Source organism: Ranitomeya variabilis, chromosome 3 (genome assembly GCF_051348905.1).
Source record: "Ranitomeya variabilis isolate aRanVar5 chromosome 3, aRanVar5.hap1, whole genome shotgun sequence".
Classification (NCBI taxonomy): Eukaryota; Metazoa; Chordata; class Amphibia; order Anura; family Dendrobatidae; genus Ranitomeya; species Ranitomeya variabilis.
The window spans coordinates 400,863,468-401,007,646 of NC_135234.1; the positions used below are offsets into that span (position 1 = coordinate 400,863,468).

The window sequence follows — 144,179 nt, forward strand, 5'->3', positions numbered from 1 at the left end:
TTTGGTTTAGGTTAGTTGTAATTTTGGTCAGAGCAGTTTCGGTGGAGTGGTGGGGGCTTTAGCCAGATTGGAGGTTGTCAAGAAGAGAGTTAGATGAGAGGTGGGAGGAAAGTTGAGCATGGACATGCTGCTCAAGGAGTTTGGAAGCAAACGGCAGCAGTGATATGGGGCGATAGCTGGGCATAGGAGTTGGGTCAAGGTTAGCTTTTTTGAGGATGGGTGTGATGGTGGCATGTTTGAAGGCAGAGGGGAAAGTACCAGATGATAGCGATGGGTTAGGGCTGGAATGAGCATGTTAGTGAGGTAGAGGAGAGGGTGGGAAGGGATGGGGTCAAGTGCACAGGTGGTGAGGTGTGATTTGGAAAGGAGGCGAGTAAGCTCTCCTTCGGTGATGTTGGAGAGGGAAGTTATTAGGGAAGGACAGAGGTCTGGTATATGGAGTGGTTGGGGTGGTAGAACAGTATAGGTTTGCCTTGTTTGATCGATCTTGTTTTTGAAGTAGGTGGCAAACTCCTCAGAAGAGATGAGAGGAGTTGGAGGTGGCAGTGGTGGGTGGAGGAGAGTTAGTATTGTTTTTTTTATTTTTATTACAGGAGACGAGGACGAGGGATTCAGTGGAATTAGGCATTAGGCGAGTATAATGGTGTTTGTTACTTTTAAATAAAAAAATGGAAAACTGTGTTTTTATTTCTAATAAAGGACTTTATTCTGGCTGTGTCTTTATTTACCATATAACTATACGATTAGTAATGGATAGGTGTGTTATAGACAAAAATGTGCAACTTTTCAAAGAGTTTTACACTAGAATTCTGGCGTAATCACTTAAGACAAATCAGAGCGTACCACACCAGAGTTCCTCCCACTTTCCAATATTTTGTGACACCAAGCAATTTTTACGCTACAAAGCTGGCAAAATCTGCTTGAAGAATTGGTGCCTTTGTCTTAGTACTGTTGCTCGCCTTCAATCATTAGCTAACTCATTTAGCAAGATGATTAGTTCTGTCCTGGAGGAAAAGAAAACAAACCTCTGGGACCATTACATCAGAAGCATCCGAACCATTGACATCAGGAAGAGATACAATTTCAGCAGATGTGGATGGTGAAGAAGAAGAATTTCCTCTGAATTTCTTATGTTTCCTGGAACGTTTTCTTGTGCTTGAATGGGAAACTTCCTTCATGGTGGGAGTTAAAAGGAACCCATCAGAGCAGTTACTAACACCAGAACAACCCCTAGAGGAAAAGGGGCAACATGGGTGCAGAACAACACCTGGGGGAAAGGGGGCAACATGGGTGCAGAACAACCCCTGGGGAAAAGGGGCAACATGGGTGCAGAACAACCCCTGGGGGCAGTAGCGCAGCTACCGGGGGGGCGGTTGCCCAGGTCCCTGTGCTCCGAGGGGGGCCCACCCAGAGCTATTATACTGCAACTGCGCGCGCCGATACAGTTACATTCTGCGGCAGAGCAGGGAGGATCGATCTCCCTGCTCTGCCGCTATGGGGCCCGGTGCCAGCAGTGGGCCCCCCGCCTGTCATCGCAAGGTCAGCTGTAATGGCATCTAGCCAATACAGCTCACCGCATTGATGAGAGGAGCGTTACGCTCCCTCTCCCATCATCCCCGACAGCCGGCGCGATGACGTCACTGCCCGGCGCCTGCTGTCAGATGAGCGGGAGGTGAGTATTGTTTTTTCATGGGGGCTGCCTTATACTACAGAGTCTACCTATAGGGGAACTGCCTTATACTACAGGATCTGCCTATGGGGGTGCTGCCTTATACTACAGTGTCTGCACATGGGGGCGCTGCCTTATACTACAGGGTCTGCCTATGGGGTGCTGCCTTATAATACAGGGTCTGCCTATGGGGTGCTGCCTTATACTACAGGGTCTGCCTATAGGGATACTGCCTTATACTACAGGGTCTGCATATAGGGGTGCTGCCTTATACTACAGAGTCTACCTATAGGGGAACTGTCTTATACTACAGGGTCTGCCTATAGGGATGCTGCCTTATACTACAGGGTCTGCATATAGGGGTGCTGCCTTATACTAGAGTCTACCTATAGGGGAACTGTGTTATACTACAGGGTCTGCCTATAGGGATGCTGCCTTATACTACAGGGTCTGCCTATAGGGGTGCTGCCTTATACTAGAGTCTACCTATAGGGGAACTGTGTTATACTACAGGGTCTGCCTATAGGGATGCTGCCTTATACTACAGGGTCTGCCTATGGGGTGCTGTCTTATACTACAGGGTCTGCCTATAGGGGTACTGTCTTATACTAAGTCGAACAAAGTCCAGCTCACCATGATCGACATCCTTGGAGACTCGGAGCACGGAGCCGCTGTGTCAGGGCGTAGCAAATCAAAGAAAAAAAGAGGAATCCAGCTCAACGAGGTAGTGAAAAAAACTTCTTTCTTTATTCACTTGAAAATATATTCAGTGGAGGATAAAAACATCAGCAATTACAAAAGATAAAATGCGATATCAACGCGTTTCTGGTGAACAAGCACCCTTAATCATGACAAGGCATTTGTCAGGGTCTGCCTATAGGGGTACTGTCTTATACTACAGGGTCTGCCTATAGGGCTAGTCTTATACTACAGGGTCTGCTTATGGGGGTGCTGCCTTGTGCTATATTGAGGACTATCTGGCACATTATACTATATGGAGGTTATCTATGGGGCCATCATACAGAGTGGGGATTAAAGGGGCCATCATACAGTGTTGGAGCCAAACAGTTTGGAGGCTACTAAGGGGTCAGTATACTGTGCAGGTGGTACTATACAGTGAGGGGGCATTATAGTGTGCATAGGGGAGCTGTACAGGGGGGAGACTTGTGACATTAAATGTAAAGTGGGCACTTATTGCTATAGGGGAACTCGGGTTACTGTGACCGTCAAAGGGGCACACACAGGGCATTATTACTTTCTAGGGGCAAAATATGGGCAGTGTTTTCTAGGGCACTTGTGCCCAGCATTACTATATTCTAGAGAGTTGCTTTAGAATTTAGAGGGCACAGAGAACCACACAGCAGGTGCAGTAATAAAGACACATAGGGCAGCAGCGGCTCAGTATTGAGATATCAGCAGGATGAGGAGTTTGTGCAGGTTGGGAATAGATGGTGATGGCTTGTCTCTGCAGACAAGTTCTGGCTGGAAGAAGTTGTCGTGTCAGCCTGGGCCAGATGGAAAAGACGGGAAAAATGAACGATTCCATCAGAAAGAACGTCAGCGGTAAGTCATTATCTGTAACTGTGCTGTAATCTCTTATATGTTCTGTAGGACTGGTATCTACCACTGACCATATGGCGGTAATATCAATATTGGTCTTTATATAGAGATTATCTTCAGTAATAGCGTGGTCATCTGCTGAGGTTCTCCTCCACTATTAGGGCACGTCACCGAGTTGTAATCAAGGATACCTGCTTAGGGGCCCACTCAGAAGCGTCGCCCCCCTTGAACCAAAACCCTAGCTATGCCTCTGCTTGAGGAAAAGGGTGAAGAACAACCCCTGGGGGAAACACTGACTATACGGACACAGAACAACCCCCGGGGGAGGAAGGTAGGGGAACACTGACAATACAGACCCAGAACAACCGCCGGGGGAGGAAGGTAGGGGAACACTGACTATATGGACCCAGAACAACCCCCGGGGGAGGAAGGTAGGGGAACACTGACTATACAGACCCAGAACAACCCCTGGAGGAAGGTAGGGGACCACTGACTATACGGACGCCGAACAACCCCCGGGGGAGGAAGGTAGGGGAACACTGACTGTACGGACCCAGAACAACCCCCGGGGGAGGAAGGTAGGAGAACACTGACTATACAGACCCCGAACAACCCCCGGGGGAGGAAGGTAGGGGAACACTGACTATACGGACCCCGAACAACCCCCGGGGGAGGAAGGTAGGGAACACTGACTATACAGACCCCGAACAACCCCCGGGGGAGGAAGGTAGGGGAACACTGACTATACAGACCCCGAACAACCCCCGGGGGAGGAAGGTAGGGGAACACTGACTATACGGACCCCGAACAACCCCCGGGGGAGGAAGGTAGGGAACACTGACTATACGGACCCCGAACAACCCCCGGGGGAGGAAGGTAGGGAACACTGACTATACAGACCCAGAACAACCCCCGGGGGAGGAAGGTAGGGGAACACTGACTATACGGACCCCGAACAACCCCCGGGGGAGGAAGGTAGGGAACACTGACTATACAGACCCCGAACAACCCCCGGGGGAGGAAGGTAGGGGAACACTGACTATACAGACCCCGAACAACCCCCGGGGGAGGAAGGTAGGGGAACACTGACTATACGGACCCCGAACAACCCCCGGGGGAGGAAGGTAGGGGAACACTGACTATACGGACCCCGAACAACCCCCGGGGGAGGAAGGTAGGGGAACACTGACTATACAGACCCCGAACAACCCCCGGGGGAGGAAGGTAGGGGAACACTGACTGTACGGACCCAGAGCAACCCCCGGGGGAGGAAGGTAGGGGAACACTGACTATACGGACCCCGAACAACCCCCGGGGGAGGAAGGTAGGGAACACTGACTATACGGACCCCGAACAACCCCCGGGGGAGGAAGGTAGGGGAACACTGACTATACGGACCCCGAACAACCCCCGGGGGAGGAAGGTAGGGAACACTGACTATACGGACCCCGAACAACCCCCGGGGAGAGCGGCTCAGACTATACGGGCACAGCGCAATCCCCAGGGGTAGAAGAGCGCCCCACACAGACCCTTACGTTCTCGCCACTGTGCCGTGCACCTCGAAGTCGATTGCTCTGTCACAGTCTGACTGAGGACCGGAAGGGCTGATGCTCATGTCAGTCACGGCGCCAGTCTCCTGAAGCAGTTAACCCTTCCTGCAGCAAACACTGAGGAGGGAGACAACACACTTGTATTGACCAAACATACAGCTCGGCAGAGCACTGGGAGCAAGAACCCTGGAGAATGACCCAAGACCCATAGCAGGAGGCCGAGGGTCAGCTGCTGCCTGGCGACCATAAGGAAGTTCCCTGTTGTTTGTATACAGTTAACCCCTAAGCCACGCCCTTGTCCCGCCCATTCCCTCCTCTGACGTATGGTTGGCTCTTCACGAATGGGGGCGGCGACAAGCAGCAGCCAATCGGCGCAGTGTTGCTAGCTGCTCGCAGCTACGTATAGGTGGCTCCAGGTGTCACTTATGTGCGCGCTGCCTCAGTTGTGCTTGTGGAGAACTGCATAGAGCTCAAATGCAGAGCTACTGGAAAGTGGCTACAGCTGCGTGACCAGTTCCACTCGGGACACTAGCTAACGTGTCGCTGGGCCCAGTAAGTGGCGGACGAGCTGGCCTTGTGTGCGTGTCTGTGTGGATGTGCCCTCACAGGAGCGGTGACAGGCTGCCCGCAGGACGTGGTGGAGAGTGACAGCAAAACATGCGCAAGAGCAAGCGTCCCACCACAGAGTGAGCCGCCTCTGCAGAGGCAATGTCACCTGCCGCCGGCTCAGCTGTGCGGCTCCCAGCGCCGGGGGCTCTGCAGGCGGCAGCTCGTTATCGCGACATGACACGCGCTCACCTGCAGGTGGCGGCTGCTGGCAGCGCTCGGCCTGGTGTCTGCTGACAGACGTGTGCTGCGCTGTTTACATTCCTGTCAGGACATAGGAGCGGGGCCTGCGGTGAGGGAGAAGCCTGTGGTGGCGCCTGTCCATGTGCCCTCATATTTACCAACACACAGGCATGGAGGACTGCGCCCCCAGCTGGCCACAGCAGCCTGTGGGGTCACTAGGACCTGTGGCTAGAAAAGCTGCCATTTGCTTGGTAGCTATGACAACGCTGCCACTTGCACCAGTTTTAGTAACTAGGTGGTACATGTGTTATGAAATGTGCGTTTATTAACCCTGTGTGATATATTGGGCCTTTTCCATTGGTTAGGAAATGCCTCTAAGTTGTACCCATGGCCTGGTGCTTGTGGGACGTTTCAGTGTCAGGTTGTGTCCCCTTATTTGCTCTAGATGGAAGTGATCGCTCCCTGTCACAATCATTGTGTTTGGGTTTTTTAGTTGAGTCCTAGTAAACGTCAATGGCTGAGTCCAATATTTGGGGGGAAAAAAATGGACGCTGATAGGGCATGTGCTGAAACAGGATGGACAGATCAGGCCAGAGGTGTGCACTGCGGTTTAGCCCTGGCACAGCAGATGTTTCCATGATTGATGTGTGAATCGCTCGCTGTGGGCAGATGAGGCAGTTTTGTTTTGAGGTTTCCAGTGATCTGTGCACGAGACACAGCGGCGTACCCACCAGGCTATTCAAGCAGAAGATTCTTCAGGAAAACGTGTGGCAGTGTTCTTCCTAATGTGCGTGTATTTTGTGTGTTTGCCAAGTGGAAGTTGCCTTAATATTCAGGTTGTTTCTGTTAACTGTTCCTCGGCTTTATAAACATGAAGCGGTTAAAAGACAGAACATGTGCACAGCAAGTGGTTTCTACATTGCAGTACAATTGATCATTTCTGTAGCACTTTTTTAGGCTGGATATGGAGCATATTTGCCTGAAAAAGTTATCATGTGCATGTATTCTTAGGGGCTGTCCACTGTGTTTTGCAGTCTGATGATTTCTAGGGCTTTTATCTGAAATGCTCTGGCAGAGGATTGGTATGTAGTATATAATCTCTTTTAATACAGTTCACAAAATGGCATGATTTTTCCACTGAAATCTGAGTATATAAAGCTACTTCAGGAAAGGGTAGGGGGCTATGGAATCCATTCACGACTTTGCTCAAATGAAAAATAAGCAGAAAACCTCTAAGCCCTAAAACTATTACCACAATAGTGAATTTAAAGTTGCGAAACACAAATCTAGACTTAATACAAGTACATATGCAATAAGGGATCAGGACCATTGAGTTGTATAAGGCCAAACTATATGAAAGATGCAAAAGCGCAATAGGGTCTTATCAAAGTAGTAATAGAGGATCAATAGGTAATAAGTAGAGATGAGCGAATAGTTTGGGCTCCCTCCTTATGCGAATAGCTATAGCGCTTATCGAATAGCTGCATCAGGAGCCTGGATACCTGGAGCGTTCCCAATAATTAGCTGTTCGTCGCTGCATGTGTCACGGCTGTGTGACAGTCACAACACACAGGCTCTCCATGCATGTGTTGTGACAGTGAAACGGCCATGACACATGCAGCTGCGGCGACAAACAGCTAATTATCGAGAACACTCCAGGTATCCGGGTTACCGATGCAGCTATTCAGATAAGCACTTATCTGAAGTTATTCAATCATCACTAGTAATAATTCTCACCTTTTTATAAGGTTGTGTAACACACAACCACTAAAAAAAATGCATAGTTTCAAGCTGTTGCATCTTCCAGAGGATTTGTAATGAAATATGCCACGGGCAATGAAGTATCCTGTGCTGATCGATAAATGACAACTAGTGATGTGCTCGTTACTCGAGTTTTCTGAGCACGCTCAGGTGTTCTCAGAGTATCTTGGCTGTGCTATGTTTGAGTCCCCGCAGCTGCATGTTTTTGTGGCTGCTAGACAGTCTGAATACATGTGGGGGTTCCCTAACAAACAGGCAATCCCTGCATGTGTTCAGGCTGTCTAACAGCCACAAATCATGCAGCTGCGGGGACACAAACATGATCTACAAGCACGCTCAAAATGACAACCCATGATGGAGATTGAAATGTTGGTTAAGGCTATGCGCACACGTAGGAAATGTGCAGAATTTTCTGCACAAAATCCACATCTGGCAGAATCCACAGCTGCGGATTTGCCGTGGTTTTTATGCGGATTTTGTGCAGATTTGATGCGGATTTCATGCAGTTTTTGCCACTGCGGATTTCTATCATGGAGGGGTGCAGAAACGCTGCAGATCCGCACAAAAGAAGGGACATGCACTTCTTTTAAATCTGCAGCAATTCTGCACTGATTTTTCCGCACCATCTGCACAACTTTTTTTTTTTTTTTTTTTTAACCCATTGATTTACATTGTACTGTAAATCACAGTGCGGATGTGCAGCGTTTCTGCGCTGAAAAATCCGCATCGTGTGCACACAGCCTTAATGTCAGTCACTCCGACTCCTACTTCAGGACAGCCACAACTGAAAGTACCGTAGTTAATAGCATAAATGCGATTATAAACATGAGAACATTTAAAAAGGTGCTGAGGGGAGCGGTATATACAATCACATTTGATTGGGGATAGGGTAACGTATGAGCTTTATCACGTGACTGCTTGTGCTCCTCCCCTCTCCTTGGTGCCTTTTTTCTTTTTTCTCGTTTCATGTATGTTATTCACTTCTTTTCATTTGTGGTTGTCCTCAAGGAGTCGTACTGACTCTGAAACGCATTGACGATAAACCAACATTTCATTCTCTATCATGGGTTGTCGTTTATCCAGCATCGCAGAATCCTTCCATTGCCTGTGGCATATTACAAACTATGACACCTTTGACTGTTTGCACTCCTTTCTAGATAATTTTTTTTTTTTTTTTTTTTTTTTTTTTTCAGACTGGCACAATAACCACAGTAGACTTCATGAGTACCGTATCTATATTCTTTGCATAGGGCTAGCAGACCCCTGAACGTATCAGACCAACACTGTTACTTATCCTTTTAGAGGTTTTTTTTCCATGGCCTCTTTTAGATGAAAAGGTAAACTGCAAATGTCTGTGGGAACACTTGTTCTCTAATATCGTCCCATGTCAGGGTATGGGTATGTGTCCACGTTCAGGTTTGCTTCAGGCTTTGGTCAGGATTTTATGCAAGTAAAATCCTGACCAAAACTGCACCTGAGGTCACTGGCAGGTCACCTGCGGTGTTCCTGCGTGTTTTGCTCATTGTAGCAACATGCTGCGTTTTGAAAAAACGCACCGCGCATGCGTTTTCGCGGCAAAAACGCATGCGTTTTTTAACGCATAGTGGAGTCGGGATTTCATGAAATCCCCTCCACTATGCTGTAACATCTGGACGCTGCGTTTTTGACGCTGCGGAAAAACGCAGCGTCAAAAACGCAGCGTTTCCTGAACGTGGACACATACCCTAAGTGTCCACGTTCAGGATTGCATCAGGATTTGGTCAGGATTTTATGCACGTAAAATCTTGACCAAATCTGCGCCTGAGGTCACTGGTCACCTGCGTTGTCCTTCCGTTGTTTCAGCATTGTAAAGACATGCTGCGTTCTGAAAAGACGCGCCGCATGTCCGTTTCCGCAGGTCTGCCGCATGCGTCTTTTAATGCATAGTGGAGACTGGATTTCATGAAATCCCCTCCACTATGCTGTAACATCTGGAGGCTGCGTGTTTGACGCTGTGGCTCTACGCAGCGTCAAACACGCAGCGTTTCCTGAACGTGGAAACATACCCTCAGTATGCCAGCAGCCGCACAATGAATGAGAACACTCATTCCCCCTACTCCACCTCCTATTCATATACACTCTGTTTTGCTGAGCGTGCATGTATACTAGTCAGCAGTATTTTACTAAGTAAAGTACAGAAAGGGCCATATTGGCGCTGTCATACTGGTTAAAATGATACCTCAGGTGATGAAAATCAGTTTTGTAGATTTTCTTTAACTGTGTGTTACGGTCTCCTTGTGTTCATATCTCTGTTCATTGGGGTGGAAATGTGGGTAGGGTCTTCTGTCTTCAGCTTTGTTGTATCCCCTCCACTGTGTCTGGGTTTTAATTTTTAAATTTCTTTATTACAGTTTTTACTCTTCGCCACGACAGCACCCTACTGGAGAGAGGGATCCGCCCCGCAGGAACAGGAAACCTATTGAGAAATAAATGGGGGCGGTCCGCCTCTCCTCCTCAGTTTAGGTTTCCTGTTCCTGCGGGAACGACAGGACTTCTTGATGAGAAACATACCTGGGCTAGCATGCCGCCTGCGCGGTATCCGAGAGAACGGCAGGGGCTGCGGCTCAGAAGCAGCGTCGGGGGAGTTCCGTTAGACGGCTCCCTCCTCGTCTGATGGAGCGGGCAGACGGCCGGGTCCGGGGAGGGCCGACCGGCGTCCTTCCCAGCGTGCGGTGCGGCAGCAGGAGCCGGGTAAGGTGATCTTCCATTGCGGCCCGGCGCTGAATCCCGGGCCGCACATGCGCCGACCGCCGCAATACAGGCTACCCCGGAAGTGAATCATGAACTTCCGGGGCGCCCAGGCCGGATCCAAGGCGGGGGAAGCCGGCGCCGATCTGCGCATGCGCAAAGGGGAAAAAAAAATAAAAAATTTTGGCGCACTATTTAAATCGCTCACAAACATTAGAACGGCGATGCAGAGATGTCATCCCCAGGTGCCATGGACCCCACAGCTGGAGATCCAGTACCCCCCGCCAAAGATCATGCCAGAGGATCCTCGGACACCGCCCGTAAAAGTGACTGTTCCAGAACAGGATCTCGGCCTTCTGATCCGGTATTATTTGCTTCACTGGGTGAGTTGTGAACTCTGCCTATTAAGCTGACGCTGTCTCCCTATTTCTCTCTCTTTTCCCTTTCTCTCTCTACTTAGAGCAAAAAACGACAAAAAACGAAGCACAGGGAATGTGCCTTGTGTAACCAGCCCCTTCCTGACTCATACCCCAAAAAGCTTTGCAAGGACTGCTTTAAGGAAACAACACAGGGAGCAGCAGTGTCCATTACGGACCTACGGGCCATTATTAGAGAGGAGCTAAAAAATATGACCCAGGACAAACCGCGTAGTGCGAAGTCTAAAACACCGACACTTGTGTCAGACTCCGACAGTGACCAACCTGTACTGTCAGACGCCTCCCTGTCATCATGTTCAGCATCATCATCCTCATCAGAGATCGAGGGATGCTCATGTTTTTCTCTTCGCCACGACAGCACCCACTTGAGAGAGGGGATCCGCCCCTAGGAACAGGAAACCCCTATGGAGAGATAAAAGGGGCGGTCCCCCTCGCTCCCACAGTTGGTTTCCTGTTCCTGAAGGGTCTACGGTTGACAGCCTGGCATTTGAAAGGCAGCTGCTAAAAAGGAGAGGATTTTCTAACAAAGTAATTGACACTCTGCTACTAAGTAGGAAAAAATCCACCACAACCATTTATGTGAGAGTGTGGAAAAAATTTCTAAACCTCTACCCAACAGCACTATCAGACAAAATTCATATCCCTATGATTCTAGAATTTCTTCAAAAAGGGCGTGATTTAGGTCTGGCAGTCAGTACCCTAAAAGTACATATTTCTGCGCTTGGTGCTTTATATGGTCACGATATTGCAGGTGACAGGTGGGTAGCTAGGTTTATCGCAGCTTGCCAAAGGTCAGAGACAGTCCAAATTCCCCATGTACCACCTTGGGATGTTAATCTGGTCCTCGAAGCTCTAACAGACCACCCCTTTGAGCCACTACATTCAGCTCACATAAAACATGTTTCCTTCAAAACAGCTCTTCTTGTTGCTTTGGTATCAGCTAGAAGAGTAAGCGACATACAGGCATTATCAATAGATCCACCATTTATGTCTATATTTCCAGATAGAATTATCCTAAAAACAGACCCTTCCTACTTGCCCAAAGTATGTACTAAATTCCATAGGTCACAAGAGATTTTTCTCCCCTCCTTCTATGATAACCCTACGAATCAGGAAGAACAAAAATACCACACATTAGATGTGAGGAGAGCCATATTAGCCTATTTAGATAGAACTAGCGCCTGGAGGAAGAGCAGGGCTCTCTTTATTTCCTTCCAGGGCCATAGAAAAGGAGATGGAGTCACGAAGGGTACCTTATCTCGGTGGATTCGGGATGCAATATGTTTGGCCTATTCATCCAAAGGGGAGAAGCCGCCTGAGACTGTAAAAGCACATTCCACTCGGGCGATAGCCTCATCCTGGGCCGAGCGTGCGGAAGTTCCAATAGAACTAATATGTAAGGCCGCAACCTGGGCTTCTCCTACTACATTCTATAATCACTATAGATTGGATTTGTCTTCTTCATCTGACCTGTCCTTTGGTAGATCAGTTCTTAACACTGTAATCCCTCCCAAATGACTATCTCTGAAAGTCTCTCAAGTGGGTGCTGTCGTGGCGAAGAGAAAACACCGGATTACGTACCGGTAATGCTCTTTTATAGAGCCACGACAGCACCCCTTTACTTCCCACCCTATTAAGTTATTTTTATAAAAGCACGATTAAGGGTGTTTTTTGGGTTCTTATAGTTAGCCATACTAAGTTAACTAATGATAAATGATGAAATCATATTGCCTACTAATCTGGTGGGCGGTTCCTCGCAATCTCTGTAACCCAACTGTGGGAGCGAGGGGGACCGCCCCTTTTATCTCTCCATAGGGGTTTCCTGTTCCTAGGGGCGGATCCCCTCTCTCAAGTGGGTGCTGTCGTGGCTCTATAAAAGAGCATTACCGGTACGTAATCCGGTGTTTCCCTTAGACAGTGTAGACAATTTGGTAAAGTCAATCCGAAATACCATGGGGTGTGAAGAGTCTAAGGGTGCGCAAACCGCGCAGGACATAATGTTCGCGGGTTTGGCAGACAGAAAGAGGAGATGTTTTCCAGTTATACCAGCAGTGAAAACATTTAATTAAAAGAGAGTGGGAGAAGCAGGATCAGAGAAGCTTTCTACCCTCAGCGTCAAAACGTAAATACCCGTTTAGTGACGAGGAACTTCTTACATGGACCAAAGTCCCTAAGGTCGACGCTGCTGTAGCTTCTACCTCCAAGCAATCCACTCTACCTGTGGAGGATGCAGGATTACTAGTCGATCCTTTGGATCGTAAGGCTGAATCATCCCTTAAACGTTCTTGGGAAGCGGCTACAGGAATATTCAAACCTGCAGTAGCCAGCACTTGCGCGGCCCGGTCAATGATCATCTGGATTGATCAATTAGACCAGCAAATTGAAAACAAAAGCTCGAGAGAAAAACTACGAGCAGCCATCCCTTTAATACGAGGAGCAGCGGCCTTTATGGCAGACGCCTCCGCCGACTCACTCCGTTTAGCAGCAAGATCTGCGGGCCTTGTGAATAACGCAAGAAGAGCTCTATGGATGAAGAGTTGGAAAGGGGACGCGCAATCCAAATCCAAAATATGCGCAATCCCATGTGAGGGTGAGTACCTCTTTGGTAAAACCTTAGACGAGATACTCAAGAAAGCAAAGGACAGGAAGAAAGCTTTTCCTGAATCCTCTATTCCCTTTTACAGGAGAGCCTTTAAGAGGAGGCCGTTTGGCAAGAGGAGACAAACGGATAGGTCCACAACATGGACCCCTAAGGACGACAAGCAGAGAGGTACCATGTTTAGAAGACCCAACCCCCCAAAAGACAACAAATACTGAGGATATACCAGTTGGGGGCAGACTTAAATTTTTTACCACTCAATGGGAGAAAATAACATCTAGCTCGTGGGTTTTAAATATCATCCGAGATGGAATTAAACTAAAATTCTCTCGTGTTCCCCACGAGTCTTATATTATAACATCTCTCAGCTCGCCTATACAGCAACAGGCTCTAGAGCTTGAAATTCAAACCCTAATATCAAAACGGGTCCTAGTCCAAGTACCGGTGGGACAGGAGGGTAAGGGATTCTACTCTCCCCTATTCCTAATTTCTAAGCCCGACGGTTCTTTCAGTACTATCATAAACCTTAAAAAACTCAATTCATTCATTGAAAACTATACATTTAAAATGGAATCCATTAGGTCCACCATAAAGCTCCTATTCCCAAACTGTATGATGGGGGGCATTGATCTAAAGGATGCTTACTATCATCTCCCCATTCATGACAGATACCAAAAATTCCTCAGAGTGGCGGTAAAAATCAACAACGAGGTTCGTCACTTCCAGTATGCGGCCTTACCCTTCGGCCTCTCAACAGCGCCGAGGATCTTCACCAAGATAATGCTAGAGGTGATGGCATACCTACGCCAGAAGGAGACTTTGATTGTGCCCTATCTGGATGACTTTCTGGTAATAGGAAATTCAGCTACTCAATGTACTGATCGTTTAGCTCACGCAATTTCCTCTCTACAGGACCTGGGCTGGATAATCAATACCGACAAATCCAGACTCACTCCGCTTTCCCGTCAGGTGTTCTTGGGGTTCCAGTTAGACTCCATATCTCAAAAGTGTATTCTGCCGCAGGTAAAGGTTCTACTGATCAGACACAAAGTCCTAGCTGCAATAAATAATCCGCGTATATCCCTAAGACAAGCTATGTCGTTATTAGGGTCCCTTATCTCTTGTATACCAGCAGTGAGATGGGCTCAACACCATACTCGAACACTACAACATCAAGTTTTACAAGAGGATAGACGGTTATTTGGGCGCCTAAATGCAAAAATAACCTTATCTCAGGAGGTTTTAACTTCCTTAGGCCGGCGTCACACTCAGCGTAAGACAATACGGTCCGTATTTTACGGCCGTAATACGGCCGTAATACGGAAAAATGTTCCCAAAATAGTGATCCGTAGTCAGGGTGTGTCAGCGTATTTTGCGCATGGCATCCTCCGTATGTAATCCGTATGGCATCCGTACTGCGAGATTTTCGCGCAGGCTTGCAAAACCGACATCTAATGGATTTATGTGCTCAAATGTTCGGGAAAACATATATACAGTATATGTATATATATATATATATATATATATATATATATATATATATATATATATATATATATATATATATATATATATATATGTCATTGAGACACATATATATTCTGTATTTAGATTTCATTCAGCGCGATATCTGTGAACAGCCAGTAATTCAATTGCCGGCTTTTCATTTCTCCTGCACAAACCCGACATGATATGAGACATGGTTTACATACAGTAAACCATCTCATATCCCCATTTTTTTGCATATTCCACACTACTAATGTTAGTAGTGTGTATGTGCAAAATTTCAGCGCTGTAGCTATTAATTTTAAGGGTTAAATCGCGGAAAAAATTGGCGTGGGCTCCCGCGCAATTTTCTCCGCCAGAATGGTAAAGCCAGTGACTGAGGGCAGATATTAACAGCCAGGAGAGGGTCCACGGTTATTGGCCCCCCCCTGGCTAAAAACATCTGCCCCCAGCCACCCCAGAAAAGGCACATCTGGAAGATGCGCCTATTCTGGCACTTGGCCACTCTCTTCCCACTCCCTGTAGCGGTGGGATATGGGGTAATGAAGGGTTAATGCCACCTTGCTATTGGAAGGTGACATTAAGCCAGATTAATAATGGAGAGGCGTCAATTATGACACCTATCCATTATTAATCCAATTGTTGGAAAGGGTTAAAACACACACACACACACACACACACACACACACACACACACACACACACACACACACACACACACACACACACACACACACACACACACACACACACATGATTTAAAAGTAGTTTAATGAAATAAACACAGCGGTTGTTGTAATAATTTATTGTTCTCTCAATCCATCAGGAACACCCTCGCTTGGAAAAATAATAAACGCACAAGATACATACCTTCTGGTGAACCGTCTCGTCCCACGAAGTAATCCATCTGAAGGGGTTAACTAATATTACAGGCACGAGCCCTGCTAAATGCAGCTGTGCTCCGTGCCTGTAATCCCCGGCGAATGAATGAAATGTAGATCATTGACCTACATTTCCTTCAGTCGCGGTGATGCGCCCCCTGGAGGATGTCCTCATATGACCTGGAGCGTGGGAAAAAGTTCCCAGGCTGCAGTTCATGAGAACATCCACCAGAGGGCGCCTCACCGCGACTCAATGTAAGTACAGATCCTGCTTTCCTTTCAGCACCCGGGGATTACAGGTACGAGCGAGTGGTTTATTGCAGCTCGTGCCTGTAATATTAGTTAACCCCTTCAGATGGATTACTTCGTGGGACGAGACGGTTCACCAGAAGGTATGTATCTTGTGCGTTTATTATTTTTCCAAGCGAGGGTGTTCCTGATGGATTGAGAGAACAATAAATTATTACAACAACCGCTGTGTTTATTTCATTAAACTACTTTTAAATCGTGTGTGTGTGTTTTTTAACCCTTTCATACAATTGGATTAATAATGGATAGGTGTCATAATTGACGCCTCTCCATTATTAATCTGGCTTAATGTCACCTTACAATAGCAAGGTGGCATTAACCCTTCATTACCCCATATCCCACCGCTACAGGGAGTGGGAAGAGAGTGGCCAAGTGCCAGAATAGGCGCATCTTCCAGATGTGCCTTTTCTGGGGTGGCTGGGGGCAGATGTTTTTAGCCACGGGGGGGGGCCAATAACCGTGGACCCTCTCCTGGCTATTAATATCTGCCCTCAGTCACTGGCTTTACCATTCTGGCGGAGAAAATTGCCAATTTTTTCCGCCATTTAACCCTTTATTTCAGCAGCTACAGCGCTGAAATTTTGCACATACACACTACTAACATTAGTAGTGTGGAATATGCAAAAAAAATGGGGATATGAGATGGTTTACTGTATGTAAACCATGTCTCATATCCTGTCGGGTTTGTGCAGGAGAAATGAAAAGCCGGCAATTGAATTACCGACTTTTCACTAACAGCGCTGCGTATTTCTCGCAAGTCACACTGCTGGTCCGTGTGGAATCCGTATTTTTCTCGCCCCCATAGACTTTCATTGGCGAATTTTTTTGCGCAATACGCTGACAAACGCAGCATGCTGCGATTTTGTACGGCCGTAGAAAGCCGTATAATACTGAACCGTAATATACGGCTGATAGGAGCAGCCCCATTGAGAATAATTGTGCCGTTTATTTTGCGAGTTTTACGGACGTAATTTCTGCGCTCTTACGTCCGTAAAACTCGCCAGTGTGACGCCGGCCTTAGAGTGGTGGCTAGACTCAAACCATTTGATGAGTGGGGTTCCATGGGTAATAACACCATCTCATACCATAACCACTGACGCCAGTCCTCATGGATGGGGCGCTCATATGGGAAATGATTATTGCCAGGGGTCATGGAGCATGGAGGAAAGCGGCAGCTCCTCTAACTTTAAAGAACTGAATGCTGTAAAATACGCCTTATATCATTTCCTCCCACAGCTTCGGGGGAAAGACGTCAGAGTCCTATCCGACAACACCACCACAGTGGCGTATCTAAATCGGCAAGGAGGTACGCGATCAGAGACTCTGATGTCTTCTGCTACAGAAATCTTAAATGTAGCAGAAAGTCACCTAACATCCCTTACTGCGCTGCATATAAGAGGAGCAAGCAATCAGCAGGCGGACTTTTTAAGCCGACACACCCTGAGACAAGGAGAGTGGTGTCTAAACCAACAAATATTTCTGGACATAATATCTCTTTGGGGCCGTCCTCAGATAGATCTCTTCGCCACAAGGAAAAACAGAAAAGTCCGGAGATTTGCTTCTCTATCTCCAGCGGATCATGCGGACATTCTGGACGCTCTCCAAGCCCCTTGGCAGTTCAGTCTGGCGTACGCGTTTCCTCCGATCATATTGCTACCTCAAGTTATACGCAAAATCAGAGAAGAAGGGGCGAGAGTTGTACTGATAGCTCCATTCTGGCCCAAGAGACCATGGTTCTCATGGCTACAGACCATGTCGGTCTCAGATCCTTGGGTCCTCCCCTCAACGCCCAACCTTCTCTTCCAGGGTCCGTTTTTCCACCCTCAGGTGGACAATCTCCACCTGACGGCCTGGAACTTGAGAGGCAGATGCTAAGATCGAGAGGATTCTCGGGGGGTTTAATTGATACGTTTCTCCATAGCAGAAAACCCTCCACCACAAAAATCTATACGAGAGTATGGAGAAAATTTTTTCAATTCCATACATCTACCAACACATCAGAGATTCCGATACATTCTATCCTGGAGTTTCTTCAAAAAGGGAGAGAACTAGGTCTAACTGTAAACACCTTAAAGGTTCATGTTTCAGCACTAGGAGCCCTCTATGGCCATAACATCGCGGGGGATAGATGGGTATCCAGATTTATCACAGCCTGCGAAAGAATGAATCCAGTTAACATACCTAGGATTCCACCCTGGGATTTAAATTTAGTCTTACAAGCCCTAACAGACTCTCCATTCGAGCCAATAGACTCAATACCAATTAAATGTCTATCCCTAAAAACGGCCCTCTTGGTAGCACTGACTTCAGCTAGGAGAATCCGTGACATCCAAGCACTCTCTATAGATCCACCTTTTTTGTTAACCTTTCAGGATAAGTTAATTCTTAAACCAGACCCTTCCTACCTGCCCAAAGTAGCGAAAAGATTCCACAGGTCACAAGAAATAATCTTGCCCACTTTCTTCAGTAATCCCTCCACTCCTGAAGAACAAAAATATCACACTCTAGACGTTAAAAGACTAGTGTTAAAATACATTGAAAAGACCAGCAGCTGGCGACAGAGTAGGGCTCTGTTTATTTCCTTCCAGGGTGTCAAGAAGGGTCATGGAGTAACAAAAAGCACCTTATCCCGGTGGATCAGAGAGGCTATCAGACTGGCTTACTCCGCGAGGAAAGAAAACCCTCCGGAAGGCATAACGGCACACTCTACCAGAGCGATGGCATCCTCCTGGGCAGAGAGGAGACGTCCCGATTGAAACTATATGTAAGGCGGCAACTTGGTCAAATCCTTCTACATTCTATAACCACTATAGGCTAGACCTATCGTCAACTTCTGACCTAGACTTTGGCAGGACTGTCCTCAGCACGGTGGTCCCCTCCCTAGGTGATGGTCTCTGAAAGATCTCCAGTAGGGTGCTGTCGTGGCGAAGAGTAAAAAGCCGGATTACTCACCGGTAATGCTCTTTTAGTGAGTCCACGACAGCACCCTCTTACATCCCTCCCTAGATTAATATAATACATATTATTTGAGTAAAATCGTTTTAATCATAAGCAAATAAGTTTAAACAATGAAATAAATGATATTTGCCTAATACTGGCGGTCCTCCGGGTACTCTGAAATCAAAACTGAGGAGGAGAGGCGGACCGCCCCCATTTATTTCTCAATAGGTTTCCTGTTCCTGCGGGGCGGATCCCTCTCTCCAGTAGGGTGCTGTCGTGGACTCACTAAAAGAGCATTACCGGTGAGTAATCCGGCTTTTCATGCAGACGGCGCTTGTGCAGATTGAGCTCTTCAGGAAAATGGCGGCTGCTCATGTGTAGATTGCTCAGTGCAGCCGACCATTTTAAATAAAGAAGACACACACTTCGGTTAGACCTTACAGCTTGATGCTTCCTCCAGATGTCATTGTTGTCCTACCTAATCCAATTAATTTTTGATGCTGTGTTTTTAAGCTGCATCAAAAAACGCAGCTTCTTACATTTCAAGCAAAGTGGATGGGATTTATAGGAATGTGTAAAGTGACCTGCGTGCATTGTTTCCAATCAATTTCTCTTGCAGGTACGCCAAGTTTTATGTGCAGATTTTCACCATAGACTTGCATTAGATGCAGAAAATCCGGTGTTAAAAAAAAAAAAAAAAAAAAAAAAAAAAAAAAGTGTTTCCGGAGCGGAAACTTGATCATACAGTCATGTGTGGATTACATGCGTTTATCAATAAAGTTTTATCTAAGCCAAATACCAGGAAGTATCAAAAACAAACAGGACCCAACAACAAGATCGAAAAAAGCAAATAACCTTACCTACTTAATAGGTGTATAAAATCTGCGGCATAAAAAAACACACAAACAGTTCATTGTGAGAACATAGCCTAAAGGTACCTTCACACTAAACGATTTACCAACGATCACGACTAGCGATACGACCTGGCCGTGATCGTTGGTAAGTCGATGTGTGGTCGCTGGGGAGCTGTCACACACAGCTCTCCAGCGACCAACGATGCCGAGGTCCCCGGGTAACCAGGGTAAACATCGGGTTACTAAGCGCAGGGCCGCGCTTAGTAACCCGATGTTTACCCTGGTTACCATTGTAAATATAAAAAAACAAACAGTACATACTCACATTCCGGTGTCTGTCACACGTCCCTCGCCGTCTGCTTCCCGCACTGACTGTGAGTGCGGCCCTGCGCTTAGTAACCCGATATTTACCCTGGTTACCATTGTAAAACATCGCTGGCATCGTTGCTTTTGGTGTCAAACACGACGATACACGCCGATCTGACGACCAAATAAAGTTCTGAACTTTCAGCAACGACCAGCGATATCACAGCAGGCTCCAGATCGCTGCTGCGTGTCAAACACAACGATATCGCTATCCAGGACGCTGCAACGTCACGGATCGCTATCGTTATCGTTGCAAAGTCGCTTAGTGTGAAGGTACCTTAAGGCCGGCGTCACACTGGCATATTGCATCCGATGCGAGATCATAGGATGCGATATGCTAATGACACTCAGCTCCTGCTCGCAGCAGAGCAGGAGCCGAGTGTAATGCGTCTGTGCTCCGATTCTCTCGCACAGGGAGGATCAGAGCACAGCTGCGGAGAAATGAATTTCTCCATCTCCTCCATTGCTGGGGTCTGGTTATAACGCACATCACTCGGATGATATCCAAGTGATGTGCGTTGTCTCACGCGCACCCATAGGCTTATATGGGTGCGAGTGAGTCGAGAGTTTTCCTCGGTCCGAGACAATCGGCCGACAAAGTCGGCTGGTGGGAGCTGCCCCATAGCTTAATATTGGTCCGAGTGCAATGCGTTTTTTTTTTTTTTTATAATCGCATTGCACTCGGCCGTTTAATACAACCTAGTACTGGAGGAGGATATGAGGCTACAAGCGGTTTCTCACTGTGCTATGTTGTAATGTGCTCCTCCCCCAACACGTCTCAAAATGTGGTCAGCTGCTTGTACCATTATATTCTGAGAAATAAGTGTATACTGCATGCGACTATTATCAGAAAGGGGTCAGCTGGAGATTCACAGATCTATTTGTGTGCGGGTGGTTTGTTTTTTTATTCTGTATAATGTAATGGACATGTAGTCGATAGGTTGTGTTTTTTTTACACATAAGCTAAAAGAGTTGTCTGCTGAATACTTCCTCTTTTGTTAGACGAACCTTTCTAAATTAAAGGGAATATGTCACTGTGTTTTTGCCACACTGCATATGGGCAGTAAGCTGCCAATAAGTGGTTTAGGTGAGCTTATCCAGAGCTCAGCATTCAGAGAACTGGTAGATCTGCAGCAGATGAAATGGTGATTTTTATCAAGATGATAGCAAGCAACACAGTAAGTGACACATTTCTGGAATCGGGGTCTCTGCCACTATATCATTCTGCCTTCAGATAGAGGTAACAAACTAGGTGACAGAGTCCCTTTAAGGTGACCACAGGATGTATCATTATTGGAACACCTGGGAATCATGTGTCATCAATGGAGGCATCTGACAGCAAGTGTTAGTTTCTCTGTGCCAACAAAAATGATTTATTTAAATGTTCATTCTCGCTCTGCAAATGTAACACGCAGACATTCATGCTGCTCCCACAAGTACTTTTAGGGTATGTGCCCACGTTGCGGATTCGTGTGCGTATTTTTCCGCGCAGATTCAGAGAGGTGAGAGTTAGATCTTGCTGTCAAAACTAAGCTCCTTGACCATTTTAAAAGTTAACTCATTCTGTTAGGATTAACACACAAACACAGAAGACTATGTACATGATTGTATATCATGCCCCAGATACCGTAAGTTATTGTAGCATTTGGTTTGTCCTGTTTTTCCGATACAAGTAAAATAAAACCTGGATGACCATAAGCACACGATCCAGCACAGAAATTGTGCCCATTTTTCATGCTTAGTGTCTTCTTCCACTAAATACTAACACTCAGCAGAGAACATAACAAAGGTGTTCAAGGCCAAATGTAAGTTGCTACTTGAAATCTTTGTTTACTAGTTAAAGGTCAGAGCTATAAATACTTGAATAGACACATTGCAGCCGATCCCTACATTGCAAACTAATATCATAGTCCATGTTTTGTTCTCTGTGCCTTAAAGGGAAGCTGTCAGTATTGACAAGCTAGTTGCCTCATTACAAAAATCTCTGGCCCACATTTCTTATATTAAAGGGAACCTGTCAGCAGGATTGTGCTCAGTAACCTACAGACAGTGTCAGTTGGTGCCGTTATACTAATTAAAATGATACCTTGGCTGATGAAATCTGTCTTGTGGTTGTTGTTTAATCTTTATTTTCAGTTTGATATGCTTGGGAGGGAGGAGGGATCTTCATGTGGTACTCTGATTAGGTATTCATGTGTATGGCTTCTGACAGCTCACTGATCCCTCACTGACCTGCCCCTATTGTACATAATTCCATCTATCTCTCTCCGGTTTCAAACTGTTGTGTTGATTTCTTTTTTTTTTTTTTTTTTTTCTTGTCACGAATTTATGGATGGCATAAAACAAATATGAATTACATACACATTCTAGATACAATCATGCTGCGGCGCAGGCGCCTGCCTGCAGAAAGGGATTTTTTTTTTTTTTCATTCTCTTCTCAAGGTGTGTGTGTGTGTGTGTGTGTGTGTGTGTGTGTTTTATTCATCATGTGAAATAGTGACCTAATCAGGGGCACCCAGCCCACCCTGTATCTCCACTGGTACCGTGGTTGATTTAAATCCATCTTGTGGTTGTTTAATGTTTGTTTTTCAGTCTTGAGTTAATGATATGCGTGTGTCTTCATGTGGAGAGCACCACATGGACACACACACACACACACACACACACACACACACACACACACACACACACACACACACACACACACACACACACACACACACACACACACACACACACACACACACGTCTCCCCAGAGCACAAGCATATCATTGTTTTTCAGTCTTGAGTTAATGATATGCTTGTGCTCTGGGGAGATGTGTGTGTGTGTGTGTGTGTGTGTGTGTCTTCATGTGGTGCTCTCCACATGAAGACACACACGCACACACACGCATATCATTAACTCAAGACTGAAAATAAAACATTTAAACAACCACAAGATGGATTTCATCAACCAAGGTACCTGTGGAGACACAGGGTGGGCTGGGTGCCCCTGATCCGCTGGCCGATACCACATGGACCGGTATCGTGTTGGTAACCAAGGTAAACATCAGGTTACTAAGCGCGGCCCTGCGCTTAGTAACCCGATGTTTACCCTGGTTACCAGTGAAGACATCGCTGGATCGGTGTCACACACACCGATTCAGCGATGTCAACGGGAGATCCAGCGACGAAATAAAGTTCTGGACTTTCAGCAACGACCAGCGATCTCACAGCAGGATCCTGATCGCTGCTGCGTGTCAAACACAACGATATCGCTAGCCAGGACGCTGCAACGTCACGGATCGCTAGCGATATCGTTGTAAAGTCGCTTAGTGTGAAGGTACCTTTAGTCTATTCTTTCTGGCTTGCTGAAAATAGGTGTCTGGTTAATTAAGATATGAAGAGACAGCATTGTATTATCATTTTAATCAGTATAACGGCGCCAACCTCACACTGTAGGTTACTCAGTACAGTCCTGCTGACAGGTTCCCTTTAAGGCTTCGGTCAGACAGCCTTAGATTCTCTCATCTGAGAGAATCTGTCCGATAATGCAAATTACACTGACGAGTTTTATCCGAGTGTCGGCATAATGTGATCCTATTCTCTCGGATGAGAGAACCATAGCACAGTGTGAGGAAAAGATGGAGAACAATTTCTCCATTCTGTAAGTCCCCAAAAACCGGACTGCACTGACATCAGTGCCTGTTTTTCACACACCCATACACTTGAATGGGTGAGTGGCATCCAATTTTAAAGTGAAATCGCAGCATTCTGTAACTTTATTTATTATTTTTTTTACTGACATTCTGGCAGTGGAAAATAAATCATGCATCAGCACTGCCCCATTGAATAACATTTGGTCTGAGTGCTATCCAGTTAAAAAAAAAAAAAAATCTGATAGTGCTCCTCTGATGTATACACTGTTGTGGGTGAGCTCTAAAACTGTTTTAACTTTTGCCAAATTTATCACAAGATTCATGCATTTTGTACCATCAGAAAATAAAACCTCTGAGCATAGCTTTATGCCCAAGTCTGTACTATTTTCTGGCTTCTGTATTAAGCTATGTTTCCACGGGGCGTAATCTCTGCGCTTTGGACCCAGCGGATACCCCGCTCTGCCCAAAGCGCCGCCCCCTGTTGTATGCGCAGTGATTCTGCATGTGTTCATTGAAGACATACAGAATCACCGCATCGTATTCATAGACTGTTATTTTTCTTGCGGAGAAGGAGTGTCTCCGCAAGATAAATAAGACATGCTGCGGTCTGGAAAGATGCGCCGCATGTCCAGTTACACAGGGCCGCCGAATGCAGCCATGCACACATAGTGGAGACCGGATTTCATAATCCCCTCCACTATGCTGTAACATTTGGACGCTGCGGCTGTACGCAGCGTCCAATCCGCAGCAAATCCTGAACAAATCCTTAACGTGGAAACCTACCCTAAGGGTATGTTTCCACGTTCAGGAAACGCTGCGTGTTTGATGCTGCGTAGAGCCGCAGCGTCCAGATGTTACAGCATAGTGGAGGGGGTTTCATGAAATCCCGTCTCCACTATGCATTAAAAGACACATGCGGCAGACCCACGGAAACGGACATGCGGCGCATCTTTTAAGAACGCAGCATGTCCTTGCGTTGTTTCAGCACTGTCAGGACAACGGAGGTGACCTGCCAGTGACCTCAGGTGCAGATTTGGTCAGGATTTTAGCTGCATAAAATCCTGACCAAATCCTGATGCAATCCTGAACGTGGACACATACCCTAAGGGTATGCGATGTGTCCACGTTCAGGATTTGGTCAGGATTTTCCATCAGTATTTGTAAGCCAAAACCAGGAGTGGAACAATTAGAGGAAAAGTATAATAGAAACATATGCTCCACTTCTGCATTTATCACCCACTCCTGGTTTTGGCTTACAAATACTGATGAAAAATCCTGACCAAATCCTGATGCAATCCTGAATCCCCTATGGGTATGTGTCCACGTTCAGGATTACATCAGGATTTGGCCAAAACCAGGAGTGGGTGATAAATGCAGAAGTGGTGACGGGTTTCTATTATACTTTTCCTCTAATTGTTCCACTCCTGGTTTTGGCTTACAAATACTGATGGAAAATCCTGATGCAATCCTGAACGTGGACACATACCCTTAATCTTTAAAGATGTAGGCCATGCTCTCTTGTCTTGAAACCTTTCCAAACTGACTACTGCAAAAAATGTATAAAATGGTTGTGCAGAAAATAAAATGTGCACTTTCCCCTTCGAAATCTTCTGTTTTGTGCAGTGTATATCAGTTAGTAAATCTGTGTATATCATTGACAGGTGTGTTTTTTCCCTCCCCCAGCCTCTCCATAAACAAATGGAGGGAGACCTGTTGATGAACCACCAATGGGCAGCTTTCATATTGCTTGGCTCTTTTAGTAACTATGTATTCTTCATATTATATGTAATGAAGGAGCATGTCAGAATTTCATGATGCTTGTGGTTCAGGGATGGAACTGCTGTTGTCTTTCGTGAAGTGTAATCGATGTATAATGCAAAGGTGCATTATTGGTTTCAGAGACATGAGTCCTATTCAGTTGGGGTAAGACTCTAAGGGATAATTTTAAGTCACTAATATTGAGACATGAACATTTTATTGACTCACATGAACTAGAATTATTGCTCTACAACATAAGCCGGCAACTTACCGTAATTGCATTGATGTTTCTTCATTTAAGCAATATCCAGTTGTGAACTTAAAGGAACATTTCTGGAAAAAAAAATACTACCCTGTGCTTATACCTATAGCAGGGACTGACAAAAGTGTATGACATGGAGGGATTAAGAGTGAGAATTCATGTGGGGTTTGCTGCTTCCTGTAATATTTCAGATTTGCCTGAAGCATTCCTTGGAATGGACTGTCGCCAGGTTTTTGCCAACAAATATAGAGACAGACCCTGATTCCAGCCATGTATCGCTTAATGGGCTGCTTGCTGTATTCTTGATAAAATTACTGTTTTATCAGCAGGAGATTATCATTAGAGAACTTGTAAATCTTTTTGTCTGGTAGTCCTCCATATTCAAGAGCTTTGCATAACCCCGCTGAATGTCAACTTTCTGCCTATGCACAGTGAACACTGAAAGCTGTCAATTAGTGGAAATCTGAGCGCAGCATTCAGGGAACTGGTAGATTTACTGCAGCTGTAGAAAAAAAAACAGTGAGCAAGCAGCTGATAAATCTCTGAAATGTGTCCCTGCCCCTACATCATGCTGCTCTCAGGTGGGGTAGCAAAAATCCAATCACAGATTCCCTTTAAAAAATATGAACCCTTTCCTTTCAGACTTCATTCAGATGTCAGAGTCTTCTATCGTTAGCAGTGTTGAAAGACAGCACACGCATAACGTGTGTGTGTGCTGTCCTGTGTTTTCACAGACCCATTGACTTGTATTGGCACTTTTCTTATGAGCTGGCAGAAAAACAAAGACTAGTCTGAGTGATTTTGCATGGAGACGTAGAAAAAACACTGTGTGACCACAAATTATAATGGGTACACATGTTCTGTCCGTAAAAATCAGATGTAACACGGACTTGGAACTTAGATGTGTGAATAAGGCCTAGTAACTCCTGAAAGGGCTCACCACAGTCTGGCCAACTCTCTAACATGCCCTAAAGTTTAATGTCTTCATCTGCCATAAATGATGCCGTTGTTTACCTCTGCTTCCCACGGTTCATTGGTGTAAACCCTGGACAGTGGGACCCCCCTCACTTGCATATGCTTTCCGCACCTGTACAGATGAGGACATAGCCAGGGAAGCTCTGTGATCCTCGGGAATCATGGATGGAACGTGTATCTCGGGGTTTAGCAATGTGTGGGGTATTTGTGACTGCTTTTGTCAGCTCACAATGTTGACTGACTGAATGTGTCCAACCTCTTTCATCTTCTTTCCAGACTTGCGCACTCATCTTCTTTCTTCTGTCCCTCACTTCTCTCTATCCAAGCGCATGGAGGAATATTTAATCGACCATTTGAAAAGTTGCTCCATTATATATATTTCCAAATCATTGGTGCAATACAAAAAAATGACTGCCAAAAATCTGTTCAGGCTCTAACAAATATTTTGTGTTTATCAGTTTTGACTAGACAAGCACCTCGAATAATAGAACAGATGAGTCACGTGGGAAAGAAAGTTGTATGACTATTGAAAAATCTGTCCTGAGTTGCGGCATTGTGTGCAGAAGACATTACACGGTACACATGTTCCTTCATGCAGTGTCTGCCTTTCAGACTCCTGACCACAGTTGGCTTACATTTAGCCATGGAAAGATAAGAGGAGAGTGCTCTAACAGCTGCTATCAGCAACTCCGCAAGGACGATTAATAAATAAGCATATACATTAATAGCCTAAAGACAATAGATGGGTTTTCAGACCATTTCATTAAACGTCCCAGTGAGCATTGAATAAATTACATACAACATCACTTTGCTTTGTGTGGATTTAGATAGTACTACGGATCTCTTGTACTGCACAATGGAATTGATAGTGGCCTATATGTGGTCTATGGCTTCGAGCAAAGCATGAAAATGAGAACTTCCCCATCATCACAGCAGGCGCTTGCTGGTAAATAGAGCATGTAGTACGTGAAATATAAGCTTAGCGGGAATGGCGCATAGTTGTTACATGGGTATTGATGGGTGACTTTGCTTTTTAGCTCTGTCAGCTTGAATATACATGGACTATAGCTGGGTTTATAGAATCTATATTTCATGTTGGTTGTAATCCTTTTTTTGAATTGGGGGTCATTAAATTTAGTCAGTTTCATCAGTTCTAAATTGACAGCTATGATATAGGGAACAATTGGCCTCTGTCAGATTTTGTTACTCTTCTATATTGCTAAATCCAATTTGACTTCCGTAATATGATTCTATTATAATGTAGCACGTACATTGTGTCCCAATAAAATATATCTCTGATATGTTGTTTTTTATTTTTTTTCCAGGTGGTTGAGAGATTGATGCCTGTTTCTGGACAGCCTGTAACAAACAGTTAGTGTTTCCTTCAGCGTGTGGAGCCTGCCCCCACACCCATAACCTGCCAAACCACGGCCTTTACCTGTGTCTTCCGGTGTTTCCCGTGCGATCCTTCCTGCGGGAGCGCCTCGTGGGCCACTCCAGAGTTTACTCAGCACTCAGTGGCTCCAATGGTGAAAATGACAAGGTCCAAAACGTTTCAGGCCTACCTGCCATCCTGCCATAGAACGTACAGCTGCATTCATTGCAGAGCTCACTTGGCAAATCACGATGAGCTTATTTCAAAGGTAAAATGGGTTTACTACTTTGATAACTCTGGGAGAGATCAGCAGGGGAGCTTGTCACTGTAAGGCCACGTTCACACGTTCAGGATCTGTAAGCCAAAACTAGGAGTGTGTGAAAAATACAGTAGTGATGTGTTTCTATTATACTTTTTCATCTGACTGTTTCAGTCTTGATTTTGGCTTACAAATACTGATGTAAAATACTGAACATGTGAATGTGGCCTTAGGGTGATTTCACATTGCGTTCTGTCTCCCCGTTGGCATACATCCGAAATCTCCCATAAAATGTCGTTCGGATTTATGCGCTGACTGGCCAAGAGACTGTAATGGTGACGGCAGAGCAAACATGAGCTCTGCTGTGTACTGTTTTGGGGAGGGAACGCCTACAGGAGGCGGATACTCAGATGCAGTCTATTAGGTCTGAATGTTCGCCTCCTGTAGGCGTACACTCCCAAATATGGTGCACGTCAGAGCTCGTGGTGGCCCTGTCTATTGGCGCATGTCGTTTTGTGGGGAATTTTAGACATACGCCGGAACGGGGACACAATGCAATGTGAAAGCACCCTTGCTGATAGTTGGTGAATATTTGCTAGATCTTTATTGAATGCTTACATTCACCTGATTAAATCTTCACAAATGCATCTCACTCACTGTATGCTTTGCCACCACATCACTTATGATTAGTGTTGAGCGATACCTTCCGATATCCAGAAGTATTGGATTGGATCAGCTGATATCCAAAAAATATCGGATATTACCGATACCAATGCAAGTCAATGGGACACAAATATCGGAATGTAAATAAGCCCTTTCTGTGCTTCTACATCCTGTTCCGGAAGGGGGAAGAGTGTGGGCGGACACTGTGCGTGTCTGTGTGTGCGGGCGGGGTCAGTGTGGGCCTGCCGGGGATCTATACGGGCGTCTCGGGGCTCTGTGCGGGCCTGCCTGGGCTCTGTGCGTGTGTGCAGGCATCGTCCGATGGGACTACAAGTCCCATCGGACGATGCCTGCTACAGTGACCGTGATTGACACATTAGCCAATAATGGGACAGTAGTAGTCCCATCATCCGGCTAATGTGTTAAATGTAAAAAAATACTGCATACAATACAATACATAGACATACAGTACATTAAACATAGATTACATACTCACCATTACTTGTCACTTTGTTCCCCGAAGCCAGTGTCATCTGTAAAAAAGATTAAAATAACAAACAACCAATATACTCCCTGTCCGCAGAAATCCACGAGTGTCCCACAACGATCTCCCATGGAGAACGGCAGCATCAGCTGGGCTCCAGGAACACAATGACGGGAGGAAGGTATCCTTCCGCACTGTATTCCTCCGCCGCTGTAAAAAAAAAAAAAAAATATTAGTCCCTAGTCTCACTTTATGCCATTGCTGTGTGAGAAATTTTCCCATGCAGCAATTGCCATAAAGTGTGACTCAGAGGTTACTATAGTTCAGTGATGCACTGCAGGAGCCATTGTGTCACTGAAGGTCCTATAGAGCAGTGACATCACCCGATATCACTGTTCTATAGGGGAGATCGTCGTGGGACACTCGTTATTAATTGGACTACGGTGGACAAGTAGTATACGGTTTATTTTACGTTTTTTGCAGGCGCTGAAGTATGGTAAGTATGGTGAAATGAAGAATATTAAAATACTTTTTTCCTAGTGTGTGTGTGTGTGTGTTTTATTAACCCTTTACTAGTATTGGATTAATAATGGATAGGCATCTTAGTGATGCCTCTCCGTTATTAACCTGGGTTAATGTCACCTTACGATAGCAAGGTGACATTAACCCTTTATTACCCCATATCCCACCGCTACACTGGAGTGGGAAAAGAGGGGCTAAGTGCCGTAATTGGCGCATCTTACAGATGCGCCATTTCCGGGGCGGCTGCGGACTGGTATTTGTGGGGGGGGGGTGTAATATCCATGGCCCCTCTCTAGGCTATGAATATCAGCCCGCAGCTGTCTACGTAGCCTTTCTGGCTATAAAATATAGGGGGACCCCACGTCATTTTTTTTTTTTTGGGGGGGGTGGGGGGGGCTATTTTAATAGCCAGTAAAGGCTACGCAGACAGCTGCGGGCTGATATTCATAGCAGGCTACAAATATTGGCCCGCCGTCGGCTTTCCCCCTCTGGCGCAGAAAATTGCGTGGGAGCCCACGCCGTTTTTTTTTTTCCAACGCTCATTAAGGCCTCTTTCATACTTGCGTTGGTACGGGTCCGTTGCTATGCGTCGGGCTGACACACGTTGTGAAATTTGTGCACGACGTGGGCAGCGGATACAGTTTTTCAACGTATCCGCTGCCCATTCTGAAGTCTGGGGAGGAGGGGGCGGAGTTTCGTCCACGCATGCGCGGTAGAAAATGGCGGACGCGACGGACAAAAAACGTTCACTTGAACGTTTTTTTTTTTCGCGCCGACGGTCCGCCAGAACACGACAGATCCGTTGCACGACAGACGCGACGTGTGGCCATCCGTCGCTAGTACAAGTCTATGGGTAAAAAAACGCATCCTGCAAGCACATTTGCAGGATCCGTTTTTTTCCGCCGGATCCTGTTTTTATTCCGCCAGATCCGTTTTTGTTTTGTTTTTTCGCCAGATCTGTTTTTTCTCAGAGTTGTATTAGCGCCAGATTGTGCCTGATGGCCACACGTTTCATCCGTTTTTTGCAGGATCCGTCAAAAAAGCGGTTTCCGCCAGACAGAAAACACATACAGATTAACATTTTTTCTGTCCGGCGAAAAAACGCACAGCGACGGATCCGGCAAAAAAAGTATGAAACTCAGATGTAAAATGATGAATCCGGCCTCCGAATCCTTTTTTTTTTTTTTTTTTTTTTCATGCATGTTTCCATTCAAATCATGCACATTTTCCGTTTATTTCCAAAAACTGCATCAAAACCGCGCAAAAACAGCACCAATGTCACCTTGCTATCGTAAGGTGACATTAAACCGGGTTAATAACGGAGAGGCGTCAATAAGACGCCTATCCATTATTAATCCAATACTAGTAAAGGGTTAATAAAACACACACACACACACACACACACACACACACACACACACACACACACACACACACACACACACACACACACACACACTAGGAAAAAAGTATTTTAATATTCTTCATTTTACCATGCTTGCCATACTTCAGCTCCTGCATAAAACGTAAAATAATAAACCGTATACTACCTGTCTGCTGTAGTCCAATTAATAACGAGTGTCACACGACGATCTCCCCTATAGAACAGTGACATCGGGTGATGTCACTGCTTTATAGGACCTTCAGTGACACACTGACAGGAGACAATGGCTCCTGCAGTGCATCACTGAACTATAGTAATCTGAGTCACACTCTATGGCAATTGCTGCGTGGGAAAATTTCTCACACAGCAATGGCATAATGTGAGACTAGGGACTTTTTTTTTTTTTACAGCGGCTGAGGAATACAGTGCGGAAGGATACCTTCCTCCCGTCATTGTGTTCCTGGGGCCCCTGGTGAGCGGTCGCATCAGCTGATGCTGCTGTTCTCCACGGGAGATCGTCGTGGGACACTCGTGGATTTCTGCGGACAGGGAGTATATTGGTTGTTTGTTATTTTAATCTTTATTACAGATGACACTGGCTTCAGGGAACAAAGTGACAAGTAATGGTGAGTATGAAATCTATGTTTAATGTATTGTATGTATGTAGTGTGTGGTTTGTTTGTTTTTTTTGTTTACATTCACATTAGCTGGATGATGGGACTACTACTGTCCCATCATTGGCTAATGTGTCAATCACTGTCATTGTAGCAGGCATCGTCCGATGGGACTTGTAGTCCCATCGGACGATGCCTGTGCAGACACAAGCCGCACAGACCCCCCGGCATGCACGCACAGACCCCGCCCGCACAGACACGCAGTCTCCGCCCACAGTCCATTATAGTGCATTATTGCACTATGGGACCTTCCGATTCCAGTACCCGATATCGCAAAAATATCGGAATTCCGATACAGCGAATATCGGCGATACCCGATATTTGCAGTATCGGAATGCTCAACACTACTTATGATTGATCTTTGCATGGCTTCCTAACTACATAAGTAATAAAAATAAATGAATATAATTTCTACTTGGGTGCCAGCTGATTTCTGATTTGAACTTCCATCGATGTGCTTTACTGCAGAAGTTTACTTTGCGCTACTGCCATTGTGTACTGTTGTGTACCATGTTTGTATTGCTGGCTTTTCCAAACATAAGTAGGAGTACACACACACATATATTCCTGTAAGCTTAAAGGGAATCTGTCACCTCGAGACATGTGCTTTGCAAGTAAATGGCATTTAAACCCTAGATAGGTAGTTTGCTAGTGGAACAACTACAGAAAAAATTGAAGTTAGTCTCCTTGCATCCCTTCACGTCCTGACATTGATACAGTGCATGGATCAGATAGTGACCTCTCACTACAGTGAGTGCACTGTAAGCACTTGCTAGCTCATTGACTGACCGCCTGTTTTGCACCTAAACAGCGAAGAGCTGCTGTCAGTTATTGTTGAGTGATTACATCACTGTGTACTGAGATGACTGTAGGTGAGCGGCTACAGGGACTGTAACATATCAGTTTCTCCCTGAAGCTGCTGGTAAAGTAAGCCAATTACAGATGGGTTTAAATGCTATTCACCTGCAGATTACTACTCTTGTCAGCGAAATGGCAATTTTTTTTTTTTTTTTTTTATTGGTGACAATTCTGACCTAACCTACTTTTTGATTTATAATAAGTGATAACTGTCTGATAGCAAGGAATTCACTGGAAAACCCCATTGCTTACTAGAATGAGGACTTGAGTCCTCCCACCATGGGTGGTTAAGGTAGAGAAGTTGTATGAAGCGCACTACTAGGACAACCCCTTATTGAACTAACTGCTTGCTCCCAATAAAACAACCTTTACTCGCCTCCACTGCCGGCACCATTTCTGCGGTGTCAGCACTTTCTCCCCAGGACTCTCGTGCTGTGTTGTGACACGTGGTGCCCGGTGCCAAATCAGCGCTAGTGTCACTGTGCCGGCCTAAGTATGGATTGAACATGAAGAGGAAGCCTGGTATCAGCAGCAGCCCAGACACCGCTAGAATGGCACTGGTGGTGCGTATGAGTTTTATTTTGCATGGAGCAAACATTTTAGCTCAAGAAGAGTTTGTCCTAGTAGTAGACAACCTGTTTTGAGTTGGTTATTTTGCTATTTCACTCATATGCAGTGTATTGGTGTTTTTCAGTTATTTGTGTACTTTTTTTTTTTTTGCCATGAATATACGTATGAATTAAAGTGTGTCCACCTGTCGGTTTTGTGCGGATCTTTCGTACTGGGCCACTTGGCTTGTACAGTATGTAACTCCATTTACTGCCTTAAGTACATTCATAACATTAAAATAATAAAGCAGTCTTCCACTCTGACAGTATATTTCTGATGTATAGTCACCATAACTAGTCCTCCATGCTAACATGGCACTGTCTTAAAACGTCTGCTACATTGGCATGGACAGGGCTGTGGAAAGCATGAAACAAGGCTCCACTGCCGTGGGATTTGGGCTAGTTCATATAACTTTACATCAGATATATATATATATATATATATATATATATATATATATATTTTTTTTTTCTATCTATATATATCTATATATATGTTTAGTTAAATGGACTAGCACAAATGACTACTTGCTGTGTTGACACCCGTAGTAGTAGAGCCTTGTTTCAGGCTTTCCACCGCTCTCCCCATCCCACTACTGTATAGCATCAATTGTGGACAAGAAAAATAAAGGGCTACACAGCCAGAGGTTCCAGGTGTGATGACTATACATCAGAATTATAAAGCCAAATATAGCCTCAGGGCTGTATTTATTTTGATAAAATTACTGTTTTACCTGCTGCGGACCTACCAATCCTCTGAATGCTGAGCCCTGTATAACACTTCCGTCCCCTCTGATTAGCAGCTTTGTGTACAATGAGCTGCTAATCAGTGGTCAGGGCAGGGTTACACAGAGCAGGAGGACTACATGGCACAAGACAACTAGTCCTCAAGTGGTGGTCTCCCGCTGATTAAGATACTGATTATTAAACTGACAACAGCCCAGTAAGTGACATATCGCTATAATTGTGTGCTGTACCCCTACATCATGCTGCTCTCAGACTAAACCGCAAAAACCTGACCGCTTAAGAAATCATTGCTCTAATTAGCACATTGTCTCATGTAAACAGGACCTGGTGCTGAGAACCCTGGTATTAGGGTATGTGCACACGATGCAGAATTGTTGCAGAAAAATCTGCGCAGAAACGCTGCAGATTTCAAAGAAGTGGATGTCACTTCTTTTGTGCAGTTCTGCAGCGTTTCTGCACCCCTCCATTATAGAAATAAAATCTGCACCGAAAACGCACTAAACGCATAAAAAAACGCACCTGCGGATTCTGCTAGGAGATGCAGATTTAGTGCAGAAAATTCTGCACCGCATTTCCTACGTGTGCACATAGCCTAATGGTATTTTGTGCGCATTGAAGTGTGGTTGGCCTGTTTGGCGTAGGTTAATGGCCATGATTGACCAGTGTAAACACGCCTTCTATTAAACCGGTTGATTTTGGGATTTATTCTTGTGTATTTAGTTCTTTCAGATAAGCCTCAAGGACCGGAATAAGAGATAAGCAGGAATGTACTCCTGTCGCATACAGACCATGATTAATATCAGTTTTGTCTCTGCAGTTCTTGCTGCAACAAAATCTCCTGTGCAAGCATGGTTTATAGAAACTAAAAATAGACAGAAATGCACAACCGAGCCAGCAGAAATGTGGAGAAAAAGGCACGGAAACTTTGACTTCTGCTAAATAAAGTCTAGGCTTATTCTCTGGAAAATCTGACTTGCTGAGATGTAGAAAGTTGTCAGCTTAGTTGGCTAACATTTGCAATCTGTTAAAGAAAATATTTATATGGAATTTCTAAAATGCCACGCGAATCCTTGAAGTGCTACATTGTATAAGAAAGTGGTCTTTTTTTTTATACATAGCCGCTTTTTTAAGCCATAGAAGAGTTCCCACGGTCTAATGGACACCCTAACAAAAGGCATACTGTAGGCACTCCTTCCAAAAAAGGATATATTGACTTTGGGGGAAGTCGTGCAGACAGTGTCCTGACTGTATACATATAGTGTAGTGGAAACCAGTGTTTTTAATGGAATTGAATGTTGTGAATAGACACATTTAACTGGAATTCATTTACCGTATTTGTCCAGTTCTTACAAAAAGAAAATAAAACTATTTATTTTCTTGACTAAAATATTTTCCACATCAAGATGTGACTTGCAGTTCATTATTAACTTGCAAATATTTTTTAATTCAAAACCATCATATATTACAGTGGCTTGTCCTTGGCTATGACTTCTATTGAAACGTATGTAAACATTAATAGAAGGCATGGCCATTGTTGGCTTCCTAGGTAATTGTGGGCTGTTCTGTAAGTGACTTTGCCCAAAAGGGGTTGTAATAAGTTTGTAAGCTGTCTCCTATTAATAGAATAAGCTGCCCACCTCTGACACCCAGTGATCCCAAGAACCAGGGTTCTGAGGAGCCCCATGAAAATAGAGCAGTGATAGATCATGCTCATCTCCTCACCAGTTTTTCTTTTGCTCTCCTATTAGGAATGAATAGAGTGAAGGTGCATGTGATCGGCTTCTGCTCCATTCACATGGGGTTCTTCAGGGCCCCAGTTCTCCGTTTCGGTCAGGTTCCATGCAGCCTGAGTTGCAGTGAATGGAAAGTAATCAACTTTGGAATAACTTGCAAAGTTGATACAACTTCAATGTAGGAACAGTAGTGTTGTGTGGGTTGCCAAGGGAAGTATTGCAACCCCCTAACCCATTAAATTTTGTTCCCAGAGTGTCCCCTTAAAGAGAACCTTTGACAATTTGAGCAAGTTAAACCACATGACCACATCATGGGGAAAAATAGCTGCAGAGCTGAATGAAATGTAGTTTGTATTGGCTTGTAAATTTTAGCTTACAGTTTATGCTCAGTACAACTATGGGTATCCAGATTTTTTTTTTCACTGGGGGTGTGTACTTCTAACCCCCTCATGAGGTTGACCAATCATAAGCAAAGAAAGAAATCCCACCCTCTCCTTACTAAATATTACTCTGGCTTTTTCCTGTCTTATCACCCTAATGCATAATGATTATGAGTTGTGGGATAGAGTAGAGATAAGCGTGATTGCTATACATGAATGCTGAAGTAGTGATAGTGGAGCTGAGCTAAACTACATATATATGCAGTAAACTCCACCTGGTGGCGGCAGCCAGGATTCTATCAATTTTGTAGCTCTGTACTGAAGTTATTGTATAAGGCTATGTATCCATGGTGCGTAATCTCTGTGCTTTGGACGCAGCGGATACCCTGCTCTGCCCAAAGCGCCGCCCCCTGTTGTATGTGCCGTGATTCCGGATATGTTCATTGAGCACATGCGGAATCACCGCATTGCATTCATAGACCGGGTTATTTATCTTGTGGAGACAGTGTCTCCACAAGATAAATAGACATGCTGCGGTCGGTAAAGACGCGCCGCATGTCTGGATACGCAGGGCCGTGAGGTGTGTGCGCGCGCGTGTGTGTGTATATATATATATATATATATATATATATATTCTCTGTAATGAGGTGGGGTGTTGTCTGATGACATCAAAACCCTATATAAGGTGTGCTTAATTATTAGGCAACTTCCTTTCCTTTGGCAAAATGGGTCAGAAGAGCGATTTGAAGGGCTCTGAAAAGTCCAAAATTGTGAGATGTCTTGCAGAGGGTTGCAGCAGTCTTGAAATTGCCAAAGTTTTGATGCGTGATCACTGAACAATCAAGTGTTTCATGGCAAATAGCCAACAGGGTCACAAGAAGCGTGTTGGGGAAAAAAACCCACAAACTAACTATCCATGAATTGAGGAAAATCAAGCGTGAAGCTGCCAAGATGCCATTTGCCACCAGTTTTGCCATATTTCAGAGCTGCAACGTTACTGGAGTAACAAAAAGCACAAGGTGTGCGATACTCAGGGACATGGTCAAGGTCAGGAAGGCTGAAAAATGACCACCTTTGAACAAGAAACATAAAATAAAACGTCAAGACTGGGCTAAGAAATATCTTAAGACTGACTTTTCAAAGGTTTTATGGACTGATGAAATGAGAGTGACTCTTGATGGGCCAGATGGATGGGCCAGAGGCTGCATCAGTAAAGGGCAGAGAGCTTCACTCCGACTCAGACGCCAGCAAGGTGGAGGTGGGGTACCGGTATGGGCTGGTATCATCAAAGATGAACTTGTGGGACCTTTTCGGGTTGAGAATAGAGTGAAGCTCAACTCCCAGACCTACTGCCAGTTTCTGGAAGACAACTTCTTCAAGCAGTGGTACAGTAAGAAGTCTGTATCGTTCAAGAAAACATGATTTTCATGCAGGACAATGCTCCATCACATGCCTCCAACTACTCCACAGCGTGGCTGGCCAGTAAAGGTCTCAAAGAAGAAACAATGACATGGCCCCCTTGTTCACCTGATCTGAACCCCATAGAGAACCTGTGGTCCCTCATAAAATGTGAGATCTACAGGGAGGGAAAACAGTACACCTCTCGGAACAGTGTCTGGGAGGCTGTGGTGACTGCTGCACGCAATGTTGATCGTAAACAGATCAAGCAACTGACAGAATCTATGGATGGAAGGCTGTTGTGTCATCATAAAGAAAGGTGGCTATATTGGTCACTAATTTTTTGGGGTTTTGTTTTTGCATGTCAGAAATGTTTATTTCTAAATTTTGTGCAGTTATATTGGTTTACCTTGTGAAAATAAACAAGTGAGATGGGAATATATTTGGTTTTCATTAAGCTACCTAATAATTCTGCACAGTAATCGTTACCTGCCCAAACAGATATCCTCCTAAGATAGCCAAATTAAAAAAAAAAAAAACACTCCAACTTCCAAAAATATTAAGCTTTGATATTTGAGTCTTCTGGGTTGATTAAAAACATAGTTGTTGGTCAATAATAAAAATAATCCTCTAAAATACAACTTGCCTAATAATTCTGTGTGTGTGCGCATGCACGCACACCTTGTAATGTCTTCACATCCTGTTCAGTCCAGATCCCAGAATTCCAAGCGGTGGAAACACACACTAACCAACTATACGCAGCCTCTTGCGCGGTACCACCTTCGGAACACGCCGCCACCGGGATCAGCCGAATGATTCACTGACCGGCGTCATCTCTGTACAGGAGAAGCGCATGCGCAGTTTTCATGTGACCGCCACTATCTGTCTGCACAAAAAATGACAGCCTTCTGATTTACTGAGCCTGCGCGAATTATGCGTGGTGAATCATTCGGCTGATCCCGGAGGTAGATGTGCGACGTGTCTACAGGCTGAGGAAGCAGGTCACATTAAAGGGGTTTTGCCACGAACGAAAGTTCACTTTAAAAATTTGTGTCTGACCGTGTACAGAACATACCACAGCTCCTGGGCAGGGGTAGAAGCAAAAGACAATACTGACATTACAGCAGGGGGTCACAGAGGATTTCTTTTGTCAAGTAAAATATTTCACTGACTGTTTTTAAACAATATTCCTGCTGTAATGTCAGTATTGTCTTTTGCTTCCTCTCCTGCACAGGAGCTGTAGTATGTTCTGTACACGGTCAGACACAGACAATTTTTAAAATGAACTTTCGTTTGTAGGAAAAACACTTTAAAAAACAAATATCAACGCCAACATGGCTCCTACTAAAAAGTACGCCTATGACAGTGAAAGGAAAGCTGCAAAGGCACAATGTCGAAGACCACATTGGACAAATGAGACTCTTGAAGAGCAATTCTTAATGCTGCAAAGCCTGCCCCCATGGTGACATTACCGCCCTCCATCGTGTGTGTGGCACCGTGGCTCAGTGGATAGCACTACAACCTTGCAGCGCTGGAGTCCTGGGTTCAAATCCCACCAAGGAAAACATCTGCAAGGAGTTTGCATGTTATCCCCGTGTTCGCGTGGGTTTCCTCCGGGTACTCAGGTTTCTTCCCACATTATTATGTATGTGTAAAATATATATTATATATAATTTTATTTTTTTTTTTAACTTTTTTTTTATACATGCTGCTCAAAAAAAATAAAGGGAACACCAGAATCCCACATCTTAGATATAACTGAAATATTCCAGTTGTAAATCTTTATTCATTACACAGTGGAATGTGTTACGAACAATAAAACCTAAAAATGATCAATGTAAATCACAACTAATATCCCACTGAGGTCTGGAGTTGGAATGATGCTCAAAATCAAAGTGGAAAATGAAGTTACAGGCTGATCCAACTTCAGTGGAAATGCCTCAAGAAATGCCTGTATTATCTCCCTACAACGCCTGGGCATGCTCCTGATGAGGCTGATGGTCTCCTGAGGGATCTCCTCCCAGACCTGGACTAAAGCATCTGTCAACTCCTGGATAGTCTGTGGTGCAAAGTGACGTTGATGTATGGTGTGAGACATGATGTCTCAGATGTGTTCAGTCGAATTCAGGTCTGGGGAATGAGCGGGCCAGTTCATAGCTTCAATGCCTTCATCTTGCAGGAACTGCTGACACACTCCAGCCACGAGGTCTGGCATTGTCCTGCATTAGGAGGAACCCAGGGCCAACCGTACCAGCATATGGTCTCACAAGGGGTCTGAGGATCTCTTCTCGGTACCTAATGGCAGTCAGGAACCTGCCTTCATCTGTGAAGAGCACAGGGCATCAGTGGCGAATTTGCCAATGCTGGTGTTCTGTGGCAAATGCCAGCGTCCTGCACGGTGTTGGGCTGTGAGCACATCCCCCATCTGTGGACGTCGGGCACTCAGTCCATGCTCATGGAGTCGGTTTCTAACTGTTTGTGCAGACACATGCACATTTGTGGCCTGCTGTTGGTCATTTTTCAGGGCTCTGGCAGTGCTCCTCCTTGCACAAAGGCTGAGGTTGCGGTCCTGCTGCTGGGTTGTTGCCCCCCTGCGGCCCCCTCCACATCTCCTGGTGTACTGGCCTGTCTCCTGGTAGTGCCTCCAGCCTCTGGACACTTTGCTGACACACAGCAAACCTTGCCACAGCTTGCATTGATGTGCCATCCTGGATGAGCTGCACTACCTGAGCCACTTGTGTGAGTTGTAGAGTCCGTCTCATGCTACCACGAGTGTGAAAGCACAACCAAAACATCAGCCAGAAAGCATTGGTACTGAGATGTGGTCTGTGGTCATCACCTGCAGTACTACTCCTTTATTGAGGGTGTCTTGATAATTGCCAATAATTTCCATCTGCTGTCTATTCCATTTGCACAACAGCATGTGAAATTGATTGTCAACCAGTGTTGCTTCCTAAGTGGACAGTTTGACTTCACAGAAGTTCGATTTACTTGGAGTTATATTCTGTTGTTTAAGTGTTCCCTTTATTTTTTTTGAGCGGTGTGTGTGTAGGTATGTATATGTAGAGAATATATATATATATATATATATATATATATATATATATCTCCAAAAAGTCTTTAACTGACTACCCCGATGTGATTTTTTTTTTTTTTTTCAAATAGACATGGATATTTGTATCTCAAGGATACAGCATTACATTTTATTTTTTTTTGGACTTATTCATACACCCAGCTGACGGGTGGCTCTGTGTTCCTCATCCACATGAAAAATTATATTTTAACATTGCGTTTATGAAAAAAAGTGTCCAGCCGAGAACTTCATGTCTGCCTGTCAGTTCTCTTCTAACATTTGCTTACCTCATAGTTGATTACTGCATTTATGCAGTTTCTATGGAGATCACAAGTACAAGCGTTAGTAAGACACAGAACGGCATCATCATATCAAAGGAAAATATGCTTCCCATTAAATTACAGCTTTTGAAAAGCTTTTTAAGTGTTTTTTTTTTTTTTACTTGGCAAGCAATACATACATAGAATACATTATTTTGGATGCTAGAACAAGTGTTTCATAACCTATTTATGTCCTGCTTAGAGTGAATCACTCCATTTTACACTGATGTAGGACAGCTGAACCTTATATTTACAATGTGTGTGTAATATATATGTTTTTAACACCTAATAATCATAACCCTTTTATGACCCAATTATTGGTGATGGCTGTTTACAAGTGTAACTCTATTTTATAAATACATTACTATATTTTTGCATTTAGAGTTATCAATATACTAGATGGAGGCCCGATGCTATCTCATCTGGAGGGCGGTAATGCCACGATGGCAGCAGGCATGCAGCACTGTTGTTGCCTAATGGCATCCTGTGATCTAATCACTTTGCATCAGGGGACTCATGTGCTTGATGCCTACGCTTATATACATTGTTTTTGTCCCAGCGATGCTGTTGCTCTTCAAGAGTCTCATTTGCCCGTTGTTGTCTTCGACGTTGTGCCTTTGCTGCTTTCCTTTCATTGTCCTTAGCATACTTTTTATGAGGAGCCATGTTGGCGTTGAGATTTGCTTTTTAAAGGGGGTTTTCCCACGAATGAAAATTCATTTTAAGAATTGTCTGTTTGACCGTGTACCGAACATACCACAGCTGCTGGGCAGGGAAGGAAGGAAGCAAAAGACAATACTGACATTACAGCAGGAGATCAGAGGATACGTTTTGTGAGGTAAAATATTTTTTAAAAAGTCAGTGAAATATTTTACCTCAGAAAATGAATCCTCTGTGATCCCCTGCTGTAATGTTAGTATTGTCTTTTGCTTCCTCCCCTTAGGAGATGTGGTATGCTCCGTACACTCAGTCAATTTTTAAAATGAACTTTCGTTTGTGGGAAAACCCCTTGAATGTGACTGGCTTCCTCTGCCTGTAGACAAATTGCGCATCTGCCACCGGGATCAGCAGAATGATTCACTGCACCTGCGCTTAATTCGCGCAGGCGCAGTAAATCAGACCGCCGCCATCATTGTGCAGACAGATAGCAGCGGTCACATTAAAACTGCGCATTCGCTCCTCCTGTACAAAGATGGCAGAAGTCAGTGAATCATTTGGCTGACCGGCGTGTTTGTGACGCTGGTGGTACCGCGCAAGAGGCTCTGTGTGTGAGGTGCGTACGGCTTAGTGTGTGTGTGTGGTGCCACGGTGTTCCGCTGGTGGTACCGCGCAATAGGTTGGTATCAGCAGTTTCCATATTGAGACACTCATCACTTGGGTGTCCCAATATGGCGGTCGGTGAACTTCCTCCGCTTGGAATTCTGGGATACGTGACATTTGGACAGAACAGGAAATGAAAATATTACAAGGCAATTATATAAATAGATACTCAAGTTTGATATACATCGGCACAATGAAAGAGGTTATCCACATAAATTATTAGAGGTTTCCGTGATGTAAATACATGCAAACTTACCAATGTAGGGTTTCAAAAGATGTATAAAGTGGTCACTTGGAAATGATGGGGGCTGGCTGACTGCTAACTTCAGTGGTTAAGGCTACCCATACTTATTTATCACTGCCAATGCCTAGACAGAAGGGAGCTGCTTGAAAGGGTAACAGTCATTTTTATTCCATCAATTTATTGTACACCTTCAATTGAGCAACTTTATAAAATGTCAGAATTTTGTTTTTCTCCTCCTGGTTTAATCTTTTAATCTCAATTCATGGGTAACCCCTATAGTCTGTGAAGACAGATGTTCATATAGAGAGGATATGAGTTGGTGCTTCTAAGATTCTGTGGAGGGTGCTAGAGGCAGACCCAGACATTCTACTACAAGCTGTCCTGAAAGGCTGTTACTGCTCTCTATAGAACTGTACAATCCCCAACTGTCATCTTGGTAATGAGGAGATCTGTAGTCGCTAAAGACAGATTTTACCTGTGAACTGAGAATATTCAGAATGAAGGCTTAGTCCATATAAAAGAAGCATATTGCTCGAATGATATATTGCAATGTTACTTATTTTCATGCGTACTATTGATTTATGAAAGAAAAAAATTACAATGAGTTGCGCGTTTAACTCTTACTTGGCAAACATCAGTAGTTATTAGCCAGCCTCTCTCATATACAGTACTAATAATGTGTCGCAGAGAAACTCTGGAAATGGAGCTGTGATCACCCGTAAAACAAGGACTCACAAGTACATTACGAAGCTATATAGTTCTACATCTAAACCTATACATATTTAAGCGGCGATCCTACTGTTCAGAGAGACACGTTTGTCATTGTTAGTAAGTGCATATAATGACTGTCAAAAAAATAGAAATAAATAGATGATGCTCCAACAGTAATGTTATGTTGTTTGACCGTAGAACCCGCCTTCTGAATTGCATGGGTTGTCCTCCCATTAAATATGCTTGTATTACCCCTGAATAGAGATCTTTCACTGTTGTGTAAGGGTTTATTACTTATTCATGCAGTGTTCACTTTGAATACCATGGCCTCTTGAGCCATGCAGCGCATGGATCCTCATTGTGTTATGGTTACACTTGTCAAGTGGAAACGCCGCTCCCTCTTTGACTGTGGCCATGGTACTATATCCTCTGTAAAAACGAATGAAGTTCTTCTGATGGCAGTAGGCTTCAAGGTCTTTTTTTGTTGTTGTTGTTGTTGTTGTGGTGGTGACTTGTAGTAGAAGTGTAATGCGTCAGCGGTAATGTCACGGCACGGTGGGGGCAGGCTTTGCAGCGTTGAGAAACACCCCCCCCCCCATGTGCTCACTCGCCTATCCACTCTTTCCCCATGTGCTGACTTTTCCCGTCTGTGCTCTCTTCTTTAACCTGTGTACCCCATGTGCTATCCCCCTTGCCTGCTGTCTCTCTCCTTCCAGTGCTGTGCTGTCCTGTATGAGCTGTCTCCTCCCTGTTCTCTGTCTCTCACCCCCCTGTGCGCTCTCTCCCCTGTATCCTCTGTGGTCTCCTGCTGTAATGTCAGTATTTGTCTTTTGCATCCTCCCCTGCCCAGGAGCTGTGTAGTGCATACGGCATATACAGTGTGTATATATGTGTTGCGTATGGCGTATACTGTGTGGTGCGACGGTGTCCCGCTAATGGTACTGCACAAGAGGCTGGTACGACCATCAGTTTCCATATTGAGACAGCCATCACTTGCATGTCCCAATATAGAGGTCGATGAACTTCCACCGCTTGGAATTCTGGGATCTGGACGGAACAGGATGTGAAGACACTACAAAATATATTCCATTATTTTCTGGTGTATAAGACGACCCCCAACTTCTCCATATAAAATATGGAGTTTGGGATATACTCACCGTATAAGACGGGGGTCATCTTATACGCCCAGTCATCTTATACTGTGTGCGGTGCGGATGGTTCCCAGGGTCTGGAGGAGAGGAGACTCTCCTTCAGGCCCTGGGACCCATATTCATGTAAAAAAAAAAAGAATAAAAATAAAAAAATATGGGATATACTCACCCTCCGATGGCCCGCAGCTCTCGGGAACGGAGGCCGCTGCTTGCACCGCTAAGGATGCAATGAGCGAAGGACCGTCAATGCGGTCGCGTGACCGGTTTAGTTCTCTAATTTGTTACACATTTTATCACAAAAGTCTGCTTCTTTCTTTTCCTGGACTGATTAAGTTTCCATTTTCAATTCATAAGTATAAATCTGTCTTCAGTGAATACAGACCGCTTTCTCCATAGAAACAGATGGTAGTTGGTGCTTATAAAGTTCTATCGAAGTTGCAGAAGAATGTCTCCATAGAATTTTTAAAGCCTCGTCTGTCATTACATGATGTACAATACAGACCAAAAGTTTGGACACACCTTCTCATTTAAAGATTTTTCTGTATCTTCATGACTATGAAAATTGTACATTCACACTGAAGGCATCAAAACTATGAATTAACACATGTGGAATTATATACTTAACAAAAAAAGTGTGAAACTGAAAATATGTCTTATATTCTAGGTTCTTCAAAGTAGCCACCTTTTGCTTTGATGACTGCTTTGCACACTGTTGGTATTCTCTTGATGAGCTTCAAGAGGTAGTCACTGGGAATGGTTTTCAATTCACAGGTGTGCCCTGTCAGGTTTAATAAGTGGGATTTCTTGCCTTATAAATGGGGTTGGGACCATTAGTTGTGTTGTGCAGAAGCCTGGTGCATACACAGCTGATAGTCCTACTGAATAGACTGTTAGCTGCTTTTTTTCTTGCCAGAATACAAATTCTAAGTAAAGAAAAACGAGTGGCCATCATTACTTTAACAAATGAAGGTCAGTCAGTCTGAAAAATTGGGCAAACTTTTGAAAGTGTCCCCAAGTGCAGTGGCAAAAACCATCAAGCGCTACAAAGAAACTGGCTCACATGAGGACCTCCCCAGGAAAGGAAGACCAAGACTCACCTCTGCTTCTGAGGATAAGTTTATCCGAGTCACTAGCCTCAGAAATCGCAGGTTAACAGCAGCTCAGATTAGAGACCAGGTCAATGCCACTCAGAGTTCTAGCAGCAGACACATCTCTACAACAACTGTTAAGAGGAGACTTTGTGCAGCAGGCCTTCATGGTAAAATGTGACAACATATCCTACATCAATAAATATATGGGACAAAGAGATCCCAATCCATATAGAAAAAATTAATCAAATTTTATTAAGCCAAATAACAATAAACAATCATAAAAAAAAAAAAAAAGCAAAATGCCGTCTAGGGGACACCAGAATATTCCCCACCCACTAAAAGGTTAACAGTAGATGTAAACATTTTTTTTTTTTTTTTTTTTTTTTTATATCCAAGAATTAGTGGTATACAATAATATTGAAATTTCACATATATATTCAAAATAGAACATCTTTATAAAAGATATTTCTTCAAAACATCAACCTGGTCTGCCTCTCATAGATAAATAGACTCAAAGTATCAAGTGTAAATTCTTTCAACAGTCCTATACTTAAATGTCAACCAGGGACGTGGGAGATTTATCTCTATAGACACTCTCCATCAAATATACACGCCAATTGGATTTACCTAGTACACATTAACAATACAAATGATATGACAGAATATGAAGGTTAATAATTACCAAAGATGTGGATGGTCCTGGCGTCCCCTCACCCCGATGTGCGTTTCGCCGCCTGCTTCTTCCGGGAGCATTTCTTCATGGTAAAATATCTGCTAGGAAACCACTGCTAAGGACCGGTAACAAGCAGAAGAGACTTGTTTGGGCTAAAGAACACAAGGAATGGACATTAGTGGAAATCTGTGCTTTCGTCTGATGAGTCCAAATTTGAGATTTTTGGTTCCAACCACCGTGTCTTTGTGCGACGCCGAAAAGGTGAACGGATGGACTCTACATGCCTGGTTCCCACCGTGAAGCGTGGAGGAGGAGGAGGTGTGATGGTGTGGGGGTGCTTTGCTGGTGACACTGTTGGGGATTTATTCAAAATTGAAGGCATACTCAACCAGCATGGCTACCACAGGATCTTGCAGTGGCATGCTAATCCATCTGGTTTGCGTTTAGTTGGACCATCATTTATTTTTCAACAAGACAATGACCCCAAACACACCTCCAGGCTGTGTAAGGGCTATTTGACCAAGGAGGAGAGTGATGGGGTGCTACGCCAGATGACCTGGCCGCCACAGTCACCAGACCTGAACCAAATCGAGATGGTTTGGGGTGAGCTGGACCGCAGAGTGAAGGCAAAAGGGCCAACAAGTGCTAAGCATCTCTGGGAACTCCTTCAAGATTGTTGGAAGACCATTCCCGGTGACTACCTCTTGAAGCTCATCAAGAGAATGCCAAGAGTGTGCAAAGCAGTCATCAAAGCAAAAGGTGGCTACTTTGAAGAACCTAGAATATAAGACATATTTTCAGTTGCTTCACACTTTTTTTGTTAAGTATATAATTCTACATGTGTTAATTCAGTTTTGATGCCTTCAGTGTGCATGTACAATTTTCACTGTCATGAAAATACAGAAAAATCTTTAAATGAGGTGTGTCCAAACTTTTGGTTTGTACTAGATCACACAGTTTATTTTCATGTGTACTAACCACCTCTATGGCTCTCTAGGACCCTATTGGGAATTTATGCAGAAAAAGTGACCCCTACTTTTTAAATGTTGTTATTTTTGTTATTATTTTTTTATGTATCATGTGATTTACCACCCCCCTTCCCTTCCTTCCCCTTTGTGATGATGGTTCTAGACAGTCTTCTGGACGAGTACTGGGGTGGAGGAAATGACGTTGCTTCCCTCTCTTTTTTTTTTTTTTTTTTTTTCCCTTTTGCTTCTGGTATTCATTCAGTTTTAGGTTTAGCGCTACCTTAATCTGGTGTTCAAGTCTGAAATCTCTACACTGAAGGTCCCCATACACATTAGATGGCTGTCTGCCAAATAGTTGATTCGGCCTACAGTTATCTATACTAAGTTCCCTCGTATATGGGAATGCCCAGCCAAATGTTCATGTATCTTCAAATGGGAGAGCGGGAAAAAGCTGCTTCCAAACTTCTCTGGAAGTGGCTTATCGCCTGAATATCAAAGGGGTAAGCTACTGAAACTCAAACTGTAATCCACATCATCTTCTGACATCATCAATCGGGTGAGTCCAATGCCCCCACTGTACACATTAGACTGTCGACTAATCCCATTGATATTGGTAGGTTCGGCTTTTTTCACTCTAAACAACGGACTGTATATTAAGAAACTTGACAAGAATTGACTTTTATAAGTCTGAAACCTGTGATCTGCCCAATAGTTTAGTATGTCAGTGGGTTATAATTAATCTTATATGGCATATGGGATAAGTTGTTTTTTTTTTTTTTTTTTCTGTTTCACTTTTGAACATGCAGCCAGTGTAACTGGTACAGCTTGATGATAAATGCTGACAGTGCAAAAGTAAACGGGAATCACTGACCCATAAAATGGCACACAAGGAAGCATTTAAAGAGTTACATTGTTTTATGATTTTCTTTATCTAATAGCAGTGACGCAACACACAAACCTCATTCTGCAGTCTAAATTTAGTATTTTCATAACAAGGCTTGTATAACTGCTGCTTAGAGCTGAAAATAAGGGTCAAAACGCAGATTGTAATTATAAGCATTTTCTCTTGTATATGAGATTTCTTGGCTTGGTATACAGACTGATGCATAGAGTGAGGCTTTGTGTTGGTTGTGCCTGAGTACTTTGGCATGTACATTTAGGAAGGCTACTAAAACATATGTCAAATTTATTCATAGGGCTCCATTCACCTGACAGAGCCTTTATTCCAAATATAGAGGATGTAAAAAGTGTATACAGCCCTGTTAAAGTGACAGACTTTTGTCATGCTAAAAAATAGGAAAGAAAAATAAAAATTTCTGAACCCTTTCCACGTTTTCAATGTCACATACAGTGGTTTGCAAAAGTATTCACACTTCCACCCACCCTATATTTTTACCTATTTTGTTAGATTACCTGTTTAAATATTTTATAATCTGATTTGTGTGTGATGCTACAGCATTAAATGGCCTAAGTTGGTGAAGTAAAGTGAGAAAAATAAGGCATAAATTAAATTTACGGGATCAAATAACTAAAAATTGTCATGTGCTTATGTATTCACCCCTTTTGCTATTAAGCCCCTAAAAAATTTTGGTGCAATGTATTACCTTCATAATTCACATACTTGGTGGGGAAAAAAAATCCACCTGTGTGCAATATACCGTATTTTTCGGCCTATAAGACGCACCCCAAATTTGGGGTGAAAAATGCAGAAAAAAAGATTTTTTTTTATAAGATGGGGGTCCGTCTTATTGTCCGAATTTAAGATCTCTTACCTGAGGGCAGGCAGTGGCAGAGCAGGGTCACAAGAGGCATGGTGGTGGCAGAGGTGAGGTGATGCTGAGGTGCGGTGGGCGGAACGGCGTGCACCTGAGCAGGGTCCCATCCCGCTTAGGTGGGCGACGCCATGGCCTGGTGTCCATGGGGAGGTTGCTGTGGCGTTGGCAGACGTGCGGTCACTTCCTCAGGTGGCAGCGGCCAGGGTCCCTTCCACATTTGAAGTGACGCCACAGCAGTAGTGAAGGAGAGCAGCAGAGCTGGGTGGTTTTCCTGGTGGCGGCGGGCTTACCGGCATTGTGGCGGCGACAGAGGTGCGGGCATGATGTGGCACGGTGAGCTGTATGGCGTGAGCAGGTCCCATCCATATTTGAGGTGAATCCGCGGCCCGGTATTGATGGAGAGCAGCAGCGCAGGTGAGTTACGGTATTTTCCGGTGGCGGCGGCCATCTTGCTGAGGCCGCGCGTACGCAGATTCACTACTCTGCGTCCCAGAGCTTCAGGAAAATGGCCGCCGCGATCTCCATCTGCGCACGCGCGGCCTCCCGCGGCCATTTTCCTGAAGCCCTGGGACACAGTAGTGAATCTGCGCACGCGCGGCCTCAGCAAGATGGCCGCCGCCACCGGAAAATACCGTAACTCACCAGCGCTGCTGCTCTCCATCAATACCGGGCCGCGGATTCACCTCAAATATGGATGGGACCTGCTCACGCCATACAGCTCACCGTGCCACATCATGCCCGCACCTCTGTCGCCGCCACAATGCCGGTAAGCCTGCGTTCCGAATATAAGACGCACCCCCCATTTTCCTCACAATTTTTTTGGGGAAAAAGTGCGTCTTATATGCCAAAAAATACGGTACACATCTTTTCTGAAAGGTGACAGCGGCTGCAACACCGTTGAGCAAGAGGCACCACTAACCAAACATCATCATGAAGACCAAGGAGAACTGTAAACTAGTTGGGGACAAAGTTGTTGAAGAGTAAAAGTCAGGTTTGGGTTATAATAATTATTATTATAAAAAAAAATATTCCAATCTCTGCTTAAACCCCCAAATAACCATCGATTCCATTATGAAATGGAAAGAAAATGGTACCACAACAAACCTGCCAAGAGAGGGCCATCCACCAAAACTCTCAGCCTGGACAAGGAGGGCATTAATCAGAGATGGCACAGAGACCCAAGGTAACCTTAAAGGAGCTGCAAAGGTTGCCAAGCAGAGACCAGAGTATGTGTTCATACGACCTCAATAAACCTTACACGCCAATTGTATGGAGGAAGGTGCTGTGGTCAGATGAAACCAAAATTTAACTTTTTGACCACCAAGGTAAAAGCCAAGTCTGGCGCCGAACCAACACCGCTCATCACCCCAAGAACACCATCCCCACAGTGAAACATGGTGTTGTGAGCATCATGTGTGGATAGTTTTTTGGCTAAGACGGGGAAAATGGTCCCATTCGAGGGTAATATTGATGGTGTGAAATACAGGGATAGTCAAAGCACAGACCTTGATCCAATTGAGAATCTGTAGTCAGACTTGAAGATTACAGTTCACCAGAGGAAACCATTTAACTTGAAGGAGCTGGAGCAGTTTTGCCTTGAGGAATGGGCACAAATCCCTGTGGGAAGACGTGGAAAGCTCATAGAGACTTATCGAAAGCGACTTGAAGCTGTAAATGTCACAAAAGGAGGCTCCATAAAGTACTAACTTTAGGGGGGGAATAGTTATGCACACTGAAGTTTTCAGTTGTTTTGTTCCATTTGTTGTTTGCTTCACAACTTTAAAAGAAATACAAATGCTCACAGTTGTAGCCGTGTTCTTGACTGATGGATATGGAACTGGATGGACCCTCACTCCCCCATAAAGCAAACCATAACTTCAGTAAACCTCAACTCTAATAAGTACACAAAACACACAAGTTTGGATGTCAAAAATGGCCACAGCATTATGTAAAGCACAGGTTTATATAACCATAGGTGTAGTCCTTGGTTGCAGGGATTCCCGGATACTGTGACTATCTGGCCTGGTACAATAGGTTGGACAGCTGGGATATCAAAAGCAATACCATACCACATACTTCAGGCTGGCCCTTCCCATAGCCGAGCCTGATCACCATGAGATTTTACATCCTTTATTAGATCAGATTAGTCCACCATAACTTCCTACAACTTCCAGCTGACTCCTAAACCACCACTAAGAGGCCATTTGAAACTTTTACATGGGCTCAACCGCCACCATCCTATAGGAAATGCTGAAATTCACCATAATCAAAGGTCAACCCCAGAGAAGCTGAATGCGATATACACCATAATAATGGTGGTGACCCCAGAGACACCTGTATCGGAAATGCACAATAATAAAGAGGGCAACGCCACTGTATGAAACCTATATAAATGTATCCAATCTCAGACTTTAGAAACTCTGTATATTACAGGTGATTCTCAAAACTTAGAATATCATCAAATAGTTAATTTTTCAGTAGTTCAGTACAAAAAGTGAAACTTATATAGTCATTACAAACCGTGATCTATTTCAAGTGTTTATTTCTGTTAAAGGGACTCTCACCCCCAAAATTGTATGAGGTAAGCCCACTGGCATCAGGGGCTTATCTGCAGCATTCTGTAAGGCTGTAGATAAGCCCCCGATGTAACCTGAAAGATAATAAAAATAGGTTATATTATACTCACCCAGGAGCGGTCCCGCTGCGTTCCAGGTCAGATGGGTGTCGCGATCCGGGTCCAGCGCCTCCTATCTTCTTACGATGACGTCCTCTTCTTGTCTTCACGCCGCAGCTCCGGCGCATGCGTACTTTGTCTGTCCTGTTGAGGGCAGAGCAAAGTACTGCAGTGCGCAGGCGCTGGAAAAGGTCAGAGAGCCTTGGCGCCTGCGCACTGCAGTACTTTGCTCTGCCCTCATCAAGGCAGACAAAGTATGCCTGCGCTGGAGCCGCAGCAAGAAGACCAGAACAGGACGTCATCGAATGAAGATAGGAAGCCCCGGACCGGACCGCGACGCCCATCGGACCCGGACTGCAGCGGGACCGCCCCTTGGTGAGTATAATCTAACCTCTTTTTCTCATCTTTCAGGATACATCGGGGGCTTATCTACAGCATTACAGAATGCTGTAGATAAGCCCCTGATGACGGTGGGCTTACCTCATATACCATTTTGGGGGTGACAGCTTCCCTTTAATGTTGATGATTATGGCTTACAGCCAATGAAAACACAAGTCATCTCAGTAAATTAGAATACTTAACTCCAGCTTGAAAAAAAAAAAAAAAAAAGATTTTAAAATCCAAAATGTTGGCCTACTGAAATGTATGTTCAATAAATGCACTCAATACTTGGTCGGGGCTCGTTTTGCATCGATTACTATATCAATGCGGCGTGGCATGGGGGTGATCAGCCTGTAGACTGCTGAGATGTTATGGAAGCCTAGATTGCTTTGATAGCAGCCTTCAGCTCGTCTGCATTGTTGGGTCTGGTGTCTCTCATCTTCCTCTTGACAATACCCCATAGATTCTCTATGGGGATAAGGTCATGCGAGTTTGCTGGCCAATCAAACACAGTGATACTGTTGTTTTTAAACCAGGTTTTGGTGTTCTCTAAATATGTGCTGATATTAGAATACATACATCTTACTGGTTAAAGGTAATGGCGGTGACACCCAACTTTTGGTCTAGGCATTGCTCTACTCTTTTAGGCTAAGTGCACATGTTGCAGAATTGCCGCAGAAATTTCCACGGCAATTGCGCAACTCCTGCCGGGGGTATATCGCATGCGGAATTGGCATGCGTATTCCCGCTAAACACTAGCATTTTACAAGCGTAATTCGCTTGCAGAATGCTAGCGTTTTCCAAGCGATCTGTAGCATCGCTTGGAAAACTGATTGACAGGTTGGTCACACTTGTCAAACATGGTGTTTGACCAGTGTGACCAACTTGTTACTATTGATGCTGCCTATGCAGCATCAATAGTAAAAAGATAGAATGTTAAAAATAGTAAAAAAATAATAAATCATTATATTCTCACCTTCCGGCGTCCCCGGCAGCTTTTCCCGCTCCTCGCGATGCTCCGGTTCCAGTAATGCTTTGCAGCATGACCCCAGATGACGTAGTGGTCTCGCAAGACCCCACGTCATGACAGGTAATTTTCAGAAAGCATCCTTGGGAACGGGAGCGTCGCGAGGAGCGGGAAAGGTGTGTGGGTTGCCGGAAGGTGAGAATATCACAATTTTTTTTATTTACATTTTTTTTTTTTTAACAATTATATGGTACCCAGAGCCTGGAGGAGTCTCCTCTCCTCCACCCTGGGTAACAACCGCAAATGATCCACTTACTTCCCGCATGGTGGGCTATGCCCACCATGCGGGAAGTAAACGGATCAATGCATTCCTATGTGTGCGGAATTTTGGAAGGGCCAAAATTAGGTGACCGATTTCCCTTTAAGGCACAGACACATTTACAGTACGCTGAGCTCACCCACAAGCCTACATTTCTCTATCCACTGAGCTCACCCCCAGGAACCCATATGCCATCTGCTGAGCTTATTAAAGGCACACACATTTACTGTCCGCTAAGATTAGCCAAGGACCCTCTCTGCTCATCTGGACATAGACCGGCAATGAGTAATAAGACGTGACATAAATGTCTAGTATTTCCCTCATACAGTCCCAGCTTCATGTGCTTAGACACGAGGCCAAGAACTGGACCATGATTACCCTCCAGAGTCGGGTGCAGCACAACATTAGACTTTGTGCATTAATCAACGTGCCCTGTGCTAACCAATTCCTCACCCATCTTATCATTTTATATTATAGGGAATACATATAGGATGGGGTCACAGCTAAATAATGGATAACACTCTTTGGTCCATGGCTCTGCCCGCCCTCAGTAATGGATGACACTGTTGTATTCATGACAGGGTGGATAAAAATCAATGTTTTTTTAAAAAAATCAAAAAAATCTGATTTTTTTGATTTAAATCGGATTTTTTTCAATAAACTGCTTTTTGAGGAAAATATTTTACCATCCAAAGGTTCTTCCATCATGAGATAAAGCTGAGTTGTTTAACTCAGTAGAATAAAGGCTGTATATGTGTAACATTCACAATGCCATGCTCTTCCAGAGGTTTCTGTAGGATGCTGACTATCCAACAAGTTTGGGCATGTCAACTGAATGGAAAAAGAAACTAAACCAAAAGTGAAACCAAGCTAGAAGTGTGGAATTAAAGGGGCAGTATGCACAAAATGTGGAGGCTATTAATAGTTTATACAATTAAGACATGCTGCTTTTAAACACCTAACTATTGCCATATAGTAAAACAAAAAAGATTTTTACTTACTTTGGGGTCCCCCCCTCACCCTGGCGTTAGATCGTTGCCCCTAGTTTCGTCCGTGTAACTATGGGCGCACATGCGCACTGCTCTCACTTCTCATTTTAATCGTGATTTATATTAAAAAAAACCTTTTGATTTAAATCAGTGATTTAAATCATGATTAAAATCATGATTTAAATCGATCCGATTTAAATAGAAAAAAATCTTTTGATTTAAATCGTGATTTAAATCATGATTTAAATCGGCGTGATTTAAATCAATCCACCCTGATTCATGACTCTGCCCAATAATCACTGTGATGACACTGTTGTGTTCATGACTCTGCCCAATAATCACTGTGCTCTGTGCTTGACCATTCACAATTTTAAGTCCCTGTAATGAAGAGAAAAGTGAAGGGCACTCACCGATCCAGAAAATCCAACGTTTATTGCAAAAGTTAAAACATCTTCAGCAGGGAGGTAGACAGTGGAACGATCGGATGACAGCCGTTTCGCGCAATTGCGCTTCTACGATGAGTGCCCTCCACTTTTCTCTTCATCACATGGACATAGTTTTGTTTTTGTATTTTTTTTCCATGGTGGGGCACCAGAGTATCCTAGTAATTATGTCTATTGCTATGTGGTCCCTGCAGATGGACGTTTTGGCATAGGTGTTACAGCGGTGCGGATCGCTTTGTACTTTGTGTGGACCATTCCCAATTTTAAGAATGGCCATTTGAAGCTTGCTTGAAGACTACTATTACATGCTCATCTGCAATCAGTGGAGATGCGATCTACGTGTGTAAAGTCTCTCACAATACTGTGCTTCTAGTACTCCGTAGTAGAAGATGGATAGTTAATTACATGATGTACAGTACAGACCAAAAGTTTGGACACAGCTTCTCATTTAAACATTTTTTTTTTTCTGTATTTTCATGACTATGAAAATAGTACATTCACACTGAAGGCATCAAAACTATGAATTAACACGTGGAATTATATACTTAACAAAAAAGTGAGAAACAACTGAAAATATGTCTTATATTCTAGGTTCTTCAAAGTAACCACCTTTTGCTTTGATGACTGCTTTGCACACTCTTGGCATTCTCTTGATGAGCTTCAAGAGGTAGTCACCGGGAATGGTTTTCACTTCACAGGTGTGTCCTGTCAGGTTTAATAAGTGGGATTTCTTGCCTTATAAATGGGGTTGGGACCATCAGTTGTGTTGTGCAGAAGTCTGGTGGATACACAGCTGATAGTCCTACTGAATAGACTGTTAGCTGCTTTTTCTTGCCATAATACAAATTCTAAGTAAAGAAAAACGAGTGGCCATCATTACTTTAAGAAATGAAGGTCAGTCAGTCTGAAAAATTGGGAAAACTTTGAAAGTGTCCCCAAGTGCAGTTGCAAAAACCATCAAGCGCTACAAAAAAACTGGCTCACATGAGGATTGCCCCAGGAAAGGAAGACCAAGACTCACCTCTGCTTCTGAGGATAAGTTTATCCGAGTCACCAGCCTCAGAAATTGTAGGTTAACAGCAGCTCAGATTAGAGACCAGGTCAGTGCCACACAGAGTTCTAGCAGCAGACACATCTCTACAACAACTGTGAGGCTGGGGTCACACATGCGAGTTTTACGGACGTAAGAGCGCAGAAACTACGTCCGTAAAACTCGCATTACATACGGCACAATTATTCTCAATGAGGCTGCTCCTATTAGCCGTATATTACGGTTCAGTATTATACGGCTTTCTACGGCCGTACAAAATCGCAGCATGCTGCGTTTGTCAGCGTACTGCGCAAATAATACGCCAATGAAAGTCTATGGGGGCGCGAAAAATACGGATTCCACACGGACCTGCAGTGTGACTTGCGAGAAATACGCAGCGCTGTTAGTGAAAAGTCGGTAATTCAATTGCCGGCTTTTCATTTCTCCTGCACAAACCCGACAGGATATGAGACATGGTTTACATACAGTAAACCATCTCATATCCCCTTTTTTGTTGCATATTCCACACTACTAATGTTAGTAGTGTGTATGTGCAAAATTTCAGCGCTGTAGCTGCTGAAATAAAGGGTTAAATGGCGGAAAAAATTGGCGTGGGCTCCCGCGCAATTTTCTCCGCCAGAGTGGTAAAGCCAGTGACTGAGGGCAGATATTAATAGCCAGGAGAGGGTCCATGGTTATTGGCCCCCCCGTGGCTAAAAACATCTGCCCCCAGCCACCCCAGAAAAGGCACATCTGGAAGATGCGCCAATTCTGGCACTTGGCCACTCTCTTCCCACTCCCTGTAGCGGTGGGATATGGGGTAATGAAGGGTTAATGCCACCTTGCTATTGTAAGGTGACATTAAGCCAGATTAATAATGGAGAGGCGTCAATTATGACACCTATCCATTATTAATCCAATTGTAGGAAAGGGTTAAAAAACACACACACACATGATTACAAAGTAGTTTAATGAAATAAACACAGCGGTTGTTGTAATAATTTATTGTTCTCCCATTCCATTTCCAGGACCTCGCTTGGCAACATAATAAACGCACAAGATACATACCTTCTGCTGTCAGATCTCGTCCCACGAAGTAATCCATCTGAAGGGGTTAACTAATATTACAGGCAGGAGCCCTGCAAATGCAGCTGTGCTCCCTGCCTGTAATCCCCAGCGAATGAATGAAATGTAGGTCATTGACCTACATTTCCTTCAGTCGCGGTGATGCGCCCCTGCTGGATGTTCTCATGAACTGCAGCCTGGGAACTTTTTCCCACGCTCCAGGTCATATGAGGACATCCACCAGGGGGCGCATCACCGCGACTGAAGGAAATGTAGGTCAATGACCTACATTTCATTCATTCCCCGGGGATTACAAGCACGGAGCACAGCTGCATTTGCAGGGCTCCTGCCTGTAATATTAGTTAACCCCTTCAGATGGATTACTTCGTGGGACGAGATCTGACAGCAGAAGGTATGTATCTTGTGCGTTTATTATGTTGCCAAGCGAGGTCCTGGAAATGGAATGGGAGAACAATAAATTATTACAACAACCGCTGTGTTTATTTCATTAAACTACTTTGTAATCATGTGTGTGTGTGTTTTTTAACCCTTTCCTACAATTGGATTAATAATGGATAGGTGTCATAATTGACGCCTCTCCATTATTAATCTGGCTTAATGTCACCTTACAATAGCAAGGTGGCATTAACCCTTCATTACCCCATATCCCACCGCTACAGGGAGTGGGAAGAGAGTGGCCAAGTGCCAGAATTGGCGCATCTTCCAGATGTGCCTTTTCTGGGGTGGCTGGGGGCAGATGTTTTTAGCCACGGGGGGGCCAATAACCATGGACCCTCTCCTGGCTATTAATATCTGCCCTCAGTCACTGGCTTTACCACTCTGGCGGAGAAAATTGCGCGGGAGCCCACGCCAATTTTTTCCGCCATTTAACCCTTTATTTCAGCAGCTACAGCGCTGAAATTTTGCACATACACACTACTAACATTAGTAATGTGGAATGTGCAAAAAAAAAGGGGATATGAGATGGTTTACTGTATGTAAACCATGTCTCATATCCTGTCGGGTTTGTGCAGGAGAAATGAAAAGCCGGCAATTGAATTACCGGCTGTTCACAGATATCGCGCTGAATGAAATCTAAATACAGAATATATATATATGTGTCTCAATGACATATATATATATATATATACTGTATATATGTTTTCCCTAACATTTGAGCACATAAATCCATTAGATGTCGGTTTTGCAAGCCTGCGCGAAAATCTCGCAGTACGGATGCCATACGGATTACATACGGAGGATGCCATGCGCAAAATACGCTGAAACACCCTGACTACGGATCAATATTTTGGGGACATTTCTCCGTATTACGGCCGTAGTACGGACGTATAATACGTGGCGTATTTTCTTACGCCATGTGTGACCCCAGCCTCAAGAGGAGACTTTGTGCAGCAGGCCTTCATGGTAAAATAGCTGCTAGGAAACCACTGCTAAGGACAGGCAACAAGCCGAAGAGACTTGTTTGGGTTAAGGAACACAAGGAATGGACATTAGACCAGTGGAAATCTGTGCTTTGGTCTGATGAATACAAATTTGAGATCTTTGGTTCCAACCACCGTGTCTTTGTGTGACACAGAAAAGGTGAACGGATGGACTCTACTTGCCTGGTTCCCACCGTGAAGCATGGAGGAGGTGGGATGGTGTGGGGGGTGCTTTGCTGGTGACACTGTTGGGGATTTATTCAAAATTGAAGGCATACTGAACCAGCATCGCTACCACAACATCTTGCATCGGCATGCTATTCCATCCGGTTTGCGTTTAGTTGGACCATCATATATTTTTCAACAGGACAATGACCCCAAACACACCTCCAGGCTGTGTAAAGGCTATTTGACCAAGAAGGAGAGTAGTGGGGTGCTACACCAGATGACCTGGCCTCCACAGTCACCAGACCTGAACCCAATCGAGATGGTTTGGGGTGAGCTGGACCGCAGAGTGAAGGCAAAAGGGCCAACAAGTGCTAAGCATCTCTGGGAACTCCTTCCAAGATTGTTGGAAGACCATTCCTGGTGACTACCTCTTGAAGCTCAGCAAGAGAATGCCAAGAGTGTGCAAAGCAGTCATCAAAGCAAAGGTGGCTACTTTGAAGAACCTAGAATATAAGACATATTTTCAGTTGTTTCACACTTTAAGTATATAATTAAAAAAGGGGTTAATTCGTAGTTTTGATGCCTTCAGTGTGAATTTACAATTTTCATAGTCATGAAAATACAGAAAAATCTTTAAATGAGAAGGTGTGTCCAAACTTTTGGTCTGTACTGTATATTAAATTCTAAAACCATTTTGAGTAAGGTCAGAGGTCTGCATGAAGTATTCACCTTGAAATGAGAATGCAGAGGATTTGCGGCAAATCAGTAGCGGACAGTATCTGGCGCTTGTGGACTTAGCTTAGGAGTTTATCTGGTAGGTGACCTTTAAATATGAGCTAAACTAGTAGTGATCAGAATTGCATTTCATTTACTGTACTTGGAACTATCAGTCAGAAATGCTGAGTCAGATTTTTACTTGCAACTACTATTGTAATCCTTGATCAGCTGATGGTCATGACTCTCATAGGCGTGTAGAGAGATGGGCGAGTGGTGCAAAATTAGAGGGTGCGGCGTAATGGCTGCAAAACTGAAATGAGTACATGCCGAGCAATCAAGGTGCAATGATGCTAAACTAGTAGGTGGTAGGATTCTGAATCAGCAGGACACTGGGAGCCTACACCTTTTAAATCACTGTGTGTGTTTCACTTCTGTGTCTTTTAATAAATGAGGGTAAGGCTACATTCACACACTCAGTATTTGTAAACCAAAACCAGGAGTGGATTAATAATGCAGAAGTGGTGATGTGTTTCTGTTCTACATTTTCTCTGATTTGTTCCACTCCTCATTTTTGACTTACAAATACTGATGTAAAATACTTAGTGTGAACGGTGCGTCATGGATAGTCCCCCTGACCTATGCAAGAGGCTACAATATTGAAGAAGCAAAGATGTCGAAAAGACACGAAAAAGCTGGAGGCTCCTAAATAGAGACCATGTTGAGACCCTAGGTAAAATTATGTAGAATTTAAGATGGTTAGAAACTGGCTGGTGTGTGTATACATGTGATATAAGCTCAATCACTATAATGCTAGCAGTGTAATTTTGTCTGGCGAATATGGAGATATATTCTAAAATGCCTAAAATTGTAATGAAATGGCTGTATAGAAAAGTTGCATTCATCGTCTCCTATTTATTACTTTGTATCCCAGACAATGTTTTGCATTTCTGTGTCTGTATTTGAGCAAGACCTGCTCCTGGCTTATAATGTTAGCATTCTAAGGCCTCTGTGCTATTACTGCAGTTTATGTTGGAGTCACAAAGTGTGTCCTTGTTTTAGATCGACTGTGAAACTCCATCCTCCACTTTACACCCCCAGATTATGAAACTGCCTAAATAGACAATGGTTACATTTTACAGTTGCCTGTTGGTTCTGCAAAAGGTCTAAGATGCAAATTTAATGTATCTGCTGGCAGAAGTAAAATAGTACAGGCCCAGCTTCTATTAGGATAATGTGTAAATTTCGGCATAAATGTCTGTAGGCAATTCTCATGTACACCCACACAAAGAGAGCAAATGCTAAGAAACAGACTGACCCAGATAAAATTTAAATTGTGTTTTGTCAATTTTTTTTTTTTACCAAAAGCTATAGTCAAACATAAACGTATATACATTTTCTTGCACTAATCTGGTGTACAAATAGGGCAGCTCATCAATGGGGGGGGGGGTCCATCAACCACGTTTAGAGTCCATTCTATGTCTGATCCAGCCTATTGTAATTTTAAAAAAAAAGTTAAGGGATAACTTGCTATTCACGGGGTGTCCTGATTACTGGGAGACCATCCTGAATGCCAAGCCCCAACTGGAATGAAGCTTCATATAAAGGGAACCTGTCTCCCCCAAAATCGACGGTGAGCTAAGCCCACCGGCATCAGTGGCTTATCTACAGCATTCTGTAATGCTGTAGATAAGCCCCCGATGTATCCTGAAAGATGAGAAAGAGGTTAGATTATACTCACGTGGGCGGTCCGATCCGATGGGCATCACGGCCCGGTTCCAGAATGCTTTAGATAAGCCCCTGATGCCGGTGGGCTTACCTCATCCTCGATTTTGGGGGTGACAGGTTCCCTTTTAAGATGGGGGTTCCAAAATCCTGCTCTAAGTATTGCTGGGGGTCCCAGTATTTTAGACCCTCAGTAAGTTGTCCAGCTGTTGGGACTCCCTGTCTTTAGTTATAATATGTAGTGGAATCTATTTAACAGTGTACAAAGTATTAAAATTCCCTACAACACCACAGTTAAAATGAAGAATTACATGGTGCACATTAACATCAATGGACTGTCCATGAGCCTGATATTGCAGGTTCTTCAGAGCAGGAGATGCTTATTGCAGATGCTTTCTGTTAGTTCCTGAATGGGGAATTTTGGTTACAAATCTACGCAGCATTTTTTTTTGTACTAGCTGTGAATTGATGGTAGGCCCGTTGGTGGAACTCTTGAGGCATATTCTACAGCTGTCAATATTACATGGCTGTCTGTACAATGCTTTATACCAATTGTTTGGCCAGCAGCCATCTGACATTTTTCCCATACATTCATTAAAATTTTCCCATACAGTGGAGCTCTTGATTGGCTGAGGTCTACTGTGCTCTGAGAAAGCCGTTGACCGACCTCTCTGCCAATTGTTTTAAAATGATACCTGGGGTGAAGAAATCTGTCTTGTGGTTCTTGTGTTAGGAGTTTTCAGTTAATGATATGCCCATGCTCCGGGGCGGGGCCGTAGGCAGTCATATCTTCCTCCTCTAAGCCAGAGAAACCAAGGAAAGACTTGCTCACAGGCCTTCAAAGCACAAACAGTGTCTCTATAATGAGGAACATGTTGAGAGAGCCCTTTAAAACATCACTATGGTCCCATATTCCGTTGTATCATAAAGATGTTTCATGTAGACTAAATCTGTCTGTGTGTATTCTGTAATAATCGTATATGTAAAACCTGGTACTTACAGCATGTGTTTGCAGGTAATGGAAGTCTTTAAGCTGCGATCGGGAGAATGAAGACTTTTTTTTTTTTCCTTTCCCTTGGCGTCAATGTAACCTAAAAATACAATTGCTGACACACTTGTTGTCGTCATTCATAATTAATAAAATGGACATACCACTGAGCTGTGTAGGCAGATTAAACCATAGAGGGTTTACAGCAAGGACGTACAGCCTTTTGTCTGTCTGCTGCTAATCTGTCTGAGTAGGTACAAGTCTGAGCAGTATATTAGGTCAGAAGGTTTAAAATGCAGATCTAAATCAGTTGTTGTCTTTTCATCATTTTCTAAGCAAGAGTCTAAAATTACCAGGAAAAGTCAATATCATTAGCGCTGTTGTACTTCATGTCTTTTTGTCACAACCATAATATATAATGCTCAGCATAAAAAGAATACTCCCTTTGAAAAGTAAGATTTTTAATCAGTATCTCTCTGAACATAGGAACTATTTCCAAAATTTTGACAAGACGGAGACGGAGTTTCATGGAACATATTTTTTTTTAAATTCAGAACATGAAAGGAAGGTTAACACAGTAACACGCCTATCCCTGGCATCCTAGGCTCCGGTTCTTTCCCCTGGGTCCGCTACCCTCTGTTCTCCACATCAGGTTTTGCAAATTATCAGACATGGATCAATAACCTAACCTCCCTAGAGACTCACACCTGTATCTTGGGATTGAGGGTCTAGACCTCTATACTTGGTGTGCTCCACCTTCTGGGCATCCTGTGCTTTAATTCGCTTCCATTCCTATTGGGAACCACTTCATCCATCCTGCTGCTCTTGAGATTCTTGAGTATAGGGTTCATGTACCCACCCGGACTTGAGGCTCATAGGCTCCACCTCACGTGGTGAGCCTAACAGATTCCCAAGACCATGGATTCAAAGATGCAGCCACAACACCGTTGGGATGCAGACTATCTTTTTGGACTGATAATGCAACATACTATTTGTCAATGGGAGCTTGTCCTGGCTGCGTAAGATTTGACACCTGTAGTTTTGCTACCAGATTCTCAACATCTGCCACATCCTAATCACTTGGCACACTCACAAAATTTCTCCACATTTGCCTACTCCTGCCCGTTTTGATGGAGATCTTTTTAAGGAGCTTTGTGAAGCAATGCACTATACATTTTGGACCAGGCAGAAAAAAATTGCCGGTGACATATGTCAAAGTGGCTCAGTGTTTTGTGTTTTGTTTTTTTTAAAACTTTGTCTGCGGATGCTTTGACGTGGGCTGCGTCATTGTGAGAGTGAGCTGACGCTGTTATGCATTCCGTGCCATCTTTCCTATCTGCTTTCTTTAAGACGTTTGACAAACTGGGTCATGTCCACCCTACCACTGATTCCATACTGCAGCTCAGACAAGGGACTAGCTCTGTGGAACATTATGCCATCCAGTTTCACACATTGTCTGCTGAGTTGGCCTTACAACTCACTTTTGGCTGTATTCTATGCCGGCTTATCCAGTCTAATCAAAGCTGAATTTGCTGGCAGATAATTGATTAGTCTTGCCATCTGAGTGGACTTGCATTTTAAAGAATGGTCTAAGGAAAAACTTGATTGTGACACTTGATTCCCTTGTCACATTCCAGAACGTTTTTTGAAATCTCCTCTGACTGGCTGACCCGGAACACATGGAAAGCTGTATTGCATTACACAGACAAACCATTGATTTGAATGAACCCACTGCAATATTTTCAGTTTTCCTACGGCACCACCGCCACAGCGAGAACAAAACCTTTTCTGCAAGGTTTTCTCCAGAGTTTACTGGCGATTGGTAGGCTTCGCAAGAGTCACATTGTGATCTACTAATTATCAATAGACCCTTATAAGGGCCCTTGCAGCTGATACAAGTTAATAGAAAATTTAATGCAAACTGAAGGATTCTTGATGCAAAACTGTGTCCTACTTTTGCTTTGATCTTCCTTTTTGCAGCAAGCAAAACCTAGATGGCATTTTTATTACTTTTTCCAGGTTTATTACCGGTTTATGTAACAATCTTCGCTTCATACTGGTATGTAGAGATAAGAGTTATGTAAGACAGAGTGGACCTTGTCTGTTTATTTTATCATCACATAGTATGATTTGACATTTCTTTACTACATTCATGGGCTTCTGTTTGCTTTACTGTAGGGGTCCTAGGGCACTGGCTTTGTAGGAGGGGTCAGGGAAAGGGAACTGAATAAAGTTCCTACATCAGTTAAGGTACCTTCACACGAAGCGACGCTGCAGCGATAGCGACAACGATGCCGATCGCTGCAGCGTCGCTGTTTGATCGTTGGAGAGCTGTCACACAGACCGCTCTCCAGCGACCAACGATGCCGAGGCCCCCGGGTAACCAGGGTAAACATCGGGTTGCTAAGCGCAGGGCCGCGCTTAGTAACCCGATGTTTACCCTGGTTACCAGCGTAAAAGTAAAAAAAAACAAACAGTACATGCTCACCTGCGCGTCCCCCAGCCTCTGCTTCCTGACACTGACTGAGCTCCGGCCCTAACAGCACAGCGGTGACGTCACCGCTGTGCTTTCACTTTAGGGCCGGCGCTCAGTCAGTGTCAGGAAGCAGAGGCTGGGGGACGCGCAGGTGAGTATGTACTGTTTGTTTTTTTTACTTTTACGCTGGTAACCAGGGTAAACATCGGGTTACTAAGCGCGGCCCTGCGCTTGGTAACCCGATGTTTACCCTGGTTACCAGTGTAAAACATCGCTGGTATCGTTGCTTTTGCTTTCAAACACAACGATACACAGCGATCGGACGACCAAATGAAGTTCTGGACTTTATTCAGCGACCAGCGACATCACAGCAGGATCCTGATCGCTGCTGCGTGTCAAACGAAACGATATCGCTAGCGAGGACGCTGCAACGTCACGGATCGCTAGCGATGTCGTTTCGTGTGAAGGTACCTTTACTTAGAAACAAGGAAGCAATCACAACCAGACTGCAGCTGCTTCCCTGCCAGTTACCATAAAACTGGAAGTGGCCATGTCGGGCATTTATACCTAGTGCTTTTCTCTCTTGTGGCTTGAAGCCTTGTGGCGCACTAAGATTTCCTGCCTATGACTCCCCAGCTGCTGAAAGTTCCTGAAAACTACTGTGCACTGGTATCAGCAGGGAGGTCGTAGCCGTAGCACTAGGACATTTTGTGAATGCATTATATTTTTCTATGTTGCTCACACTTGCAAAAAGGACTTTTGTTCTATGGGTATCTCCTCAAGACTGAACTACTGTGGTAACCCGACTACACTAGTAAGGTTGGCGCTCCAGTCTAACTGTGTACTGACTGGCGGCATTCTTTGTGCTGGGTTGTGGACTGAGTGGCAGCAGTCTTTGTGCTGGACTATGGACCAGTAGCTGCTGCTAGAAGCTGTAGGGTATGTGCCCAGATCCAGAAGTAGCAGTGCTTTGGATGCAGCGTATGTTCGGTGCGTCCAAAGTGCTGCTTTCTATTGAACACAGGTAAATCCACATTCGTTCACTGAACCGTAGGGATTTATCGCATTCAATTCATTCTATTGATGTAACTTCTGTTACTAGCGTCTGAGAGCAAGAGAAATTGACATGCTACAGTCTTGAAATGCGCTGCAGGTCAGTGTCTGCGGGTGATCCGCAGGTTACTATGCGCGTATAGTAAACATGGGATTTCTAGAAATCCTATCCACTATGCGGTAACATCTGGCCTCTGCGGGTTGGATGCTGCATAAATATGCAGGGTCAAACCCGCAGCTATTCCTGATCTTGACCACATACCTGTATAGGAGCTTGTGGCGTACTGTTAACCTATTAAAGGGAACCTGTCACCCCCAAAATCGAAGATGATCTAAGCCCACCGGCATCAGGGGCTTATCTACAGCATTCTGTAATGCTGTAGATAAGCTCCCGATATAGCCTGAAAGATAAGAAAAGGAGGTTGGATTATACTCACCCAGGGGGGCCCCGCTGCGGTCCGGTCCGATGGGCGTCGCGGTCCGGTCTGGGGCCTCCTATCTTCTTATGATAACGTCTTCTTCTTGTATTCACGCTCCGGCGCAGGCGTACTTTGTCTGCCCTGCTGAGGGCAGAGCAAAGTACTGCAGTGCGCAGGGAAAGGTCAGAGAGGCCCGGCGCCTGCGCACTGCAGTACTTTGCTCTGCCCTCAACAGGACAGACAAAGTACGCCTGCGCCGGAGCCGCAGCGTAAAGACAAGAGGACGACATCGTAAGAAGATGGGAGGCCCTGGATCGGACTGCGACACCCATTGGACTGGACGCCCCCCCCCCCCCCCAGGTGAGTAGCACAGTATAAAAAAAACCTGTATGAAGGTATGTAATCGTGCTAACCCAAAGAATAAAATGGCTATTAATTATGCTGCATGGTGAAACTGTAAAAAAAAGATAAATAAAAAAAATCTGCTTCCTCAAAACTCAGTATAAGGCTCAGCTCACATTTACCCTATGCTTAACACTTGCCTTGGGTTTTCTGTTTATATCCTCAGAAATTCATGGTCCAGAGGAAATTATTCACTACTAGATGGTGGCCCAATTCTAACGCATCGGGTATTCTAGAATATGCATGTCCACGTAGTATATTGCCCAGTTACGTAGTATATTGCCCAGCCACGTAGTATATTGTCCAGTTACGTAGTATATTGCCCAGTTACGTAGTATATTGCCCAGCCAAGTAGTATATTGCCCAGCGACGTAGTATATTGCCCAGCCACGTAGTATATTGCCCAGCGATGTAGTATACAGCATAGAGCCACGTAGTATATTGGGCAGTCACGTAGTATATTGCCCAGCCACGTATGTGACAGGTTAAAAAATAAACATATACTCACCTTCCGAGGGCCCCTTGTAGTTCTGTCGCCTGTGTGCGGTGCAGGCGGCAGCTTCCGGTCCCAGGGTGTGATGACGTTGCGGTCACATGACTGTGACATCATGGCAGGTCCTTCTCGCATACCATCCCTGCCACCGGAACCTGCCGCTTGCATGGAGCGGTCACCGGAGCGTCGCGAGGAGTGGGAAAGGCGGCGGAAGGTGAGTATATAATTTTTTATTTTTTTTAATTTTAACATTAGATGTTTCTACTATTGACGCTGCATAGGCAGCATCAATTGTAAAAACTTGGTCACACAGGGTTAATAGCGGCGGTAATGGAGTGAGTTAGCCGCGGCATAACGCGGTCCGTTACCGCTGGCATTAACCCTGTGTGAGCCGTGACTGCGGGGAGTATGGAGCGGGCGCCGGGCACTGACTGCAGGGGAGTAAGGAGGGACTAATCGGACTGTGGCAGTCGCTGATTGGTCGCGGCAGCCATGACAGGCAGCTGGCGAGACCAATCAGCGACTTGGATTCCATGACAGACAGAGGCCGCGACCAATGAATATCCGTGACAGACAGAAATAAAGACAGACAGAATGACAGACAGACGGAAGTGACACTTAGACAATTATATAGTAGATGAGGTTGATGGAGTCACTTTAGACTCAGTCTGACCTCTGCAAAGAAGTGTGGAGGACCACAATTGTGTGTTTATCTAAAATGACTGTAGTCCATTTTGAGTCTGTTTTAGTGGTGTCCCAAGTGACTCAATCTGCCTTACTATAGTGAGTGGTTTCGTCAATTTGCATTTTTCGGAAGCTAAAGAGAAGCCCCAACATAAGTGCCCAGCATAGAGCACAGAATAAATGTAATACATCCTGGCCTTATACCGAAAGCGATCAAAAAATGTCTCCACTGAGGTCCATCATCTGTCAATGAAAATATAGGGGGTATCCACATTACTGGTAGGACAAAGCCTCTGGAAAAGCAACATATCCCCCACACCACAATAAAATCCAGTGAAACCTATGCTGCTAAATCCAAATGACCCTACCCTTCTGAGCACTAAGTTTGCGCACGCACGCTACAAACTATTGAAACAAAAATCTGTGCTCCAAAAGTCAAATGGCATAACAAACTCTGGGGGCCATTGTTACCTGTTACCCTTGTGCAAATTATGAATTTCTTGTGCGGTTGTTTCCAAAATGTGTTCATTTGTCACTTTCTGCTATATATCTTTTTTTTGGCATTTCCAAGGCTCTGCATATACAACATGGCATCCTAATTTGCACTCCAAAGGTCAAATAGCGCTGTGTGGACACATGGAGAGCAAATATGGGGTTATCATTAGTGATGAGCGAGTATACTCGTTGCTCGAGATTTCCCGAGCATGCTCGGGGGGGGGGGGGGAGGGGACACGTCTCCGAGTATTTGTAAGTGCACGGAGATTTCGTTTTTGTTGACGCAGCTGCATGATTTCCAGCTGCTAGCCAAGATGTCTAACAGATGTAAATCATTCAGCTGCGGAAATGAAAACTAAAAAATACTCTGAGGACACCCAAGCGTGCTCGGGAAATCTCGAGTAACGAGTATACTTACTCATCTCTAGTTATCACCATGTTCAAGAGAAACTGCATAACAAATGCACTGCTCAAAAAAATAAAGGGAACACTTAAACAACAGAATATAACTCCAAGTAAATCAAACTTCTTTGAAATCAAACTGTCCACTTAGGAAGCAACACTGTTTGACAATCAATTTCACATGCTGTTGTGCAAATGGAATAGACAACAGATGGAAATTTATTGGCAATTATCAAGACAATAAAGGAGTGGTTCTGCAGGTGGGGACCACAGACCACATCTCGGTACCAATGCTTTCTGGCTGATGTTTTGGTCACTTTTGAATGTTGGTTGTGCTTTCACACTCGTGGTAGCATGAGGCAGACTCTACAACCCACACAAGTGACTCAGGTAGTACAGCTCATCCAGGATGGCACATCAATGAGAGCTGTGGCAAGAAGGTTTGGTGTGTCTGTCAGCGTAGTGTCCAGAGGCTGGAGGCGCTACCAGGAGACAGGCAAGTACACCAGGAGACATGGAGGGGGCCGTAGAAGGGCAAAAACCCAGCAGCAGGACCGCTACCTCAGCCTTTGCAGTGCTCCTCCTGTTCCTCCTTGCACAAAGAGCCCTGCAAAATTACCTCCAGCAGGCCACAAATGTGCATGTGTCTGCACAAACGGTTAGAAACAGACTCTGAGGATGGACTGAATGCCCGACGTCCACAGATGGTGGTTGTGCTCACAGCCCAACACCGTGCAGGACGCTTGGCATTTGCCACAGAACACCAGGATTGGCAAATTCGCCACTGGCGCCCTGTGCTCTTAACAGATTAAAGCAGGTTCACACTGAGCACATGTCACACATGACAGAGTTTGGAGACGCCGAGGAGAGCGATCTGCCTGCAACATCCTTCAGCATAACCGTTTTGGCAATGGGTCAGTAATGGTGTGGGGTGGCATTTCTTTAAAGGTCCACACAGCCCTCCATGTGCTCTCCAGAGGTAGCCTGACTGCCATTAGGTACCGAGATGAGATCCTCAGACCCCTTGTGAGACCATACGTTGGTGCGGTTGGCCCTGGGTTCCTCCTAATGCAGAACAGTGCCTACCTCATGTGGCCGGAGTGTCAGCAGTTCCTGCAAGATGAAGACATTGAAGCTATGGACTGGCCTGCCCATTCCCCAGACCTGAATCAGATTGAACACATCTGGGACCTCATGTCTCGCACCATCCACCAACGTCACATTGCATCACAGACTGTCCAGAAGTTGGTGGATGCTTTAGTCCAGGTCTACTTGGAGATCCCTCAGGAGACCATCATCAGGAGCATGCCCAGGCGTTGTAGGGAGGTCATACAGGCACGTGGAGGCCACAAACACTACTGAGCATTTCCTTGTCTGAGGCATTTCCACTGAAGTTGGATCAGCCTGTAACTTCATTTTCCACTTTGATTTTGAGCATCATTCCAACTCCAGACCTCCGTGGGATATTAGTTGTGATTTACGCTGATCATTTTTAGGTTTTATTGTTCTCAACACATTCCACTATGTAATGAATAAAGATTTACAACTGGAATATGTTATTGTTATATCTAGGATGTGGGATTTTAGTATTCCCTTTATGTTTTTGACTAGCGTATATATATATATATATATATATATATATATATATATATATATGTGTGTGTGTGTATATGTGTATATGTGTATATATATATATATATATACACACACACACACACACACACACACACACACACACACACACACACACACACACACACACACACACACACACACACACATATATACACATATAGTGTATATATACAGTGGGGCAAAAAAGTATTTAGTCAGTCAGCAATAGTGCAAGTTCCACCACTTAAAAAGATGAGAGGCGTCTGTAATTTACATCATAGGTAGACCTCAACTATGGGAGACATACTGAGAAAAAAAAATCCAGAAAATCACATTGTCTGTTTTTTTATCATTTTATTTGCATATTATGGTGGAAAATAAGTATTTGGTCAGAAACAAACAATCAAGATTTCTGGCTCTCACAGACCTGTAACTTCTTCTTTGAGTCTCCTCTTTCCTCCACTCATTACCTGTAGTAATGGCACCTGTTTAAACTTGTTATCAGTATAAAAAGACACCTGTGCACACCCTCAAACAGTCTGACTGCAAACTCCACTATGGTGAAGACCAAAGAGCTGTCAAAGGACACTAGAAACAAAATTGTAGCCCTGCACCAGGCTGGGAAGACTGAATCAGCAATAGCCAACCAGCTTGGAGTGAAGAAATCAACAGTGGGAGCAATAATTAGAAAATGGAAGACATTCAAGACCACTGATAATCTCCCTCGATCTGGGGCTCCACGCAAAATCCCACCCCGTGGGGTCAGAATGATCACAAGAACGGTGAGCAAAAATCCCAGAACCACGCGGGGGGACCTAGTGAACGAACTGCAGAGAGCTGGGACCAATGTAACAAGGCCTACCATAAGTAACACACTACGCCACCATGGACTCAGATCCTGCAGTGCCAGACGTGTCCCACTGCTTAAGCCAGTACATGTCCGGGCCCGTCTGAAGTTTGCTAGAGAGCATTTGGATGATCCAGAGGAGTTTTGGGAGAATGTCCTATGGTCTGATGAAACCAAACTGGAACTGTTTGGTAGAAACACAACTTGTCGTGTTTGGAGGAAAAAGAATACTGAGTTGCATCCATCAAACACCATACCTACTGTAAAGCATGGTGGTGGAAACATCATGCTTTGAGGCTGTTTCTCTGCAAAGGGGCCAGGACGACTGATCCGGGTACATGAAAGAATGAATGGGGCCATGTATCATGAGATTTTGAGTGCAAACCTCCTTCCATCAGCAAGGGCATTGAAGATGAAACGTGGCTGGGTCTTTCAACATGACAATGATCCAAAGCACACCGCCAGGGCAACGAAGGAGTGGCTTCGTAAGAAGCATTTCAAGGTCCTGGAGTGGCCTAGCCAGTCTCCAGATCTCAACCCTATAGAAAACCTTTGGAGGGAGTTGAAAGTCCGTGTTGCCAAGCGAAAAGCCAAAAACATCACTGCTCTAGAGGAGATCTGCATGGAGGAATGGGACAACATACCAACAACAGTGTGTGGCAACCTTGTGAAGACTTACATAAAACGTTTGACCTCTGTCATTGCCAACAAAGGATATATTACAAAGTATTTAGATTAAATTTTGTTTCTGACCAAATACTTATTTTCCACCATAACATGCAAATAAAATGTTAAAAAAACAGACAATGTGATTTTCTGGATTTTTTTTTTCTCAGTTTGTCTCCCATAGTTGAGGTCTACCTATGATGTAAATTACAGACGCCTCTCATCTTTTTAAGTGGTGGAACTTGCACTATTGCTGACTGACTAAATACTTTTTTGCCCCACTGTACATAGTGTGTATGTATATGTATGTATGTATGTGTGTGTATATATGTATATATGTATGTGTATATATATATATATATATATGTATATATGTATGTGTATATATGTATGTGTGTATATATATATATATATATATATATATATATATATATATATATATATATATATATATATATATATATATATATATATTTTATTTTTTTATTTGACTAAGGGGTACTTCCATCTTTCTGTCTGCAACTTCCGTCACGGAAATCCCGCGTCGCTGATTGGTCTCGCCAGCTGCCTGTCATGGCTGCCGCGACCATTCAGCGACGGGCATAGTCTGACTAGTCTCTCCCTACTCCCCTGCAGTCAGTGCCCGGCGCCCGCATACTCCCCTCCGCTCACACAGGGTTAATGCCAGCGGTAACGGACCGCGCTATGCCGCGGGTAACGTTACCGCTGCTATTAACCCTGTGTCCCCAACTTTTTACTATTGATGCTGCCTATGCAGCGTCAATAGTAAAAAAAAATCTAATGTTAAAAATAATAAAAAAAACCTGCTATACTCGCCCTCCGTAGTCCGACGATGCGCTCGCGGCTGCCGCCCTCTTCTGTTACCAGAGATGCTTTGTGAAATTACCCAGAAGACTTAGCGGTCTCGCGAGACCGCTAAGTCATCTGGGTAATTTCGCAATGCATCCTGGGAACGGAAGATGGCGGCAGCCGCGCGCATAGGTACAGCTTCTCTGGATCCCAGGGGGTGAGTATATAACTATTTTTTGTTTTTAATTATCTTTTTTTTAACACGGATATGTGCCCACACAGCTATATACTACGTGGGCAGTGTTATATAGCGCGTGGGTTGCGTTATATACAGCGTGCCTGCTATATACCGCGTGGGCAGCGTTATATACCGCGTGGCTGCTATATACTATGTGGGCTGTGTTATGTACTGCGTGGCCTGTGCTATATATTACGTCGCCTGTGTTATATACTGCGTGGCTGCTATATACTGCATGGGCTGTGTTATATACTATTTGGGCTGTGTTATATACTGCGTGGCCACTGTTATATATTGCGTGGCCTGTATTAATGCATCGGGTATTCTACAATATGTATGTATATAGCAGCCACATAGTATATAGCACAGGCCACGTAGTATTTGTCTGCTATATACTACATGGCTCCTATATACTACGTGGCCTGTGCAATATACTAGGTGGCTGCTATATACATACATACATGCATGCATGCATACATACTCTAGATTACCCGATGCGTTAGAATCGGGCCACCATCTAATATATATATGTGTGCGTGTATATGTGTGTGTGTGTGTATATATATATATATATATATATATATATATATATATATATATATATATATATATATATATATATATATATATATATACACACACACACACTATGTGTGTGTTTATACATACATACATACATACTGTACATACATACACTTTTCTGAGATTTATATTACCCCTTGTGAAAATTTTAAATTTGGGTAAAAAAAAACCTATTTCACTGGGGAAAAAATAGTTGTTTATTTTTCAAGCCAAATGGTCAGCACACAGCTAGATTAAAGGGAGGGTCTAGTTTCTAAAATAGGTTTGCCTGCGGAGATTTCTTCTATCCTGGTACCTCAAGGGCTCTGAAAATGCAACATAATCTGTTCAAAGCCAAATTTGCATTCCAAATATCCAATACTGTTTCTTCACATCCAAGCCCTGCCATGTGTCCAAAACATAAGTTTGTGACCACATATGCGATATTGTTACTTTCAGGAGAAACTTGGGGGTCCATTTACTCCTTGTGAAAATGTAAATGTAAACTTTGTGGTTAAAGCAACATGGTAGTTTACAAAAAAAATTTTTTTTTCCTGTCCATGGTGTCTGCCAAATGGTTTCCCCCCCATTATATTTATTACTCCCCATAAGTTATGTGAATCTGCGATCGTCTGATCACTTGTAATGTACATGGCAATACAACAGTATTGCTTCATGTAATAAAAATCATGGTCTCTTCTGAAGCCCTGCCACAGGCTGGGTGTCAAGGGAGCTCCATAATGACAGGCACACAGGTCTTCAATAGACCTCCTGCTGTCATAGCAACCCATCGGCGCCCCGCGATTGGGTCACGATGCAGGTGTGCTATTAATGCCGCTGTCAGCGTTTGATACTGACATTTAGCAGACCAACAGTCATCAGAGCTCTACTCCACCCTCGGCTGTTACAGGCAGGTCCTTGCTGAGACACGCTGCCATTACCTGCTGCGTATGGGGCAAGCTCAGCCAGTGAAGCCTGTTCCATACACCCGTTACCGATTTGTGCTATATACACTATGCACAGCGAATGTTGGTAAGGGGTTAAGCACTCGCGGGATCGTGGGGCTCAAACAATTGGACCACTGCGATCAGGAAATTATCCCCTATCTCAGGTATAGGGAAGAACATTCATACTTAAGAATTTCCCTGTAAGGTCAAAGTTGTCTGTCACAAAGGGAGTTGAAAAATTTGAACTTCATAATAACACAGTATGGATTCCTCCTCCTTTAGTGGTAGCTTCAGGCAACTAGAACATTAGGTATATCATGTGCATCAGCGCTCCAAGGTGTAACACAAAAAATAAAAGGCAGATGATGTGGGAGAGTTGTATTATTTATTTATGAAATTTGCAACCATTTGATTTGATCTGATATCCTGCATCATAAGTGTAGCTGACCCTTCCCCAATATTCCCCTCTGCTTGCTTCCCTTTTTACTACATTGTAGGCTCATTGACACAAGCCTGGGTTGTATGTTTTCAAGATATGTGCCATCATTTCTTTATTTACTTTCTCAAATAACACATCCTCAATGATGTAACACCATGTTATAGGTGCTGTAAACTTTTATGTTGGAAGTATAGTACATTGTCACTCCAGTAAGATCCAAACTACGGTACATCTACTTATGTTGTATTTTTACCAGCACATAACAATAATGTGTTATTGTCAGTAAAGTTTGTAGGCACTCTTCACATTAAACTAAAATACTGGTAGCTACATAGCTGGACATGTGATTTCTTTATACTTTAGGCACTTTTCAAATGTCAAGTAGTTATTTTGGTTTTTAGGTTGCATTTTGGGATCAGAAAAACAGCTCTAAAACATTCCAGTACCAGAATGTTTCTCACCAAATAAACTGTTGCCAACTGGATTCTTTTAATTTTTTTCTTTTTCTCTAATTGACATACCGTATATACTCGAGTATAAGCCGAGACCCCTAACTTTGCCACAAAAAACTGGGAAAACTTAATGACTCCAGTATAAGCCTAGGGTGGAAAATGCAGCAGCTACCGGTAAATTAAAAAAAAAAAAAAAAAAGTAGGTAGTAATAATAATAATCTTTATTTATATAGCGCCAACATATTCCGCAGCACTTTACAATTAAGCGGGGACATATACAGACAAATTCAATACAAGTTAAGACAATTTAAACAGTGACATTAGGAGTGAGGTCCCTGCTCGCGAGCTTACAATCTACTAGGAAATGGGGGGGGCACAATAGGTGAAAAGTGCTTGTTATTTCAGGTCTGGCAATTATAATACATAGGTATTTTCATACAAAGCTGCATGATTCGGTCATCAGCCCGTGTGTTTAAGTGCAATAGTCAAGTATCAAGTGCAGTTATCGTGTGCATGGAGGGTGTGGAGACAGATGAATAGTAGGGTGCAGATTTAGAATAATATTTGAAAGAAGGAGGGAACAGGGCAAAGTTAGTTTACTGAGTAGATGATGTGTAGAGTTGAGCGACTTTCATTTTTTTAAGATCGAGTCGGGTTTTGTGAAACCCGATTTTGTCCAGAGTCGAGTCGAGTGCAGTCGGCCGATTATCGCTAAAAGTCGGGGATCGACCGAAACACGAAACCCAATGCAAGTCAATGGGGAAGCATAGTCGGCAGTGAGTGGAGGCCAGGAAAACACCTACAGTGCCCATTTTAATGCCAAAAACATCCATTCTTGTTTCTGAAGCTTGTCAATCTTAATTAACTTTATAATAATAGTTGGGCATAGGGAATTGGGGGTCATTTGGCAAAAGTTGTGGGGGGAGTAGGGCCGGCTCAAGTTTTTCGTGGGCCCAGGAAATGCGGACTACGTCACGGCGGTGTTGCAGGGAAAGGTAAGTATTTCAACGTTGCAAGTGCTGTGATCCTGAGCAAGCAGGGGGGGCCCACTCGTTCGCATTGGCACTGGCACAGGGCCCCTCAAAGTACAGCGATGTGTGTTTGCATGGCGGGGGCGCCTCCCACCAGCAGCGACACTTTTGCGTACTCTGAGGGGCCCTGTGCCAGTGACGTCGCCAACGAGTATGCCCCCCCACCTGATGAAGGAACCTGCACTTTCATCTGCACCTTCCTCTCTGTCCCTGTGTAAGGTGGTATAACATGCGGGAAGGGGAACCTTACTTTCAGCAGGGTCAGATTCTGGCTGTGTAGAGTATAAGGGGAATGTAGTGGTCTAGGTCAATGTACCAGCAGACTCATCTAGCAGTGGCTGGGCAATGGGCAGGATGAGGAGGAAACAGATATAGGGCCAAAGAATAAAGTAGGCTAAATGCAGTTCAAAATTGGTAACAGGACTAAACAGGCGGCATTGCTTTGTTCAGTGGAGTAGCAAACCCAAGAGCAGCAGACACTGTTTCAAGGGCATAACCACACTAGTAGGCCAAATGCAGTTTAATATCTGATAGTATAGGGCGAAAGCCAGAATGTGGAAGCTCAGCTTTGTTCAGTTGAGGACAACACCAGGCAGGGTCAGACAGACACCTTTAGTAGGCCGGAACAGCCAATTGCATTTTTAAAAATGGTAATTTGGAACTGAAGGTTGAAGCTCAGCTTTATTCAGTTGAGGACAACACCAGGCAGGGGCAGACAGACACCTTTAGTAGGCCGGAACAGCCAATTGCATTTTTAAAAATGGTAATTTGGAACTGAAGGTTGAAGCTCAGCTTTATTCAGTTGAGGACAACACCAGGCAGGGGCAGACATTCACCTTTAGTAGGCCGGAACAGCCAATTGCATTTTTAAAAATGGTAATTTGGAACAGAAGGTTGAAGCTCAGCTTTATTCAGTTGAGGACAACACCAGGCAGGGGCAGACAGACACCTTTAGTAGGCCGGAACAGCCAATTTTTTAAAAAAACAGCAGTTAGTAAGAGGCAGAAGGTAGAAGCTCAGCTTTATTCAGTTGAGGACAACACCAGGCAGGGGCAGACAGACACCTTTAGTAGGCCGGAACAGCCAATTGCATTTTTAAAAATGGTAATTTGGAACAGAAGGTTGAAGCTCAGCTTTATTCAGTTGAGGACAACACCAGGCAGGGGCAGACAGACACCTTTAGTAGGCCGGAACAGCCAATTGCTTTTTTAAAAATGGTAATTTGGAACAGAAGGTTGAAGCTCAGCTTTATTCAGTTGAGGACAACACCAGGCAGGGGCAGACAGACACCTTTAGTAGGCCGGAACAGCCAATTGCTTTTTTAAAAATGGTAATTTGGAACTGAAGGTTGAAGCTCAGCTTTATTCAGTTGCAGCTTCTTGGCAATAATATAAAGAAGACGAGACAGGACAACACTCGTTGGATGCCATATCTGTGTTTTCACTGGAAAAAAAACTGTCAGTTAACTACTTGTAGGAGAAAGTTTTTGTAGCTGGAGGCCACTTTTTGTATTGTACCAGTTTTCTGTTGTATGTTTGGAACTGAAGGTTGAAGCTCAGCTTTATTCAGTTGAGGACAACACCAGGCAGGGGCAGACACCTTTAGAAGGACGGAACAGCCAATTTTTTTAAAAACAGCAGTTAATCAGAGCCAGAAGGTAGAAGCTCAGCTTTATTCAGTTGAGGACAACTTGAATTAGGGACTGCAGACAGACTTTGCAGGCTGTCCCCTGTGTGGACCATGCATCCAATACATTAACCCATTTAGCCACAAAGGACACGTAACCTTCCGTGGCCAGGCCTACAGGTCCATTTGTCTGTTGTCAGGTATACCTTTGGACTGACAAATTGACAGAATGCAAGGACAATGCGGTCTTTAACATGCAGGTGGAGGGGTGGGATGGCTTTTCTCGCAAAAGAATTGTCAACTGGGTAGCTCATAGCGTGGTATATCGTAGTTCATCCTGGCTTTATTAATATTAAATTAAATAAAAAAATAGGCTCTAGGCACTTTATTATTGGTTCCAGGGGTACACGGGCAGCAGTGGTCAGGTGAGTGGAGGCCTAGTGGAAGGAGGGACCTTAGACAGGCTTCCAAGGCCTAACATAATAAAATGGGCTGGCGGTAGGCACTTTATTATTGGTTCCAGGGGTACACGGGCAGCAGTGGTCTGGTCAGTGGAGGCCTAGTGGAAGGAGGGACCGCAGACAGGCTTCGAAGGCCTAACACAATAAAATGGGCTGGCTGTAGGCACTTTATTATTGGTTCCAGGGGTACACGGGCAGCAGTGGTCTGGTCAGTGGAGGCCTAGTGGAAGGAGGGACCGCAGACAGGCTTCGAAGGCCTAAAATAACAAACAATAGGCTCATGGCAGTTTTACAGCGGTTACATGGATACACGGGCAGCTTGGTGGTGAGTGGAGGAGTATTTAAAGTAGGGACCGCAGACAGGCTATCAAAGGCCTAAAATAACAAACAATAGGCTCATGGCAGTTTTACAGCGGTTACATGGATACACGGGCAGCTTGGTGGTGAGTGGAGGAGTATTTAAAGTAGGGACCGCAGACAGGCTATCAAAGGCCTAAAATAACAAACAATAGGCTCATGGCAGCTTTACAGCGGTTACATGGATACACAGGCAGCTTGGTGGTCAGTGGAGGAGTATTTAAAGTAGGGACCGCAGACAGGCTATCAAAGGCCTAAAATAACAAACAATAGGCTCATGGCAGCTTTACAGCGGTTACATGGATACACGGGCAGGCAGCTTGGTGGTCAGTGGAGGAGTATTTAAAGTAGGGACCGCAGACAGGCTATCAAAGGCCTAAAATAACAAACAATAGGCTTATGGCAGTTTTACAGCGGTTACATGGATACACGGGCAGGCAGCTTGGTGGTCAGTGGAGGAGTATTTAAAGTAGGGACCGCAGACAGGCTATCAAAGGCCTAAAATAACAAACAATAGGCTCATGGCAGCTTTACAGCGGTTACATGGATACACAGGCAGCTTGGTGGTCAGTGGAGGAGTATTTAAAGTAGGGACCGCAGACAGGCTATCAAAGGCCTAAAATAACAAACAATAGGCTCATGGCAGCTTTACAGCGGTTACATGGATACACAGGCAGCTTGGTGGTCAGTGGAGGAGTATTGCAAGGAGTGTCTGTCCCAGTACTCCCAAAATATAAATAGATGTTAATGTCTCGCAAAACAACCAAAACAAAAAAAAAGGTGGCATACTTAGGTACAGGGGTGGGCTCATCTGCTGAGTTTCTGACATAGTAATTTGGCGGTAACTATTTAATGGTGCCAATATAGGACACAGACACAGACTACTTTAAGTTGCATCATAGATGTCTACAAATTTGTATTGTCAGTGCCAGACATTGAATGATGTCAGCGAATAGACTAAAGATTGGTGGAGCTGTGCGACATAATTTTGCACGTGGTACAGCACATTTTGAGCTGGGGGAGGGGGGAACTCTCTTGAGGCCGGCGGGACCGCCCCAGGGCCCCTCATGTTACAACGGTGTGTCTGACGTTGGGTGCGCACCACCACCGCCAGAGACACTACATTGTACTATGAGGGACCCAGTAGCAATGCCGTCAACCAAAAGCGAGCACACCCACCTCTTCAGACAAACAGCAGTCTCACGGGTGCTTGCGCCAAGTCGCGATACCACGGCCCCGTGTGGGGAGTTTGGCCATTTAGGGAGGTGTAAACATGTCGTATGCTGTACAATCAGCTGCAGCAAATTAGACATTAGAAAAGTAATTCACAGGCAAGAGCTTTTCATAGGAAAGCTAGGTGTCGGCCGGGCAAGGTGGGGCAAAAGATTTCGAAATCCAGTTGTGGTTCATTTTAATGAATGTTAGATCGTCAACATTTTGGGTAGCCAGACGAGTCCTTTTTTCGGTTAATATTGAACCTGCAGCACTGAATACTCTTTCTGATAGGACACTTGCTGCCGGGCAAGCAAGCTCCTGCAATGCATATTCTGCCAATTCTGGCCAGGTGTCTAATTTGGAGGCCCAGTAATCAAATGGGAATGACGGTTGAGGGAGAACATCGATAAGGGATGAAAAATAGTTAGTAACCATACTGGACAAATGTTGTCTCCTGTCACTTTCAATTGATGCAGCAGTACCTGTCCTGTCTGCGGTCATAGCAAAATCACTCCACAACCTGGTCAGAAAACCCCTCTGTCCAACGCCACTTCTGATGTGTGCACCCCTAACACTCCTAGTCTGCTGCCCCCTGGAGCTCGTGTGAGAACGATCACGTGCGCTGTGTGCTGGGAATGCCTGAAGCAAACGGTCAACAAGAGTTGATTGTTTGGTTGCTAATATTAGTTCCAAGTTCTCATGTGGCATAATATTTTGCAATTTGCCTTTATAGCGTGGATCAAGGAGGCAGGCCAACCAGTAATCGTCATCGTTCATCATTTTCGTAATGCGTGTGTCCCTTTTTAGGATACGTAAGGCATAATCCGCCATGTGGGCCAAAGTTCCAGTTGTCAAATCTCCGGTTGTGATTGGTTGAGGGGCAGTTGCAGGCAAATCTACGTCACTTGTGTCCCTCAAAAAACCAGAACCCGGCCGTGACACGCAACCAATTTCCTGTGCCCCCGGGAAAGGTTCGGCATTAAAAATATACTCATCCCCATCATCCTCCTCGTCCTCCACCTCCTCTTCGCCCGCTACCTCGTCCTGTACACTGCCCTGACCAGACAATGGCTGACTGTCATCAAGGCTTTCCTCTTCCTCTGGTGCAGACGCCTGCTCCTTTATGTGCGTCAAACTTTGCATCAGCAGACGCATTAGGGGGATGCTCATGCTTATTACGGCGTTGTCTGCACTAACCAGCCGTGTGCATTCCTCAAAACACTGAAGGACTTGACACATGTCTTGTATCTTAGACCACTGCACACCTGACAACTCCATGTCTGCCATCCTACTGCCTGCCCGTGTATCCTCCCACAAATAAATAACAGCACGCCTCTGTTCGCACAGTCTCTGAAGCATGTGCAGTGTTGAGTTCCACCTTGTTGCAACGTCTACGATTAGGCGATGCTGGGGAAGGTTCAAAGACCGCTGATAGGTCTGCATACGGCTGGCGTGTACAGGCGAACGTCGGATATGTGAGCAAAGTGCACGCACTTTGAGGAGCAGGTCGGAGAACCCAGGATAAGTTTTCAATAAGCACTGCACCACCAGGTTTAAGGTGTGAGCCAGGCAAGGAATGTGTTTCAGTTGGGAAAGGGAGATGGCAGCCATGAAATTCCTTCCGTTATCACTCACTACCTTGCCTGCCTCAAGATCTACTGTGCCCAGCCACGACTGCGTTTCTTGTTGCAAGAACTCGGATAGAACTTCCGCGGTGTGTCTGTTGTCGCCCAAACACTTCATAGCCAATACAGCCTGCTGACGCTTGGCAGTAGCTGGCCCATAATGGGACAACTGGTGTGCAACAGTGTCATCTGCCGATGGAGTGGTTGGCAGACTGCGTTCTGTGGAAGAGCTGTAGCTTCTGCAGGAGGAGGAGGAGGAGGAGGGGGTGCGAACGCCTACAGCCAACTGTTTCCTAGACCGTGGGCTAGGCACAACTGTCCCTAAATTGATGTCGCCTGTGGACCCTGCATCCACCACATTCACCCAGTGTGCCGTGATGGACACATAACGTCCCTGGCCATGCCTACTGGTCCATGCATCTGTAGTCAGGTGCACCTTTGTACTCACAGATTGCCTGAGTGCATGGACGATGCGCTGTTTAACATGCTGGTGCAGGGCTGGGATGGCTTTTCTGGAAAAAAAGTGTTGACTGGGTAGCTCGTATCGTGGTTCAGCGTACTCCATCAGGGCTTTGAAAGCTTCGCTTTCAACTAACCGGTAGGGCATCATCTCTAACGAGATTAGTCTAGCTATGTGGGCGTTAAAACCCTGTGTACGCGGATGCGAGGATAAGTACTTCCTTTTTCTAACCAGAGTCTCATGTAGGGTGAGCTGGACTGGAGAGCTGGAGATCGTGGAACTTTCGGGTGTGCCGGTGTACATGGCAGACTGAGAGACGGTTGGAGACGGTATTGTTTCCGCCGGTGCCCTAGATGCAATATTTCCTCCTACAAAACTGGTGGTTCCCTGACCCTGACTGCTTTTGGCTGGCAAAGAAACCTGCACAGATACTGCCGGTGGTGCGGAAAATGGTGGCCTTACAGTGACGGAAGGGATGTTGCGTTGCTGACTAGCTTCATTGGCCGAGGGTGCTACAACCTTAAGGGACGTTTGGTAGTTAGTCCAGGCTTGAAAATGCATGGTGGTTAAGTGTCTATGCATGCAACTAGTATTTAGACTTTTCAGATTCTGACCTCTGCTTAAGCTAGTTGAACATTTTTGACAGATGACTTTGCGCTGATCAGTTGGATGTTGTTTAAAAAAATGCCAGACTGCACTCTTCCTAGACTCGGATCCCTTTTCAGGGATTGCAGACTGAGCTTTAACCGGATGGCCACGCTGTCCTCCAACAGGTTTTGGCTTTGACACGCGTTTTGGGCCAGATACGGGCCCGGCAGATGGAACCTGTTGCGATGTTGATGCCTGCTGCGGCCCCTCCTCCACCTCCGCTTCTGAACTACTGCCGCCTGCACCCTGTTCCCCCAATGGCTGCCAATCGGGGTCAATAACTGGGTCATCTATTACCTCCTCTTCGAGCTCGTGTGCAACTTCGTCTGTGTCACTGTGTCGGTCGGTGGTATAGCGTTCGTGGCGGGGCAACATAGTCTCATCAGGGTCTGATTGTGGATCTGTACCCTGAGAGGGCAATGTGGTGGTCTGAGTCAAAGGAGCAGCATAGTACTCTGGCTGTGGCTGTGCATCAGTGCACTCCATGTCAGAATATACTTGTAATGGGCATGGCCTGTTAAATGTTTCACTTTCTAAGCCAGGGACGGTATGTGTAAAGAGCTCCATGGAGTGACCCGTTGTGTCGCCTGCTGCATCCTTCTCTCTTGTTGTAGTTTTTGCTGAGGAGGACAAGGAAGCGACTTGTCCCTGACCGTGAACATCCACAAGCGACGCGCTGCTTTTACATTTACCAGTTTCGGAAGAGGAGGCAAAAGAGCTAGAGGCTGAGTCTGCAATGTAAGCCAAAACTTGCTGTTGCTGCTCCGCCTTTAAAAGCGGTTTTCCTACTCCCAGAAAAGAGAGCGTTCGAGGCCTTGTGTAGCCTGACGACGAAACTGGCTCCACAGCTCCAGACTTAGGTGGAATATTTTTATCCCCACGACCACCTGATGCTCCACTACCACTACCATCATTACCAGCTGACAATGAACGCCCACGACGACCTCTTGCACCAGACTTCCTCATTGTTTTAAAATCTTAACCAAAGTAACTTTATTTGTTGCTGTCAAACAACTTACACGGTGAGCTATAACTTCAGTATGATTTCAATATCCCTTAACAGGTTGGTGAGACCACAAGGAAAATCAGGCACAATGTTACACACTCTGTTTTCTGTGGCACAAAATCACAGAGATGACACACACGCAGGACTGTCACTCAAGCACTAATGTCAATATTAATCTCCCACCTAATTTATTTTTTTTTTTTTTTTCAGGGAGACTTTAGAAACCAAATAATATTAAAAAAACCAAAAAAATAAATAGGCTTTCTATGGCCCACTGAATGAGAGAGAGGTGGCACACCCAGGAGTCAAGACTGGCACACAAGCTGAAAGGGCAATATTACTCTCCCACTGTTTTTTTTTTTTTTTTTTTTTTTCAGGGAGACTTTAGAAACCAAATAATAAGAAAAAAAATAAATAAATAAATAGGCTTTCTATAGCCCACTGAATGAGAGATAGCACACACAGCAGTGGCACACAAGCCCTGACTGAGGCCAATATTTTTCTCCCACTGATTGATGTAGTGTTTTTGTGTTGAGGTAGATTTTAGAACACAAATCAAGGAAAAAAAAAAAAATGCTTTCTATGGCCCACTGAATGAGAGAGGTGGCACACCCAGGAGTCAAGACTGGCACACAAGCTGAAAGGGCAATATTACTCTCCCACTGTTTTTTTATGTATTTTTTGTTTTTTAAGGGAGACTTTAGAATCCCAATAATATTTAAAAAAAAAAATAAATAGACTTTCTATGGCCCACTGAATGAGAGAGGTGGCACACCCAGGAGTCAAGACTGGCACACAAGCTGAAAGGGCAATATTACTCTCCCACTGTTTGTTTTTTTATGTATTTTTTGTTTTTTAAGGGAGACTTTAGAAACCCAATAATATTTAAAAAAAAAAATAAATAGGCTTTCTATGGCCCACTGAATGAGAGAGGTGGCACACCCAGGAGTCAAGACTGGCACACAAGCTGAAAGGGCAATATTACTCTCCCACTGTTTTTTTAAGTTTTTTTTTTTTTATTTTCAGGGAGACTTTAGAAACCAAATAATATTAAAAAAACCAAAAAAATAAATAGGCTTTCTATGGCCCACTGAATGAGAGAGAGGTGGCACACCCAGGAGTCAAGACTGGCACACAAGCTGAAAGGGCAATATTACTCTCCCACTGTTTTTTTTTTTTTTTTTTTTTTTTTCAGGGAGACTTTAGAAACCAAATAATAAGAAAAAAAATAAATAAATAAATAGGCTTTCTATAGCCCACTGAATGAGAGATAGCACACACAGCAGTGGCACACAAGCCCTGACTGAGGCCAATATTTTTCTACCACTGATTGATGTAGTGTTTTTGTGTTGAGGTAGAATTTAGAACACAAATCACGGAAAAAATAAATAGGCTTTCTATGGCCCACTCAGTGAGAGATGGCACACACAGGGATGGCACTGTAGCAGAAATGCCAATCTTAATCTCCCACAAAAAAAAAACAAAAAAAAAAACAGGGACTGTCCTACAATTACTATCTCCCTGCAGTAATCTAAGCCAGGTATGGCAGGCAGCAATAGGAGTGGACTGATGCACAAATTAAATAAAAAGTGTGGACAAACAAAAAAGATAGCTGTGCAGAAAGGAACAAGAGGATATGTGCTTTGAAAAAAGCAGTTGGTTTCCACAGTGGCGTACACACAGCAATACAGCTATCACGGAGCCTTCTAGGGCAGCCCAATGAGCTACAGCGCTGAGGAAAAAAAAAAAAAAAAATAGCTTCCACTGTTCCTGCACACCGAAGGTGGTGTTGGACAGTGGAAATCGCTACAGCACAAGCGGTTTGGTGGTTAGTGGACCCTGCCTAACGCTCTCCCTGCTTCTGACGAAGCGGCAGCAACCTCTCCCTAAGCTCAGATCAGCAGCAGTAAGATGGCGGTCGGCGGGAACGCCCCTTTATAGCCCCTGTGACGCCGCAGACAGCAAGCCAATCACTGCAATGCCCTTCTCTAAGATGGTGGGGACCAGGATCTATGTCATCACGCTGCCCACACTCTGCGTTCACCTTCATTGGCTTAGAAATGGCGCTTTTCGCGTCATTGAAACGCGACTTTGGCGCGAAAGTCGCGTACCGCATGGCCGACAAGCACAGGGGTCGGATCGGGTTTCATGAGACGCCGACTTAGCCAAAAGTCGGCGACTTTTGAAAATGATCGACCCGTTTCGCTCAACCCTAATGATGTGGTAGGCTTGTTTGAAGAGATGGGTTTTTAGAGCACGCTTGAATAGGTCGGGGCTAGGTATCAGTCTGATCGTCTGGGGAAGTGCATTCCAGAGAGCTGGCGCAGCACGAGAGAAGTCTTGTAGACGGAGGTGCGAGGTTCGGATTACGGGGGATGTTAGCCTTAGGTCGTTTGTAGAACGGAGGGCACGTGTAGGGCGATAGACAGAGATGAGAGAGGAGATATAAGGCGGTGCAGAACTGTGGAGGGCTCTGTGGGTGAGAGAAATGAGTTTATACTGGACCCTGTAGCGAATGGGTAGCCAGTGTAATGACTGGCACAAGATGGAGGCATCGGTGAAGCGGTTAGACAGAAATATGACCCTGGCTGCCGCATTCAAGATGGATTGGAGATGAGAAAGTTTGGTAAGAGGGAGACCGATCAGAAGAGAGTTGCAGTAGTCCAGACGAGAATGAATAAGAGCTACAGTAAGAGTCTTAGCAGTTTCAAAGGTGAGAAAAGGTCGGATTCTGGAGATGTTTTTAAGATGCAGGTGACGAGAGCGAGTGAGTGATCGGATATAGGGAGTAAAGGAAAGTTCGGTGTCGAATATGACCCCAAGACAGCGGGCATGCTGCTTTGGAGTTATGGTTGAACCCTCCAGGGTAATTTCGATGTTGGGTAGAGAGAGGTTAGTAGAAGGGAGAAACAAAAGAAGTTCCGTTTTGGAGAGAGTTTCAGATAGAGGGAGGACATGATGTTAGAGACAGCAGACAGACAATCCTTGGTATTTTGAATTAGGGTAGGGGTGATGACAGGGGAAGAAGTGTATAATTGGGTGTCATCAGCATAGAGATGATACTGGAACCCAAATCTGCTGATTGTTTGTCCAATAGGGGCCGTGTAAAGAGAGAAGAGGAGGGGGCCTAGGACTGAGCCCTGCGTAACCCCGATAGTAAGGGGACGAGGAGAGGAAGAGGAGCCGGCAAAAGATAGTGAAGGAGCGGTCAGAGAGGTAGGAGGAGAACCAGGAGAGGGCTGTGTCCTTGAGGCCTATGGAGCGGAGCATAGTGAGAAGGAGCTGGTGATCCACAGTGTCAAATGCGGCAGAGAGATCCAGGAGAATCAGCAGAGAGCAATGACCTTTGGATTTAGCTGTTAGTAGGTCATTAGAGACTTTAGTGAGGGCAGTTTCAGTGGAGTGTAAAGAGCGGAAACCAGATTGTAAGGGGTCGAGAAGAGAGTTTTCGGAGAGATAGCGGATTAGACGGGAGTGGACCAAGTGTTCCAGGAGTTTAGAGATGAAGGAAAGGTTAGATACAGGTCTGTAGTTAGCAGTGCAGTTCTGGTCCAGGGATGGCTTTTTAAGTAAAGGGGTTATGATGGCATGTTTAAATGAGGAGGGAAAGATACCTGAAGAAAGAGAGAGGTTACATATTTTAGTCAGGTGAGTGGTGACCACTGGTGAGAGAGACTGCAGGAGAGGTGAAGGAATGGGGTCACTGTTGCAGGTTGTAGGCCGAGCAGAATTGAAGAGCTTGGAAACTTCTTCTTCTGAAACAGGCTCAAAGATGTCTAGTGAGCTTGAGGTGCGGCAAGGAAGGGGATCCAGATACTGAGGAGATTGCGCTGAGATATCCTGATGGATGTGGTTGATTTTTTCTAGGAAGTAAGTGGCCAGATCCTCACCACTGAGATTGGTGATGGGGGCCTGTACTTTAGGTTTCAGGAGGGAGTTTAAGGTTTCAAAAAGTCGTTTTGGGTTGTTGGATAGTGAGGTGATGAGGGTGGTGAAGTAGGATTGTTTGGCCACATAAAGGGCAGAGTTATAGGTTTTGAGCATGAACTTATAGTGGATGAAGTCTTCTGCTAAGAGAGACTTTCTCCACTGCTGCTCTGCACACCTTGAATAACGCTGAAGAAAGCGTGTTTGCATAGTGTGCCAGGGCTGCCGTTGTCTGTCGGGTCTTTCTGCGTGTAGAAGGTGCTGCTTCATCTAGGGCATTCTTCAGTGTATTATTGAAGTGTGACAATGCTAAGTCTGGACAGGAGAGGGAGGAGATGGGGGCTAAAGATGTGTGGAGATTGTCCATAAGCTGCTGGGTATTAATGGAACGTGTATTCCGATAAGTGTGGTAAGTGGGGGTGTCCCGAGTGAGGAGACAATTCTTGATAGAGAAGGAAAGAAGGTTGTGGTCCGAAAGCGGGAGAGGGGAGTTAGTAAAGTCGTGCAGCAATCCGGGACGGGAGAAAACCAGGCCCAGAGTATTCCCGTCCTCATGCGTAGGAGAATTAGTAAACTGTGAGAGGCTGAATGATGTTAGAGAAAGAAGATGAGAGGCAGATTGGGAGAGGGGATCATTGATGGGGATGTTAAAGTCTCCCATGATGAGGGTGGAGATGTCACAAGATAGAAAGTGAGTAAGCCAGGTGGCAAAGTGGTCTAGAAACAGGCGGGAGGAGCCTGGAGGGCGGTAAACAACCGCCACCCGCAAGGAGAAGGGCTTAAAGAGTCTGACGGTGTGGACTTCAAAGGAAGGAAATGTAAGTGAGGGAACCGGGGGGATGAACTGGAAAGCACATTGTGCTGAAAGGAGCAAACCAACACCCCCACCCTGTCTGTTTTCAGGTCTGGTGGTATGTGAAAATTTCAGGCCACCAAACGAGAGAGCAGCAGCAGCGGTGGTGTCTGAATGCTGGATCCAGGTTTCTGTAATAGCCAGAAGGTTAAGGGAATTAGAGACCAATAAAAGTAAAATTAATTGAGACATCAGTAGGTTACGTGTTTTTGAATATCCATATTGAATCAGAAGCCCCATATAATGCTCCATACAGTGTATGATGGGCCCCATAAGATGCTCCATATTAAAATATGCCCCATATAATGCTGCACAAAGGTTAATAATGGCCCCATAAAATGCTCCATAGAGACATTTGCCCCATATAATGCTGCACAAATGTTGATTATGGCCCCATAAGATGCTCCATAGAGATTCGCCCCATATGCTGTTGCTGCGATTAAGGAAAAAAAAAAAAAAAAAAAACATTCTCACCTCTCGTCACTCAGACCCCCGACACTTGCAATATTCACCTGTCCTCGTTCCACCGCCGGGCGCCGCTGTGTCTTCAACATCCTCTGCACTGACATTCAGACAGAGGACACGCACGAACCACGTCATCGCGCTTCTGACCTGAGCGTCACAGCAGAGGACGCGGAAGATACAGCGGTGGAACGGGGACAGGTGAATATCGCGCAATGCTGCTCACCCTCCCCTTTATACTCACCTGCTCCCAGCGCAGTACCTGGCAGCTTCCCTGATGGTCTTCTCAGGGCACTGACAGCTTCTTCCAGCGTTGAGCGGTACCACGTGACCGCTCAACGCTGGAAGAAGCTGACAGCTCCCGGAGACCATCGGAGATGCAGGGACCACGCCAGGAGCAAGTGAGTATGTGACAACTGCCACTCCCCCTTTCCCCCGCCGACCCCCCTGGGACAAAGACTCGAGTATAAGCCAAGAGGGGCACTTTCAGCCTAAAAAAATTGGCTGAAAATCTCGACCTATACTCGAGTATATACGGTATATGGAAAATGGATCATGACACATGGTCATCTGTTAAAGCACCACTCCAGCGTGTTTTGTTTTTTTGTTTTTTCATTGCACCGCTAGTGTTGTTTTAAATGTAATTTGAAAACCTAAGCAATGTGAACAAGAGTATCAATCTCCGAAAATCAAAGAAAAACCCTTTAAAAAATAGCTTTTATTAGCTAAAAATACCAAAATACTCCCAAAAATGTACATCTAGGTCAGTATGCTCCGTACAATTATTTATATACAGGAAATAAACTAGTGGAATGCAGGAAATTCTTCACCCTTAATAACCTTTCCTGGCCGCAGAGATTGGCACCCTAAGAGTTCAATGTGGTGTCTCCGATCAACATAGGCTGTCCCTACTTGACCCTCAACAGACCTCTGACATTTAACAGATCAACAGTCGTGGTCAGAGCTCTACTCCATCTTTGGCTGTTACAGGCAGGTATAAACAGATGAACGTATATACAGGCACCAGATGCCATCAAATGGGGTGCCAAGGCACAAATGTCTCCCAAATATGCACACACATAAAACTTACTTTGTGGTTACTTTATCAATTCTCCCCCCCCCCCCCCGTAAATAAATTAAAAAAATATTCTGATAGGCAGTGTTTTGTTTTTTTGTTTGTTTTTCCCAAGCATGCACAAACCAAAATTTGTTTGGAATTGTGGTTCCAACTGAGAATGGATTGGGGCCAGTGCTATGCCTCTGAGTGCAAGCGCCACCATTGTCCTGACTCTGGAGGCGGTGCTACCACACGCACAGGGAACCGGAAACCGTCCCATTCTTGAGGAGCATTGCGTTCTGGTGTAGTAGGATGTGTCGGGACGCAGGTATCTCCACGGATTTCATTGCCCAGGGAACATGGGACGCTGTGTTCCCCGGTTGGCAGGCAACGCAGTATGCTGCGGAGTCTGTTGCTAGGTAGTGGTGGGTTTGTGTCGATTCTGCTGTGCAAGTAGGCAAGGAGTAGTTGGTTGGGGGTGATTGGGAGGTATTCAACACCTGATCATTTCCTTCAGCATCAGGTGGGCTTTTTAACCCTGTTCCCAGCTCTGATCTTTGCTGTTTAATGAAGTTCCTGTGTATTGTGGCCCTTGCAGTCTTTCAGGGTTGGTCTTAGGGTTTGTTTCCCTTTCTCTTGGTGCTACACTCCCGAGGTTTCTCGCAGAGGTATCTACCCTATCTCGACTAGGCTCCGACCACGTTGCCGTACGCCAGCTGCTCGGCAACAGCAGGCGTGAGAAGGGCTCTGCCAAAGTTCCCATTTACTGGGAACGGAATGAAGAGTATCCCGGCCATTTAAGGCTCACTTAGCTGAGGCAGCTTGCGCCAAGTGTGTCTGTGTTTGCTCCTTTGCTGGTTTGGTGCCAGTCTTGTCGGGTCTCTCTGATTGCTCATAACAAAAATAGATTATATGTTTTACTTTGCTTTTCCTTTTTCACATCTGTATTTGGAATGTGTTCCGTTTTGTATGGCTAATTAGGAAGAAAACAAAAAGTTTTTATGGCTCTTGGAAGAAGAGGAGGAAAAAGAGATCCACGGACGTTTGCATGAGCCCTTACTGTGACTTTTACAGCAGTCGCTTTCCAATCTGATTTTTGCCAGTATATTTTTAGTCTTATTTTATAAAAATGTTGTTTTTGTGCTTTATAGCTCCTATTCTCCTTAAATTCACCTGGATCACAGTTGTTCTAAATACTAATGAAACCATTTTACATTGTAATCGTTGTTTTTGTTTTTCCCCCTCTCTTGGCAGTCATTTCAAGGAAGCCAGGGTCGAGCTTATCTATTCAATTCTGTGTGAGTATTCAAACAAAATATGATATTGCATGTAATACCCAATAATAACTCCATGAATGATACATACATAAAATATATTATGCGGATCAGCCAGAGCAGGGACTTCTGAGAGACAACCATCAATGTCCACTTGTAACTGCACCCTATTATTTGCTGTAATTACCTATATAATTATGGTTAATAAATTCTATTTGTAGATCAGCACTGTGAGAACAACACACAGAAGGAGATAAATAAAAAAATAAAAAAATCACAGAAAAAGAAACTTACTAACACAGGCCAGATTACCAATGCACTAGCAGGATGCAGTAGATGATGATAAAAGGTGGGGTTTGCAAAATACTGATGAGGTAACCTCTCACAAACCTACCTATTCATGGAGGGGGTGGTTGCCTAGTATTAAAAATGCCCACCTATGAGGCTTGCATTGATGACTTCCATACTGTTAGATCAGGCGGGATGCCCAGCACTATATAAGTGCAGCCCATACGGTCAGACACCCTAATTTACCCAACCAGCATAGAAGGGCCCAGCTGCATCCTGTATAAAAATTTGCAGTGAAAATGTTTGGCCAAAATACGCAAGCAACCCCCCACGTCAAGGGTTGTCATACTTGCGAGTCCCTATACTAAATTCAAAAACTGCTCACATAGGACATAAATTGAATAAATATCACTAAAAAAAGCAGCCTTACCAACTCCAGGTCAGATTACCAATGCAGTAGATCCCTCATGGAAGAACTGTACCCATGTTGGCTTCATGTGAAGTTGTCTTCTGCTGGCTCTTTAGCATCAATTCTTATGTGATATTTTGGTACCATTACAATCGTGTATAAGGGGCCTCCTGTCCCCCAACAGACAGGTGGGAAGACATGAGGATTTGATTGGAATTTAGTCGCCCTATCCTTTTGTTCTGGAAGCCGATATGCCGTGAAGTACACAGGAGCGCTTGGACAATGCATCCTGTGTATGAGGGGTCAGGAGAGATGGCTTGATTGTCCAACAGACTGTTACCCAATGTGTATGGTCTGCTTAAAAAAAAAAAAAAAAACAGACACTGTTGGATGACTTCTATTTGCGTGTTTTGGTCGTATTACCCTTGGGTGCGCAATGTAACCCCCAGTTACTTGTGTTGTGATGTATAAGCGACAGCGTGCAAACTCTTGTCATGCGACAGGTGTTGCACCCCCAAAGGCATTGTGTATGTAACAAATTCTCAGTCATTGAGGTATCATATGAGCGTAGTCAATAATTTACACCAGTGTTGGCCTCTAAGCATTCTGCCTGTAGGCAGTTATTTGGTCTTTTTTTTTTTAACTGTTATTACAGGTGTAAGTGTGTGTGTGTGTGTGTGTATATGTATGTATATTATGTAATTTATGTAATTATGTAATTTAATGAGCAGTCTAGATATTTCTGCAATTCACTGTTTTGAATTTTTTTTTTTTTTTGTAGTGTTAATGTTGGTTGCGGACCTGCAGAAGAACGCGTGTTGCTTACGGGACTTCATGCTGTAGCAGACATCTACTGTGAAAATTGCAAAACCACATTGGGTTGGAAATATGTAAGTGTTTGATTGACATCCATCAGAAATAGTGTTTAACACTGTAAATGTTAACGTCTACAACAAGTTCCTGAATAGATCCCAGCTATTATCTGAAAGAAGTCTTGTACATTAACTTACTAATGACCCTTGTGTAGTGAGGAATCTACGTGTTAATTCCGTTTTTCTTAACCCCTTTACCCCCAAGGGTGGTTTGCACGTTAATGACCGGGCCAATTTTTACAATTCTGACCACTGTCCCTTTATGAGGTTATAACTCTGGAACGCTTCAACGAATCCCGGTGATTCTGACATTGTTTTCTCGTGACATATTGTACTTCATGATAGTGGTAAAATTTATTTGATATTACCTGCGTTTATTTGTGAAAAAAATGGAAATTTTGGCGAAAATTTTGAAAATTTCGCAATTTTCCAACTTTGAATTTTTATGCAATTAAATCACAGAGATATGTCACACAAAATACTTAATAAGTAACATTTCCCACATGTCTACAGCACAATTTTGGAACCAAATTTTTTTTTTTCATTAGGGAGTTATAAGGGTTAAAAGTTGACCAGCAATTTCTCATTTTTACAACACCATTTTTTTTTTTTTATTGACCACATCTCATTTGAAGTCATTTTGAGGGGTCTATATGATAGAAAATAACCAAGTGTGACACCATTCTAAAAACTGCACCCCTCAAGGTGCTCAAAACCACATTCAAGAAGTTTATTAACCCTTCAGGTGTTTCACAGGAATTTTTGGAATGTTTAAATAAAAATGAACATTTAACTTTTTTTCACAAAAAACTTACTTCAGCTCCAATTTGTTTTATTTCACCAAGGGTAACAGGAGAAAATGGACCCCAAAAGTTGTTGTACAATTTGTCCTGAGTACGCCGATACCCCATATGTGGGGGTAAACCACTGTTTGGGCGCATGGCTGAGCTCGGAAGCGAAGGAACGCCATTTGACTCTTCAATGCAAAGTTTACAGGAATTGAGATGGGACGCCATGTTGCTTTTGGAGAGCCCCTGATGTGCCTAAACATTGAAACCCCCCCACAAGTGACACTATTTTGGAAAGTAGACCCCCTAAGAAACTCATCTAGATGTGTTGTGAGGGCTTTGAACCCCCAAGTGTTTCACTACAGTTTATAACGCAGAGCCGTGAAAATAAAAATTCTTTTTTTTTTTTCCACAAAAATTATTTTTTAGCCCCCGATTTTGTATTTTTCCAAGGGAAACAGTTGGAATTGGACCCCAAAAGTTGTTGTCCAATTTGTCCTGAGTACGCTGATACCCCATATGTGGGGGGGAACCACGTTTGAGCGCATGGCAGAGCTCGGAAGGGAAGTAGCGTCATTTGGAATGCAGACTTAGATGGATTGGTCTGCAGGCGTCACATTGCGTTTGCAGAGCCCCTAATGTACCTAAACAGTAGAAACCCCCCACAAGTGACCCCATATTGAAAACTAGACCCCCCAAGGAACTTATCTAGATGTGTTGTGAGAACTTCGAACCCCCAAGTGTTTCACTACAGTTTAAAACGCAGAGCCGTGAAAATAAAAAATCTTTTTTTTTTTCCACAAAAATTATTTTTTAGCCCCTAGTTTTGTATTTTCCCAAGGGTAACAGAAGAAATTAGACCCCAAAAGTTGTTGGAGTACGGAGTACGTTGATACCCCATATGTTGGGGTAAACCCCTGTTTGGGCGCACGGGAGAGCTCGGAATGGAAGGAACACTGTTTTACTTTTTCAACGCAGAATTGGCTGGAATTCAGATCGGACGCCATGTTGCGTTTGGAGAGCCCCTGATGTGCCTAAACAGTGGAAACCCCCCAATTATAACTGAAACCCTAATCCAAACACATCCCTAATCCCAATGGTAACCCTAACCACACCCCTAACCCTGACACACCCCTAACCCTAATCCCAACCCTGTTCCCAACCGTAAATGTAATCCAAACCCTATCCCTAACCCTAAACCTAATGGGGAAAATAGAAATAAATACATTTTTTTTAATTTTTTAATTTTTCGCTAACTAAGGGGGTGATGAAGGGGGGTTTGATTTTCTTTTATAGTGGGTTTTTTAGTGGATTTTTTGATTGGCAGCCGTCACACACTGAAAGACGCTTTTTATTGCAAAAAATATTTTTTATTGACGTTTTTATTGGTAATATTTTCGGGCACGTGACATTTTTTGATCGCTTTTTATTCCGATTTTTGTGAGGCAGAATGACCAAAAACCAGCTATTCATGAATTTCTTTTGGGGGAGGCGTTTATACCGTTCCGCGTTTGGTAAAATGGATAAAGCAGTTTTATTCTTTGTGTCAGTACGATTACAGCGGTACCTCATTTATGGTATATCATTTTTTATGTTTTGGCGCTTTTATACGATAAAAACTATTTTATAGAAAAAATTATTATTTTTGCATCGCTTTATTCTGAGGACTAGAACTTTTTTCTTTTTTCTTTGATTATGCTGTATGGTGGCTCGTTTTTTGCGGGACAAGATGACATTTTCAGCTGTACCATGGTCATTTATATCCGTCTTTTTGATCGCGTGTTATTCCACTTTTTGTTTGGGGGTATGATAATAAAGCGTTGTTTTTTTGCCTCGTTTGTTTTTTTTGTTGTTTTTTGCGGTGTTCACTGAAGGGGTTAACCAGTGGGACAGTTTTATAGGTCGGGTCGTTACGGACACGGCGATACTAAATATGTGTACTTTTATTGTTTATTTTTTTTATTTAGATAAAAAATAATTATTTATAGGAACAATATTTTTTTTTGGGGGGGGGGGGAGGGGGGGAAAATATATATATATATATATATATATATATATATATATATATATATATATATATATATATATATATATATATATATATATATATATATATATATATATATATATATATATATATATATATATATAAAATTTTTACACATGTGAATATTGTTTTTTTTACACTATAACATTGCCCCGGGGGGGCATCATGTTATAGTGTAAGATCGCTGATCTGACACTTTGCTGTGCACTGTGTCAGATCGGCGATCTGACGTGCACAGATCCAAGCTCTGAGCAGGCGCTGTGAAGCCACCTCCCTGCAGGACCCGGATGCCGCGGCCATTTTGGATCCGGGCCTGCTGCAGGGAGGAGGAGGTAAGAGACCGTCGGAGCAAGGCGATCACATCGCTTTGCTCCGGGGGTCTCAGGGAAGCACGCAGGGAGCCCCCTTTCTGCGCAATGCTTCCCTATACCGCCAGAACACTGCGATCATGTTTGATCGCAGTGTGCCGGGGGTTAATGTGCCGGGGGCGGTCCGTGACCGCTCCTGGCACATAGTGCCGGATGTCGGCTGCGATAGTCAGCTGACACCTGGCCGCGCTCCCCCCCGTGAGCGCGGCCGATCGCATATGACGTACTATCCCGTCGAGGTGGGCCCGTATGACCACCGACGGGATAGTACGTCTAATGTCAGAAAGGGGTTAATATTAGCAGTTATTTGCTTTTAGGCTATGGCACCATAATGACAAGAAGTCTCGAACTACCCCAGTGTTTGTAAACGAGGAGAAAATTCTCACTTTGTCGGAATCCTTGCAATTGTGTGAAAATTTTTTCCCATTTAGAGAAGTGTTTTTGATATTACAGTAGTGGCAATTTTACAATTTTAACCCCATAGTGACGGAGCCAAATTTTTGAAATCTGACCAGTGTCACTTTATGTGGTAATAACTCTGCAATGCTTCAACAAATCCCAGTGATTTTGAGATTGTTTTTTCGTGACACATTATACTTTATGATAATGGTAAATTTAGGTCAATATGTTTTGTGTTTATTTATAAAAAATATAAAAAATTGTAGAAAAATGTTAAAAAATTTGCAATTTTCTAAATTTGAATGATTATTCCTTTAATCCAGATGGTCATACCATAGCAAACCATTAATAAATAACATTTCCCACATGTCGGCTTTACATCGGCACCATTTGTAAAATGTTCTTTTATTTAGCATTTTAGGAGGTTTAAAAATGTAGCAGCAATTTTTAATTTTTTCAAGGAAATTTACAAAAAAAATTTTTTTAGGGACTTATCCATGTTTGAAGTGACTTTAGGGGTCCCATATATTGGGAAACCCCCAAACGTGATACCATTTTAAAAACAGCACCCCTAGACATATTGAAAACTGCTGTCAGGTAGTTTATTAACCCTTCAGGTGCTTTACAGGAATTAATGCAAAGTGGTATGCAGAAATGAAAATGTGCATTTTTACCACCTAAATGCCTCTAACTTCTGAACAGATTACTACAGCCATCATACTCTAGGGCTGCTATTTGGATGTGAATTGCCATGGCAAACATCAGGACCACAAAATCATGATCTGAGGGCAAAAATTGGGATAAAGAGGAAGCCCCAACACTGTTAACCATTTTTAATGATATAGTCACTATTGACAGCAGCATCTAAGGGGTCAAACAGATTTGGATGGTGGAAACACTGATCGTGGCTGATACAGCAAGTTGTCAGCTATAGTGTACAGCCGACAGCTGCAGGATTGTCACCTGTATGGGGAGGCTATTCTCTTATATCTCAGGTTAGTAAATAGACGTGTATTGGCTGTCAATAAGGGGTTAACAACTCTGTGGAGCACTAATGAGAGTTGTCCATGCTTGGGGATCAAGTCTGCAGTCATTCTGAGACTGCAGACAAAGGCTAGTTTCACATTTGCGTTAGAATCCGCAGCGTTTAATCCGCATGCGCAAGTGCAGGAAAAAACGCATAGAAACACGTCCAAACGCGGCGTTTTTTATAGACTCATGCGGTTAAAAAAAAGCCGCGTTTGTACGCTTCTTAATGCGTTTTTTCCTGCGTTTGCGTTTTTGGTGCGCATGGTAACAAATTTTACAGGAGAAAAATCTAGATAACCAGACACCGCCAATGGGACTACAGAGGGCGTGTATTATTGGATATCTTTATATAGACCCTTGAACAGCTGAAATCTTCAGATTTTGCTCCTGTGTCATGATGGATCTTCGCATGGAGAGCTTTTATTTAAACCTGTTAAAGCTGTTTCTTGCCTGTGCATTTGCTTGGGAGCAAGACAGAAATTGCGAAAGATGGAGAAGGAGATGTCGTAGGCGTTTTTGGAGACACCCCATTATTGAATTACGTGAGAGCCGTGGAGCCTATCACACGCTGTATGGCAAGCTTAATGACAACCCAGACAAATTCCCGGAATATACAAGGATGTCGCAAGACTCGTTCCAGGATTTGCTTGCTCATGTCCAAGGAGCCATACGTAGACAGGACACCCAGCTCCTTAGAGCGATTCCACCAGAGGGACTTCTGCTGGTTACATTAAGGTACGTAACAAATCTAAACTAATGGCAGTGCTAATTTTTGATGTTCTGACATATTTTTTTTTGGTATTTTCCTTTATGTCTTTAGCATAACAACACCATAAATAGAATTGATTGTAATTTTTTTTTTGTTGTTTTTTTTCCTTCCAGATTTCTGGCAACCGGAGAGAGTTTATCATCCCTCCACTTCCAATACCGGCTTGGAATTTCCACCCTGTCCGGAATAGTTGCGGACACCTGCCGGGCTTTGTGGAATGTACTCCGGGATGAGTTTATTCCCCTACCCACCTTGGACATGTGGATTGAAATTGCGGAAAAATTCTGGAGTGTGTGTGATTTCCCCAACTGTTTAGGAGCGGTGGATGGAAAGCACATCCACATTATCAAACCAGACCGAACAGGATCGGAGTACTTCAATTACAAAAAATATTTTTCTGTTGTGCTCATGGCAATAGCCGATGCGGACTGTCGCTTCATCGCCGTGGACATTGGAGCTTTTGGCCGTGGCAACGATTCCCAGACTTTCAAGAACTCATATGGGCCGCCATGTGTATGGCAAAAATTTTACTTTTCCACGGCCACGACTGCTCCCCAACACTCAAGGTCCACCAATGCCATTTGTTATGATTGGTGATGAGGCCTTTCAGATGTGTGAAAACCTACTGAAGCCATATTCCAGTCGTGACTTGAACCACACTAAAAGGATTTTTACCTACAGACTGACCAGGGCACGAAGAACAGTAGAGTGTACCTTTGGGATTCTGGTCTCAAAATGGCGCATTCTTGCATCAGCCATTAATCTAAAAATGGAGACAGTCGACGAGGTGGTCAAAGCCTGTGTGTTTCTGCACAATTACATAATGGCTAAGGAGCGGCCCAACATTGAACTGGATGAACCAGTTGCACACCCACTGCCCGATTATCAACATCACCCGCTGCGGTCAACAGCTGAAGTTGATCACATGCGGGACCAATTTGCTGCCTTTTTTGATTCGGATATTGGGCGTGTGTCATTGCAGGACAATGTTGTGTAAATGTCCTGTTGGGATTTTATCTGTACCAGTTATTTTCTAAAATGTTACTAATATTTCTCGTTAATAAACTTTATTTTTTGGTGTCTTGACCGTGTCTCTTATTTCCTCTACAAACCAAGGCTGTCCTCACACTAGCTGTATTTGGTCTGTATTTCATATCATTATTGTTAATCTAAAACCAGGAGTGAGTGATAATAGCTGAGGTGCTAGATATGTTATTATAATTTTCCTCTTAACATTTTCCTCTAATTGTTCCAATCATTGTTTTGACTTACTGATATAAAATACTGACCACATACTGTTAATGTGACGACAGCCATGTTGTTTTAAAGGTTGTTAATGTCATTGCGTCCAGATTCTGTTCTGCAGTATCCATTGGACACAGACTGAAGAGACAATGACTGTCATACAAAACAGATCTATACTCAAGTCAGGTGTCAGAAATAATGAATTCATGATGCACATAGCCTCATGAATTCACTATTTCTGACACATGTACAGGTGAGCATAGATATGCCGTGTATGACCGCCATTGTCCCTCTGCATTCCTCGAGGGCTGCCAACAGGTCATGTTTTCAGGATTTCCTTAGCATTCCACAAGGTGCTGGAATCCTTCTGTGCAGGTGATTAAATTATCACCTGTGCAATACAAGGAAATCCTGAAAACATGACCTGTTGGCGGCCCTCGAGGAATGCAGTTTGACACCTCTGATGTACACAGAAGAGAAAAAGGAGGTTATACAAGGCAGTTCTCTACTCACCAGGTCAGGTGTCCTAAAACTAATGAGTTTGTGGACACCTGACCTGTTGAGTATAGTTCGGCATTTTATTTGCGCCATTTTCTCTTCACTCTGCAACACTAGTCACAGACTAAGGCCGGCGTCACACTGGCGAGTTTTACGGATGTAAGAGCGCAGAAACTACGTCCGTAAAACTCGCATTACATACGGCACAATTATTCTCAATGGGGCTGCTCCTATTAGCCGTATATTACGGTTCAGTATTATACGGCTTTCTACGGCCGTACAAAATCGCAGCATGCTGCGTTTGTCAGCGTATTGCGCAAATAATACGCCAATGAAAGTCTATGGGGGCGAGAAAAATACGGATTCCACACGGACCTGCAGTGTGACTTGCGAGAAATACGCAGCGGTGTTAGTGAAAAGTCGGTAGTTCAATTGCCGGCTTTTTCCTTCTCCTTCCCAAACCCGACAGGATATGAGACATGGTTTACATACAGTAAACCATCTCATATCCCCATTTTTTTTGCATATTCCACACTACTAATGTTAGTAGTGTGTATGTGCAAAATTTGTGCACTGTAGCTGCTAAAATAAAGGGTTAAATGGCGGAAAAAATTGGCGTGGGCTCCCGCGCAATTTTCTCCGCCAGAGTGGTAAAGCCAGTGACTGAGGGCAGATATTAATAGCCAGGAGAGGGTCCATGGTTATTGGCCCCCCCGTGGCTAAAAACATCTGCCCCCAGCCACCCCAGAAAAGGCACATCTGGAAGATGCGCCTATTCTGGCACTTGGCCACTCTCTTCCCACTCCCTGTAGCGGTGGGATATGGGGTAATGAAGGGTTAATGCCACCTTGCTATTGTAAGGTGACATTAAGCCAGATTAATAATGGAGAGGCGTCAATTATGACACCTATCCATTATTAATCCAATTGTTGGAAAGGGTTAAAAAACACACATTATTAAAAAGGATTTTAATGAAATAAACACAGCGGTTGTTGTAATAATTTATTGTTCTCGCAATCCATTTCCAGGCCCTCGCTTGGCAAAATAATTAACGCACAAGATACATACCTTCTGATGTCAGATCACGTCCCATGAAGTAATCCATCTGAAGGGGTTATATCTGCCCTCAGTCACTGGCTTTACCACTCTGGCGGAGAAAATTGCGCGGGAGCCCACGACAATTTTTTCCGCCATTTAACCCTTTATTTCAGCAGCTACAGCGCTGAAATTTTGCACATACACACTACTAACATTAGTAGTGTGGAATATGCAAAAAAAAGGGGGATATGAGATGGTTTACTGTATGTAAACCATGTCTCATATCCTGTCGGGTTTGTGCAGGAGAAATGAAAAGCCGGCAATTGAATTACCGGCTGTTCACAGATATCGCGCTGAATGAAATCTAAATACAGAATATATATATATGTGTCTCAATGAGATATATATATATATATATATATGTGTGTGTGTGTGTGTGTGTGTGTGTGTGTGTGTGTGTGTGTGTGTGTGTGTGTGTGTGTGTATGTATATATGTATGTGTATATATATATGTGTATATATATATATATATATATATATATATATATATATATATATATATATATGTGTGTATATATATATGTGTATATATATATATGTGTATATATATATATATATATATGTGTGTATATATATGTATATATACTGTATATGTATATATACTGTATATGTATATATACTGTATATGTATATATACTGTATATGTATATATACTGTATATGTATATATACTGTATATGTGTTTTAATGAACATTTGAGCACATAAATCCATTAGATGTCGGTTTTGCAAGCCTGCGCGAAAATCTCGCAGTACGGATGCCATACGGATTACATACGGAGGATGCCATGCGCAAAATACGCTGACACACCCTGACTACGGATCACTATTTTGGGAACATTTCTCCGGATTACGGCCGTAGTATGGACGTATAATACGTGGCGTATTGTCTTACGCCAAGTGTGACGCCGGCCTAAGCAGAAGGAAGAGATTATGGAGATAATACAAGTATAAATATTTTGGCCCACCTCATATCTCTATACTAAAGACACACAAAGCTGCAGTCATGTATTTGCTAACTACTGGAGCTATGATGTTACATAGTTACATAGTTATTAAGGTTGAAGGAAGACTTTAAGTCCATCTAGTTCAACCCATAGCCTAGCATGCCCTAACATGTTGATCCAGGGGAAGGCAAAAAAACCCCATGTGGTAAGAGTAAGCTCCATCATGGGGAAACAAATTCCTTCCCGACCCCACATACGGCAATCAGACTAGTTCCATGGATCAACGCCTTATCAAGGAATCTAATATATATACCCTGTAATATTATACTTTTCCAGAAAGGTATCCAGTCCCCTCTTAAATTTAAGTAATGAATCACTCATTACAACATCATACGGCAGAGAGTTCCATAGTCTCACTGCTCTTACAGTAAAGAATCCGCGTCTGTTATTATGCTTAAACCTTTTTTCCTCCAGACGTAGAGGATGCCCCCTTGTCCCTGTCACCGGTCTATGCTATGATTAAAAAGATCAGCAGAAAGGTCTTTGTACTGTCCCCTCATATATTTATACATTAACATAAGATCACCCCTTAGCCTTCGTTTTTCCAAACTAAATAGCCCCAAGTGTAATAACCTATCTTGGTATGGCAGACCCCCCAGTCCTCTAATAATCTTGGTTGCTCTTCTCTGCACCCCCTCTAGTTCAGCTATGTCTTTCTTATACACCGGAGACCAGAACTGTGCACAGTATTCTAAGTGTGGTCGCACTAGTGACTTGTATAGAGGTAAAATTATGTTCTCCTCATGAGCATCTATGCCTCTTTTAATGCATCCCATTATTTTATTTGCCTTTGTAGCAGCTGCCTGACGCTGGCCACTGAATATGAGTTTGTCATCCACCCATACACCCAGGTCTTTTTCATTGACGGTTTTGCCCAGAGTTTTAGAATTAAGCACATAGTTATACATCTTATTACTTCTACCCAAGTGCATGACCTTACATTTATCCCCATTAAAGCTCATTTGCCATTTATCAGCCCAAGCTTCTAGTTTACATAAATCAGCCTGTAATATAAAATTGTCCTCCCCTGTATTGATTACCCTGCAGAGTTTAGTGTCATCTGCAAATATTGAAATTCTACTCTGAATGCCCCCTACAAGGTCATTAAAAAATGTTAAAAAGAAGAGGGCCCAATACTGACCCCTGTGGTACCCCACTACTAACCGTGACCCAGTCCGAGTGTGCTCCATTAATAATCACCCTTTGTTGTTCGGCGCACGGTGTGTTGTTGTGTTCGGCGCACGGTGTGTGTTGATGGCGGCGAAATACACAAGTAAACCACACATAATTGGGGGCAAAAAACAATATTATTTATTTTGTTACAGACAAAATTTTTATTTACTGCGCCTGCTTGGGGTAGAGTGATGTAAACAGGGGGTGTGAAGCAGTGAGACCTGGCTAACTGTGGACAACGCAGAGGTGGCAGGAGAAGGGGCAATGAAACTTGTGGGGTCTGGTAGTTCGGGGATAGGGCTTGACACATGAGAGGCTTCAGACGCACTGGAAGGGTGAGACAAACCTGACATTACAGACACACTGGGAGGTGAAGGGGGAGGAATACTAAGAGTCCGCTGTTTTTTGTTTTTTTCCTTTCTGGGATTGCCGGGTTCTGGTAAGCCTCGGTGGGCTCATATGTCGTGGCATGGTCATGGTGGGTGACCTGTCAGGGTCCGGCTGCACTGTGTCAGAGTCCATAGTGCTCGTAGAGCGTGCAGCCATGCCAGAGTCCACAGTGCTCGTAGAGCGTGCAGCCATGCCAGAGTCCATAGTGCTCGTAGAGCGTGCAGCCATGCCAGAGTCCATAGTGCTTGTAGAGCGTGCAGCCATGCCAGAGTCCATAGTGCTCGTAGAGCGTGCAGCCATGCCAGGGTCCATAGCGCTCGTAGAGCGTGCAGCCATGCCAGAGCCCATAGCGCTCGTAGAGCGTGCAGCCATGCCAGAGCCCATAGCGCTCGTAGAGTGTGCAGCCATGCCAGAGCCCATAGCGCTCGTAGAGCGTGCAGCCATGCCAGAGCCCATAGCGCTCGTAGAGCGTGCAGCCATGCCAGAGTCCATAGCGCTCGTAGAGCGTGCAGCCATGCCAGAGTCCATAGCGCTCGTAGAGCATGCAGCCATGCCAGGGTCCTGCTGCATCGTGGTGTCAGTGGAGGAGGTCCAAGCAGGAGCAGCGGTTGTCATGGTGGTGGCGGTGGGCTGTCCAACAGCACTCGGCATGGTGGTGGTGCTGTACTGGTGTCCGGCAGTGCTAGGAATAGAGGTGGCCGTGCAGTGGTATGCAGCAGAGGTCGGCATTGAGGTTAATCGTGACAGTGAAGGCACAGATGGATATGCCGCCACTGTCTGCTGAAAATACCGACTCTGCTGCATAGCCTGCACGTAAGCAGCATTGCAGGCCTGCATGACACTAAGCTGGAGATCAGGAGTAAGGTGTTCCGACATCCCCTGCTCAATTTGGTTAAAAAAATGATGTGCTGGCCTCTGGAGGTCAGCTTTCACTTGGTCAAGGCTTTTGGTGACCTCCTGGATATGTGTATTCATGTGGCTAAGGGAAATATCCATTCGGTCACCCAAAGCCTTGAGTCCTTCGTGAAAAACCGAGCTCAAGTGTAAAATCTCGGGCATGAGGGACCTGTCCGATGCCCGCTGCCGTGAGGAGCCCAAAAAAAAGGGGCAGTGGCAGAGGACTTGGAAAGGGGAAGACCTGATGGACTAGCTTCCTAGTCTCCAGTTTGTGTGGCAGGCCCACTTGCTGCAGCGCTGCTGGATGGCTGGGACGGGTCCGTAGCTGTTTGATGAAGGAACGCTCCAGAACCTGGGCCAACAGTGCTGCTCCATGTGCTGTGAAAAAAGGATTAAAAAAATTAATACCAAAAATTAACCAGATGCCAACTCCTGTGGAATAGAAACATACAGATTTATGGCAATACAACACAACCTAATGCACGGAAGAAATACTTACGTTCTCTGGGCAAGGACCGGTCTTAAAAATGCCAGAATGCGATGTTATTTGTACTTTCTGATCCTTGCTCCTTAACGACTGGGAACACTGCTCTCTTGACGCAGGTCCTTGTTGAAGTGGTCCTTCATCGAACACCAACGTGTTTTGACTCTGGCCACTGTTGAAAAAACAAAACATAATGGTCAGACAATGGACTTATCGCCGTGCTCACACAACTGTGTGTGATGAGAGAAACTCCTGAGAGTTTCTCATCACACACAGTTGTGTGAGCACTGCCAAGGTGTCTGCTGCTTCACACTGCATTGCAATACTTACCAAATGCATTTCGGACCCAAATCGGGGCGTTTTCCCAGCCATCCCACATCTTTGGCCACCTCATTCCATAGGCGCCGGATCGTCACATTGTCCGAGTGCTGTTGAACCCGGGTGTCCCACAACGGGACTCGCTCCTGGACCAGGGAGATGAGGAGGTCATTTTCTATGAGGTCTTCATCCCGTTCTGGAACCTAAAAATTAAATAAAGACATTAATGTTGGATACATTAACATAAGGAAAAGAAAGAAAACCGAGGCTGAGAAATGGCATGAATAAGAAAAGTCAACATACAAAAGGATTCCAGAAGAAAAATGTAAAGAAATAGGAATGTAAAGAAAGGAAGATTTAAGAATACTACAGTGAGGATACAGTAAACAGTCAGCCTTGTATACGTACACGCTGCCGCCTTCCCGCCCGACCGTGACTCCGCTGCTCCTGCCCAGTCTCTGCCGCAGTAGAAGAAGTGAGTAGAAGAAGTGCTCTAAAAAAATGAAAAACAAAAATTGTCATATGTGTAGATGTATCAAGGATAAAGTTAGCGTGCACTCGGTCAGGAGTACGAGGTGCTGGTGTAATGGATCGAATGATCCCAAGTACTAGTAAATATAATTTCACCGCACACTCTAATGAGAATGTGTTGATTGCTTAAACATTTATTATCAATCTATATTGGGGAGCAAAACAGAAACACAGAGTCTGGAAGCGATATGTACAGACGTTTCGGCTCTACCAGAGCCTTACTCATTGTATCGCTTTTCCACAGTGAATATTGAGATGCAGCGGATAGGGTAGAGATCCCACAGTGCCCAGATACGGCTATGGCTGTAGCGCTGCTCGTAAATTGTAAGTAGGTGGTGGCCCAGCAGTTATAGGGTAGCCTGGTATGGTAGATAGTATAAGCGGCGCTCCCGCGCCTTGCTCAGTCAGCGGCTGACTTTTATGTGATTTGCATACTTCAGGCTACTGAATAGATATGTCCGGCCTTGATAAATTCACTTCCAACCTCAGCTGATATCAGCAGGTTTCACCAACATTCTGATGTTTCTGACCTTCCCACTATCATCACGGGTGACTTCATCATCCCCATTGACACCCACCAATTGGCAGCCTCCAATCTCCTTTCACTTCTTTCATCCTTTGGTCTTGCACAATGGTCCTCTACATGCACCGACACAGCTGGACATACACTGGACCTCATTTTCACCAGTCTCTGTTCCCTGTCTGACCACTCACATTTGCATCCCTGACCTATACACCTGCACCCTAAGCTAGCGGACACCCAGAGAAACCTCTCATGTGCATTCTGACTCTCTTCTACCACTGTCAACCGTATCCTCACTTCACGGCACAAACACAGCCACCGTTTACTACAATGCCACACTGGCATCAGCTATTGACCCATCTTGTACGTTGCAAAGGGCAATGAATCAATAGACAACCCTGGTACACCCAAACTCACAAAATAGCTTTGGCAAGAGTCAAGGGTTGCGGAGTGGCACTGGAAGAAATCAAACTCGCATGTAGAATTCACCAAATTCAATTAAGCAATTCTCATATTCAAGTCTTCCATCACCTCTCCTAAACAGGACTATTTCACAGCCCTCATTTTCCTTAACCTATAATCCCAAACAGTTTATCACTTTTAACTCCCAACTCCATCCACTGTTGTCCCCTTTAACCTCCCTCATTTCTACAGAAGACTTGGCCGCACATTTCAAAAATAAGATGTCTTTACTGTTCAACCACCACAACCCCCCATAAACTTTCTTTGCACCATCAATGAAGGAAGGCTTAATTGTGTCTTTCCAAATCTCATCTCTCCATTTGATCTATTTACCCTATCCCTTCCCATCTCCTCCTTGACCTCCCCACTCAGTTTATCCCAGCCCTATCCCATCTCTTCAACTTATTAACCTCTGGTGTTTTCCTTTTTTCTTTCAAACATGCAGCAATCACACCTATTCTGGAGAACTAATCATTTGACCCAACCTCTACATCCAGCTATTGCACCAATTTTGCTACTCCTGTTTGCTTATAAATTCCTAGAACAGCACGTGCACATTGAACTTTTCTCACACCTCTCGTCCAACTTGCTCTTGGACCATCTACAATCTGGCATCCGTCCCCACGACTCCACTGAAACTGCTCTAACCAAAATTGTCAATGACTTGCTTACCTGCATAGCCAATAGACATTTCTCTATTCTCCTATGTTTAGACCTGTGGACCTTTGTCACATTCGACCACTCCCTCCTACTACAGATCCTCTCTTCTCTTGACAAAAAAAGATCTTGCCCTCTCCTGGATAACCCCATACCTCACATACTGCACATTGAGTCACCCATCCTATGCTACTTCCTCATCCCACACTCGGTCGATGTACATCAAGGCTCTGTCCTGTGACTCCCTACTCTTCTCAATCTATACCTTTGGCCAAGGACAACTAAAGTCCCATGGCTTCCAGTATGATCTATACTCGGACACCCCAATCTACCTCTCTGGCCCAGACATCGCCTCTGCTGTGCAGAATCCCAGAGTGGCTTTAAACCTTATCCTCCTTCTCATTAGGCTTCCTTAAACTGGCCCAAACATAATTAATAATCCTTCCTCCATCTCCCCTGACTCCCCTACCAAATCTATCATTATAAACAATATCACGGTTTCCCCTGAACCAGAAGTCTGATGCCTGAGCAACCCGATATTCTGCCTTGTTCATCAAACCGCACATCCAAGCTTTTTGCCACCTTCTGCCAATTCCAACTCAAAAATATTTCCAGAATGTCCCTTCCTCAAACCACAATCTACTAAAAGGTTAGTGCATGTCCTCATTATCTCCCACATTAACTACTGCAACATCCTTCTCCACTGTGGCCTCCCAACTAACATTCTCACACCTATTTAGTCCATTTTTAACTCTGATGCCCTATTAATCCACCTCTCCTCGCTACTCCTCCACCTCTCTGCAAATCACTTCATTGGCTCCAAATTTCCAAAAGGATACAGTTTAACCCCTTAATGACCGCCAATACGTCTTTTAACTGACCTGAGATATAAGAGAATAGCATCCCCATACAGGTGACAATCCAGCAGCTGTCGGCTGTCCACTATAGCTGACAACTTGCTGCATCAGCCACGATCAGTGTTTGCAACGTCCAAATCTGTTTAACCCCTTAGAGGCTGCTGTCAATAGTGACTACATCATGTAAATGGTTAGCAGTGTGGGGGCTTCCTCTTTACCCCAGTTGGTGCCCTCAGATCATGATTGTGTGGTCCTGATGTTTGTCATGGCAATTCATGACCAAATAGCGGCCTTACAATCTGCGGGCTGTTGCAACATTTAGGTGGTAAAAATACACTTTTTCATTTCTGTCATGCCACTTTGCATTAATTCCAGAAAATCACCTGAAGGGTTAATAAACTACCTGACTGCCGTTTTCAATATTTCAGGGGGTGCTGTTTTTAAAATGGTATAACTTTGGGGGGGTTTCCCAATATGTGAGACCCCTAAAGGCACTTCAAACCTGGATAGGTCCCTAAAAAAATAAATTTTGTAAATTTCCTAGAAAAAATTAAAAATTACTGTTACATTTTTAAACCTCCTAAAATGCTAACAAAATAAAAGAACATTTTACAAATGGAGCTGATGTAAAGCAGACATGAGGGAAATGTAATTTATTAATGTTTTGCTGTGGTATGACTATCTAGCTTAAAGGGATAATCATTAAAGATTTGAAAATTGCTAATTTTTTAACATTTTTCTCAAATTTGGATTTTTTTTATAAATGAGCTCAAAACATATCGACCTAAACTTACTATTATCATAAAGTGTAATGTGTCACGCAAAAACTCTCAAAATCACTGGGATTTGTTGAAGCTTTCTAGAGTTATTACCAAATAAAGTGACACTGGTCAGACTTTAAAACTTTGGCTCCGTCACTAAGGGGTTAAACTACCAACACTGACCTACAAACCTGTCCATAATCCGTCTGTTGCATCGATTTCCAAATTAAACTCCCGATATCCCATACATAACCTATGGTCTTCACAAGACCTCCTTCCCTCCATACGTTTCTCAAATCGCCTTCATGGCTTTTTGGGAGCATCCAACATTCAGTACCTTTAAGACACAGCTTGAAAACCAATCTCTAAGAAAACTTACAGCTTGCACCAACCTGCTGTCCCCTTACCAGGATCGGCGCTGATGCAATTCCTCCCCCCAACCCCATGATGGCAGGGTCCTTTCTGCTCTGCACATGTCTGTCACTTTTTAATTTTGCTCACTGTAATATTTGTATTTTATATGCAAACCCTTTTCACAAGTACGGCACCATGGAATCAATGGATGGCAAGAAGAGCAAGCCAATTTTGGAACAAATACTGCTAGACATGTCACTAAAAGCGAGGATCACCAAGCTACGACTTGCCTACTTTGGACAACTCATACAAAGAGACTAATCAATGGAAAAGGACATTATGGTCAGAAGGAACAAGATGAAGAGGAAAACCAACAACTAGATGGCTTGATAATTTTAAGATAATGGGGGGAGAGTACCCTGGTGTACCTATCTAGACTTCAACAAGATCAATCTTCCTACAGATCGTTCCTCCATCAAGTCGCCATGGCTCAAGATCGAGCTAAAAGCCACTAAATTAAAAAAAAAAAGTTTATCACCGATTCACAGGATCGATGATAACTTGTTCATCGGTGGGGGTCTGACCTGCACAGATCGGGGAACTTATTCCCATTGGAATGGAGCAGCAGTGAGCATGACTGACCTATGCTCCAGTCTGCCTGCAGCCCCACAGACAATGCATGCAGCAGTGGTCAGGTGTCCGAGCTGCCACAGAATCTTGTAATGGAGATTAAAGTTCTTTTCTGGGGCTAAAAGTGCCCCTTTGTGCCGAAAGGTCGATACATAAAATGAGAACAATGGGGATAGGGGAAAATATGTGCAAGTGGGTTATGAGCTGGCTCAGGGATAGGAAACAAAGGGTGGTTATTAATGGAGCACACTCGGACTGGATCACAGTTAGCAGTGGGGTACCACAGGGGTCAGTATTGGGCCCTCTTCTTTTTAACTTATTTATTAATGATCTTGTAAGGGGCATACAGAGTAGAATTTCAATATTTGCAGATGACACTAAACTCTGCAGGGTAATCAATACAGGGGAGGACAATTTTATATTACAGGATGATTTATGTAAACTAGAAGCTTGGGCTGATAAATGGCAAATGAGCTTTAATGGGGATAAATGTAAGGTCATGCACTTGGGTAGAGCAAATAAGATGTGTAATGTATATAAAATGTATAATTATGTGCATAATTGTAAAACACTGGGCAAAACAGTCAATGAAAAAGACCTGGGTGTATGGGTGGATGACAAACTCGCATTTAGTGGCCAGTGTCAGGCAGCTGCTGGAAAGCCAAATAAAATAATGGGATGCATTAAAAGAGGCATAGATGCTCATGAGGAGAACATAATTTTACCTCTATATACAGTAAGTCACTTTTGCGACCACACTTAGAATACTGTGCACAGTTCTGGTCTCCGGTGTATAAGAAAGACATAGCTGAACTAGAGGGGGTGCAGAGAAGAGCGACCAAGGTTATTAGAGCACTGGGGGGTCTGCAATACCAAGATAGGTTATTTAGCTTGGAAAAACGAAGGCTAAGTGGTGATCTTATTTTAATGTATAAATATATGAGGGGACAGTACGAAGACCTTTCTAATGACCTTTTTACTCATAGACTTGACACAGGGACAAGGGAGCATCCTCTACGTCTGGAGGAAAGAAGGTTTAAGCATAATAAGACGCGGATTCTTTACTGTAAGAGCAGTGAGACTATGGAACTCTCTGCCGTATGATGTTGTAATGAGTGATTCATTACTTAAATTTAAGAGGGGACTGGATACCTTTCTTGAAAAGTATAATGTTACAGGTTATTTACACTAGATTCCGTGATAGGGCGTTGATCCAGGGAACTAGTCTGATTACCGTATGTGGAGTCGGGAAGGAATTGTTTTCCCCAATGTGGAGCTTACTCTTTGCCACATGGGTTTTTTTTGCCTTCCTCTGGATCAACATGTTAGAGCATGTTAGGTTAGGCTATAGGTTGAACTAAATGAACTTAGTCTTCCTTCAACCTTAATAATCATGTTAAACTAGATGGTGGCCCGATTCTAACGCATCGGGTATTCTAGAATATGCATGTCCACGTAGTATATTGCCCAGTCACGTAGTATATTGGCCAGCCACGTAGTATATTGGCCAGCCACGTAGTATATTGGCCAGCCACGTAGTATATTGGCCAGCCACGTAGTATACGGCACAGAGCCACGTAGTATACAGACTTAAAAGAAACATATACTCACCTTCCGAAGGCCCGTTGTAGTCCTGGCCCTGTTTGCGGTGCATGCGGCAGCTTCCGGTCCCAGGGTTGGTATGAGCGCAGGACCTGTGATTACGTCGCGGTCACATGACTGTGATGTCATGGAAGGTCCTTCTCGCAGGACCTGTGATGACTTCGCGGTCACATGACCGTGATGTCATGGCAGGCCCTTCTCGGATACCATCCTTGGCACCGGAACCTGCCGCTAGCATGGAGCCGTCACCGGAGCGTCGCGAGGAGCGGGAAAGGCGGTGGCGGAAGGTGAGTATATAATGATATCTTTTTTTTTTTTTTTAATTAATTTTTAACATTAGATCTTTTTACTATTGATGCTGCATAGGGGGCAGTAACGGAGTGAGTTACCCGCGGCATAACGTGGTCCGTTACCGCTGGCATTAACCCTGTGTGAGCGGTGACTGGAGGGGAGTATGGAGCGGGCGCCGGGCACTGACTGCAGGGGAGTAGGGAGGGACTAATCAGACTGTGGCCGTCGTTGATTGGTCGCGGCAGCCATGACAGGCAGCTGGCGAGACCAATCAGCGACTTGGATTCCATGACAGACACAGGCCGCGACCAATGAATATCAGTGACAGACAGAAGGACAGACAGAAAGATGGAAGTGACCCTTAGACAATTATATAATAGATCTGTCCAGGTCACAGTGGTGGAACACCTATTGATCAGTAGGTTATCACGTATCCTATGAACAGGTGATAATTTGTTTCAGTTGGACAACCCCTTTATGGCTCACTCACACAAGCATATAACGTGGCTGAGTGCTATGGGGCAGCACAGATCTGCAATTGTTTTTCTGATGTCTATTTTGCATGAGAAAATCATCGCAGCATTCTTCGATTGCATCTGAAAATCTGATCACTCTCGCCTATACAAGTCTATGGGTGTGTGTGTGTGAAACATCGGACTGCATTCTGATGTCAACCTAGTGCAGTCTGATTTACTGCAGATGGGAGGAGATGGAAAAATTACTTTCTCCATCTCCTCCGCACCTGTGCTATGATTCTATCATGCGAGAGGATCGGAGCACTAAGCACTGACACTCGGCTGAAACTCTGACAAAGTTTGATCCAAGTATCATTTGCATAATCTGTCTCTGATTCTAATAAACCTTCTATTAAATGCTTATGGTGTACCTTGAAGTCCATTCTAGGGATTTGAACCACATCTATAAACTATCTGTCACACAATCCTTATCCTGAATTCGTGTCCTCTTCCTCTGTGTGACTATACTTTGGTAACCGGAAATATGTACTATACTAATCTGAGCAGAAGAACTTGCGATGGCCAAGTGTTTTGCCAGCTTTTTCCTGCACTCTGGCAGCTGTCTGTTATTGCTGATAAAGGCAGGGCTTGTTTGCACTGATTCATGTAGGGCATACTGGATGCTTGCACTATATTTAGCTTCCCTGGAAGATTGTTTTTATCAGTACACCAGCTACATATGACTCTCTAGAGAGAATATAATTTCACATTAGGCTTCTGAGCTTTAACCTTGGTAGCATTGGGAGGGTTTCTTTTTTTTCTTTCTTAGCAATGTATTGAATTTTATTGATTTGATAATTTTTGAATGAGAACTCTGCAGTGAGGCAGAAGTGATGAGCCTAAAATTTTTTACGCATGTTTGCAGTACCTTGCCAAACATTTGTATTGCTCCTTTTTTTGTATTTTTAGATCTGATAAATGCCCCCTTTTTTTCTCCTTTCAGTCCTAATAGTCCCAATTGAGCAGAATTAATCTGCAGCATCTCTCACACACACACACACACACACACACACACACACACACACACACACACACACACACACACACATTTTGTAGGTGTCATTTCAAGAAAATCTGGACATTTTATTATTTATGTTAATCATGCACATTCTGCACTACTGATTCCAAAATATATTCTTGAATCACTGATGAGCCTTCAAGTGATGAAAGTTGATCCCTCTCTGTGGTAGACAAATGCTTTAATCTGTTGCATTGACCATCTTGATCCAATTATAAAGTATTAAACAAAAGGTCTCCTTATACGGGGTTAATTCTCAGGATCTGCCTGTTGGTGTGGTATAATATGTAGGAATTGTGCTACAGTTGGGTACAAAATATGTACAGTATGTACACAATTTTCATTTGCTACAACCGCCAAATGACCATAACTATACATGTACCCTCACTAGTCTGTCAAAATGTCAAATGTTTAACTCAAGGCAATGTCTAGGCTTGTGGTATATTTTGGCTGTCTACTTACAAAGATGAACAAAGACTGGCTACTCTATTTGGCTTAATTAGCTGAATGAAGGTGAACTTGTCGTCTTGTGAAGTGTGCCAGGACTGTTCTAAAATGATAAATTAAAAAGATAGAATTGAATGGTCATTTTGTTGTCTGATTGGCATTCCAGATTCCTTTAAATCTGTTTTTATAGTCAAACATTGCTCTATATGATGAAGACCGAAAATATTCCGTTAAATCAGTCACTTCATCCCCATCACAGCATTGAAACCTTCTGTACTATCTGTATCTTTCTGGGCTAGTTATGAGTTGTTAGCGCTTATTTTTCTATAGGAATTTGTATGCAATAAGACCGGTCTGATCAATGCAGTCCACAAATGACTGGCTCAGTTACCCCATTATTGCAGGAAATCTGTCACGACCATTTTCTATCCCATCGGAGATCAGCATGTGGCAGTGACAGATGCTGATTCCAGCGATGTCGTATCCTGGGCTACTTGCTGCAGTTTTTATAAAATTGCAGTTTTATCAACAGAATGTCACTAGTGACTAGTACACCAGCTGTCATGTAGTCCTCCATATTCATGAGCTCTGTATAACCCTGCCCCCATCGTGGATTGGCAGCTTTCTACATGTGTACAACGATCACTCAGTGGTGGTGTTATATGGAGCTCATGAATATGGAGAACTACATTAAGACACATGTACTAGTCCTCAAGTGATAATCTTCTGCTGATAAAACACTGATTTGTATATGATGCTGCTGTGCTGACTGGGGAAAGTGGAGCACAATTAGTGACGGAACATATAAAAAGTGAGCTATTTATCTGTTCATTTTTGTATGTGGTTTAAAATGGTGAAATTGGACCATGTAAATGTAGTTAATACTGTATACGGCAGTATATGAACAATAGTTTGTGTGTGCATACAGTAGGGCTGATCCACTTGCTCCCACAGTAAGTCCTTTGCAATAGGATGCAGGGTGCCGATTCCACTGTACACGTTCCGGAGCACCCAGCTTTATACTGCCCAGTCCTGTCTTGAAGTGCTGTTTCGGAGCGTGAGGCTAGGGACTCCAGTGCTGTGTTTTGAATCAGGGCACTCGGGCCGGTAACGATCCTGGTAACCACGCGGGCGGATGCGGAAGAACTATTGTTCAAATACCTCTGTGTACTGTTTTGGCTATCTGGCTGTGCAGCAAGTACATTTACATTGTACAATTACAATATTTTTAACCACGTACTGTATAGAAGTGAATTATTTATGTACTCATTTGTGTATGTTCTTTCACTTAGATTGAAGAAAAAAAAGAGAGCAATTATGTCAACCCGACAGCATATTTCTCCTAGTTTAAGCTATTCTCGCTCAGGGGCCATCACACAAGACCCGTAGATCTACCAAGCAGCTTTTAGAAAACTTTTCCAACTATCTCCATGGGCGCTAGTGTACTTTATTAGTAATTTTTTCACAAACTACAGAAAGCAGCCCAGCAAGTTGACCTATCTCTGGACTCAAAGTCTCTGTTTCTACGCTATGTTGCTCTCATATTTAGTGGCAAAAACCTGGTGACAAATTATTTTGGCTTTTTTATAGAAGTGTGAGGGGGAAAATGAAATGGAACAGTGCAGGCTCTACAATACAGGCCATTAACTCCACTTTTCTCTTTCTTTTGTAGGAACATGCTTTTGAAAGCAGCCAGAAGTATAAAGAAGGAAAATACATCATTGAATTAGCTCACATGATCAAGGATAATGGCTGGGATTGAAGAGATGGTGATAAATCTGAAGACCATCCAGCTGACCATGTTATCCTTAGAATGAGCGAGTAACTGAGTGCTTGGTTTCATATGATTCTGAGGCTGTGCCGCATGGAGCATCCTCTCACCCTTAATCCATCATTCTCGGTGAATGGCCTCTAAATTTCTGACACTCTGTCTCTTTGCTTTGTATCCCCTTTGTGAGTTGCCCTCGGCCTCATGCTCTTTTGTAGAGTTGGCTAATGAAAGCATCAGGAGCCTCATAGCCCAGTCACTTCTTTTACTCTTAGAGTTGATTTAAAGCTGTGTGCAACATGATGTACAAAAAGTGGCACACCGGGGGTCACTTTGTAGAGCAGGAAGGAGGTGTAGCTCATGAATAGAGGGAGGGACATATGATGGAGATGAAAATGTCCTGCGTTTAGAGGTCCAAAACCTGGATCCGACTAGAGGAAAATACCTCACTGGTTTCTTTCAGAGAATGTGTAGGGTTATTGTAGGGAAAATGTGTTGGTAGCTTAAACCTTGAACAAAACCAAAAAAGGCCCAAAAATAGATAAGTCCTGAATGAAACAGAATTGGTGGCTATCCTGTTATAGCAGGCAATGGGTGCAACCTTATTTGATCAATTGATCTACTTTATCGATGCGTTATGATGACTGTTTATTTGACCTGAATACTTAAAATTAACTGACCAAGCAAATGGTATATATCTATTACACTCTGATTCCCCATTGTACTTTGCACTATGAATTTTGTACATCACAGCCTATGTACAACACTTGAAATTGCTGATAATGTTTTCATCTGTGCTAACACTGCCTCATGAAAGTGTTGACCAGAAACAGGGAATAGCTTGGTAACGCATCATATTGCCACCAATTGTTCCTTACAAACTGAAAAAAAAAATTCTCTTCTGCTGTGAAGATAACAAAGAAGAGGAACGACAGCCTGTATATCCCATTTCCATCTAGAGCCCAAATGTGTCATTGGAATATTGGGAATCATTCTCGGTCCTTATGTTTTAGGATTATATTTTTACTTTGTAGCCAATCCCCCCCCATTTGAAATTATTTCACTTTTTTCTTTAGGCTGAAATAAAGTTAATTTTTGTTCTTAAGGATGCCTTGTAACCACTGGGCATATACATTGCATTGTTATACTTTAATTTTAACAATCGGAGAAGGATTGTCAAGACCATAATAGAAATCTGTGTCTGAGTATTGTAGGAGGGCACATCATTGATCCCCTCCCTTATTGTTTGCTCACAGAGGTCATTTTGAACCCTCCATATGGTTTTCCTGCCAGCATTCTCCCTGACTTGCATACATACACATGCCTTTAGGAATGTTCTCTCCAGTCTACCTGAAACTTTGTGGCTATAAATGTTAATACTTTTGGTACAAATCCCTTCTTTTTTATTTCAGTTAGATGCACTTTTTCAGTGGAGATTAAGATGAGAAGGTAAACCAAAGCATATACGGTATATTTTTATTTTATCGCACTAGATATGTATCATAAATGGACTTTGTAGTAGGAAAGTTCTGTAGCAGAAATGTCACATCTGTATACCTTCATGCAGATACTTGTGTAGAATGTACACACTTCACTGTTGTATGTATCATAAGCTTTAATGTAATGTCACATTGACACTTTCTTTTCCAATACCAATAACAGTCCTATCATTTTCTTTACATAGACTTCCCAAGCGATTGTAATAATACCAATCCAAATCCTCATATACCACATTTCACATAAAAATCTCCCACCCCTTAATTCTTAACATTGATATACAATGATGAACCTGCCATTGCCCATCATGAATTATATGGTGTGGTGTTTGTGGCTTGAATGTCTTGGTAAACTGGGAATTGGTATTGTGCATTTTCCCACAGCCTGATGCAAGTTAAGCAATAAATAATGGTTAAGTAGTTAAACCGTTTTTATCATTCTCACTTCTTAGACTTTTGGTGCAACCCATATAGTTAAAGGGCAAGTACACTTTATTTATGTTTTTAACTATGCCATGAACACTGAAATGCCCTGCAAGATCGGTAGGGATCTGGGCCCTGAGAATCCCACTAATCACTCAAAACACTCTGGAATACAGGCTCATAGATCTTCTATTGAGCCTATGCAAGAACAGAGCTCTACTGCTTCATGGGCAGCACACATCAGAGTGTTTTGAGTGATTGGTGGGGATATGGGTCCTGAGACCACACCAATCTGCAAGGCATTTAAACACTTATCACATAGCTTAAAAAAAATTTACATACTCTTTAAAACTGTGATCTTTACAGGGAATTATATCTAAAAGGTTTTTCTTCCTGCATACTTAAGATGATTAAAATTGTTTGTTACAGGGATAGTTTCTAGAAGCTACAGTAATTCTCAGCAGCATCCAACCTTCACGAGCTTTGGTAAAGCGTGTCCTTAGGGGGTTATATCTGCCAGCAAAGCTAAGGCCGTAATTATACAGTTACACCCAATGTTTTTTGCTTTATGCAGTTTTGCATCTTAAGGTTTACTTCCATCATAAAATCCTAATCCCAGCAGGACCATCATGTGATAGATTTTAGTCTATTATTTTGACTCCTTCAAAACTTTAGGATGCCATCTGTAGTATCACTGCCAAAGTTCTAGATCATGCATAGTTTATTGCCAAAAATTTGAGAAGTCCAAACAATACAGTAGAAGTTTTCCATCTTTACCCTAGCCGTAGCTGGCACACACTGATGCAGGATCGCCATTGTTTGGTGAAGTTGGACTGGCTGTTTTTGGAACATGATATGGGATGTTTGGCTCGCATTCTGATTGCATGTCACAATATATGCCATAATGACAATCTTAATTTACAGAGATTAACTGAGGAGTTCACTTTGTATCTGTGTACGCTGCAGTGATGAGCTGATTGCCCGCAGCGTAGCTGTGTATGGATCATGTCCAAAGACAAATCTGTAAGACGAAGGACATATAGCACCAATTCACATAAAGTATAATCGCAGAAGGTAGAAGTAATTTAAATAAAATTTAAATCTTTATGATATTAAGTTAATTACATGAATTCACTGAAGGTGGTGACAAGCAGTAGGAGAGTGTATGCATATATGTAGATATATATGCACAATTCATTATAAATAACTACATATGAGAACAATTAGCATAGTGCAGGTGTGTGTGTATGTATATGTGTGTGTGTGTGTATGTATGTGTGTGTGTGTATATATATATATATATATATTATATATATATATATAAAATTTCACATCATAGGCACCATGCACTAAAATAAATGATTGTTATGTATATATACAAGCGAGTTTTGATGTCTGCCTTTTTCCCTGACAAAGGCAGATGCCGAGACGCGCGTCAGAACCTGGCACCATTCAAAGAGGTTAGCCTTTATTCAATATCACTTTAATAATCCAGCAAGTTTCACTGCTTAAATATATGGATACTATATAATTGCATTTTACAATTATTCTGCTAGTCTGTGTGTGTATATACATAATGTAATTTATTATGGTACTTATGATGTGAAATACTAATATATAATTTTTGTTGTTGATCCACTTATTTTCACTATATTAATTGGTCCCATATGTAGTTATTAGTGATGAGCGAGTATACTCGTTGCTCGGGTTTTCCCAAGCATGCTCGGGTGGTCTCGGAGTATTTGTTAGTGTTCAGAGATTTAGTTTTTGTCCCCACAGCTGTATAAATTACAGATGATAGACAGCTTGAATACATGTGGGGATTCCCTAGCAACCAGGTAACCCCCACATGTACTCAGGCTGGGTAGTAGCTGTAAATCATGCAGCTGCGTCAACAAAAACTAAATCTCTGAGCAGTTACAAATACTGGGAGACCAACCGGGCGTGCTTGGGAAAACATGAGCAACGAGTACACTCACTCATCACTAGTAGTTATTTAAAATGACAAATATTCTAATATATGCACAAATACATATCTCCTCATATTTGTCGCCACCGTGTGTGAATTCATGTAATTAACTACCTTTAATATACTAAAGATTTACATTTTATTTAAATGCTACCTGTATCTTCTGTGGTTATACTTTTTTTTTTTTTTTTTTTTAAGGTATATTTGTTCTATATTGATTTCTAGTATGGCCCACCAATTTATTGCCCATACGGCGAGCTGGAATTTAATTTCCTATTGAATACATGGATGTTAATGCAAATATATATATGTGCGCTGAGTGTGGCTGATCGTTTGTTAAAGATGGTTAACATGTATATGATTTTCTGCTGCCACATGATACTTCACAGCGATAGAGCTCTTGTGACTGCAGAACCAGGTAATCTTTTTATTTTCAACCCTCTTTTCGGACAGAGTGACTGTTTAATTTAAATTGTAGCCGGTAGTATAACTCTCAGGTACCCTACTGATGTCCGTATTTGTCAGTGACAAGTTCTCGTCAAGAACATTTTTTTCTTTCCTACCACTGTGTTTAAGCTGTTTTGGATACATGCAAATTTCAAACATGACACCGATGTTGGTGAAATTGACATTGTTGCTTGCTAGGCAGTAGGTGGTGGGAAGATTATTATGTTGCATTTACTGAGGAGTGGTCTGACGCCTTTGTCAGCAAATCTCAGTTGTCTAAATATGGGTCCGGGTCACATTAGAAGAAATGCTTACCTTGCCACACTGTGCTGGAACTTGGGTTATATTACATGGGCTGATTTCTAGTTTTCATGGGTCTTTTATTTACATGGGCTATCATGATTGTCCACATAATCTTTGTGTCCCTATACCATTTACATGTTGTCATTAAACATTTCTTGTTTGCATAGATGTGCTAGCTACCGTTATATTTTATTTTTTTTAGCCATTTGCTTGGTCGATGCCATGTTTACATGGGACAGTAGTACGGAACAAGCATTTTTGCAAACACTGATTCAGCCAATTATCAGTTTGTGTAAATGGGCTTTTTTATAGGGAGTATAAAATCTGCTTTTCTGAACCTTCTTTGAAGACCCAGAAATATATACACAGTACCACAGGTTGGCACTCATCTAAGTCAGCTAATATGGAGTCAACACTCAACCAGACACCCATGCAGTAAACCTGCCAAGAGAGCAATATGTTTGTCTATTTCACTGGCTCATTAGTCTGAATGCCTTTACAAAAGCCCTCCCTTTAAAAAAAATTTTCTTCCCAATCATGTGTATATGTGTATTAATGTATTTAGTGTACAGTCAGTGTGTTTATACTCACCTAACCCTTGAGCATTCGCCGATTTTTATTTATTTATTTATTTATTTTTTATTTTTTCCCAATTTTCCAGACCTCTTCTGAATGATGTCACCGACTTTCACACTCTCAGGGTCACACTGCGCTCTGCGTGACCTGGAAGTGGCTTTTACAATGTAAGCCTATGGAGCGTCAGCCCGAAGCTCCATAGACTTACTTTGTAAAATAGATTTCTTTCTTGCACACAGAGGTCCGAGCGAGCCAGATAATCTGAGTTCACTTAGAAAATGAACAGAGCGGCACTGAATGCAGGAGAAGACTGCAGTGGGGGAGTATATTAGCACACTAACACACATACACAGATTTAGCTCAAAAAAAGTTCATCGGAGGGTTTGTTTTAAAGAGGACTTGTCGTTTGCTATAAAAAATAAATAAATAAATGTTGTAAAAATTCCTTAGCTTTTGATTGTCTTTTTTTTTTTTTTTTTCATTTTGTGCTGTATTGCTCCATTAGAGATATTCACATTGTCTCTTTTGGAGTGCAGTATGTGAAATCTTTGCTTGTAGTGCAACTAGGTGTTTCCTCAGAGTCCTCTCTGGGGGGGGTATGTGCTCTCACTACCCCCCCAGACACTGCCAATCACAGTTCAACAGTTGATCAAGCATTCTAGTAGTCTCAGACTGTCGTGATTTAGCCCTCAAAACCCCCGAAGGCTGTGAAGAAATGCCCATCTGCACTAAAAAACAGACTTCACACTGCACTCCAAAAGGAGCAAATGTCAATCTCTGCAATATATTGATATGGCATAAAACTGAAAAGACCAGCATATACAGTGTAGTTCAGGGATTTTTATAAAGTAGTTGACTTAAATTGTTTTGACAGTTTAATAGTTACATTGAGACCAGGAAGGGTTATTTGTAATTAGTACTGTGTATCAAGTCTTTCATATTACATAGATCAGACAAACATAGAAACTCTATAGGAGAAACTTGAAATTGAGCTTTTTTTTATTTAATTGGACTGACCCTTTTCCCTAATTTTCTTTAGAGAATTTATTTTGATGCAGAGCTCCAGTCCGTTACATACATATTGCATTCAACAATAAATTGCCTGAAGCATACTTCCAGAGAGTTGCATATGATGCATACGTACTGACCCCCAAATATAATGGCCATAAATTCTGAATTCTGTTTGAAGAGAAACAAGGGATCTGAAGTGTTTCACTATACCAGTCAAATAGAAAACGGACATCAGCATGATACCCAATAGTTGTTAAACAAGTGGGTACAATAACTCAAACAGCCTCACTTCCAGAGTTCCATGGTAAAGGACAATGCATGTAAGGATATCATTCTATTTAGTAGGCAAAATGCATTCAATTTTTTTTATTTACCCACTTAAATTGCCTCAGTTGTGTTGTGGTGGGTTTTTTTTTTCCTTCTGAGTAGTGACAATATAATGCCAAGTATAAATGTAGGATGCGACTGCACATATGGATCCTCGTTGTCCACAATAATTAAAGCAGGAAGGATAAAAATACTTAATTATATGCTGACTGTAAAAATATTTAAAGGTCTTTCTGAGATTGTAACCTGGATGCCAAAAAATCAGCTGATTTCCACTTTTGCTATGAGGCTGCAACCTAGCTGGTTTGATTGAATAAAGATCTTAGCTGAAGCTAAATTTGAGGCAGTATACTGAGATTGCCAGAGTACGATTACAAGTCTCCTCCTTCTATAGTACTATTACATTCTTGTACTATTACATTCTTGTACTATTACAAGTATCTATATTTCTTTCACATTCTATTATGGTATTCAGTGTCATTTTAAAGCAAATCTGTCACCAGGTTTAGGCTGCCCAATCTGGGGGTAACACAAAGCATAACACTGACCCTGATTCATTTAGTTTGTAGGATTTTATTGGTGTAGTTTTCATAAAATCACACTTTCTGCTTTGAGCTGAGCTCTATAGTCCTTTCAATTATGTACATGCATTTCATAGTCCTCAATGTTCATGAGTTGTCGGCTCCCTCCGCATGCTTAGTATAGAGCAAAAACCGTCAATCGGTAGCAGAAGGGCAGAGGAAACTCAAGAATGTGAGCGTTTTGCAGAAGATGTACAATGCGAAAAATCACATTAAAAAATCACCATACACCATTAAATAAGGTCATTTTCTTTAACCTGTTCCTTTGGGTGTTTTAGGCTACTTTCCACCATGAGTATTTTGTGAGATTTTGATATTGCAGATGTTCTGCAGCATTTCTGCAACTTCTGGATAAATTAGATTACTTGTAATCTTTTTTTCTTTTTCATTGTGTTTATTTTCTGTACAAGTGTTATCAAATTTTTGATGCTGCAGTTTATAATCTACTTTTTTGTATTTCATGTTTTAAATTTAGCTGTTTTGTGATACTTATTGGTATTTGGTTTTGACAACTTTATGTAATACAGCCATGTGCAGCAGAAATGCAGTAAAAACATTATACTTTTTTTTACCTGCAGATATTCCACAACTAATGCAATTGAAAATACACGCACACACTTGACCCAGCATACAAGCAAGTGCAAATTGACTTGTTGCAGATTTCAAAAATGCACCACAGGTGCATTGTGTGAACTGTACCTTAGATATGTTTTATTTACTATCTCTTAACTACAGTAAGTAACCAATACAAAAGGAAATTCTGTGATATACAGGGCCATGGTGGAACCCAGAATCCTACATATGGCAGACATGCAGAAGAGGGCCCATGTGCAAGAACAATATATGGACCCTTTGCAGCCGCAGAGCTCTTAATAATGCACAATTACACCTGCTTTGGAGGTAGAAATGGGCCCCCTGACCAATTGGGGCCACTGTGCGGCTGCATAGAATGCACCAATGAAATGTCCACTCCCCATATGGCATGTTAGACTAAGTAGACAGATGATATATCAGATGAAATGAGCTGTATCCACAAACTTTCTTACATGTATGTGTAATCTGGTCCCTGGGCAATGCAGTCCACTGAGCACGGATCAGGCTTGTGAAGTATCAAGCAGCGTTGTTCAAAAAGATATTTGAGAAAAAGGGTGTGTTTTTGTTTTTTTCCCAATACAGCAAAGCGAATTAAAAGCTACAACAAAAATGGATTTTAATTTTCTTTGCTGGATTGAAAACCTTTACTCATCACTTTTTAGTAAACAGATCCCTTATTCATTTTTTGTTACTTGTACAAACTTTTTCCAAAGATGGTACAGTGTCACGAGGGTAGACTGATATATGTAGATTAGGTCCTGGTTGTAAATGAGCCGTTGATTTGTAATTCAAGTTTTGTCAGGTTTCTTTCAATTACTTATTGGACCAGTAGGACAAAGTGTGTTCAGATAAGTTTCAGTTGTAATATCGCACGAAGTTTCCAAGGCCTGAAACGAGAACCAATATTTCTGAAAAATAAATGAGGACCTTGACTTTTCCCTCGTATCGCAGATTGGACTTCCTGAACTACTAATACTTTTTTGCTTGGTTATGATGTTTGTTTTTTTCTTTCCATCACATTCTTTTTATGAAGTTCTTTTGCCCACTTTTCTTTCCACTTTTTTCTTTGCTAATTGTGGGTGTCTTAACCAAAGTTAAATTTGTGTCAATTTACTGAGCTTTAGAGGAGATGAGATCTTTATTTTCTGTGTTACCATGTAATGCTGCTAAGACTACATATTACACACAACAGGTGTAACTTGCAACCCAAATTGTAGTAAATTATGTATAGATCATATATTTGTAGGAGAAATTATCTTGCACACTTGTTCTAACTCGACAAAGCTTAAGTGTAAGTCTCTGAATTTAGATAAATTTCCTTTCTGAAAGCCATAAGGCTACAGACGAGCTTACATAATCTGGTTGAGTAAAAAAAATGTAATGTATATTTGTAAATTGCAGAAACAGTTTCCTAATGTTATAATTGCAGGCAATACCTTTTGGTTAGGGGAGCATTCAGACATAGATGTGCAGGACAGCAGTCAATTTACAGATCCGTTGCAGGCTGTCATTAAGACTGCAGACTCAAGGAGTCTGAGTATTTTACATTAAAACGAGAAGCGGAATAACGACAAACTCCATATTTGATACCATTAGCCTAAAAAAAAAATAAATATATATATATATATATATATATATATATATATATATATATATATATATATATATATATATATATATATATATATATATATATATATATATATATTTTCTCTATATCTCTGGGAAAAGATCTACTTGCAATAGGGTAGACTTGAATCGTACAAAGTCTCAGCAAATTGATCACCACCTTTCTTGTGGCTGGGGAATGGACATTTATACGCCTGTGTTGACTGCTATGAAAGTCATGCTTCATTTGTACACAGGTTTTGGCAAGGGAGACAAATATGATTTAAAAATTGGAACCATCTTTTCCCACTTCGACTAAACTTTTGTATGACTCAATCCATCCTGCATGTAAACCCAGCATTATATATAGCACCAAGAGTGGTGGATGTTATTTGGCTTTTCTAATGTCAAGCACAAAAGGATGCCTTGGAAACCAAAAATGTCCGTCAATGGATTAATATTTCCAATGTGTCCATTTTCTGCTATATATTCTCTTTTCTCAGATCTGTACTGCTCCTCTGTAATATAATCAAGAAGATTGTAAAGTTTGCTATGAATGGACATTTGAGGAAGCAACGAGCGTTGAAATGAATGCGTTTCTTTAAGCATTGTGTGGTTTCTAAAGTCTGCTATGAAGGGGATTTGTGAGGCTCTGCATTGCATGTAGCAAATCAATGTGGAATCTATCTTCCCTGTAAAACTTCTTTACAAATGTAATTCAGTTGTGAAGTAAAGAGAAATCCATATTCTATCTTACAAGAAATAAGAGTTAAATACCTGTGTGTATTGCTTTTGTGTTTACAAAATGTCTCATTCTTATTTTTGGCTTTTTATGAGTTTCAGGTCATATATTTTTTGTTTGTATAAATGTAATTGTTTTGTCTTCATGTTTTGTGTAAATGTACATAGTTTTTCAGTATTAGAGGAAAGTGCATTATTTCTGTCATTTTCAATGTGTTGGTGCTCATTTGAAAAAAAAATAAAGTTTTCAAATATTAAAGCTTCTTGGTTATTCAATTGCTTTTAGCAATTATATAGCATTCACAACAGCAGAAATGCCTGTAAGAAAATTCCACTATTATTGAGATGTATGCACATAGTATATTTAGAAGACTAAAAGCACACAGGGGCTGGTTGGCAATTTAAACTGCTTCACAACCTTGAGATTTTTCAGTTTTTGAGTTTTCATTTTTTGCTCCACTTCTTCCGAGATCCATTAACTTTTTGTTGTATTTCCATGAGTAAGGGTATGTGAGGGCTTAGTTTTTGAGACAAGGTGTGCTTTTGATTTTACCATATAGTGTACTGGAAAAGGAAGGGGGGGGGGGGGGAAATCTTAAGTGTGGTGAACTGTGCAAACAAAGTGCAATTCCACAATTGTTCGGTTTTGTTTTTTTTATACCATGTTCACAAAATGCTAAAACTGGCATGCCTTTTGATTCTCCAGGTCATTGAGTTTGCAGATAACAAATATGTATAGGTTCTTTTTTTAATTTAATGGGTGAAAAAAAAATTTAAAATCTCAAGTTTGTTTAAAAAAAAAAAAAAAACATTTTTCAGGGACTGGGTGAGGTTTTTTTTTTTTTTTATATGGATGTATACATATACGAGATATTGCACACTCAGACGCTGTGATTGCTTGATCAACGCCAACTGTCAGCTGATTTTGACATATGCAGCATCAATAGTAAAATAAAATAAAAAATAATTAAAAAAAAATCTTTATTCTCACCTTCTAACGGCCCCCATTCTCCTCAGCGACGCTCCTGGTGCATTTTGTTCCCAGGGATGCTTTGCGCGAAGGACCTTTGTGACTTCACAGTCGCGTGACCGCGACGTCCTCTCAGGTGATTCGCGCAATGCATCCCTGGGAACGGAAGCCGCTGCGTGCACCGCTGAGAGCCGGGAGGACTCCGGGGGCCATCGGAAGGTAAGTATATCCCTATTTTTTTTTTTTTTTTTTTTTTTTTTTTATTCTTTTTTTTTTACATGAATATGGACCCCAGGGCCTGGAGAAGTGTCTCCTCTCCTCCAAATCCCGGGTACCATCCGCACATGAAGCGCTCACTTTACGCATGGTGGGCATAGCCACATGCGTAAAGTGAGCGTTTCAATGCAATCCTATGGCTGCGGAATCACCGCAATTCCGCAGAAATAATGAACATGCTGCGGATTTTACCGCTGTGCGATTCTGCAGCGGGACAATCCGCAGCATGGGCACAGCAACTGCGGAATCCCATAGGATTGCATGGGAATGCGTTTTTTAAGCGTTTCTGCTGTGGCAAAAAGCGCGGCAGAAATGCATAAACACAATGTGGGCACACAGCCAAACCGTCAGTGCAGCGCTGACAGCTTGCATTGCATAGGGATGCTCTTGCATCCCTATTCTAAACAAGCGATCAGCCTGCAAAAAGTGAAAGTCCTGTAGTGGGACAAAGTAGAAAAAAAAAGTTGGAAAAACATAATAAAAATCTAAATATATCATACCTACATACATCCACACAGCTCTTGCAAAAATTGAGACCACCACATCAAAACCGGAAGTTCGGAGACGTTGTCAGAAGTTTATAGAATAAAAGAACAATTTACATTTTACTCAAAAATATAGCTATAAAGAGAAAAATCAGACAAACTGAACGTTTTGCAGTGGTCTCATAATTTTTGCCAGAGCAGTATATATAAACAAAAGTACACACATTTGGTATCGCCGCATCTGGACATCCAACCTTATAAAACTGTCCCACTAGTTAACCCCTTTAGTGAACACCATAAAGTATTTTTTTTGCCTTGTTTATCATACCGCCAAACAAAAAGTGTGATAAGAAGCGATCAAAAAGACGTATATTAATAAACATGGTACTGCTGAAAACATCTTGTCCCGCAAAAAAAACAAGCCCTCATATAGCTCAATCAGCGGAAAAATAAGTTATTGCTCTCAGAATAAAGTGATTCAAACATTTTTTTTTCTCTATAAAATAATTTTTGTGAAAAGCGCCAAAACCTAAAAAAAGTAAATGTGGTATCGCTATAATCGTACCAAACCGAAGAATAAATCTGCCTTGTCAATTTTACCACATGTGGAAAGACATAATAATAATAATAATAATTTATATAGCGCCAACATATTCCGCAGCGCTTTACAACTTATAGAGGGGACTTGTACAGACAATAGACATTACAGCATAATAGAAATCACAGTTCAAAACAGATACCAGGAGGAATGAGGGCCGTGCTCGCAAGCTTACAAACTATGAGGAAAAGGGGAGACACGAGGGGCGGATGGTAACAATTGCTTTAGTTATTTGGACCAGCCATAGTGTAAGGCTCGGGTGTTCATGTAAAGCTGCATGAACCACTTAACTGCCTAAGTATGTAGCAGTACAGTCACAGAGGGCTATTAACTGCATAAAGTGTATGAGAGAACATGATGCGAGGAACCTGATTTATGTTTTTTTTTTTTTGTTTGTTTTTAATACATACATATATACTAATACATACATACATATTAATACATTAAGACATAAAAAAAATCCTGAATTGCTGGTTTTTGTTCCTTTTGCCCCCCAAAAATCGGAATGGAAAGGGATCAAAAAATGTAATGTCTGAAAGTGTGTGTATGTGTATATACAGTACAGACCAAAAGTTTGGACACACCTTCTCATTTAAAGATTTTTCTGTATTTTCATGACTATGAAAATTGTAAATTCACACTGAAGGCATCAAAACTACGAATTAACCCCTTTTTTAATTATATACTTAAAGTGTGAAACAACTGAAAATATGTCTTATATTCTAGGTTCTTCAAAGTAGCCACCTTTGCTTTGATGACTGCTTTGCACACTCTTGGCATTCTCTTGATGAGCTTCAAGAGGTAGTCACCGGGAATGGTCTTCCAACAATCTTGAGGAGATCCCAGAGATGCTTAGCACTTGTTGGCCCTTTTGCCTTCACTCTGCGGTACAGCTCACCCCAAACCATCTCGATTGGGTTCAGGTCTGGTGACTGGCGGCCAGGTCATCTGGCACCATGTCACCAGCAAAGCTCCCCCACACCATCACACCTCCTCCATGCTTCATGGTGGGAACCAGGCATATAGAGTCCATCCATTCACCTTTTCTGCATTGCACAAAGACACGGTGGTTGGAACCAAAGATCTCAAATTTGGACTCATCAGACCAAAGCACAGATTTCCACTGGTCTAATGTCCATTCCTTGTGTTCTTTAGCCCAAACAAGTCTCTTCTGCTTGTTGCCTGTCCTTAGCAGTGGTTTCCTAGCAGCTATTATTCAGTCGCCATGACAGCACAAAGAGAGGGGATCCGCCCTTCAGGGACAGGAAACCTACAGACATAAAAGGGCGGTACCTCTCTCCCACATCAGTTGGTTTCCTGTCCCTGACAGCGGAACCTCTTCAGGCAGGCCTGGTGAAGAAGGTCGAAGATATGAAGATCCCACTCCTGACACGCCGATCCAGGTAGCGGGGGTCCCCTACCTCGGCCTGATCAGGGGGCAGGATGCACCACACGGCAGGGGGACTGCCTGTGTAGCTGTCAGCAGGAGGAAGCAGCCTTACATTATAGGCTGACTTCTATGGTGGCCGCAGCTGTACCTGCTGTGTGGGGGGCTTGGTGCTGCGTCTGCCAGGTCCTCTGGGTCTGCCCGTGCCCTGCGATGGGGGCCCATATCGATCCGGGGGGTCTGCTGCCATCCTGGACCGCTTCTCTGCTTGCCGGCCGCATGCGCAGTAGCGCCGTTTTCCGGCCGATGGCGCCCGGCGTCTGGGGCGGGCCTGGCCCGGGGGGGGGTCCGTCGGTCCAATCGGTGGGCAGCGGCGCCACAGCACGGAGGAGCGGACCCTAACGATATTCCTATCGTCACCGGCGCCTGGAGCTCCCTGCTGACCCCCATCCGGGGGCGGTACCCTGGGGGCATGGAGGAGGCTCTATTTAAAGCTGCGCACATGGGCTGCTAAGTGTTCCTGACTCGGTCCATAATGGAGTCGCCAGAAGGAACTCAGAGCAGCCAGCAGCAGCAGCTTCAGTCTGAAAAGCCTCGGAGAAGCTCCCAGCGTCGGTCTAGTGGCAGTAGCCGCACTGGTGGAGCTAAAGGGGCCCAGAAGCCAAGACCAGAGTCCTCAAGCCGTAAGGAATCATCGGCTACGAAGGACCCCCCGTCTACGGTACCACTCATTTCTGGCTGGGTAAGTGATCTCCGTGAAAGTTCACTTATTGATGGATTGTTCCCCTTATATTCCCTCTCTCCTTACTAGGGGAGGAAGTGTCTAACTAAGGCCAAACATAGGCAGTGTGCAGAGCCGCTTCCGGATGGACATTTAAAAAGATTATGCAAATCCTGTATACAACAGTTACTGCAGGAAGAGGCTCCTGATCTGACCTCTGCAATAAAGGAGATGGTTAGACAAGAAGTTAGAAGTTCTGTGAGATCCAGGTCTCGTATAACGGAGGTTAAAAAGTCATCCCCTGTATCAGAAGTGTTATCAGACTCGGGGGAGCTGAGCTCGGGGTCCCTTCCATCATCTGCCTCCTCTGAGGAATTGGACTCTAGTCGGGCCTGTCTGTCCCTTGATAGAGTTAACCATCTGGTTAAAATGGTCAACAGTACAATGGGGATAGAGGACACCCAGTCGGAGTGCTCCATTCAGGACGTTATGTTCAGGGGTATAGAGCGAAAATCTCGAAGGGCCTTTCCAGTCGTCAATAAGATTAAGACGCTGATTTCAAAGGAATGGAAGAAGCCCGAGAGGAAGGGGTCGCTTCCGCCTGCATTTAAAAGAAGATATCCCTTCGAGGAGGAGGCTTCATCCTCCTGGGATAAAGTCCTGAAACTAGATGCGGCAGTCGCCAAAGCGTGCAAGAAGACATCTCTCCCTTTTGACGACCTGGGGAGCCTAAAGGACCCATTAGACAGGAAAGCTGATAGCTTCCTTAAGGGAGCCTGGGAGACTTCGGCTGGATCCTTGAGACCAGCTATAGCAGCCACCTGTACAGCTCGATCCTTGATGGTGTGGTTAGGTCACCTTGAAGATCAGCTCAGGGATAAAGTCCCCAGATCTGAAATGTTAGCCTCTATGCCTATAATACAGGATGCTGCAGCTTTTCTCTCAGATGCGTCAGCAGACTCGGTCAGATTGGCTGCCAGGTCCTCAGCGTTATCTAACGCAGCCAGGAGAGCACTATGGATAAAATGCTGGCCAGGGGACTTGCAGGCCAGAACAAAGTTGTGTAGCATTCCCTGCGAAGGAGCTCATTTATTCGGACCTGTCCTGGATGAACTGTTAGAAAAAGCGGGAGATAGTAGCTTATTCGCTCCTCACCCAATCGCATCCAAGACTTCTCCCGAATATCACCCATCCTCTGGAATTCACTGCCCCAACACATCCGGTTATCCACTACTTTTGGATCCTTCAAAAGAAACCTGAAAACCCATCTCTTCAAAGAAGCTTACAGCCTGTAAAGACCACACGGCCACCTCAACACTATTGGAGCTACTGCAACCCTCGACCTACTGTCTCCTTCCCCATAATCCTGTAGAATGTAAGCCCGCAAGGGCAGGGTCCTCTTCCCTCTGTACCAGCTTGTCGTTGTTAGTTTTGTTTACTGTAAGTGATATTTGTATTTTGATGTAACCCCTTCTGATGTACAGCACCATGGAATTAATGGTGCTATATAAATAAATAATAATAATAAAATAGTAAGAAACGCTTCCCTTTTCTAGGAAGACCCTTCTACAGACGGGACTCCAATAGAGCATGGTCTAACTGCAGAAGGCCCAACAGGAATTCTAACAGGGATTCTAACAGATACGACAGTAACAGAAGAAGGGGTAAAGGATTTATATTTAATCCTTCACGAGATTTCAAGAAACCACAATGACTGGCGGACCAGGTGGGGGGTAGGCTTTTGGCCTTCTACCCGGCCTGGGTACAGATCACGAGCAGTCCATGGATTCTAGACATTGTGAAAATGGGCTTAAAATTCGATTTCCACCATATTCCTCGAGACAAGTTTAAGGTGACACCTGTTCGTTCCTCCTCTACAGAGCAGTTGGCGCTGGAGTCGGAGGTCCGGGAACTCCAACAGAAGAAGGTTCTGGTTAGAGTCCCTACAGAAGAGGAAGGTAGGGGGTTCTATTCCCCTCTGTTCCTGATCAAAAAGCCTGACGGTTCATATCGCACCATTATTAACTTAAAAGGACTGAACAATTTTTTGTTGATTCCATCCTTCAAGATGGAATCAGTTAAAACGGCAATAAAGTTACTTTTCAACCATTGTTTTATGGTCGTCTTAGACCTCAAAGATGCCTACTACCATGTTCCAATACATGTAGATCACCAAAAATTCCTTAGGGTGGCGGTTTCACTTGCCGGCACGGTAGAGCATTTCCAATATCAGGCACTTCCCTTCGGAGTCGCTGTCGCACCCCGGGTGTTCACAAAAATCATGGTGGAGGTTATGGCACACCTGCATGAACAGGACATATTAATAATCCCATACTTGGATGATTTACTGATTGTAGGTCATTCAGAATCACATTGCAAGGATCAGCTAGAGAAGGTGATGGGAGTATTGCACAGGCTAGGCTGGATTATCAACCTTAAAAAATCACGTCTACAGCCCCTAACATCACAAGAGTTTCTGGGGTTTATTATAGACTCTGATCGGCAGGAATGTCGCCTGCCGGATGCAAAAATAGCTAAGCTTCAACGACTAGTCACCAGGGCAATCGGCAATCCCTTAGTGTCTTTGAGAAGTGCAATGTCGCTCTTGGGTTCCCTCACTTCTTGTATCCCGGCGGTTCTCTGGGCGCAGTTCCACACCAGGACACTACAGTGGGACGTCTTACACAATTCCTGTCGTCTAGAAGCTCACCTCGACAGTAAATTTTCACTTTCTGCGGAAACTACGCATTCACTTGTTTGGTGGACACACGCGTCGAATCTTTGTAGGGGGGTCCCTTGGACAAATCATATATCTAGAGTATTAACTACGGATGCTAGCCCTAAGGGTTGGGGGGGCTCACTTAGGGGAGGATTGCGTTCAGGGGCTATGGTCTCAGTCGGAGCAGGACTCATCCTCCAATCTGAAAGGGCTATTGGCCATACAAAACGCCTTAAAAAGGTTCCTTATACCCCTACAGGGTCGACACGTCAGACTGTTATCGGACAACCGGTTAACCGTGGCCTACATTAATCGTCAAGGAGGTACGCGATCCAGTTCATTAATGAAGGTCGCAAATCATATTTTTCAGATGGCCGAAGAACATCTTCTCTCTCTAACGGCTCTTCATATAAAAGGAAGTCTCAATACCAAAGCCGACTATCTAAGCCGCAACAAGCTCAAACAGGGAGAGTGGTCACTGAATCCAGCTATCTTTGAGCGGATCATACAGATGTGGGGTTGTCCAGAAATAGACCTTTTTGCCAGCAGGGAGAACAAAAAATTACAACAATTCTGCTCCCTAGATCCAAGAGACAACTCATATGCAGTAGACTCTTTTCTGATATGGCACTTCAGTCTCGCTTATGCCTTCCCCCCCTCTAAACCTAATCCCATTAGTTCTGAGGAAGATTCGGGGGGACAGAGCCCGGGTAATCTTAATAGCCCCATTTTGGCCCAAAAGAGCATGGTTCCCTTGGCTGAGGAAGATGTCTGTCTGCCAACCGTGGATTCTTCCAGAATTGCCAGATCTGCTCTCCCAAGGCCCAATCCTTCATCTACGAGTAGCCAACTTACACCTAGCGGCGTGGAGTTTGAGAGGTTGTTACTAAGGGGGAAGGGATTCTCTCAGGATCTAATAAATACACTCCTTAAGAGTAGAAAACCCACTACAACAAACATCTATGTTAGAGTGTGGAGAAAATTTCTATCAAGTACAGGGGCTCAGATTGACCAAAAACCATGTATAAATCAGATTCTTGAATTTTTACAGAAAGGTCTAGAGATGGGCCTGGCCACAAGTACTCTCAGAGTTCAAGTATCGGCTCTGGGGGCGCTATACAATTTTAACTTAGCCAGCAATCACTGGGTTTCTAGGTTTTTCAAAGCAGTGACTAGGTCCAGACCAATCATAAAACAAAAGTTAGTCCCATGGGACCTAAATCTGGTACTCTCAGCCTTAACGCAAGCTCCATTTGAGCCTATCGATACCATCCCTGTAAAAATCCTTTCTATCAAGACAGCCCTTTTGGTCGCACTCACATCTGCAAGAAGGGTTAGTGATCTGCAGGCACTTTCCAGACATCCACCATACATGCAGTTTAGGGAGGATAGAGTAATCATGAAACCTGATCCCCTCTATCTTCCAAAAGTTGCTTCAAAATTCCATAGATTACAAGAGGTAGTCCAACCTTCGTTTTGCTCTAATCCTTCCAATGATAAGGAACATAGATTTCATTCCTTAGGGTACTGTCACACAGTACCATTTTAATCGCTACGACGGCACGATCCGTGACGTCGCAGCGATCGTATGATTATCGCTCCAGCGTCGTAGACTGCGGTCACACGTTGCAATCACGGCGCTGGAGCGATGCCGAAGTCCCCGGTAACCAGGGTAAACATCGGGTAACTAAGCGCAGGGCCGCGCTTAGTAACCCGATGTTTACTCTGGTTACCAGCGTAAACGTAAAAAAAACAAACAGTGCATACTCACATTCCGGTGTCTGTCCTCCGGCGTTCTGCTTCTCTCCACTGTGTGAGCGCCATAGCCGGAAAGCACAGCGGTGACGTCAGACGTCACCGCTGTGCTCGCTTTCCGGCTGGCAGACGCTCACACAGTGGAGAGAAGCTGAGACGCCGGGGACAGACACCGGAATGTAAGTATGTACTGTTTGTTTTTTTTACGTTTACGCTGGTAACCAGGGTAAACATCGGGTTACTAAGCGCGGCCCTGCGCTTAGTTACCCGATGTTTACCCTGGTTACAAGCGAACACATCGCTGGATCGCTGTCACACACAACGATCCAGCGATGTCAGCGGGTGATCAAGCGACGAAAGAAAGTTCCATACGATCTGCTACGACGTACGATTCTCAGCAGGATCCCTGATCGCTGCTGCGTGTCAGACACGGCGATATCGTAACGATATCGCTAGAACGTCACGAATCGTACCGTCGTAGCGATCAAAATGGTACTGTGTGACAGTACCCTTAGATGTAAGAAGATGCCTCCTTAAATACATTTCTGTTTCAGATAACTGGAAAAAAGATAACTCCTTATTTGTAGCTTATCAGGGAGTGAGGAAGGGTCTTAGGGTACTGTCACACTCTGCAACTTTCCAACGATCACGACCAGCGATACGACCTGGCCGTGATCATTGGAAAGTCGTTGTGTGGTCGCTGGGGAGCTGTCACACAGAACGCTCTCCAGCGACCAACGATGCCAACAGAGAAACAGGGACGAGCCAGGAGGCGGAGGGTGAGTATACTTACCTGTCCCGTTCCACCGACGCCATTCCGGGCCATGACTATCCCCCTGCTCCCGGAATCTGCGCCTGCGCAGTCCGCGCTTTCCGGCGCCATTTTCTTGAAGACACATTGTAGTGTGTCTTCAAGAAAATGGCGCCGGAAAGCGCGGACTGCGCAGGCGCCTTTTCCGGCACCAGGAGGACACAGAAAATCTGTCCTCCTGGTGCCGGAAAAGGCGCCTGCGCGGTCCGCGCTTTCCGGCGCCATTTTCTTGAAGACACACTGCAATGTCTTCAAGAAAATGGCGCCGGAAAGCGCGGACTGCGCAGGCGCCGATTCTGGGAGCAGAGGGATAGTCATGGCCCGGAATGGCGTCGGTGGAACGGGACAGGTAAGTATACTCACCCTCCGCAAGTAACAAATTGCTGTGCCATGAGGCTGTGGCACTTCATGCCACAGCTATTTGTTACTTACGCCACTTACGTCCACAGCCACCGCACCCACCACATCCACGCACAGCCGCCGCACCCAGCACAGCCGCCGCACCGAGCACAGCCACGCACAGCCGCCCACAGCCGCACCCAGTACAGCCGCCACACCCAGTACAGCCGCCGCACCCAGCACAGCCACCCACAGCCGCCGCACCCAGCACAGCCGCCGCACTCAGCACAGCCGTCCACAGCCGCCGCACCCAGCACAGCCGCCCACAGCCACACACAGCCGCCCACAGCCGCCGCACCCAGTACAGCCGCCGCACCCAGCACAGCCACCCACAGCCGCCGCACCCACCACAGCCACCGCACCCAGCACAGCCACGCACAGCCGCCGCACCCAGCACAGCCACGCACAGCCGCCCACATCCACACACAGCCGCCGCACCCAGCACAGCCACCGCACCCAGCACAGCCGTCCACAGCCGCCGCACCCAGCACAGCCACGCACAGCCGCCTACAGCCACACACAGCCGCCTACAGCCACGCACAGCCGCCGCACCCAGCACAGCCGCCGCACCCAGCACAGCCGTCGCACCCAGCACAGCCACGCACAGCCGCGCCACATACAGCCGCCCGCACTCAGCACAGCCGCCGCACTCAGCACAGCCGCCTACAGCCACGCACAGCCGCCTACAGCCACGCACAGCCGCCTACAGCCACGCACAGCCGCCGCACCCAGCACAGCCGCCGCACCCAGCACAGCCGCCGCACCCAGCACAGCCACTGCACCCAGCACAGCCACGCACAGCCGCTACACCCAGCACAGCCACCGCACCCAGCACAGCCGTCCACAGCCGCCGCACCCAGCACAGCCACGCACAGCCGCCCACAGCCACGCACAGCCGCCTAGAGCCACGCACAGCCGCTGCACCCAGCACAGCCACCCACAGCCGCCGCACCCAGCACAGCCGCCGCACCCAGCACAGCTGCCGCACCCAGCACAGCCGCCGCCCCCAGCACAGCCGCCGCCCACAGCCACACACAGCCGCTGCACCCAGCAGCGCCACGCACAGCCGCCCGCACTCGGCACAGCCGCCCGCACTCGGCACAGCCGCCCGCACTCGGCACAGCCGCCCGCACTCGGCACAGCCGCCCGCACTCGGCACAGCCGCCCGCACTCCGCACAGCCGCCCGCACTCGGCACAGCCGCCCGCACTCGGCACAGCCGCCCGCACTCGGCACAGCCGCCCGCACTCGGCACAGCCGCCCGCACTCGGCACAGCCGCCCGCACTCGGCACAGCCGCCCGCACTCGGCACAGCCGCCCGCACTCGGCACAGCCGCCCGCACTCCGCACAGCCGCCCGCACTCCGCACAGCCGCCCGCACTCCGCACAGCCGCCCGCAATGATGGGGGCGCAGGATGGAGCAGCACGTGATAGGATGGGGGCGCAGGATGGGAGCACATGACAGGATGGGGATGCAGGATGGAGCAGCACATGACACGGTGGAGCAGCACATGACAGGATGGGGGCGCAGGATGGAGCAGCACATGACAGGATGGAGCAGCACATGACACAGTGGAGCAGCACATGACAGGATGGGGGATGCAGGATGGAGCAGCACATGACACGGTGGAGCAGCACATGACAGGATGGGGGCGCAGGATGGAGCAGCACATGACAGGATGGGAGAACAAGATGGGAGCAGCACATACCAGGATGGAGACCATATACCAATATAAATGCTCGCCACCCGGGCGTAGAACGGGTTCAATAGCTAGTATATATATAGCGACGCCCGCTCCACATAGCCCCACCAATCACTAAGCATCTTTAATTTCACCAGAGCTGTTTAAAAGAAGCTGAGCTGTGATTGGTTGCTATGAGCAACAGTTTTCCCACTCCACAACACCTCAGCAGACACTGACCGGGTGGGAGAAATCTAGCATAAGCTCCCAGCCATTGTCTGCCCCCCAGACATGACCGAAATGAATCACCCCCTCCGCTATTACTGCCATGCTGTATTGTTACTGGTGTAGAAAATCACATTATCAGTGGCCGCACACAGAGCCCACTGCCAGGTTACATAACAGCACATTATTATTATTATAGCGTTATTTATTCCATGGCGCTTTTACATGTGAGGATGGGTATACATAATAAAAACCTGTACAGTACAATACAAGTCACAATGGTACAGGAGGAGAGAGGATCCTGCCCGCGAGGGCTCACAATCTACAAGGGTTGGGTGAGGATACAGTAGGCGAGGGTAGAGCTGGTCGTGCAGTGGCTTGGTCGATCGGTGGTTACTGCAGGTTGTAGGCTTGTCGGAAGAGGTGAGTCTTCAGGTTCTTTATGAAGGTTTCGATGGTAGGCGAGAGTCTAATATGTTGTGGTAGAGAGTTCCAGAGTAGGGCGGATGTGCGGGAGACATCTTGTATGCGATTGTGGGAAGAGGAGATGAGGGGAGTAGAGAAGGAAATCTTGTGAGGATCGGAGGTTGCCTGCAGGTAAGTACCGGGAGACGAGGTCACAGATGTATGGTGGAGACAGGTTGTGGATGGCTTTGTATGTCATGGTTAGGGTTTTGAACTGGAGTCTTTGGGTAATGGGGAGCCAGTGCAGGAATTGACAGAGCGGAGAGGCAGGGGAATAGTGGGGGGACAGGTGGATTAGTCGGGCAGCAGAGTTTAGAATAGATTGATGGGGTGCGAGAGTGTTAGAGGGGAATCCACAGAGTAGGAGGTTGCAGTAGTCAAGGTGGGAGATGATGTGGGCATGTACTACGGTTTTTGCAGATTCTTTGTTGAGGAATGTACGGATCCGTGAAAAATATTTTTGAGTTGATGTCGGCAGGAAGTGGAAAGGGCATGCATATGTGGTTTGAAAGATCCGTGTCGAGGATAACCCCGAGGCAGCAAGCTTCTGGGACGGTGGAAAGAGGGCAGCTGTTTACTTTAATGGATAGGTCTGTTGGGGGATTCACGTGAGTTGGGGGAAAGATGTGTTCTGTTTTATCCATATTAAGTTTTAGAAATCTAGCAGAGAAGAGGGATGAAATAGCGGACAGACATTGTGGGATTCTAGTTAGTAGGGTAGTGATATCTGGTCCAAAGATGTAGATCTGTGTGTCCTCAGCATAGAGGTGATACTGAAAGCCATGAGGTTATAGGAGCTGTCCCATGCCAAAGGTGTAGATGGAGAAGAGCAGGGGCCCTAGGACTGAACCTTGCGGGACTTCCGCAGATAGGGGGCGTGGTGAGGAGGTGGTGTGACATGCAAGTGGGAGACGCTGAATGTTCGGTCTGTTAGGTATGACGCGATCCAAGATAGGGCCAAGTCTGATTCCAAGAGATTAGCAGGTCTGTAGTAATAGGGAATGGTCCACTGTGTCAAAGGCAGAGGACAGGTCCAGGAGGAGAAGGACAGAGTAGTGTCGCTTGGCGATTAATAGGTCATTGGTGACTTTAGGGCAGTTTCAGTGGAGTTGTGTGGCCAGACGCCAGATTGTAAGCGGTCGAAGTGGGAGCAAGAAGAGAGGTGGGCAGGCAGTTCAAGATGGACGTGTTGTTCCAGTAGTTTTGAGGCATAGGGGAGAAGTGATATGGGGCGATAGCTAGATGCAGAGGATGGGTCAAGGGAGGGCTTTTTGAGGATAGGTGTGATTGAGGCATGTTTAAAGCTTGAGGGGAACACCAGTTGTTAGTGATAGGTTGAAGAGATGGGTTAGGGTTGGGATGAAGACTGGTGAGGTTTGGGATGGGATTCGGTCAAGTGCACATGTGATGAGATGTGATCTTGAGAGTAGAGTGGAGAGTTGATCTTCTGTAATGGTGGAGAAGTGGGTTTTGAAGGTGGAGGGCTGGGCGGTTAGGAGGAAGGGCTCTGGAGGTTGTCGACCAAAACTGTCTCTGATGTGATCAATCTTCTGCTTGAAAAATGAGACAAAGTCTTCAGTTGAGATGAGTGGAGAGGGAGGAAGTGCTGGGGGATGGAGGAGAGAATTGAAGGTGTTGAATAGCTGTTTAGGGTTGTGAGACGGAGGATGTGAGAGATGAGAAATAGGTTTGTTTAGCTATGGCGAGTGTGGCCTTGAAAGTAGTGAGGGACTGTTTGAATGCAATGAAGTCCTAGTTGGAGTGGGATCTTTTCCATCTCCGCTCAACAACCCTGGAAGCCCGTCTCAGTTCTTTGGTCACGCTGGTGTGCCAGGCAGGGCTGTCTATTGATTTTGTGAGCTTTGGTATGTGTGAGAGGGGCAACAGATTTCAGAGCTGCAGTTTTTGTGGTGTTATATAGATTGGCAGCGGCATCTGCATTGTGTCCAGGAACTTCCTGCTCAGCGCCACCCAGCTTGGGACTATGGGATAGAGGATGTGTGATGGGTATATAGGCACAGGACTATGGGATGGAGGATGTGTGATGGGTATATAGGCACGGGACTATGGGATGGAGGATGTGTGATGGGTATATGGGCACAGGACTATGGAATGGAGGATATGTATGATGGGTATATGGGCACGGGACTATGGGATGGAGGATGGGTATATGGACACGGGACTATGGGATGTAGGATATGTATGATGGGCACGGGACTATGGGATTGGGTATGTGTGATGGTATATGGGTTTGGGATTTTGTGAGCTTTGGTATGTGTGAGAGGGGCAATGGATTCCAGAGCTGCAGCTATTGTGATGTTACATAGAGTGTCAGCGGCATCTGCATTGTGTCCAGCAACTCCCTGCTCGGCGCCACCCAGCTTTGGACTATGGGATGGAGGATGTGTGATGGGTATATGGGCACAGGACTATGGGATGGAGGATATGTATCATGGGTATATGGGCACGGGAGTATGGGATGGAGGATGGGTATATGGGCACGAGACTATGGGATGGAGGATATGTATGATGGGTATATGGGCACTGGACTATGGGATGAATTATATGTATGATGGGTATATGGGCATGGGACTGAGATGGAGGCTGTGTGATGGGTATATGGGCACGGGACTATGGGATGGAGGATATGTATGATGGGTATATGGTCACTGGACTATGGGATGGAGGATAATCATTATAATTTGTTATAACTAACTACAGTTAGTTACTATGTCCGGGCAACACCGGGCTCTTCAGCTAGTGACACCAATAAAAGTCAACTTGTTCAGCAAAAAACAAGCGCTCTCATGATTGTCAAACGAAATAGGGAAAAATTATAGATATCAAAATACGGTGATGCAAGAAACTAGCTTTTGCAATAAAAAGTGTCTTTTAGTGTGTGACAGTAGCCAAAAGATAAAAACCCAATATAAATCTGGTATCTTTGTAATGGCACCGACCCAAAGAATAAAGTCGCCTAATCACTTATACCACACGAGGAACGGCGTAAAAAATAAAACCAATTCTTCACCTGCTGTTGATTTTTTTTTCATTTTGCCTCCCAAAGATCGCAGTAAGGCTACTTTCACACTAGCGTTAACTGCAATCACAATGCGTCGTTTTGCAGAAAAAACGCATCCTGCAAAAGTGCTTGCAGGATGCGTTTTTTCGCCATTGACTAACATTAGCGACGCATTGCGACGGATTGCCACACGTCGCAACCGTCGTAAGACTGTTGCGCCGTGTTGTGGCGGTCCGCCGGGAGCAAAAAACGTTACATGTAACGTTTTTTGCTCCCGACGGTCCGCTTTTTCCGACAGCGCATGCGCGGCCGGAACTCCGCCCCCACCTCCCCGCACTTCCCCGCACCTCACAATGGGGCAGCGGATGCGCTGGAAAAATGCATCCGCTGCCCCCGTTGTGCGGCGGAGACAACGCTAGCGTCGGTGACCTCGGCACGACGCTAGTGTGAAAGTAGCCTAAGTCTCGGCGCACATTTATCCTACGCTGAGCACTTACACCGGGTTTTCCGTGTAAATCTCTGAATTATGTGATTCAGACGGAACCCCCGTCGGAATATTCCCTATAATGCGCCAGATGTAGGAACTATGGACGCTATAGGACCTGTGATCTGGCGGTGTCCGTCTTTTTAGGCGTGTATAAAAGTGCCGTCGACCAGTTTTGTGCGCTTATAAAAAGGACACCGCTGAACAGAGGCCAGACTGAGTCCATAGTAACTGCCGAGATTTAGATGGAAACCCCGATGTTAAGTGCTCAGCGTAGAGCGCTGGATAAATGTGATCCCAAATGTTATGGAAAATGTTCCAAATAAAAGCTTCAACTCAATCCACAAAAAAGCAAGTCCCCACTCAGGTCCGTCATCTGTTAACAGAGATATAGGGGCTTCCACGTTACTGATAGCCATTTAGCTTTTCCAGAGCATTTGTACTGTTAGGCTATGTGCACACGTATAATGGTCCACTGCGGATTTTTCCGCAGTGGATTTGATAAATCTACAGGGCAAAAACGCTGCATTTTTTGCTGCAGATTTATCACGGATTTGCCGCGTTTTTTCTGCAGATTTCACTGCGGTTTTACAACTGCGGTTTTCTATAGCAGCAGCTGTAAAACCGCTGCGGAATCCGGAGAAAGAAGTGACATGCTGCGGAATGTAAACCGCTGCGTTTCCGCGCATTTTTTTCCGCAGCATGTGCACAGCGTTTTTTGTTTCCCATAGGTTTACATTGTACTGGAAACTGCTGCGGACCTGCAGCAAAATCCGCAGCGTGTGCACATAGCCTAAGCCTCCCAAAAGAAATAGGATTAAGTTACTTAACAGTAACAGCATTTTTCGGAGGGCCATGATAGCACCATGAGAGAGGGGGGATCCGCCCTTCAGGAACAGGAAACCTACAGATACAAAAGGGCGGCAACGCTCCCATGCATCAGTTGGATTATAGAGCTTGAGAGGACCTCCATGGTTAATGGCACATAAAATATATACAACTTTAAAAATTCACCCATGTGAAAACTTTGTAAGTGGAAGAAGTGTGCACCCATACTTTAAGGGAGGGAATTAAGGGTGCTGTCATGGGATTCCAAAAAATGCCGTTACCGGTAAGTAACTTAATGCTTTATTCGGACTCCCATGACGGCACCACGAGAGAATTACAGAGATGTAAAAGTAGATTAGGGAGGGCCTACAGCCAGCAGCACCCTTAACCCGAAGGTAAGATCTTAGGAAGCACCCATGTCCAGCCTATAATGGTTAAAGAAGGTGGATGGGGATGACCACGTAGCTGCCTTACATATCTGGTCGATGGAAACTCCAGACCTTTCTGCCCACGAGGATGCCATGGCTCGAGAAGAATGCGTCCTTAAATTCTGTGGAGCCAGACTGCCACCTGCTGTGTAAGCCAGAGAGATAGCCTCCCTAATCCATCTAGCTAATGTACACTTTGAAACCCTTATGACCCTTTCTAGAGCCCTGGAAGGATATAAATAAGGCATCATCTTTTTTCCAGGAATTAGTGACAGAGAGATAGTGTAGCAAACCTCTTCTAACATCTAACGTGTGAAGTTTCTCCTTCAGATTAGTAGGATTCGGGAGGAAAGAGGAAAGGACTATCTCTTGTGGCCTGTGGAAGTCTGAGGCAACCTTGGGCAAGTAAGCAGGGTCTGGCCTAAACACTACCCTGTCGTTCAATATCTGTGTATGAGGAGGAATTCTAGAGAATTCTTGAAAATCACTTATTCTACGTGCTGATGTTATAGCTACTAAAAAGGCCACCTTGAGGGATAGAACTTTAATAGAAGCAGATACCACAGGTTCAAACGGAGCCTCTGTCATAGCCGTAAGGACTAAGTTCAAGTCCCATTGTATACACCTTTCCCTGTGTATGGGCCTAGATCTACCAGCTGCTTAAACGAATCTGGAGACCCAGTAATTGCTTGCAATGTCGCAGCTAAATAAGGTGCCAAGGGCCGAAATTTGCACTTTAAGGGTACTAGTGGCAAGACCCAATTCTAGACCCTTCTGAAGAAATTCTAGAATCTCTCCTATAGGTACCCCCTCTTCGATTTTAAAGTGAGAAGTGGCTAGGAATAGTGATGAGCGAATATACTCGTTACTCGAGATTTCTCAAGCATGCTCGGGGGTCCTCCGAGTATTTTTTTTATTGCTCGGAGATTTCGTTTTTCTTGCCGCAGCTGAATGATTTACATCTGTTAGCCAGCATAAGTACATGTGGAGATTCCCTAGCAACCCTTTCAAACTCCATGCCATCAAGTGGAGTCCTGCTACTTGTGGATGGTTGACTGGGCCCTGGGAAAGGAGATCTGGAAGGTCTGGAAGTATCCAGGGATCGCAGATCGACATAGTCCTTAGCCACGAGAACCAAGCCCTTCTAGGCCAGAAGGGAGCAATTAGTATAATCCTTGCCCTGTCTTCTCTGATCTTTCTCACTACCAGAGGCAACAGGGATAGTGGAGGGAATACGTAGGCCAGGTAGAAGTCCCACTTCCTGTGGACGGCGTCCACTATAATAGGTTTTTCCTCCGGATTTAGAGAACAGAACTGACTTACTTTTCTGTTTTTCCATCAGACCCCACATGTGGACAATGGTTGAAGGTGGCTCCATTTAGAGACCATTCTCCGTGCCTTAGTATGTTGTGGTTTAGAAAGTCTGCCTTGGCATTGTCTTTTCCTCTTATGTGTAG

The 144,179-nt window shown here is 44.2% G+C and overlaps 1 protein-coding gene across 2 annotated transcripts; it reads left to right on the forward strand.

Moving 5' to 3' along the window:
• The first annotated feature begins 5,167 nt into the window (after positions 1–5,167).
• YPEL2 (yippee like 2) lies at positions 5,168–118,589 on the forward strand. 2 transcript variants are annotated; one of them, XM_077296169.1, is made up of 5 exons: positions 5,168–5,331; positions 27,908–28,225; positions 90,880–90,923; positions 92,378–92,486; positions 97,982–98,168. In XM_077296169.1, exons 2-5 carry the CDS (start codon positions 28,109–28,111, stop codon positions 98,099–98,101), a joined length of 390 nt encoding a protein of 129 aa, XP_077152284.1. In that variant the 5' UTR covers positions 5,168–5,331; positions 27,908–28,108; the 3' UTR covers positions 98,102–98,168. The 2 variants fall into 2 exon arrangements, with proteins under 2 accessions (XP_077152284.1, XP_077152285.1); XM_077296170.1 differs by lacking the exon at positions 97,982–98,168 and adding an exon at positions 115,297–118,589 and having other exon boundaries at positions 5,174–5,331.
• The last annotated feature ends 25,590 nt before the right edge of the window (positions 118,590–144,179 follow it).

Bases quoted from the DNA above. Each gene is read 5' to 3' on its own strand.
- YPEL2 (XM_077296169.1), top strand. From the start codon at position 28,109: ATGGTGAAAATGACAAGGTCCAAAACGTTTCAGGCCTACCTGCCATCC. The intron at 90,924-92,377 runs GTGAGTATTCAA...TTTTTTTTGTAG, and splicing joins GCTTATCTATTCAATTCTGT to TGTTAATGTTGGTTGCGGAC. The intron at 92,487-97,981 runs GTAAGTGTTTGA...TTTTCCTTCCAG, and splicing joins CCACATTGGGTTGGAAATAT to ATTTCTGGCAACCGGAGAGA.